A 118601-nucleotide genomic window follows, 5' to 3' on the forward strand; every position below is an offset into this window, starting at 1 on the left:
CTTGGCCTCTCTCTCCCACCCTTGACCATGCAGGTGGGCTCGGTGGCTGCCTTGCTCAGTCCCACCCGCCTCAGCTACTGCTCTTCCCTGGGGTCAGCCTGGTGAGGGGGAGGAGGGCGTGCAGCCCAGCCAGCTGAGCTGGGGGCTGTGCTGCTGGGAGCACGCTGGGGAGTGGGGGGTCTGATGAAGCTCTGTCCCTAAGGCTTGCTGGGCAGCTCCTGAGGGACCAAAGGGAGGAGAAGCTGGCTGAGATCTGCAGCAGGGAGTAGGGAGCATGGGCTGGAGGGGATGCCCGGTGGTTTTCGCAGACACGGCAGTTCATCTCTGCTCCGTTTCTTTCCATCACAGCCCTTCAGGCCTTGGAGGAAGACAGCGGACCCTCCATCTGCTCCCTGGCAGCCCAGACCACCTCCATCCTGAGCACTCCAAGGGTGCAGCAAACATCACGATGCACCCTGCGATCACTGTGCTGCTGGTGCTGCTAAGCCAGGCAGAGGTGCAGCTCTTCTCCAGAGAAAGGCTGCAATTCAATAAAGCTGGAACAAGAAGCCTGAACCCAGGGCGTCTTTCCCAAGTAGAACTGACGGGCAGTGAGGAGAGGGCATGGGATGGGTGGTCCCAGCTCTGACCTCCCTGTAGTTCTCCGGGCACCCCAGCGACACCACAGTATCTGCTTTTACTGCACTGCCACGTCCCTGCACCATGATGCACTCAGGAAGGTTTCCATGCAGAGTACAGAGGTGCTAAGGGGGCCAGAGGGACTGGGGGACAAACAGAGTGCCTGGGTCACCATGACGGCCTCGGGAGGGCTCCCAAGGTCTGGCTAGTTGAGCAACAGAAGGCTCTGGGGCATTACAGACACCTATGGAGGAGTGCCGCGGGGACTCAAGTGGAATGGTCGAGTCTAGGGGGGCAGGCCCCCAGTCCAGCGGGCTTCCTTTGAGTGCTTGAGGCTCTGCAGAGGTGTCTGGGGTGCAAGGAAGGTCTCAGGAGGCTAGTCCACCTGGGTGGACTAGCGCGAGCCTAAGACAGCTCCAGGGCAAAGACAGCTCCAGCGCACCCCAGGGTAGAGGGTGCCCAGGGCCAGGTGGCCTCCGCAGCCATCAGGGACCTGGGCACAGGCACTGTCATGTGGGGAGGCAGGGAGCGTGGCATGGGCTTGTTGTGCTCATCGTCTCCCTGCCCCTTGGCAGTGCCTTGACGTTGCAGCTAGCCCAGGCACTGCCCCCCACCAGCGCAGGGACCCTCGCGCAGCACTCCAGCTTAAGAGCACTGGCACCGGCTGCCCAGAGAGGCCTCTGGAGACATTCCAACGCCACCTGCACAGGATTTTGTGCAACCTGCTCTAGCACAGCCTGCTTTTGCAGGGCGTTGGACTAGATAATCTCCAGAGGTTCCCTCCAACCCTGACCATCGTGTGATTCTGTGACTCCTGGCACTTTGGATGAGGAAGAAGAAGTCAGGATCTTCAGGCAACACAACACCTGACTGCCCTCCCAGTGCCTGCCCAAGAAACCTGCCAGTCCTCCCTAACAGAAGTTGGACCTCCACACGTGGGCTTGCAGATGTGCATGAGCACTGCAGGGCAACAGCCTTCTCTCTCTTCCCCATCCTCCACTGCAGGGCGAGTGCAGATGTTCTGTGGAGGGAGCACCAGCCTGCACAGGCCCTGCTGCCCTCCCTGTCATGCACTGGCCGTTCTACCCCGGGCTCCCTCTACTGTGTCCCAGACCACTGGCCTGGTGTGATGGCAGAGCCAGTGGCACTACCCGGCTCTGCACCTTCCTGGTCCATCAGGGCAACCTGGGTGCCAGTGGGAAGCTGGGAATCGCCCTTGGCCAGGGCCTCTCCCTGGAGCTGCCAGAGGAGGAATTCCTTGTGGATGGCAGGGATGCCAAAGCATGAGGAGTTCCCCACTGGATGGCAGGGACAGGGCGTAGAGCCCCATTGATGTGAAGCCACCCCCAGCAGCCCCTCAGCCATGGTCACGGTCACACAGAACCTCACTGGGGAGCTCATCCGCATCGTCCAGGGCACCCTCATAGTGACCAGGCAGTACCAAAAGTTTCTGCAAGTAATGATGGCCAAGTGGCAAGAGGCGGTCTGTAGTGGGACACACACCACGCACACCACCACCCCACAGCTGTCTCCCTCCCCCCCGCCAGGAAAGAGGAGCAGCAGGAAAGAGGAGCAGCTCTATCCAGGGCTGCTGGAGCCCAGAGGGTTTCCCCAGGGCCTTAGAGTGGAGCTGCTGGGGGCAGATGCGCACATGGAGAAGATGGCAGATGGGGACAAAGACCAAGGGGAGGACATGGGGCCAAGCAGAAGCAGCCCTGCGCAGGTGGGCAGAAGGAGCCCAATGGGGATGAGGAAGAGGAGCCCCATGACTCCAGACAGAATCAGCTCCATGGGCCTGGGCAGCACCATCCACGTGGGGCCGGGCAGGAGCACCCCAGCAGACCCCAGTCCCCGGCACCATATCCCCGTGGGCAGGGCACGTGGGCAGGCAGCCTCAGGACCGTGCTGGGCAGGATTGTGCCTGCAGGAGGGCTGCTCCCGCCTGTGGGGCTGCCCAAAGGCTTGGTGGAGATGCCACTGCCGGCTCCATTGTGTCCGTTTCTGCAAGCCCCCGTGGTGGCAGCGCTGCTCCCACAAGAGCAATGGGTTCCCCTGCCAGTGAGCGGCTGGTGGGGTGCAGGGCTGGGACCCCCCTGGCCTGCCCCCTCATCTGAAATGTTCAATCTTTCCTCTATCCATGGATCTACCTGTGGAGCTCATCCATCCGTCCCGCAGCTGGGGCTGCTTCACCCTCAGTGCCTGAACCCAGTGGGGATGGTCTGGCATTGGGCACTGCTGGCACCCACAGAATGGGGGGTGGGGGTGTCTGGTACCACACTGGTTGTGCTGGCAGGTGGGGACCGGGCTGGGCTGGAGAAAGGGGCCAGCAGAAACCTCATGAGGTCCAACAAGTGCCAACTCTGGCCCCTGGGGAGGAGCAAGCCCAGGAGGAACAAGCACAGGCGGGGGCCACCTTGCTGGAAAGAAGCTTGGCAGAGAAGGTCCTGGTGGGCCCCTCAACGAGCTGCCTACTGGGCAGGGGATCTGTGCCCCTTGCAAAGGGGGGAACTAGTATGTAGTGAGACCCCACGGTGAATCCATACACCACAAATAGAAAGTCATGTTATCCCCAGCTTGGCATATTCAAATGGCTAATAAATGGGGTATGGCCTTGGTGCCTTAAACATTTTTGTCCAAACTAGATAACAGAGTTGAAACATGGGAATAAGTCCCCCACCCCATCAGAGCACTCCGCTCAGGAATTGTTCGTGAACGTTTTGTTGTGAATCGTGGAATAGAACCATGGTATACCCCAGACTTGCGAACCCTTATTCCAGGCATGTGTCCTTGTTTTCAGGCACCAGGGTTTAAACTGCATAACACGTTTGCAGAACAGGTTTGCAGGTTTGGAGATCCCACGTGTTATGCAAAAACTACCAATCAAGGAAACACATTGCAATATGCAGTTTTGCTTACCCACAAAACAAAATGAATTTTGTGTGAGAAGGAAAAAAAACATGCTACGACCCATCAACGCACTCCACCGTTCAATATCCAGCCCCTCAGGGTCCTTTCTGAGCATGTTCAGATGGGAAGATGTACTTTGCACTAACTACTTCCTCAAAATTATTTACATATGCATAAGGCACTTGCATATGTCACTTTGTTCCTGGGGGCCTTTCTTGGGGTCTTTAGAGATCGTTGGTGGTCAACAACCTGGTGAACTTCAGCTGAACTTTCCTGGGGCACCTGTACTCTATGTGTGGTTATAGACCTTCATTTATTCTCTGTGCTGTGTGGTCTTGAAGGCAACACACCGTTACCCCACTACCCTCATCTATCGGTATAGCCCAGGTGCCTCAGAAAGCTTGCCACCCCTTACTGAGCTTATTCAATAGGTCGAGTTAATCACTGCTTTAGCTGCAGCCTCTCCGAGTGATTCTTTGCGGCGAATGAAGAGACGGGACACAGCTTGATGCAAGCAAATGTCAATGTATTGTACAGAAGCACGAGTTTATATACACTTTCAGAAGCTGCGCATTTTAAACAGATTGGTCCTTGAAGCTAAGCCTTGCATACTAGGCAATCCCTGATTGGTGGTTAACTACCAGCAATTAACAGCAAGGTGTTACCTTTCCTTGGCGCCATCCTTGGCGCCATCCATCTCCCACTCCCCTGTGCTCTGTAAACACGCCTCATCATGTTAATTGTTGTCTAGACAAGCTCGAGCACATTCCCCTCAGCTAACTGATTGCCACGCATGGTCCTAGTTTCCAGCCCGCTCCTGCAATTCTTTATAACTTAGTCCTGTCAGCGAGGAGAAGCGTCCAGCTCTGCCACTGAAGGCAGCAGCCTCCAGTCACCAGCCTGCTCCCTACAGGAAGCAATCCCGACTGCCTGGATCTCGCCGCTGAGAGGCTGTATTTAAAAATGAAGTGTTTTCCAGCAAGGGAAACAAGGCTGGAGCACTCATACTCTGGCTGGTGACTCTCCCAGGCAGCTGCATGTTCCCAGTCCCTCAGCAGGACAGGTGTAGCCAGAGCCCTGCCGGAGTCAGCAGGAAAACACGCTAGCCCTATTCCTGCAGGAACTACAGACGCCGGGGCGGCTCCAGGGGGCTCTGCGAGTCGGGGTGCCCGGTGCCTGTGCCCGGGGCACCTGCCAGCACCTCTTTCCCTCCTTAGCTCTCGGCTCACCCCCAGGGCTGCCCCGGCCAGGCCTGACTCCAGCTGCCCCGGGGCCTGGCACAGCGGGGGGCTGGAACCTCCCCACAGAACCCCCGGGCAGCCAGCAGGCAGCAGACACCCCTGTGCCAGCCCAAGGGGCATCCCTCGCCCCACGGCCGGCCACAGGTCCCCTCAGCCGGGCCACAGCCCCAGCACAGGCTGCGCCTGCCCAGCCCAACAGGGATGCCAGGAGGCTGAGGGTGGGCAGTGGCAGCTCCCAGCATGCCCTGGGAACAACCTGGCCATGGGGCAGCCCCGGGCCTACAGCTCCCAGCATGCCCTGGGAACAACCTGGCCATGGGGCGGCCCCAGGCCTACAGCTCCCAGCCTGCCTTGGGAACAACATGGCCATGGGGCAGCCCCGGGCCTACAGCTCCCAGCATGCCCCGGGAACAACCTGGCCATGGGGCGGCCCCAGGCCTACAGCTCCCAGCATGCCCCGGGAACAACCTGGCCATGGGGCGGACCCGGGCCTACAGCTCCCAGCATGCCCTGGGAACAACCTGGCCATGGGGCGGCCCCGGGCCTACAGCTCCCAGCATGCCCTGGGAACAACCTGGCCATGGGGCGGCCCCAGGCCTACAGCTCCCAGCATGCCCCGGGAACAACCTGGCCATGGGGCGGCCCCGGGCCTACAGCTCCCAGCATGCCCCGGGAACAACCTGGCCATGGGGCGGCCCCGGGCCTACAGCTCCCAGCATGCCTTTGGAACAACATGGCCATGGGGCTGTCCCAGGCCTACAGCTCCCAGCATGCCCTGGGAACAACCTGGTCATGGGGTGGCCCCAGGCCTACAGCTCCCAGCATGCCCCAGGGCACGCTTTCTCCCAGCAGGCCATGGGACATCCCTGCCCTGCAGTCGGGCCCTGGGGGGACACCAGCCCCCAGCCCCAGCCCTGCAGGCCCCACGGCCCCTGCCCGGGGCTGCCCGAGCGCAGGCCCCGGCGCCCCCGTGGGGCAGGGACGAGGGGAAGGGAGGCACCGAGCAGCCCGGAGTGAGTCAAGGCGGAGGGGTGGCCGGAGAGGGACAGGAGGTGGCCAGAGGGGCAGGGGGAGCGGGAGGGGCTGGGCAGGGATGGAGAAAGGACAGGGACTGGCTAGGAGCGGGCAGAGGGATGGAGCGGGAAAGAGGGGCAGGGGGTGCCGCAAGGAATGCAGGATCAGCAGCAGGAGAGAGGGCTAGGGAGAGGAGCGGAGGGGCGGGAAGGGGGACAGAGGCACAGACCAGCACAGGCAGGGCGAGGGGACAGGATCCGTGAGCGGCTTGTGACTTTGGCAGTGGGCAGCAAAGCTGCTTCTGTGGATCTTTCCTTTCCCCCTCTGCCCTTATCCCCTCCCCACCCTTCCCCTCAGTGAGGCTGTGTCTGTGGTGTGCCTGCTCTGGTGAAAGGAGCTCCTGCACCAGCCTGAGGGCAAAAGAAGAGGGGCAAGGAGTGAGCTGTCGCAGTCCTTAGTTTGCAGGTTTAATGTATCGGCCCTGTTCAGAAAACACAGCGTGTCTGTGTGTCAGTGGTGCCGGCAGATTTTTATTCTTTATAGCAATTTCTTTAAATACCGGGCTTCATGCAGAAGGTTCACACGGTGCTGTGCTTGTAGTAAACGGAACTGCTTTTATGCATGCTGCATTCTGGAGGTGGCAAGTGCCAGGTTAGAGATGAAGATGGAAATGAAAGCAAGTGACGCACACGCAGTGGTGATCCTGCCACAAGCATGCTGTGTAGTGACCTGGGAGAACGCTGCAGGGACTCTCAGAAGTCAAGGTTTTCAGTGCTGTTTGTGTTTGATACCCAAGGGATGGTTTCCCTCTGCATGCGTTTCTGGGCAGGCATGTGCATGGAACATAGGTGTGTCTCTGTGCCGTAAGTGGGACTGATGGCAGTTTTTCATTTCATTCCAACTCAAAAGTAAAGAAAGATTGTACCTGCAAAAGAATTCAAACAGCCGTCTTTGTTTCCCAGAGCGAGCATACAAGCATGGGGGAGCGGTTTAGAGGTTCAGAACTTCAGCCAGCTCTGGATGGTAAACCCTCAGGAGGGGAAAGAGAAGCCCCACTTTTTTAACTACAGCTCTGCTTCCCTTAATGTGTCTTCTTGTTAGATTGTGTCGGTAGTCAGATTAAAAGCATATGATTAAACTGTGCTTGTTCATGAAGATATTTGAGGGTTATTTACTGTCTTCAATCCTCTTACGAGTGGGGCACTCTGTTGCCCTGTGGGCAGTACAGTGTTGTGACCGATAATTTTCCTTTTCTTGCCTAGTGTACGGATGCATTTATGAAGGCAAGTGTTGGGTCTTATTGGCGCCGCACAAGAAACCAACGTGTGAAACCCAGACATTCACTGTTAGAAACAGGAAGAAGCTGTGGGCCCTTGCTTCAGATTCTGCAAAAGATGTACCAAGGCTGAGGAAGGTGGCAAAAAGGGAAGAAATGCCGTAGCATAACTTTGGGATGGCAGGTGAGGTTTACATCAGTGTTCCTCAAATGTAGCAGCCTCATTTGGTTTGCAGATGTGATGTTGAACTCAAACTGCGAGACTAGTTTCCTTTATTGCGGGTGGTACTGTAGCGCACGTACCTTTCATGTCCCAAGTGAAGTTGCCAAGGCTCTAGTTAAACTTCCGCAGAACCACCTCAAATTTTCTGTAGTGAGTGATTTCCTTCAACAGTCAAGTCCAGGTCTGTGGCATACAATAACCCCTACCCCATTTGGGATCTGCATGTGGTTGATTTTTAATTCAGACTTATCTGCTGTTAGAGATGTTCGGGTTTTGGTCCAAATAGGGAAATGCTGATTGTGTGCATTCTTTTGCTTTTTCATAGTGTTGTTCCATGTTTAGTCATTTGTTCCTTACAAAATAATGTATGGGTGTCTATGAAGCTGGAGGTGTTTACATTCTTGTGGCTGAATGTAGCAGTGGAGCTATCTTGCTGTATTTAAATCAAGAGGAGCATAATGTAACTTCACTTAAAATCTGGTCTTGGTAGGCAGATCCTACCCTGATAAGCATTTAAAACAAAAAAACAAAAAAAAAAATCAAATCTGTGACAAGGTATAGGTGGACCACCTGAACTGGTGCAAGGCAGCAATTCTCTCGCTGATATCCACACATTGCAGAGCTGTTGCCATCGTGACCTTGAAATAGTGAGCCATTAATGTTAACTACTAACAGCTTGTGAACCTAACAGTCAAGGTAGAAAATAATTTCCCACTGCCACCTTTTTTAAATTTTCTTTTATGTTTTAAAGTTTCTGATTTGATACTTTCTGATGTATTTGAAACCTGTGTCATATCCTATGTAGTTTGTGACAAGTGTGTGGCAGATGGGACTTTTCTGCTTGGAGAGGTGGTGAGATGGAGAGTGGAGAATGGTTTTATGGCACAAGTGTAGAAGTATAAAAAGGGATTAAGAGGCTTGTGTACCTTGCTGCCAGTTCAGTGGCATGAGAATTCCTGTAATGACAAATTCCTTCTGGCTCTGAGGGAATGAACGTGCCAGCCTGCTGAGTTCCCAACCAGAGCAACACTAGCAACGGATGTCGTTCCCAAATGGTGAGGTGGTTGTAAGCTTCATCAGTAGTAGAAGCTGTGGAGAAAGTCACGAATCATCTGCCATTCTGCAAGTCAAGTGCTTGGCTCTTTTGTCACTAGTGTTGATTTAAGGGTGCATTGCTTATAAATAGCACTTGACCTTTGTAATTCTTCATACTGCTAAGTTCTGGGTGCCACCAGAGAACCACTGTGCTGTGAAGGCCCTGTAAACATACAGCGATGTTTGTGTTTATGCATTTTGCCTTCCCTTAGATGATGTTATTTTGTTATTTGAAACCTTAGTGGCAGGATTTGGGGCTTTATCCTGATCAGGTATCTAAGGGCCAGCTCTCGGCTGCAGCTGCAGCAGAAGTATTCAGGTGGTTTGAGCACCAAATGAAACTTCCATTTGGCTGCCATTTTGGCTTTTCCCTTCCTCTTAATTTTTATATTTTAATAAAGAGTATTTGGCTTCCTTACAGAAAAAAACCCCAGTGCTATCCTTGTCCTGTTATGATAAGGCCCTAATCTGGAGGGCAGAAAGCTGAGACCACCAGGAAGATGTTGATGAGAGGAAGGGGAAGAATGTTAGAGCCATGAGCTGGGTGTTCTTCAGCTGGCCAGATCTGAGGAGATGGAAAAGGTGCCTCCCAGGTAGCTAAAGGGAAGCACAGGAGAGCAGCTGGGAGCCAGAGGTGTCGTGTGGGCATACGGAAGTGCTACGCTGTGGTGTGTTAGGCAAATGTTATTTTCAGGAACTTTCACATTTGTTGTCATTTCCCAGGCTCCTGAGGTGCAGGAATGCTGGAGGCAAGAAGCTGCCAGCATCAACTACGTGGAAAACGAACACTTCTATCTCCATTTCACTTTCCTCACTTCTGTGTAGCGGTGGCAGGGCAGTACAGACCCTGACCCGGACCCGGACCCTGACCCTGACCCTGTGAGTACGCAGGCAGCTTGTGTGGCCAGTGCCGGTGTGGTTCTGGCACAGAGGATCAAGCGCTTCATGCTTCAGAGCTGTCAGGCTGACACTCTTCAGCACTCAATGAAGCTCTAAATTACAGCTAAAGGAAGACAGAAATTTTGCTTCAGAGCTTGATAATGTCGTTCTGATCCATCCTTTTGCTTGTTCAGTGGCTACAGAAGGGAACCACTGCCTTGGTAGGAGCATCCATTGAGTTCTTCATATGTGATATTAGAGGATCAGTGTGTCTGTTTACGCATGAGACCATTACAGTAGGTGATTTGAAGATGTTCACGTGTGGTACATAAAACCTTTGCCAGTAAAACAGCAAATCCACACAGTGGGGTCTAAAGCACACAGATCCAGTGCGATCCTCCAAAGAGCTTTGAAAGTGTCTCCCCAAGGGTACAGACCTGGCTGTTGGTGATTCTGTTGCAGGTTGCTTGGAGAAGTTGCTATGTCAGAAGTCGTCTTCTGGGGGCCAAATGCTGCAAGTGGTAGGATGTTTAAGGAAGCAAATGAATAACCTTCAGACTTGATTTTACTCTTTTAACAGATTGTACACAAATGGGAGGCCTGAGCAGGCTGCTTTTAGCAGGGGAACATGACCTGACTGCACAGGAGGCAAGGAACTCTCTTCTCTCGCTGACCATGAGCCCTCAGTTTCAAGGCAGATATGAAGAGGAATATTTGACCCGTGGGAAATGCAACTTCAGATACGTAACCCAGGTGGGACTGCCATGTGAGCCCTGTGATAGGAGCCGTGTATCCCAACCGTGAACGTAGAGGTTGGGCCCAGTTTTTAGCTTGGTTCAATATGAACTCTGCTGACTGGTTCTGTGATCAAGAGCAGGCAAGTCTGCCCCCTGAGAGGATGTTGTCGTGGGTGGAAGGGTTGAAGTGCAGTGACTGCGTCAACAAACAGGTGGTTTGAAAAGTCTTTTGGGCAAGGATCTGGTACGCTGGTGTAATGCCTTTTCCCTTTACAAAGGTGTCCAGTAAACACAAGTGTTCCTGCATGTGTCCAGTAGCGCAGAGACCTCTGTACTTTCTTTGGACTGATTGTTGTGTAAGATCTGGGGGTTTTGGGACAGTTCTGAAAATTGTTCAAAAGGTGTCTTGAATGTTGGGTGAAATGGGTCATCACTTCCATAAGCCTCTAGCCTGTAAAGAAGAGCCATGGATGTAAGGAGTTTTTCTTTTTTTCTCTTTTTATTGTTACTGGGAGGAAAAGCAGTGATTAACTATTGACCTGTGATACCCCCAGGTGCGGACTGTGCAGTGCATTTGAGGTGGATCACTCCTGTACTGCCAAGACTGAGCCCAGACTCCTCGATGCTTTGCACACTGGCACTGGAAGTCCTTGTGCAGCTGTGGGTACTGGCTTTCTGTGCTGCAGTGTGAAAAACACAAAACACTGGGGTTAAGGTTTGCAGAGAAGTGGGAAAAAGTTGATTATTTTGTGCTAGGAAGAGAATGTCCTGTAGTTTTCAAACTTTGAATGTCTCCACTTGGAATTTAAAAACTGTTTTTAACTCTGCTGCTATGTTTCAGTGGGCGGGAAGGTGTCTTGTAGTTAGAGATGATCCGCTCCCTTAAGAAGGATCTTTGCCTTCTGAGTTGAGCTTTCTTGGCTTTACATAAAAGTGCCTCAAGCTGTACAATTTCAGATGGCAGTGAAGGAGTTACATCTATGTGGGGATTTAGAGACAAATCCAAAAGTATGTTGCCGTATCGTTTCAGTATATGAACTTTCTAAACAGGATTCGCTGGGTTTTGAGCAGGAGACCCATTTTGCATGTGCCTACATAAGCCCCATTTTCATGGATAGATGGCATGCAGTATGTTTTGTGATGTGATACTTAATTACGTATAAGCTGTTCTATGCTGTGCTCTTCTGGGATTGTCGTAGTCCTTTGAAACGCAGCCCTGTGCATCAAGGGGGCAAGCTGTGTCACCTGCTTTCCCCCACAACATAGAGCAATGTAACTGTCATAAATACAGGCTGAGCAAAACTAGTTGAGAGATTTGTGGGCTACTGTTAGCATCACAGTGGGCCAGGAATTAGCCCATGCTTACTAATAAGTTCCTGTATTTTAATTATCCTACGCCACCTGAGAGGCAGGACAGTGTCAGGGCACTTTCCCAGGGAATAAAACTGGACATGTCTGCTTCTCTCCGAGGGTCCCCTATGTACAAAGCATCCTTCAGCACAATCTGGGTGCTTGGTGTTCTCAAAAGGACCCAAAGGGATGAAGTTCACTCCTCCTGCCTGCGTGACAGCAGGAATTATGTCTGCAGCTGTGCTTCTGCGCACTTCGAAACTGCCTCCGTTTCTTTGCTTAGCCAACCAGAGAAAAAAGCCAAAAAACCCTAAGCTGAGTTGGCAACAGTGTCTTGCTGTCCTCTCTGAAGGAAGTAATTTACCGTCATCTCGCAGCTTTCAAACGTGCACCAAGTGTGAAGAAGAACATGACGTGCACTGTCCTAAGCTCTCAGCAGGTCAGGTTTTGCTGTCCTCTGGAAACTGTCTAGCTCTTCAGTTTTTCTCCACGAAGGACACATTGTTTGGAGTAGTGATGAGGTGGTCCCCAAGATGCCCCAGCTTTGTTTCTAAGTGCTATTGAAGTATTTTGCCTCCTGAAGAGACTGTGTTCCTCATGAGGAACGGTTACTTCTCAATAAAGTGACCCCCTTTCCGCCTAAAGGGATGGAGCTTGAGACTGTGGAGGTGGAGGTGCCTGCTGAGGGAGGCAGTCAGGCAGGGCCAGTCTGGGGTGCGCAGCTGCGCAGGGCAGTGACGGCACCCGTGTGCCTGGCGAACGCTTCTCTCGCAGTGTCGCAGGGAGAAGGTGTGAGGGTGCTGGGAGAGAGCCGGTGCCCCTGGGAATGACAGCAGCTAAAGGTGAGGGCTGGCTGCGTGGGCAGCAAAGGGTGAGCCAGCCACTCCCTTTGCAAATGCAGTGGAGAGGGAGGGAGCCCCTCCATCAGTGCAGCAACGTCTGCTGGGGCAGGGCCGGAGGCACCGGCGCCCAGGGCAGGGCTGGCAGGGGGTCTGAGAGAGCCACTCCGCCACCCCCTTGCTTACTGACCCTGTGGGGAAATCGCTTCGGGGGCAGCGATTAAAAAGTGCGTGCAAAGTTTTTAGGTCCAATTGGAACACTGAGAAGGGGTTCGGGGCCTTTCTCAGAGCGCCACACGTTGCATGGTCATGTGTCATACACAGGTTTGGTGACTGGTTTCTCGCTTCTAATGCAAACGCGTATGCATCCGCAGTAGCACTGCTGAAGTGTTTTACGGACTACGCGTGCTCCCCAAGCGGGATTTTGGCCTCTTTGGGGCAGAACTATTGCAGTTAGAGCTCCCCATCTCCCACTGCCACCATTATCTTTGTCCTATTTTAAACTCATTTCCTGTTGATGTCAGTGGATCCCAAGACCTGATCAGCTTGTGTTCTCTTGCAGCCAGAACTTTCCCCATTGGAAGTCTTCTTCCTGCACAATTTAGATAACGGTGCTCTTTTCACTACCTGCTCTTTGTTTCTCACCCCTGCCAAGGCTGCCTCCCTTGATGAGAAGTCCCTTCATTTGTAAATACTTTAGAGAGTGGGTCAGCTCGGTGGAGGGGTCACCTCGACAGAGGGGAAGGTGGAGCCAGAGGGGAAGGTGGAGCATCAGGTCTCTGCATGTGGCAGGGGCTGCATTAACCCTCATCTCCCGCTGCGCGAATGACCGCAGGCAGAGGCACTGTGCAAGGAACATCAAACCTTTAATGAATTAAGAAAGACAGATCTGGTAGAGGGCCGGGGCTGCAGTGGGCAGGTGCAGGTCACACGTCAGAGGGATCTGTGCTCCACACCTTCTCTATCAATATATCAACGGCGACTGGGGCAGCGTGGAGCACCTTGTCTCCTGGTGTTCCTCAGGGTTCTGGCTCGCTTGGTGGGCACATAGTCGCTATTGGATGGCCTCTGCTTGCTGCTGCCCCCCTGCTCCCCACTACAGCCCACTGCCGTGGCATCCCTGTGTGGCTTCCCCTCCCAGAGGGTTTTGGAGCTTTTTGCCACCGGGCACACCACCATCTTCTTCCTCTTCTTGGGTGGCATGCTGCCCCATGGGGACATCTCTGGCATCCCGAGGGTGTCAGCCGATGGGGGGCGCTTGGCCTGTTTGCCAGCAGCCTTGCCTGATCTGGGCACCACCCGGCAGGAGGAGATGCCCGGTGGTGGTGGCAAGTGGGTCAGAATGACCCGGGGCTGCCTCCGCAGCACCTCCTCCACCAGCTGGGCCATGCGGGGCGGATGATGCTGGGGTGCAGTCAGGGGGCTGGCCAGGGGACTCTTCAGCAGGATCTGCTGAGGACTCTCTGGGAGACCCTTGTGGGGACCCTCTGGGCATCCCTTCAAGGGGCTCTCCTCTGAAGTGTCCATAGGACCCTCCTGAGAGGGCTCCATGGGGCTCTCTGGCAGCCGGGTGGGGAAGACCGCTGCCAGCCCACCCTGCTTGCCTTTGGCGTCCAGCAAGGGGGATGTTGCCACCCTCTGCCAGGTGGGGTTGGTGTCCTCCTGCATTGCGGCCACCACTTGGTCCTTGGGACAGTCGCCCTCCATCATGCACTCCAAGAGGTCAGGGATCCTGTTGAGGGTGGTGGTCAAGACAGGGACATCAGGGACACCACGGTCGGTGTCCTCGCTGTCCCCCAGCCCTGCCGCCAGCGATTGCTCCTTGGAGCAGCCACCCTTTGCCACTTACTCTGAGAACTCTGGGAACTCGTTGAGGAGGGTGGTCAAGCAGGAGCCGCTGAGAACTTCAGGGAGCTCCAGGATGCTGTCGAGCCAGGCGAGTGGGTCACTGCTGTCCACGGCGGGCGAATGCTCATCCTGAAACGGCAGGTTGTCCTCTGCCAGCTCAGGAAAGGCCTCGTTGAAGGCATCTGGCCCCAGCTCGGGCAGGTCCAGGAGATTCTCTGGGCTTGGCGGGGTGGTCACCACTTCTGAAAAAGCAAACGAAGCCAAGCCACCCCCAGGGTGATGCAAGCCTTCCTTGGTGCAGGTCACCCCCTATGGGCTCTGCCACCCTGCAGACCTTACCTTGGTGCTTGGTCCTGCTTCTGCCAGAGAGCATATCCAGGGCGGGCTGGCAGGGGGTGGCAGCAGGGACGCCATCCTCACTGGCCACCACGTCGTTGTTAAAGGCCTCCAGCAGCTTCTGGGCGCTGCCAGGATGGGTGCGGAGCACAGGGGAGACCTGCATGCGATGCTGAGCCGCAGGGTGTTGGGGTGGCAGGGGCCCAGCATGGGCAGGGACGTTCAGCACAGTGCAGCCCCTAGGGTAGAGGGGCTGCCCCTGGCCCACGTCCCATGGGCCCAGCCCCACTGGCTGGTGGGGCACAAGTGTCCCCATCACCACTTGCTGTCCCCAGCCATAGGCAGGGGGACAAGGAGCAGGCAGAGGGGGCAGCTGCACACCGCTGGGGAGCTGCAGCACGTGTGGCAGCTGCACGACCTGCCCCGAGTCCCCCAGGGGCCCCTGCACCCCCTGCCAGGTTGCCAGGGCGGGCTGGTGGGTGACAATGTGGAGCTGGGAAGGCCGAACGGTGATCAGCAGCCCTGGGACAGAGGGCAGCACACCAGCAGTGACTGGTGGCGGCATGGTCAGGGTGGTGAAGCTCGTGCCGGGCACCTCTGGTCCTGTCGGCAGCTGGAGGGGGAACCTCTCTGTGGGCAGAAGCGAAGGGGGGTGATGGGGTGAGATGCTGGCCGGCACAGCTGGTTGGGGGTTACCCGGAGGGCAGGAGCACCACGAGGAGCGTGCTGCTCTGTGCCGCGGCAGTTGGCCAGCGTGGCGTTTGTTGGGGCACACAGTGTTCTGGGGTTCCATCTCCATGGCGATCATTCTGCCAGCACCTGGGTCAGCCAGCATTGTGACGGTTTGACTTTTAATGACAGAACAACTTCCCAACTCAATGGTTTCCCATCCTGCTGATGCTTTCCTGCCCTCAGTGCTGATTTCCCACCCCCACCATAGTTTCCCATCACAACTGTTTTTTGGTTTGGGAGTTGAGTTTCATGTGAAAGGGGAGTTTTCACCTAAATTTCTGTTGATGTCAGTGGATCCCAAGACCTGGTCAGCTTGTATTCTCTTGCAGCCAGAACTTCCCTCATTTGAAGGCTTCTTTCTGCCTTCTTTCAGCCAGGGCAGGGCTGGGAGGGAGTTTGAGAGAGCCACTCCTCCACTGCCTTGCTTAGGGACCCTGTGGGGAAATTGCTTTGGGGTGGGGGCAATTCGAGAAAAGTGGGACCTCAGAGAAGCATAGTATTACAGGAAGCTTTTTAGGGTAAGAGACAGCTGTCGCTTTCAGGATGGCCGGCATTCACCATCCTAAATGTGTGTTGCCACGGCTCCCTAAGCAGCGCAGCCTGCAACCTCAGCACGTGCTGACAGGGGTAACGGGGGCTGGAGCGGAGTGGAGACCCCACGGCCAGGCTCTGTTATGCTCCTGCAGGAAGGGGAACTTGACGGTACCACAGAGCTGATGAGATGTCCACTGCCATGATTTTCCCTTTTATAACAAATTCTACCAGGGACGAGCAATGACGGAAAAGGCAGGAATATGGTTACGCCAGTACTTCACAGTCCCTTGAACTTGTTGTAGTTCCAGCGTACTGGATGGATTGTGCCCAGATTCTTTCTTTTCCAGTGTGTCTGGTGGAAGAGAGGCAGCTCCTGCAACCCACCAGACTCCTTGGAATTTAACTTCTCGTGCTGGCCCTTGGCACTTTGACTCTGGGACTTCCAGTCCCAACTTGGTTAGTGTTGCCCAAATGTTTTTCATTGCATCTGTAATGCTTTCTGGCCCTTCTGCCCCGCTGAGGATGCCATCAATGTATCGATACACTGTGAGGCCAGGTGGAATGGTGACCTGTGCTAAGGCTGTGGCCGGAGCATTGTGAGCGATAGTGGGGCAGTGTTTGTATCCTTGCGGAAAACTGTTTGAAAACATACTGAGTCCCGCTCCAGGCAAAGGCAAACCGGGCTTTTTCTTGTGTGTGGAGCAGAATCACGAGGAATACATCTCTAACACGTAAAGCATCTAAAGCTAACCTAACATCTATGCTAACCCTAACGTCCCACAAAAATCACTGGGTTACTGACAATGAAAGGAGAGGAAACAGCACTGTGAGAACGAAAATACCCCACTAAGTCAATTTTTTTGTCTACCTATACAGCAGAAGTGTTCTTTCGTGTTAAAGTCAGAGTATGTTCTGATTTGCACTGCCCCACTAAATGGTTTTATGCTGGAAAGGTTTACTAAGAAATAATTGTTAGTGTTCTTCCTGGTTATGCACCCACATCTTATAATGAAAAAATTAGATGATAACGTCTTTGCTGTGCTACACTGTTCTATAACTGAGAGTTAGGTTGTGTTTCATTTTAAGCATTCTCAAAAAAATACGGATAGTTACAGCTTTTACTAACAGCACTGCGGCAAATGTGAATTCACAGGTGGGCTTTTAAGCCTCACCTCAGCATGTTTGGTGTAGGAACAAACATTACAAGTACTCTAGTATTTTTGCCAATGCTTTCCTGCACAAATTGTATTAAAAGCATAGATTCTTCTGGTCTTCCATGCAGAAAGTATGGTGAGAATAAATCTGATATTAAAATGACTTCTTCAGATGTCAGAGGTTTATTTAGAAATGTCCACTACCTGTATTTTTTCTTATTTACTTGCAGCGGGTCGTAACAACCTGCAGAGAAGATATGCAAAGTATGTCATCCCTATTATTTCCATTCCTGGGTTATGATAGAATTTGGCACAGAATTTTAGATCAGTTGCAAAAAGTAGTGCTGGGCCACGCATATTCAGATTGATCCATGATCCCAGGTAGCTGTATGGGATTTGGTAATTTTCTTTAATAAGTAAAGGAAAACTGCATGTATTATAGAAATGAGAATTTAGTGAGACAAAGGGCAGGTCCAGTTCCTTTTCGACTACTACACACAGATATTCTAACACATCAAATGAAAAGAATTTCTAAAGAAGTAGACCTTTCTGAGCTGGAGAAGAGGTAGATGAAATAGAAAAGATAGAACTAAAATCTGCAGCAAAATATTGCCTCTAAAGGAAGATGTGTTGGGGTTTTTTTCTTTCACGGAAACAAATGAACAATTACTCTGCGATCCTCCAGACTGGAAATTTACAAAAAGCTGTGTAGTGTGGTTTTCAGTAGTATAAAAAGCAAAAGCTCTTCAGGGTTTCAAGTACATCTTTGCAACAGCTGTGAAAAAAATGCAAGCATGCAGATTGTTCCATTGTATGAAAACACCTTCATTTACTACTTATTTGTCATACAGGGAATAAACTAGCAGTGACGACCGTTGGAAAGTTTTAGGTGAATAAAAAAATCCTCCAAACCAGGAAAAATACTGTGCTATCAGGTAGCTGCAGCTTTGCTGTGTGAGCTTAATATTCACGTAGAGACTTTTTCTAAATGTGTCACTTAAGGCAGGGATGGCTTCTAATTCTAAAAAGTCATTTGACTAGAGCAGTCGCTCATGTGCCACATACAGGATTTTTATGCTAACACTATTAAAAAATTTCCCTAGAAAATTTTCCACCTCCTTCGAGTAAATACAACCGATGTCCCTAACTGTCTCAGTTTCCTATTCCACCATAGGTTGCTGTATTTCAAAGACAAAGTTAACCAACGGCTGCTTACTAACCGAGGGCTCAAACCAATTTTTGCAGCAGTCAGGTAGAGAGTGGCCATTTAGTCTGGACCCACTGAAGTGCCAATGTAAATATAAACAAAATAAGGTCTATCAAACTTTAGATTCTCTAGCAAAACAACGGAAAGAATATGAAGAACTACGTCTTGTCTACTGTCTGTTTCCCATATGTGTGGTGATCGGCTCCCTGGAAAACAAGAGGCTGGGCTGGTCCTGGCTGTGCCCATGAGCTTGCCAGCTGAGTGCTAGGTGGTAGCAAGGAGAGCACTAGAGAAAAGCACAGACCCATTGACCCAGCACCACCGTTCTCATGTTCTTCATGCACGTGAGGCCTGTTAGCCATTGTACTTGTATTTATTCTAACACGGGACATCAGTCAACAGTCACAACACCGGTGGATTACCAGCACTTCCGTCATATGCTTCACATATAGTGTTAAAGGAGAAATTTACACAGACGTGGGTACCACTAGGTTTGCTTTAATCGCCCCGCAGAGCTGGGCCACCGCCCCAGCGAGTGGCAGAGAGCAAAGGGATACAGCACAGCTTATATACACTTATCAAATCATTAGTCAACGTCCGAAGTTTTTAGAAGTTTCCTTTGGTCTTGTCCATTCTGCAAATCCATCACCTGACCCTGTCCCTGTTGATTCATCTATTTGCTTCCAGTCTCTGCCTCGGTTCCAAGCTCCTCCTCGGATCGTGATCTTCTTTCTGCCAGCTTTAACTCACACACTCCTTCAAGCACACTTAGTCTTTGAGCAATTCCTATTCACATATACTGATTTTTTTTTTCTTGAAACACCTGCGTTTCTGCGAGCACCTGTGTGCACAAGTTGATCATCTGTTGTTTCTCTGTTCTCCCAGTGATTAACTGGACTGGGTGTTAAACCAGCCTTGGATTAGGGCTATACTGGGGACGAGGCCTGGTTCTGCCACTTTAGCTGCTTTAGCACTTTAAATTTCTGAATTCAAAACACATTTTCTTTAACAAGCAATACCAGAACAATGGAGAACAATTAACAACGGTTTGGTCACTGCTGTGACAAAATAATGACAATTATTATTTCTGGTGTAGGTTGCTGTATGTCATATTTATGAAACTAGGATTTGCCGGAAGAAAAATGTTCTATTTCACGCGCACAGATGAGCTCCCTGAGATGAGCATCCACGTTTTAACAAGCCTTTACATCAAAGGCTGTAAACGAGCGTCAGTCTGCACAACCAGCTGGGAATCTTGTGTTGTTCCAGGCACATATTTTTGTCCCATTCAATACCTTGTCTGTGTGATTTGCCTTTTGTCTGTCCTGTGCTTTCCTGCTAAAGATTTATAGGCTTCAGTCTTCTGATACTGCTCCAGCTCCCGCATCTAATGCTCCTTATCTCTATCCGCTCCATCAAGGTGTTGCTGAAACAAAGAAGTCCAAGAGTAGCAGGGAGTTGCCTCCCCTTCAGGAGGAAGGGAAGAAAAACAACTTGCCAGATGAAGTGCTGATCCATTTCACCTATGCAAACAGGAAAGGAGTGAAGAAACAATGAGAATGTACGTGAGATGCAAAGACACAGGATTTCTGGATAATATTACTGTATTCTGGTGTGTGTCGTGTCCGTGTCTTCCCCCCCCCCCGCCTTTCCCTTTTTTTTTTTTAATTCAAATCACTATTCTGTTAACTCTGGTTTTATTTAGATCAAGCTTTAACGTTCAGATCTGTAACAGCAGGGTTCCAATACGCCCTTGGTTTTTTGCCCCACAGAAAAAAATGCACTACCATTCTACAACCACACACTTTTCCCATCTGAGAGGCGAACAAAACATCATGGCTATTGGAAAAGAGTAGCATAAAGATAAAAGAGCCTAGGTGATATCAATTTAAGCTAGCTACGTTTAGGTTAAAAGAAAACTTCAGGCTAGGAAGAAAAAAAATATTTTACACGTGCATAATAGAATGAGCTTAACTGGAGAACTCTTTAGGGGGACCACTGAACTGAAAACCATTTAAGGAGTGGTCACAACACTTGCTAAAGGGCTCTTTTCCAGAAAAAAAAAAGTTGTTGAGCAAGTTTTTCATCCAATGAGTTTAAAATTCAATGGAAATAAGTATTCAATCAGAGTGAACATTGGTCACTGGGCATGCCTTTTTATTTTCATTACGTCATCACAAGAATACATGCAATAGTTATAAATTTCGTGCATTTGCAAACCTGTTTTGATGCTGTTGAGGACACAGTTAACATTCTAGATTGGGGTGCAAATTTAGTGATGCTGTGTTTGCATTTCTTTTGGACACTGTATTCTTCCAGAAGACATTAATTCTTCTCTTCTATCTCCAGCAATGTGCTGCTGACAGAGTACAGTAACCGACTCAAAAACAGCAGAAGTTTTTCCTCAGCTTGTGTCTTGGATGGATTGTTTTGAATCAGTAAGGAGGAGTTCTACTGTACTACCTGTAAGTAGATGTCCTAGGTTTTCTAGCACAGATCTATACAGTTCTTTAAATATTTCTTTATATATATATATATATATTTCTTATAAAACTTAAACAAGAAGAATGATTTTTAGGGTGTTTGCTGTATAACTATAGTAATGGTCTTTTTCTAGGGGAGACTCGCTCTTTGGTCATCTCAACCAGTCCTTATTTCAGTCAGTTCCAGCCAGCTCAGCGGTCCTTATGCTCACCAAACACAACAAGCAGTAGCAGGACTGCAAGGCTGGAACAGGGGAAGCGCGAGACTTTCCCTTCAACTGTTGTATCGGACAACTAGTTTGCTGTTGCTGCAGCTCAGACACTTTTCCCCTGGGTTGCGGGACACTCACCCACACACAGTAGTATACTATGACTCCAGCACTTGCTTCGAGAACGACTTCATAGTCGTTAGCTAGCCAAAACCCGGCTTACGCAGCATTTTGGCTGCGGACAAGTGCAAAGGCAGCGGTTCCGCATCTCACCCCAGAAAGCGGGCAGCACAGCTCCTGTGGTGCGCTCCACATGGCTACCAGGGCAAAGTGAGAAGCACCACCACGAGAAGAAGCACCAGCCGCCCGTTCGAGCTGCGGCGGGCGGGGGCTGGGCTGCCGTTCCGCGCGGGGCTGGGGCTCGGTGCCACCGCGGGCTCCCCTCAGCCTGCCGGCCCCGGGGTGCGGTGAATGAAGAGATGGGATGCAGCTTGATGCAAGCAAGTTGTCCATTTATTAGTGATTTTCTTACAATTATATACATTTCTACCTTCTACGTATTACACACTGATTGGTTAAATCTTAAGCGTAAAAAACACTGATTGGTTGATATTTAAGGCACACCGGTAGAACAATAGGAACTTATTAGTTTACCTTGACATAGCAACAGTTTCTATTCCAAAGTTGGAGTTTCTTTCTACGCGGCTTTCTTGATTAACAAAGTTCCTTATCGGCGCTATCCGTTCCCTTATCTGGCTACTTGTTTCTCTGTCCGCCTGGCTGCCTCCTCAACTGTAACGGCTCAGGGGTCTGCAGTTACCTTGTTCCTTTGTTCCCAGGGCTTGTGCCCTACAAGTTCTAACAAGTCTCTATTCATCAGGCTATCAGTACTTGGACTCTTGTCCTTGAGGCCTTGTCCTACATCTCCCCCTTCCTGTTGCACAAAAAGAACCCCTGAAATCGAACGAGTTATTAATTTTTGTAAGCATTGTAAAAGACAAGGTATAAGTAATAAAACAAACAAAAAAGCAACTAAAGCATATATAATCATCTTCACTAAACTTCTTAACCATCCTGAAATGCCCCAACCACTAAACAGTTTATCTAACCAATCCCAAGTATCACTTTGTTGAAGATGAGAAACTCCATCCTTCAATCTTTGGATGCTAGCATGAATTGATTCCGAATGATCTGAAAAGTTCATGCAACACATCCCTTCAAACTCTTCACAACCATGACCTTGTGCCAGAAGCAAAAAATCTATTGCAGCTCTATTTTGTAATGTCGCGTGGCGAACACTATCAACATCTAATAAAAGACCAGACAGGGCACTGCTTGTGGCATTAGTTTGTTTGGCAAGCCAACAGCCAAGCTTATCTAATGTTGGTAGAGCCTTTCCTGCAGCAGCTCCAGGCAACAGAAGAGATGCAATAAAGCGTTGGCCAAAGGACCAAAATTGCATGTTATCATCACAATCGGAGGCAAATGCATGAACGCCATGCTTTGTCCTTCGAGAGTAGCGATGTTGTAAAATCATAGATGTGTTAGGAGTCAGGACAAAAAGTCGCCCTAAGCTGCACGGACCTCCTTTTATATGAGAAGGAATGACAGGCCATGCTCGATCACCACAAATAAAAAATACTCCAGCAGGTAGTGAGAGCGGAGCATTGCTAGATTTAGACAAGTTATTAGCAGTGTAATTACACCAGATACTTGCATTTCTAAAACCAGGATGAACAGGGGAAACATCCCATGCCCTAGATTGATTCTTTCCCGTGTAGTTAAATTTTATGCAAAAAACCATTTTTACTGAACCAAGGAGTTCAATTTCCTGCGGTTCCAGAGTAGCCAGTGCGAGATGGGGTACCCATACATCCCAATTGTCTGTCACATTTTTTGATACGTTTTTGGGTGGAAAAAGACTTTGAAGGTCCCTAGGTATAGGCCATTCATCTAATGGTAAGCCCACAAGACATGTGGAAAAAGACTGATCCGGAGTGGCCATAGCAAGACACAGAGTATCCTGTCCAGTCAAGTTTGCCAACGTGACCCAAACATTTACCTTTGGTAGAAAAGGGGGATAAGAGCCACCTTCAATAGGCCAAGGTCCAGGTATGAACATCATTATCCATATTACTGACAATGCTTCTTTCTCTTTTTCTTTTTCCATTGTTGTTTTACAACCAGCCATTCTTCTGGTCGTACTGTCCATGACCAAGGCACTGCAATTGATTGTCCACACTCTAATCCTACAATAATGTTCTTGTTAATAATATAAATTCTGCTTGCTAATACAATATATTGAAACAACAACCGTGCAATAGCGTGTACTTCTAGGCTTTCAATCAATGATAAAAAATTTGCAAAAACTAAGTTTGGCAAAATCTCAGAACCTAACCCTATAACTCCCTCCAAATCCAAAAGAGGTTTTCCCATAAAACGTTCAGCCCACTGTATATGATTAAACCTTAATATTTGATTATTACACTCAGAACACATCCAATGACCCCATCTGTGCCTTAGTCTTACAACTCGCCAGCGATCGTGATCACAGAGTTCACAATGAATCTTGATCCACGGTCGACAAGATGGTCCATGTTCATAGCAACATAACTGTAGAAATCGAGACACTGTCCAATCTGGTTCATGACAGTGTCATCGAAAGTCGGTGTAATGGAAGATAATATCTGCTAGCGGTGCCGTCAGTGCATTGGGGATCTGGTCTGGTCCAAACGTATTACCTTTGTTAAGTGTCTTGATCCAGGGCAATATTGTCCGTTCCAAGTGCTGTAAAAAGCGAAATCTAGATGCTATATCCTGAATTTGGTTACCTGACATTAATGCAAAACAGAAATCATCACGCAGTTTTTATTTCATTCTGTAGGGTCGGTGTTGGTATCAGTTGTCTGCGGTAAAGGTTCACGGAAAGGTCGTACATTCTTTGCTGGGATCCATCTGGGTCCTTTTTCTGTGGAGACACAAGCATAACCTTTTCCCCATGTAACAAGAGGGTATGGTCCCATAATTTTACCTGTTTCTGGGTCTCGAACCAATACTGGGGCTTTAACCCGTGCCTCGAAAGAGGTATTTGCAGTAAAATGTCGAACTATCGGTGGGTTGTTATCTATTAAAGAACAATTTAAAAAATTAAAAACATACAATGCTTTCTGTAACCGTTCCTCCAGAATAGCCATTCCCATTCCCCCTTTTTGTTGTTGTAATAGACGTTTTAGAGACTGATGAGACCGTTCAATGAGAGATTGACCGGTGGGGGAATGAGGAATGCCAGTAATATGAGTTATACCCCATAGGGCAAAAAAGGTTTTTGTAGTTGTTGAAACATAAGCTGGACCATTATCTGTCTTTATCTTTGAGGGAATACCCAAAGTAGCAAAAGCACGCATTAAATGTCTACGAACATCTCGTGCCTTTTCTCCTGTGTGACAGGAGGCAAACAAGGCACCTGAAAATGTATCAATGGAAGAGTGGATATATTTAAGGTTACCAAATTCAGAACCATGTGTGACATCTGTTTGCCATAATTGTAGGCTTTGTAATCCTCTAGGGTTAACTCCTGCAGCAATTGATGGGAAAGAATGTTTTTGACAATCAGGACAGACAGCAATAATATTTGACGCTTGTTGAGAAGTAAGGTCAAACTGTCGTTTAAGAGCTCCAGCATTTTGATGGAAAAAAGAGTGACTTAGTTTACCCTGTGCAATACGGTCTGGCAGTACTTGAACTGGTAACGTCAATAGATCAGCTCGTTGATTGCCTTCTGCAAGAAAACCAGGTAGTGAGGTGTGAGATCTAATATGCATAACAAAATAAGGTGCAGATCGAGAGTCCAAAAGGAAAATAAGTTCCTGTAACAGGGTAAAAAGTTGTGAATGTGAAACATTCCGCAGCACAGAAGCTTCGGCTCGTGTAACAATACCTGCAACATAAGCTGAATCAGTAACAAGGTTGAGTGGTACGTTCCATTTTCAGAAAACGCAAACAACTGCATTCAGTTCTACTATTTGAGGTGAAACGGAGACTGTCTTTATGTCCGAGTCCCATCGTCTCCGTTGATCATCCCACCATAGGAGAACAGATTTATGTGATTTGCCCGATCCACCTGTAAACACAGTAAGTGCCTGTAAGGGTTGTTTGCTTCTTTTGGGTTTTAACATCAGACGAAAGTCAATGTTAAACAGTTTGTGTGAAGGTGGATGAGAAGTTATTTGACCTGTATAGTCGGCAAGTGCCATAGCAAAGGTGTCTGATTGCTGATAAAGCCATTGTAAGTATACTGTTGTTATTGGTAGACAAATACAGACAAAATCCTTCCCTGATAAGGTTAACAGGCGTGATCTAGCTTTAACAATCAGGGAGGCAAGCATTTCATGTTGTGTCAAAATAGTTTTTGTAGACTGGTTAGGTAAAAAATCCATTCAATAATTAACAAGGGGTCTGAGTTCTGAAGGTCCCATTGAAATATCAGGGCATGAGGCTGTCGTACAGGGTTTAAAATAATCAATTAAAAAGGCAGTTCAGGGGCCCATCGGTGGGCCTGTCAAGAAGCAATAGCTGAGGCAACCTTTTGTAAAGATGTATCTGCTTCAGAGTTAAGATTACGTGGAGAACAAAGATTAGTGTCCCCTTTTAGTAGTTCAAACAGAGGACCCAAGTCTGTATTAGAAATTCCCAATAATGGTCGAACCCAATTTATTGTTCCCAGTAATTTCTGTGCATCATGCAGGTTTCTTACATTGGTATTGATCTGCAATGGTTGAGGAACAATAGTTTGTGCTCTTATTCGCCAGCCCAGATATTTCCAAGGGGGAAACTTTTGGACCTTTTCTGGTGCTATACAGAGACCTGCCGAATTCACGGCATCCGTGACAAGGGCTACAGCTTTCTCCATGACTTCGTGATGTTGTGCTGCCACTAAAAGGCCATCCATATAATGATACAATAACACAGTAGGCATAGCATTTCGGACAGGACTGAGTATTTTCGCAACATACCATTGACACATTGTAGGGCTATTTTTCATACCTTGTGGCAGTACAACCCACTGATATCCCTGCAATGGAGCTTGCATGGTGATGCTTGGAATTGACAAGGCAAATTTCGGGGCATCATCTGGATGTAACGGGATACTGAAAAAACAATCTTTAAGATCTATGACAGTTAGATGCCAATGTCGAGGGATCATAGTTGGGGACGGGAGCCCAGGTTGGAGGGCTCCCATATCTTCCATAGCATCATTAATTTTTCTGAGATCATGGAGCAAGCGCCACTTGCCAGTTTGTTTTTTAATAACAAAAACAGGTGAATTCCATGGGCTAGTAGAAGGTACAATGTGTCCTTGGGACAGTTGTTCTGAGACTAAGTTTTGAAGTGCGCGAAGTTTTTCCAAAGGAAGGGGCCATTGATCCACCCAAATAGGAGCATCAGATTTCCAGGTTATTTTTAGGGTGTCGCGCACTTCAATGGCCCCATCTAAAAATGTGTACGGATAGACATTCCCCATTGTGACAATACATCACGTCCCCACAAAACCATAGGGACAGGCAGCACAAAAGGTTTAACAGAAGCCACATGTCCCTCTGGTCCTTGAATTCGAATTAGTTCCAAACTCTGACGACTGTTACCAGTCCCCCCTATCCCAGCCAGTGTCTGAGAGACATTAGTCAGTGGCCATTGCGGAGGCCATTTGGCTTGAGAAATTACTGTGACATCAGCTCCAGTGTCAATGATCCCATTTAGTGCTATTTGTTGGTCGTTGTAAATAAGGGTACACTGATACATAGGTCGCTGTGGAGAAATGGATTGTACCCACAAAATACGAGGTAACCCTGTGGATCCAAAACCTCCTCTCCTCTGCGGAGGATGATCAGTGCTAAGAGAGCTTACCCTTGCCGGAATCAGAATCAATTGCGCTATTCGACTACCCTGAGGTATCATACAAGGTGGAAATGGAGTCCATGCCATGATTTTGATTTCGCCCACACTGTCAGAGTCAATAACACCTGGTAAAACAAAGAGACCAGACAATGTCGTGGAAGATCTACCAATTGACAGAGCTTGTGTATTGGGGGGTAATGGTCCTTTGACATTTGTTGATAATAAATGAACCGAGGAATCGAGCAGTGTTACTGTGTGTGAGGTTGCCAGGTCCAATCCGGCGCTGCCTGAGGTGGTTGGACAGGGACTTGAGGTGTCGGTGCTTCTCTCCAAGGATGTTGAAATGTCAGCTGTGGCACTTGTGTCTGCGCGCATCGCTGCCCCACGCTCCGCGGTTGGTTTCCCTGTATCGGTTGTCCCTGGAAGTCATACTTAGATCGACATTGATTAGCATAATGACGCCCTTTCTGACATTTCGGACAAACTCCAGGACCAGGAGGTTGTTGTCTATTCTCCGCAGCCCTCACAAGACAATTTCTCTTTAGATGACCAGGCTTACCACAACCATAGCAATTCCCCACACCACACATCGCTGCAAAAGCAGCAGCCATAGCTTCAAACTTATGGTCAACCGTACCGATTCGGTTACATGCTTCCACCATTTCCACCAGAGTGGGGTTCGGGTTGGGAAGAGACTTCAGTAGCCTTTTACAATCAGCATTAGCATTTTCAACAGCTAGTTTTGTTAGCAATATACCCCGAGCTTCTGCATTATCTACTTGACGTTCCAAAGCCTGTTTTAGTCTATCAATCAACTGCATATAAGGTTCTCGAGACTCCTGAGTGATGTTAGTAAAAGCTTTTTGTGGCTTTTGTACGTCAGGGACCTGGAAAAAAGCCTTTTTCGCCTCTTCTCTAATTGCCTCGAGAGCCGCACGGGGGCAGTGTTGAGCCTGCGCTACCGGATCAGCACGTGCACCGGTGCCCGTAAGATGCTCTATTGTCAGCGCAGCTGATGCAGCATCATTATGGTTAACGTACGTGAGCAGGAGTGCTTGCAGTCCCCTTCTCCAGTGCGACTCTCATAACGTGTACTGAGTCGGGGTTAGTAGCAATCGTGCTAAAGATTTCAAATCATGAGGAGTCATGACATAAGTATCAAACACAGAAGATAACAGACTTATAAAATAGGGAGAAGAAATATCATGTTCCGTAACCGTGCGGTGCAGTTCTTTAACAACCGAAAAAGAAAGAGCCTCCCATCGTGCTCCCCCTGCCCGACCCTGAGAATACAAGACCGAAGCAACTATAGTTTTAGCCATTTCTAAATCCCCCTCCTTTAAGGCTTGTTTCTTTATTTTTCCCCACACATCACGCAGATCAGGAGGGTATAAATCAGGTTCTTGTTCAGGGTCTACCGGTCCCGGGTCAAAGGGGTCTTCTTCTGGCGGATACTCCACTGCATTAACACCCAGGGGTTTAGAGCACTGTGATTTAGAGGCTGATAAGGACAGGTCTATAGGAGCTTGCGACTCCTCTGCCTCTCCTTCCTCTGCCTTTTGTTTTTGTGCTTTCAGAGTCTCAAAAACAACTCTCCACGAAGAGAGCAGACGGTGGGACTCAGTATTGCCTTTTGTCGCAGAATCCCACAATTTCACCCCTGTGTCGTCCCAAAGTTCCCGCGTGAAAATTGTAGTTGCAGTCACTGCAGGCATATTTACTTGCACCCACTTAAGCATTGCTTTAAGGTCATGCCCAGAAATACTTTTCTCATGTTTGTTAAGGAGACCTTTCATAAGCTCATATACGTCTCTTTCTGGGGATGAAACCTGATTCCCCATTACGGATTTCCCACAGCTCACCTCTCAACTCCGGAGGGATTTCAGGCCGGCTCCCGCTTCCTTTCAGCGGATCATTCAGAGTTCTGTGGGATTCGCTGCATGTCGCTCAGCTAGGCGATTCGAGAGTCCCTCCACGTCAGATCATTCACCGGATCACGTCAGGGTCACCAATTTGCGGCGAATGAAGAGACAGGATGCAGCTTGATGCAAGCAAGTTGTCCATTTATTAGTGATTTTCTTACAATTATATACGTTTCTACCTTCTACATGTTACACACTGATTGGTTAAATCTTAAGCGTAAAAAACACTGATTGGTTGATATTTAAGGCACACCGGTAGAACAATAGGAACTTATTAGTTTACCTTGACATAGCAACAGTTTCTATTCCAAAGTTGGAGTTTCTTTCTATGCGGCTTTCTTGATTAACAAAGTTACATATCGGCGCCATCCGTTCCCTTATCTGGCTACTTGTTTCTCTGTCCGTCTGGCTGCCTCCTCAACTGTAACGGCTCAGGGGTCTGCAGTTACCTTGTTCCTTTGTTCCCAGGGCTTGTGCCCTACAAGTTCTAACAAGTCTCTATTCATCAGGCTATCAGTACTTGGACTCTTGTCCTTGAGGCCTTGTCCTACACCGTAATACATAACCCAAAGACTTAACCCTAAGACATAACCATAAGTCTTAAGACTGAACCTTAAAACTTAACCTTAGGACTTAACAAAAAGTCTTAACCCTAAGACTCAACCTTAAGACTTTACCTAAAGACTTAACCCTAATACTTTACTGTAAGACTTATCCCTATAGATTTAAACCAAAGCCTTAACTCTAAGACTCAAACTTGAGACTTAACCCATAGATTGAACCTTTAAGACTTGATCCTAAGACGTAACCCTAAGACTTAACATTTAGACTTAACCATTATTTTAAGGTAAAGTCCTAACCCTAAGACTTAACCTTAAGACTTACTCTAATTCTTAAACCTAACACTTAACCTTAAGGCTTAACCCTAAGACTAAACCCTGAGACTTAAACCTAAGACTCAACCAGAAAAATTAACCTTAAAACATAACTCTAAGAATTAACCCTAAGACTAAAACTTTAGACTTAACCTTAATACTTACCCTAAGACTTAAACCTTGAGTCTGAACCATAGAGCTTAACCATAAGACTAAACATTGAGACTTAACCCTTTCTTAACCTAGACTTAACCCTAAAACTTAACCCTAACACTCAACTTTAACCCTTAACCCTAAGACTTATCTATAAGACTGAACTCTAAGACTGAATCTTAAGACTTAACCCGTAAGACTCAACCTTATTAATTAACCTTAAGACTTAACTCTAAGACTTAACCCTAAGACTTAAGCCCAAGACTCAACCTCTAAGACTTAACCCTAAGACATAACCTTAAGACTAAAACCTAAAGACTTATCCATGAGACTTTAACTCTGCCTTAAACTAGAGACATATCCGTAAGAGTTAACTGTAAAGACTCAACCTTAAGACTTAACTCAAACACTTAATCCTAAGACTCAACCCTAAGAGTTAACACTGAGACTTAACCTAAAGACTTAACCCTAGAGACTTAACCCTAAGATTTAACTATAAGATTAACACTAAAGGCTCAACTTTCAGACTCAACCTTAAGACTTAACCTTAAGGCTTAACTCTAAGACTTAACTCTAAAACTCAACCTTAAGACTTAACCTTAAGACTCAACCGTAAGATTTAACCCTAAGACTGAACCTTAAGACTTAACCCTTAAGACACAACGTTAAGAATTAACCTTAAGACTTAACTCTAAAACTTAACCCTAAAGAATTAACCATAAGACTCAACCTTTAAGATTTAACCCTAAGACTGAACTCTAAGACTTAACCCTAAGATTTATCCTTAAGACTTAACCCTATGTCTTAACCCAAATACTTAACCTTAAGACTCTACACTAAGGGTTATCATTGAGACATAACCTAAAGACTTAACCCTAGGGATTTAACCCTAAGACTTATCCCTGATCCTTAACACTAAGACTTAACTCTAAGGCTCAACCTTAAGGCTTAATCCTAAGACTCAACCTTAAGACTTAACCCTAAGGACTTAACCCTAAAGACTTCAACTCTAAGATTTAACATTCAGACTTAACCTAAAGACTTAATTGTAGAGACTTAACCCTAAGACTTATCCCTAAGGCTTAACCCTAAGACTTTAAGGCTCATCCTTAAGACTTAACCCTAAGACTCAACATTATGACTTGACCTTAAGACTTAACCTAAAGACTTGACCCTAAGACTTAACATTTAGACATAACCATTAGTCTTAACCTAAAGACCTAACCCTAAGACTTGACCCTAGGACTTAACCCTAAGGCTCAACCTTAAGCCTTAACCTATAAGACTTAACTCTAAGACTTAACCCAAAGGCTTAACTCTAAGACTGAACCTTAAACCTAACCTAAATACTTAGCTCTAAGATTTAACCATAAGTCTTATTCCTAAAACTCTAAGCCTAACACTCAACATTTGGACTTAACCTAAAGACTTAACCTTGAGACTTAACCCGAAAACTTAACCTTAAGGCTTAATCCAAAAACTTAATCGTAATACATAACCTGAAGACTTAACCCTAAGACATAACCATAAGTCTTAAGACTGAACGTTAAAACTTAACCTTAGGACTTAACCTAAAGTCTTAACCCTACGACTCAACCTTAAGACTTAACCCTAAGACTTAACCTTAAGACTTTACCTAAAGACTTAACCCTAATACTTTACTGTAAGACCTATCCCTATAGATTTAACCCAAAGCCTTAACTCTAAGATTCAAACTTGGAGACTTAACCCATAGACCAAACCTTTGAGACTTGACCCTAAGACGTAACCCTAAGACTTAACATACAAAAAAAATTCCTTCCTGGCACCTTCCCCAGAGGAGTTGTGCATTGGGTTTGCCTTGGAACAGTTTGTCTCCGGCCGAGTACAAACGTCAGCACACCCCATGCACAACTCCAGTGGGGAAAGGTGCCAGGAAGGCATTCTGCTGGCAGTTCTCACACTGCCCCGGTAGCCAAGATGAAAGGTACCACAAAAGTTGGGCACCTGCTTTCTGGGCTGAGATGGGGAACCGCTGACTGCACAAAGAGATTAAGAAGAGTTTCATGTTTAAGTTAAAGGAGACAGTTTCTGAAATTAGCTTAGGTGAAAAAACCAAGGTGGTGCATTCATGGATTTTGTCCTCTGCAAAGCCATGAAGAAAACATGAACCGCACTCCCCAAAGGCAAAGGAGCAAACTGAGGGAGAGCAGCTCATTGGCACCTTTCAGAGCTTCAACAGTCTGGAGAAACGGGGAAAAAACCCATACAAAGATAAAGAGCAGCCAAGATGCACTTTTATAAAATGCACATTGGGGCCTGTTCCAGATCTCCGAATGACTTTCAATATTGCTTTGCATGACTATTAGACCAAGGCCTAAAGTGGAGTGATAGCTTCTGCTTGCCGGGGCATGGTAAGATCACTCAAACGAGCGACAAGGTAACAAGTAAACACCAAAAGCAACAGCGGAGCTTACCGTTTCCCTCCACTGGCGACCAGCTGTGCAGTAAACCAGCTTAACCAGCCTCCCTAAGGATGGCTCTAAAGTCGCTGAAAAGGAAAAAAAGAAGGTAAGTCCTTAGCCTGGAATGTAAAGGCACCATCTTGGCTCCCAGGCAGGTGGCACTGATGGCCCAGCAGGGTCATGTCCCCACGTTCCAGGAAAGATAAAAAAAGTGCAGGACATGTTTGTGGGGTGGGTTTGATGCATCCTTTCTGTTTGCTGAAAGCCTGAGGAAGGATGTATTCCACGGTAGGACCGGTGGCACTTTAGACCTGAGGTTAAAAAAGTGCTGCACTTCAGTGACGCTCCCCAAGCTGCTTTCACCACCAAAGAGAAAAAGATTTGCTCTCTCCAGTATGGTGGGAATGATGCCATAAAGTCGGTCATGGAGAGAAACCCTCTAAGACTTGCTTGCAAGTTTCAGAAGGCCGGCATTCTTTATGGCAGTGCTGGGAGCACGGGGGAATGTTTCCTCTGAGCGTGCTCACCCAGTTCCTCGAGGGTACGCACTACGGACAGCAGAGCACTTGCACACTCATAGCGCATTACACATGCATTTTCAGTCAGGCACGGGATGGGTTACAAGTTGCTTGCTTTAATGCAAACGAGCACACACCCTCAGACAGCACTGCTGAGGTTTTTTACTAGCTCCCCGTGCTCCCCAAGTGGGCCTTGCCCTCTCTCGGGGGGCTATCTGAGTCAGAGGTCACGATCTCCCCCCACAACAATTACCTTTGTCCGAATTCCAACCAACATTCTGCGGATCGCAGCACTCTATCGGCTTGTCTCCTCCTGCGACCACAACATCCTCACCCAGAGGCTCTTTCTGCAGCACCGAAGAGAACGCAGATCTTTTCCCCATCCATTCTTTCTTCCCCATCCTTCCCAAGGCTGACTCCCTGGATGAGAGGTCCCTTAATTCGTCACTTCTAACAGCTTTAGAGAGTCAGCTTGGCCTAACCTTTGTGCGCAGGTGTGTTTAACGTAGAGCTACACACCAAATCAGAGCGTGGCAACTGGGGAGCTCAGACATCTTGTCCCTTTGCCGAGCCAGCAGCTTCCCCTTAGCAGAATCCCTGGACATAAATGTATATACAGTGGAATCTAAACAGTGGCATCAAACGTCCCGCCAGACACCACATCCGTCCCCAAAATCCTTCCCCCCAAACAACCCTGAAAGACTTCCCTTGACACCCTCCTCCACCCTGGCTGTTCCTGAAATCATCCTCCACCTCCACCTCCCCGTCCTGGCCCTAAAACCTGTTCCCCCAGACCCTGGTGCAGCCCTCCCCCACCCTCGGTCCGTCCCTAAAATCCTTCCCCCAATCCCCCGGTTCTTCCCTAAAGGCCTCCATTAACCCCCCGTCCGTCCCTAAAACCCTTCCCCCAGGCCCCCCAATCTGTTCTCTAAATAACACACACACCCTCAACCCCCCCCCACGCCCCCACCCCCGGTTTATCAATACACACTCCCCCACCTCCCCCCACCCCCCCACACCCACTCCCACAAACACACATCCTTGCCCCACCCCCACACACCCCACTCCATCCCTAAACACCTTCATCCATTCCCACCCGTCCCTCCCTAAACCCCTTCCCCCCACCCCCTCCCCTGCTCCCGTCCCTCTGTCCCTGGCATGGCCCAACTGCCCAGCACCACCAGACCACTCTGGCCCAAACACCATAAGGCAATGGTTCCCACCTGACAATAGCAAGTCGAGGAACGTTTTTTTTTCTTAAATAGAGAGAGTTTTACTTCGTACGCTGCCGACTACGCCAAATTATGTTTTGCTGACTGACTGGATACACAGCAAAGCTGAACTCTACATCAAATATAATCAAATCTATCAAATATATCAAATAATGGAATATATCAAACGCAGTTTCTTGTATTAAAATAAAAGAAAATAGCATGCAATATGATAAAAGGAACCAGTAGCAGTTACTGTGAGCGATATGATAAAAGAGCAACAGAAGCGAAGCATCCATTTGTTATCCCAAAGTGTTAACGTGACTAAGGAAAGGAGACATCACCAATTCCCACCCCAACAACACCCAGGCCCACCCTTCGGCTGGGAGCCCCCTTGCAGCCAGTGCCAGGAGTCTCTCAGGAACTGGGAAATTCCCCTGGAGAAGGTACCAGGAAGGAATTCTCTCGCTGCTTCCCACCGTGCATGGTAGCCATGTGAGGCACAGCACAAGGGTTCTGCTCCCTGCTTTCTCTGGTGAGAAAAGTGACACAGCACTTTAGAACTCATACAGAAGCAAAAAACATGGCTTGGGAAAGTGCAGTGCTGCTCCCCTGGAGAGGGTTCCAGCAAGGAATTCTCTTGCTGCTTCTCACCCTGCCCGGGCAGCCATGTGAGGCACAGCACAAAAGTGCTGCTCCCTGCTTTCTAAAGTTAGCAAAATTGACCGTTTATAGTTCTACTCATGTAGAGACAAGACTTTCTTACTCAAAAGCAAAACCCAAAAAGCCACGTAGCCGTGGGAAACCCCCTTGTCCTTCCGTGTGGCTGGTGACTTCCCATGGCTCTTCCACAAGGCAGGACAAATAACCATGAATTTGGAAGCCCACATTAGTTCAAGTACACTTAGTCCTCTGGCAGTCACTGCTTATGGGCCAGCAGTCCTCTCACCCCTCCACAGATCTGCCTGTTAGTCCTCTAGCAGTCATTCTCCATGGAGGGACCACAAGTCCTCCATACCTACCTACCAACTCACCAGAAATGAGTCAGACCACGCCAGAAGTGACACTGCCTGACCTGCAGGAGATAGATTAGGCCTGTAACGATGGTTTCAAGACAGAAAAAACACCACCATCCAGCAGCACAGCAGAAAAACAACCAGAAGAAACTTGGTACACAAACCAAAGGCCCCCATCCAAACCCCACAAAGGCAAAATAGCTGAAAAAGGCACTCTCCACAAAAAAACCCACCACACAGATCACAAGATAAGATAAAAATGCCATAACCCCAGGAACGCAGGGCCAACAAACACAGATTCTGACCATAACAGTAACACACTTTGACACTGACTTGCTTGACCTCTGGCATACTTGACCTTGTTGCCCCCAAACCCCAGCACAGTGTAGCCCTAAGGTAACAGAAAATGGAACGCAAAGTCCCTGAAGATCTCCGCCAGGGCAAAAGCAAAGCACAGAGCCACACAGGAGGGTGGGGTTGGAAGGGACCCGTGGAGGTCCTCTGGGCCAAGCCCTCTGCTCCAGCACGCTCACCTCGAGCAGGTCGCAGAGAACTGTGTGCCCTTGGCCTTTGAAGATCTCCAAGGACAGAGACTCCACAACCTCCTTGGACAACCTCTGCCAGCATTTGACCACCCCGAGGGGGAAAATTTGCCATTTCTATTTCTAATTTCACTGTACCACATTCCAGAACAGCCATGAGATGACAAGCTCAGGCTTGAAAGCCAGTGCTGTGGCTGGCCTGAAATTCTGTCCCCCTTTTTTTCATCCACTGTTAGCTAAAGGAGGACAAAGAAGGATTTCTTTCAAAGGAGAACTTCTCTTTTCCTCTGTCCTTCTTCTCTACCAGTGATCTGGATTCTGAGTGCTGCGCCACTGTCCTAACGGCTGGGAGAGGGATACTTCTTGTAGGACAGGGAGGAGGTGACAGTGGAGATCATCAGGCTGGGGAAGCTGAAGGAAAACGCAAGCAACTGGAGTTGCCTGGAGCAAGAGTGGCCAGCTTCAGAGCTAGGTCACCTCGTGTCCTCAGCTCCCATACAGGAGCTGAACCACACACATGGACTGCAAAGCAGTGTGGCCCATAGAAAAAAGTTTGCTTGGCTCGGGATCGCCCAGGGGCATTTAACTGCAATTCCGGCCTTGTCAGCAGGAAGGAAACATGCCCTGCAAGCACACACTGAGGCACGACACCTTGCCCGGGGCTAAAGGGTACCTCAGGAGACCTATATGGGACCCCCCAGCACCTGGATTGCTGGCTGGAGGATGGGTCGGTCAAAGGACCCTGATGGGAGCCCTGCAGGCTCCATACATTGGACCAACGGGCACCTTCCCTTGTCACACAGAGCATCCTCTCGGATGCTCTGGACAGTTTCTGGTAGATCTCTGGAGAAGAGCTTCTCCCCAGCCCTCTCCCGTGGGCTTGCTCACCCCCGGAGCCCTTCCCAAGCACAGCCCCAGCAGGTGGATGCAGCCGGCGATGCAGGGAAGAACAAGCAGCAGGCACCACAGTCAGCACTGCGGGAAAGCTGGGACCCCAGACACCCACCCAGGCTCTCCAATCCCAGCCTGGCCCACAAGAGTGCCTTTATCTCCCTTTCCCAGAAGTGCTGAATTCCCCTTCCAGCATTAGCCACTGGACCCACGCCGCTTCTTGCTGCGGTGTACAACAGCCAACAGAGAACTTGCTACATGTCTCTTGATTTCCTGCATTTTTCCTGAAAAGGGCGGGTGTGTAACTCTCTGAATGGCTTCTATTTGAAGCAAGGCATTGCTTAGGGTCAACAGTGAAACGAGACACGGGCCATCAAAAGCCGACTACGGGTCCCTTCTTTGCCATGGTCATGGCCTACCCCACAGACTCGCCCCTGGCCGTGTCGGCCACCGGCTGGGTGAAGGTCATGGCTAACAGGGCAGGGGCTCCTGGGTGCTGCTCATCCAGCCCTGATTGCCAAGGGGGAAGCCTTAGCACCCAGGTGGGATAAAGCCTTCACAAGCTTTATCAACTGTCAACTGTCCAACTTTTCCAGTTTCTTTCTTATATCCCTCCATGATCCAGCCACAAATTGGGTTTTTAGAAATGCTTCTCCAACTGGAGAAGCTGGGTATATCCCCAAATACATTTGTAAATTTTCCTCAGTTTCTCTAACCGATCCACAGGAGACTCGTCGTTTTCCTGTTGCTCACTATAAACCTTATTAATATTCTGCCCCCTTGGGACTGCCTCCTTAATTCCTTGGATAATCAGCTCTCCCAAATCTGACATATTTTGTATTCACTTTCTTCCTGACTAAAGGGCTCTTTATTATTCACATATAAATTTAATGTCTCACACATCCAATTATCAAAACATCCAAGTATTGGCCAATATACATAATCCGATCGAATTTCCTCTCTTGTCCACACATTCATACAGTAATGGACCATTTTTGTTTTAGTTTTTCCCTCTTGAGACGGCCAGTGGCCCCAGTGCCTGAGCATTATTCCTAAAGCACTATTCAGGGGAATAATTTGTGGGTATTCCTTTTCTTCCTTTGTTTCCTCTTCAAATCTTGACTCCTGTTGGCCCATTGGATTAGGAATTTTGCGGCTTCCTATCGCCCTTAGTTACCGGTAAGAGTGTCCTGTAGGGGGCTGAACCCTACACCCACCCACATACCCTATAGGAGTCGAGATCCCACCCACAAATCCTATAGGAACCGCTTCAGTCCTTCACCGGCCAAGTCCCTTGCAGGAGTTTGGAACCGCGGTTAGAAGACCTCCACACTCACTTCGGAATTCAGATCCTGGCTCCAACCCTGGAGTCCGTTTCCAGAATTAGGTTCCGTCTCACTCACACTCTTACACACAAGTAACCGATACCCACCCAGCCGAACGGCTTCCCTTATACTCACGACTCCGTTGTCTTCACTCGGATCTTCGTGCGCCAGAATTACGGGTCCTTCCTACTGCAGTTTTTCCCTAGGAGCTCCAATCCCTTTTGGTTATTGTTTCTCTTTAGTTCGTTGATCTCCAGAGACTGACCTAGACTGCTACTCTCAAGCCACAATCTGTGGGGTGCCCCTCGAGAAGTCACAGTCCAGGAAAGCACAGCGAGATCACGTCAGGGTCACAAAATTGTTATAAACGATAACAATTAAAACAATTTTATTTTGGGTTCAATCAATTTAGGTTGAGGAACAATAAGCAAAAACAGCGCTGGGTGCGTGGAGAACTCAATTAGTTCCACCACACGCACACCTGAGTCCTAAAAGCAGCGTCTTTTATGCCCAGATCTTGACCAATCCCTTCTCGCCAGGTGTTCATCCTGCCCTTTCCCCATTGGGTCGTTAGGAGAAGAAGGTGTACCCTACTGGCTCTCCTTTGGCGTGCTTTTTCAAATCTCAAGGTCTTTGTCTCCTTCAGCGGGTCTTCTCTGGCGTGGTGTCACTCTCCTTATCTCCTTTTGGTGAGCTTTTCCAAGCAGCGATTGCCTCAGGGGAAGGGGAAGCCATCACATTGTCTTAAAGGAGAACCACATGTGCCCACTCACCACAACTGTGATACAGGTCCCAGATTTACACAGGGTACACAGGGTACAACAATTACACTTATCACAGTACATTCTATTTTTGACATGAATCGTGACTGCGTTTGGCCCAACCCCTCCCTCCTCAGGCAGGGCCACCCACAGCCAGCTGCCCAGGACCGTGTCCAGATGGCTTTTGAATATTGCCAGGGTGGGAGACCCCACAACCTCTCTGTGCGTTCCATGCCAGTGCCCCGTCACCCGCACAGTGAAGTGCTTCCTGACGCTCAGAGGGAACCCCAGGTGCTTCATCTTATGCCCATCGCCTCTTGCTCTGTCACTGGGCACCACTGAAAACAGCCTGGCTCCATCTCCTTCACACCCTCCCTTCAAGTATTTATATTCATCGGTAAAATATTCACCACCACCACCACCCCAGCCACCGAGCTGCCTTCTCTCCAGGCTGAATAGTCCCAGCTCTCCCAGGCTTTTCTCATGTGAGAGATGCTCCAGTCCCTTTGTCACCTCAGGGGCCCTTCCCTGGACTTTCTCAGGTGTGTCCATGCCTCTCTTGCACTGGGGAGCCCAAAAGGTGTCCTGTGCTACAGACAACCCATATACCATACAGACAGCCCATATACCCATCCCACCTGAAAATTCCACATTCCCTGACACAGGGAATGTGAGGAAGCCTCAGATAACCTGAGTAAGCAAATGACCCCCAAAGAACTGAGGAATGCACCAGAGATGCCAGCACAACCTCAGAATGCCTGGAAAAGCCATCAAGACAAAAAAATAAGGCTCCACAGGCCCCACGATAGCTCTTGGAACACTTGGGAAAATCCCAAGAAGCAACAGATGTGGCCCTAGAGAACCCCCGCAAGGAGACACAGCTCCCAGCATCTAGGGTGCTAGGATCTCCTACAGCAGATCACAGTAGCAGCACTGATGAGCTTTGCTGCTCATCCTAAATGAGCTACAGCGTGACATTCTTCAATTTGCCCTAACAGGATTACCTGGTATCGATCAAACATGTACTGTCCATCCTGAGATGCACTGTATTAAAAATAAATGAATAAAACCAAACAAAACCCCCATACACAAGTTTCTGTCTCTGCTATCAAAGCTGTTTGGATTGATCACTTCCATACAGCAGCATAATCAATATGCACAATTCCAAGGCACCTTAAATTTCTCAGTGATCTTTATCAACAACAACTTGTAGTTCTGAAGAGAGAGAATAATGGGTACGAACTGCACTGCAAGAGCAAGTGCATGCCTACCTGTGTCACAGTGTTAGAACACACAGCTGGGGTGGCATTAACAAGCTAATTCCATAGCGATTCCACTCAAAGCTGCTTCATCTCTTTAGCTTTTTGCACTCCATACCAACATGGCATTCAAGTATCTGATTGCAAACTTTGCCGTTCCAGGGAAAGCACAAAGAAATCTATCCATAAATGAAGCTCCTGCTTAAGTCTTTTACAGCAGAACTGCTACAGTTGCCCCAACTCATTGGAGAACTTCTATGTTAAAATTTAAAATGTCAAGAGAAGCCTAAAAAAATACACAATTGCACAGCTTTAAAGCAAAAGAGGAAAGTCAAGTGATTCTGGAGGAAAATAAAGAAATTTAGTTTCTACTTTGTTCCATTTATACAAATTAGGAACTAGGCTTCTTAAATATTTAGAACATGAAAACAGAAGTGAACTATCATCAATGAACAAAGACATCTTTGACAATCTTTTAATAGAAAGTACTTAAATTGTATTTTTTAAACAATGCTGAGATCAGCCCAGCTCAGCTGTAAATTTGCAATCAGCCAAGTATCTTGCGGCATTTCCCACATGCTTTTGTTTGTTTTTTGCAGTGTAAGAAACTCAGGGGAAAAAATAACTCCCTCCATTACGGAAAAACAGCAGACAGGAAGATGCTTAAGCCTCATCAGCCATGATTTTCTAATTAGCTATATGCTGCACAGTAGACAAATACTCAACCACCCACAGCCCACCCCATTCCCATCCCCAGATCTCTCAAAAATAATGTCTCAGTGCTTTGGATTAAATGATGACCAACTGAATTGATTCTGTCGTCTTGGCAACACTAAATCCAATGACAGATCTCTTTGTTCTTTTTCTGAATCCACCAGCTGATAGCCAAGCATATTTATAGCCCCTTTGCAAACTTCCTGTATTTTCTTAATTTTCTGGAAGGAAAGAACATTTCTCCAGGCCTGTGAAACACTAACTGCATCTCGAGATGTGATTTTGAAGGCTTCTTTTTTCTTCCCTGGCCCCTGTCCATGTGTGATATTATAAATCCAGCTTTTGAGCATGGGGGTCAAACTAAGATCTGCAAATTTATACATCTCTGAGATTTCTGATAATGGATCTCTTACCAGATCTTCAAAACGGATCATTAAATAGCGATCTTTAAGGAAATTAGGTGGTTTTAGAGTAGCCGTTTCATAAATCTGCACATGACTTCTACAAATCTCTTGCATTACTTTGTATTTGCTGTCTTCCACTTTAGTGCCATTGGTACTCAAAACAATTCCATTGTCACGGGCTAATGCCTTAACTGATTGTTCCCGTGACTTGACAACTGCTCTGGGGTCACGGACCAAGTGAATGATTTTGAGGTTCAGGGACGGATCAGTGAGAAGCGGGTAGAGGACCTTCAGGTCAAAGAACCGAACCTCCTTGATGACAACATGGCTGTAAGTTTTACAGGCTTCCTCCACCTTGCTGAATGGGTACCGTCCACAAAGAGTCTTGCAGGCCACTTCACTGGTTATGTCAGTACGCTGAAAGGAGTCACAAGCAGGAGCTGAACACAGAGCCCGACTTGCTGCCCACTGAAAGAGATCAGATAAGTTCCTCTTCCAAGGCATGTAAGCATCAAACACAGACATGTCGCACAGAAAGACCGACCTGACCAGGTCCCGCACTGCCATGTGCAAGACCTTGGCACTGTTCTGGTACATCGTAACCCACACGTGCCACGCGGGCTCCATCAGGTAGAAGACGCTGGGATGCTGGCTGAAAAGTTGACCAACAAAAGAAGATCCCGACCGCCAGGAGGAAAGAATGAGGATGTGGACTTGAGATGGTTTCTCCTCAGACTGAGGCATGAAACTACTGTACCGGGCATACATGAAGAGTAAGAATCCAGTCTGAACTGTAACAAGAAGTATAACAACTGTGCTAGGAATCCGAATCCTCGCCATTCTCACCAATGAAAAGCAGTAACAACAGCTGAAAAAGAGAAGGAAAATGTTGGTGAACCACTGGTCCTGAGGCACAATAACACTTACACAATAGAAATTCTTGCATTCATAAAACCTTTCTTTAAATACACATGTATGTATTTGGCACTATTTGCTTCCTTAATCAGCAGCACTGGGAGATGATAATCTGCAGGTGACAGGTGTCGGAAACTGAAACAAAGTAATGCATGACAGCAAGATCACAGCAGAAATAATTTGGAGCAAATGTCTGATGCTGAAGGAAACCTTGGGTTGTTGCAGTTCAACTGTTGGGAGGGAGAATCTACAAAACACACAAAGCCTGCAACTTGAATTCTCGTAAATATTGCTGAGCAAAATAAAAACCCTTTCTGAATTGCTCCACTGTATTTCCATTTCAGTCTAACATTACAAGAGCTTCTATCCCTTAAAAGGAGTAGACGGGAACATCATTCACTGTGGCTGATGACATAAAAATCATCATCTTACCTAAACTTCTTAGTGAGCGCTATACACTGTGGTAACAGCAGGGTGCTACACTGACTGACGCATCTGCACAACCCTCTGTTTTCCAAAATGCAGGAGATGGGTGAAAACTCGCAACCTGAAACCTCATCTGGCCACAGATGTTAACACAGAAAAGCAGCTGATGTGTGTCTTTGAACTGGAGCGCATATACTCCATGACTGAATGAATACCCTGGAGTTTGCATTTAAGGCATTACCCATTTGTGACTTAGAATTTGTCTGCGTGTAACTCCTGGAAAAGTTTAGGCATGTCAGCCCCCAGCAGACTTCTGTTTTACTTTGAAATCAAAGTTCCAACGACATGCCGTCCTCACAACTTTCTACTAGAGGTTTTTGGCACCTGACCTTTTGTGCTCTCACTTGTGCAGATGCCACTTGTAAGCAAGCAGTCAGTAGATGCTAGCAGGCACAGTATTAAGAAAACAAGAATCCTTGCATATGCAGATCATCTCAAGAGTTTTACATATAAATATTTGCTATCTAGCTGCATTTACACTTTTTTTTCCCCTTGTTACTGTGAAAGATACATGTATCAACAGACTCTAGACTCTTGAAAGTAAACCATGCTGACTAGTGAATACAGATACACACTCATATGACAGAATAAATGCATTAAATTCTTAATGCTAGCCTAATGAATCACAAAAAAAACTATAATTAGTAATAAAATTTAAAATAAATTATCAAATGAAAGAAACTGTAGAAATTGGCAGTTTCAGCCTCTTCCACTGACTAAATGTCTCTTCCAATACACAGAAATGCATTCTATCTTAAATGAACACAATTTTGCTACTAAACTTCTGTTTGTAAGTCAAGAAAAACAGCAGGACTATGAGCTGAGTAGGGAAAAGGAGTCAATAAAAGCATCTGCCTTCAGTATCATACAGTACCTTGTAAGGAGAGTAAGGCACATGAGTAAGGCGCTAACTTGCTTGTGGAAATTTTTATCCCAAAGCACCATCTTTTGCTTGTCAGATACAGAATCACAGAATCATTTAGGTTGGGAAAGACCTTTTAAGATTATAGAGTCCAGCCATAGAGCTAACACTGCCCAGTCCACCATTAAACCACATCCCCAGGTGCCACATCTACATGTCTTGTAAATACTCCCAGGGGTGACGGAAAACAAAAGATGTTATTCTCTGCTTCCCATAAGTAGGCGATGTCTGGCCACTTCCCAGGAAGCAGGGATTCAGTACACATAGCAGTTGCTCCAGAAGACAAATGTCATAAATAATGAATGCCCCCCCTTCTTCCTCTTTTCTCTTAGCTTTTATATCTGAGTAAACGTCATATGATATGAAAAATCCCACTGGTCACTCCTGGTCAGCTGTCCTGCCTATGTCCCCTCCCAAGATCTTGCCCACCCCCAGCCTACTGGTGGGTGGGAGAATGTTGGGAGAGACAGCCTGGATGCTGTGCTGCTCAGCAGTTGTCAAAACACTGGTGTGTTTGCACCACCTTTCTAGCTATCAAGACAAGCACAGCACTACGAGGGTGCTGTGGGGCTCAGCCAGACACAATACACCAACCTAAGCCCCCCCCGGCGCAACTGAGACCCCTTCCTCTCGGCCCATCTCTTGTTACTCTTGGGAGAAGAGACTGACCCCCACCTCGCTACAACCTCCTGTAAAGTAGCTGTAGGAAGCGATAAGGTCTCCCCTGAGCCTCCTTTTCTCCAGCCTAACCAACCCCAGTGCACTCAAGACACTCCCCACAGGACTTGCCCTCTGGAGTCTTCAGCAGCTTTATTGCTCTTCTCTGGATGCACAGTTCTGTGCACCCTTTACAGCCACTCTATTTGATACCCACACAACTAAAAATGCCTTTTTACTGTTTTATTATGTCCCCTACTTCACTGTACAATCTGTTTCTGTAGCTCAGCAGCAGCATTTATTTATCTCTAGAACTATGGTTATCACTGAGTTTTAAGTGGTTGTGCTGCCCACTGAGGCAAGGCCCTTTTCTGCAGTGGTTCCACACTCTCATCAGCTCTGCACAAATATCTGTGCCATGTGACTGCAATAGGACCTCCTAGCATGAATCCCATGGCTCCCTAAGCCTCTCTTGCATAGTCCCCATGCGTATCAGATACTCTGCCTAGCATTTCAGTCTGCAAGTCTGGAAGAAAGCTACCCGCTTGCTTTTCTTCCCCTAGCTCTGCAGCGCTGAAACAAGTCGGCATGGCACAGACCATCACCAGGGCTGGAAGAAGGTTGGGAACAAAAAAGCGCAGAAGGGAAAGAAAGCAGGGGAGACCCAGACCACTGCTGCCACCAGAACACAGCTTGAGCCTTGCACACAGGTCTTCATATTAATCAGCATTATACTTTTTGACCTACTGCGTAACCCTATTACCAAATCATTTACAGGGATTTCTCTGGTGGAGTCATACTATACCTCCCCTGTGATCGCTCTCTCAAGCCTCCTGGGTCCCTAGGTGCATTACAGAAGTACCTAGCTACCTGCCAAGCTTACAAAATACAAACAAATAGCAAAAGGAATAAACCTACACAACTTCTGTGAAACAACCCAAACAACCCCCACCACCAGCTTTCTCCTCAAGCTGCTAAAATTATTTTCTCATTTCAAAATAGTGATTAAAGGACCCTGGCTCCCTGGTCCATCTCACAGACCAACTGAGGTTGGCAGACACCTTGTGTATGTCACCTGGTCCAGCCCCCCCCCCGCTCGGGCAGGGCCACCCACAGCGCTGCCCAGGATGGTCTCCAGACCGCTTTTGAGCATCTCCAAGGTGGGAGACCCCATAACCTCTCAGGGCAACCTCTGCCAGTGCCCCGTCACCTGCACAGTAAGGAATTGTTTCCTGACGTTCAGAGGGAACCCCCAGTGTTTCAGTTTGTGCTGTGCCCATCACCTCTTGTCCTCTCACTGGGCACCACTGAAAACAGCCTGGCTCCACTTTCCTTGCACCCTCCCTTCAGGTACGTAGAAACATTGATGCGATCCCCCAGTATCAGCCGCTCCTCCCTGTCTCCTGTCATCAGCAAACTAACAGAGGGGACACTCCTCCCCACCATCAGTGGGTTAATGAAGATGTTGACCAGGGCTGGATCCTGTGCCTACCCCTGGGAAGAGTTACCACCGGCCTTCCTAGACTCCGTTCTGCTGCTGGCCACCCTGCCAAACTGGCTTTCAGCCCCTTTTCAATCCACCTCACTGTCTGCTCATCCAGCCCATACTTCACCAGCTTCTCTGTGCAGTAACTTTTACTGTTTTCACTTCGAGATGCCTTTTTTTTTTCTTTCTAAATAGCAATATGGGACAGAAAAATATACATACATAGGTATATTTCCATATTCCTATCTGAGAGGACAGTAACCAAATAACAACTGTAACAGAGTGCTGATAGATAACCTTGTTTTTCAGGGCCAGGTTCATATGCGACTTCAAAGCCACAGCAAGAGCATACATTTTTACAAGACCCACAAGCCAAAATACTCACTGAAATCCCTACTAATATATCCTGGCAGAGAAGCGTGGAAAAAGTAGCCCAATCTCCCCTTTCTGCTCTGGCAATGCTGTCTGGACAGCAAACAAATATGCTGCCAATTTTGGGCAGTGGGATGGGGAAAAGGGGGTCTCTGTGGACAAAATACACTGCAAGTTGGCTTTTGTATTGTGCCGCACAATCAGTATGAAAGCTGTACTTTAAACAGAACTGACTGAAGTGACTACTACTCCTCAGCCTGGAAGAGAGACTCCCTGGACAGGGAAATAACTGGCGTGAAGACAGCAATTGCAAAAACACCCTCTCATGACCAATCAAAACAGGAAAATTGGGAGATTGCAATTAAATAATCACTCATGACAAAACTTTTTTGTACACTGCATCATAAAAATATGAAACTGCCTCAAAATGCTGTGGCAGCAAGAGTTCAACAAAGCATTACATAAATTGAAAGTAATTAATGCAAGAAGAGCCTCTCAAGGACTAAAAAGATGAGGCCACAAGCAGTGACTTAGCAATTCCCTAAACTCTAGATGGCCCAAGGTACCTCCCTGCAGCTGGGAAGCATACTAAGAGAAACCACCTTTCCTGTATTACGTAGGTTTTTCCCTAGCAATCCAGTACTTGCTACTGTCACGCATAACAGCAGATAAATAAACCTTTGGTTTAATTCAGCATGGCCATTCTTCATAAGTAAAGTCTGTCTTGTTCAAATAACTGAATTTTTGCATACTATGTCACCAGAAGCATTTACAAGTTTCCCTGTCCTGTGAGGGACACTTTGCCAAACAGAAGTGATGAAAGAATCTAAGCGGGAGTGGAAGAGCAGTTGCATTTTCTAGTTTTCAAGGAGTTTTCTTGAAACAGATTCTATGCCTGAAAGCCAGCCAGACGTAACTACCTCAAATCTTTTTGTTGTCTGCAAAACGTTAGCCATTTTCTGCACTGACTGCATTCTGTTGCTCCTCATAGTTTGACCCATCACATAGTTTAACCCATTACACAGCTTTTAGAGACCTAATGATGCTTTTTAAAGAAACAATATTTCTACTTTAGCTACACAGAACTGCTGTTCCCCTCTACTCAAAATCACTCTGCAGAAATGCAGGCACACCAACTGTTCTAACTTTTACTGGCAAAGGGTGGGGGAATGAGGAATACGACCATGTACACATCAAACCAAAAGACGGGGTTTTAAAATTCACAGCTGCCTTGACTGCCTCTTGGACCTATCCTCACTCTGATTCTAACCCAAGTACTGTTGCAGACGATACTGGGCTAATGAAAAACCAGCTACCATGAGTATTAGTCCATAATTTGTGTCTGAACTAGTCTGCCCACCGTAAGCACTACAAAAAACATGTAAAAAGACTGCAGGTAAAGTATTTCCCTACTCTTCAATATGATATAAATGACAAGAAAAAGTGCGGTATCAAAGCAAAACACTAACTAGACACCCATTTTCAGTATTTAAGATTCAACTTCTACCCTTCTAGGAAAGCTGGGATGTTTCTAAGGAACATACGCACACAGACGCCACAAATAAATGAATAATTACACACCAAAATGCAGCATCTGTAAGAGTATTTTCTGAGGCAGCTTCCAGTGCATGAGGCCAAATATATAGCCAGTTCACTGGATTCTCTCTGTAAACACTATCTTTTCTTTCTGCATTTCTCACATTGGGCACGTGTAATTCTGCAGTTAAGGTGCTTTCAGACAGGGTTAAACTTACACCCCTTTAACGCTCAGCTTGACAGCCCACCCAAGCTCCTTCATGATTTCTGACAAATGTTAGCTGAGGCGGAAAGCAGCTCTTGAATATGCTGAAGAATCAGCTCCTCGTAAAGCTGCTGAATATACGTACACACATACACACACACATATATCTCTATGTTTGTACATCTACTGAATAGATTACATGGCATCGTTGCCTTACTGTTGGACTTGATGATCTTAAAGGTCTTTTCTAACCTAAACGATACAGGCTGCTCCTACCCATGCTCTCCTTACTCCGCTCATTGCAGGACTCACCAGAGGGTGCTGTCCGGCGAGCTCGCTCGCTCAGCACAGCAAGGCAATGTGCCAAAACTCCCCTGGTTACTAGGTGAAACACTAGCCCGTGACTTGCTTTGCATCACCTCGCCTCAGTCGCCAGTCTGTTGCAGTACTTGGCAGCATCACAGTACATGCTTTTGTACATAACAAATACTGCTAAGCAGAAATTATTTTAATAATAGTTATTACAATGTTGTTCCTCTTCTGTGATAGTACTATCACTCCTTTTGTGATGCTATTTCTTCAAGGAGAGCTCTGGCAAACAGAATAATCAAAAGTCTAATTCTAACAAATTCTTGAGGCAGAATCGTCTCTCCACAAGCCAATGCAAACTGTTCAAAATGTGATCTGAAAAGCATCTGCACATATGGTAGAGCTGACAGTCCCGAATCAAGCTCCATCCCTGGGCTCATCCGCTAACGGCTACTAATGAAAACAAGATCCTGGACTAGATGCACCCTTGGTCTGTCCCAGAATAACTATCCTTAACATACGGTGCAAAGGAAATGAACTACACAAACTAGCCAACAGAGCAGATTTTCTTCATCACTTAAACAGGCTCTGATAAAATGCTGAGCTGCAGCACCACTGGCCTCTGCCACTGCTTGCCAGGAGATTAGGTACATTACAGAAAGCTATCCAGCCTTACCAGGCGGGGTAAAAATATAGTGAGCAGCAGTATGGATCCCAGAAAGCTTGTTTTCTAAACAGAGCACTTTTCATACCCAGAACAGTAGAAAAGAACGGAGGAGGAAAGAAATAAATTGTGCAATGGATGGTGATTTAGCTCTTGTATTCACTGAGTTTTGTTTGTCAAGACAAGTAACATTGGAATCGAGTAATTGGATCTTTTCAGGTCAGCACAGAAAGGAACACAATTGCTTAGTGAACTTTCAGTACAGAATTCAACCTGAAGAGACGTAGTAAATCAACAAAAATTAACTTTACAGATAAATTTTTTAAAAAAAAAAAGACTCTGTTATTACAATGTGGGTTTTTCCCCCTGCCATACTGCAAAGACTGTAGAAAGACAGAAAGAGAGTGCCTCACATTAGAGCTGCAAAGAAACATGGGCTCTGTCTGAGCTTGGGAATGGGATGAGATTTGGGCTGGGATGAAAGACTCCCTCAGAACAAACAGGTCTGCATCTGTTGTGGGAAGGCTGAAAAATCTGGCTGGAATAAAGCAAAACAACCAAGAGAAGAATTACAAGCACCTGCTCCCCTAAAATGACTTCTGAGCAACTGTGTCTTCACTGTCTTCGTCAGTATTCCCCTGCTAATTTACGCCTGAGAAAATGTCCAGCACACTTCCATTTAAAACCAAACTCTTTATAGATTACACCGAAAATATTTCAACTTCCACATAATGCAAAAATACACTTTTATTTCCCAGATTGTCTTCCACTAAAAAATGAATACCTAATGGTATATTATGTGCTCAACCTTTTGCTAGCCAAAAACGATTTTGACCTGTATGCTTGTATTACACCAAATGTTGACTTTCGGAGCAATCATATGAGCCGAATCTGTCACCAAAACACCTCAGTACTGACTGTGAAAAGAATAATGGTAAATATAATGCATTTTATAGAATTAATAGGAAAATGTTTGTGCATGGCATGATAAACAGAGCAGAGATTGCCTGAAGGTCTACTGTACCTCATGGAGAAGTTTACTCACTACATACTTCACCTGTAAGACCAATGCAACCACCATCAGAACAGCTAATAGCATTTCATATTAGCTGTTAGAAACGTCCTGTATAATGTTCTGTGACATTATAAACGCAGTTTGCTGCTCAAAAAAGTGAAATACAGGAATGTGACAAAGCTGGTCCAAGAAAAATGCACAACATCACTAAGTGATCCTTGCTATAAATCACCCAGCCGACAAAATGTCACTTTCCAGTGTTCTTCCACAGCTAGAAATGACACATCTTCACAAGGCAAAAGCTTACTGGATCACCAACAACATGCAGATTAGTCTTTGAACAGGGAAAGAAAAAAAAGTTTAGAGGGTACTTTCTATAACTACTAGTACTTCAAAAACAGGTAAAAGTCTTCTCAATAGCAGGTTGTTGCTAAATAATTGAAAGACTCAATAAATATGTTTGATTTTTTTCATACAACAGTGAAACTGCAAAAGAAATAATAGAAGTACAGCTGTAATCAGACATTTTGAATTCTAATATGAAATTCTATTAGCATTTCAGCTGACACTGTTGATTTAGCTTTTCGAAATGCACTTCCTTTTACAACGTCGTGGAAAATCACATCGGAAAAGTCTCTTCCAGGTAATCATCAGGCTTAAATACTTTATAAAACAATAAAGTCTACCACAGATTTCATGATACAACCATAAAAGTTCTTTTAAAAAAAAAAAGGTACCGGGCTTTTCTTTATTTTCCCCCTTCATATTGTGTGGAATTAGATAAAGTTGTCCAGCCTGAACACACGGCAGTGTCAAAGCAGAGCCCTACGCACCTATTTCTCCCTGCAATGCAGCTGAAGCTCACAAAGCGTTTTCAGCTTCCACAGTTACCGGTGTTGAAGACCTTGACAAGGTCTGCTCGGTTGCAATTTTGGTTCGGAATTTTTTTATCTTTTTAAGGATGGCAAAACTGGGGCCAGAGAGGCCCCCGCAGCGCCGGAACGCCGGTCACTTATTTGGGACTTTGCCTGCACGGGTGCGACAGTGTCCTCGGCGTCAGCCAGCCGCGGGGGGGCTGCGGCAGCCCCTGCGCTACGGAGTAACGACAGTTTCTTCGGTGCGGCAGGGCCTTTCCACCTGGAGACAGAGGCGGGACACAACAGAAAAACGGGAAGAATTTCCCGGCGTGACGGGAAAGGGTCTCTAAAGCACCTGATTTCACCACCTAACACCAAAAGCCATCGTAACCCGAATCAGCCATGTTCCCGGGGACGGGATGGGGGGGCGGGGAGTGGCGGAGAGGACAGACGAAAAAAGGCCGATTTCCAACGGCTTCACCTCTGTCAACAGGCGGCTGCAGCCCCAGCAACGCCGGCGGGGGGGCTGCGCGCATCGGGCCGCGTCCCCGGCGCTACCGCGGCCTCCCAGCGCGGGGGGGGAGGGGGGGGGGCGAGGGGCTGAAAGGACCCCCGCACGACAGGGCGAGTGCTCCTGCACGCCGCTGTCAGCCGCCGAGAAGCGGCGTCTGCCACCGCCCCGCTCCGCCGGCCGAGACGAGCCCCGCGGGACCCGCCGCCCGCCCGTACCTTCCCGCCGCCTGGCAGCGCCGCCGCGGGTCCCAGCTGCCTCTGGAGACAATGAGCCGCTTTCAGACGTGGCCGAGGCGCCGGGAGGAGCCCGGGAAGGGCCGATCCGCCCCGCACCCGGAGCATCCCCGCGCAAAGGCGCAGCACCGCCCCGCGCGGGCGCCGTCCGGTCCCTGCGCTCCCGGCAGCCTCACCGGAGCCGTACCCGGCCCCGCCGCCCCGGCTACCCGGCCCCGCCGCCCCGGCCCGGGGAGCGGGAGGGCGCTGCCCCCCAGCAGCGAGCGCGGGGGCGGCTCCTGCCACCCCAGCATCACCCCGCAAAGGCGCCCCGAGCGCGGCGCCCACCCGGCCGCGTCCCCGCTCGCACCCAGGCGCCGGACGGGGCCAGCCGTGCCCCCTCTTACAGAGCCACCGCCAGAAACGCGGTAGTCCGAATGGGCTCCCGCGCCCCTCCTCAGCGAACGCACGTGGATCCCCACCGGCACGTGTGTGCACCAAGACCCGGGTGGCAGCACCGCGGCGGACCGCAGCAGTATTTTCGTCCACTTTCTGTTGCTTGGCAAGGTAAAGGGGGAGCCACCACAACCAGCCACCCAAGAAAGACTCCGCCCCTTCCTAGAACTCCTCCAATGCCAGCTGCGGTGGAGTCTCAGATAAATTTTTTCCTTGACCTCTAGTTTATTGCCACGGCCATAAAAATCTTACCTACCTCTTTTCTATTGCTTTTACTTACAGAAGTAGAAAGCCTCTCCAAGCCTAATAAGAGTCAGAACTATGAACCAAGAACTATGGTCAGTATATAAAAGCAGCCCTGGAAGTCACCACGGCAGAGGTATTGGAGACAGGGGTTGGGTTGTTGGGTTTTTTACCCCTGCTGTAGTCACATCTGCCTTTGCAGCTCTTTTTACGCTGCATTCACCTATTAGTCCCAGTCATGAAACACCTTCAGGTCATCATCCTACACAGCTACATACCACCTCCAAGCAATTAACTTTTTTTACATCTTCCTTTTAACTTAAATAGTTCTCCTCTTTAATTACTGTAGAGGATTTTCCCCCACCTTTCTCCTTCTAAAGCAAAATAGAACATAAGGATATTTTTCTCTGTATTTCCTGAACGAGACCAGTTCACCATTTCTTGTCTCACATGCATTCACTGAACTGTTGCTCTGAGCAGCATCATTTGTCATAACTTGATGTGGAAGGATACAATAGGAGAGAAAAGTGAGACAGGGAATAATGGAGTCCCTGGTATTACTGTTGTTTTCTGGCATTAGTCTCTTCCATGTTCCAGTTGCTACCTTAAAGAGGCTTCTGTTCAGCTTGGAGGCATATTACACATTCCATTTTTTGTGGGAGTACAATGGCTCAAACCCTTAACATGGGGTTCTGCAGTCTCGAGATTTCTACCCCTTGATTATGGCCACCCTAATGCTGATGCAGACACATAGCAAGTTCATTCAGGTAACTCACTTCTCTAAAAAAGTGAGTATATTTGGTAAAGATTATCTTCACCATATTGAACTCTCTGGATTAGCTCACGCAGTCACACAAGCCCTGTCACCATTGCAAGGAAGAAGAGATGGGACTACAGCAGACCAAATATACATCAGCTTGAGGTATCGGGGAAACAAGCTCACAGGCCCCTTCGTTCACCTGTGCAGTGCCTAGAAATGCTAAAAAGCTGTAGACAGTTGCTTTGAGACTGTGCACTCTGATACAAAGCCAATTATCAGTAGTCCTAGGCTGTCAGGTACAGACTTCAAAGATCAAACAACAAACTACAGATTTCAAACCAAAAAACATATATATATGTATATACAGCAAAATTTCACAAGCACAAAAGTGTGTTGAATAACCAAAACACAGCTCACTGCACTGATGTTTCACTTGCATTGAAAAGTAGGCTGGAGTCCATCCAGCATGTAAAACTTGGAAAAAATGCAAGCTGCAAGACTACAAAGTTTAAAAAAAGCTTAAAAGGAAATTCAAAAAGAAGCTGGCCGTTTTGAGGAGAAAGGAAAAAGGAACAGGCAGGTCACGAAACTGCCAGAATGCTGAATTCCAGAAAGCAATAGCCAAAAGGTGGGGGGTACTGCTGTACAGGTTGCTCTTTCACATTTCATAGCTGCACCATGTCTTAATAGTTCAAGAGAACAAAAGACCCTCAGAATTTTGTTAACTAGCATCTAGAATTGTTTTAGACTCTCTCCTGCCATAACAGTGCTTTGCCAGAATTAAATATTAACTACGAAACTGAAAATGTAATGGAAATGATGTTTCTTTCCCTTTTAAGCTTGTCTGGCATAAGAAGTAAGCCCAGAAATAGAGAATACAATTAAATAACCTGCCCTACCACCCCCACCCCCCTCCATCAAGAACAAGGGACACAGTCTTTCAGTGCTCACCAGGTAATTATAACTGATTTCATTTTTATCTGTTCAAAGTTATCATTTAACTTCTGAAAGCCATTATTCACTTGCTTTGAAACTCTGAAGCTTCTCTGGTAGTTTTTGTGTTAGTTTTCTTTAAATAAACACCAGGCTTCTTTGTTTTATTATTCCCAATTCACAATTAATGGTCTAGTGCCACAGTAATAATGCCAACAGTATTTTGCAAATAATACTTATGTATTTGCAAACTATTATTTTATATTATAATTGTATATCATTATAAACGTATGTATTTGACATGCATTTATTTAGGCACATATTGCAATTATGCAAACCTTGCAGACACTATCACCCACAACCCAGTTTCTCACATCAACCTTGAATTTATCATCATTCAACTTAATAACTAAATCAGCGAGCACATATAGCCACAGTTACAGAAGTGTGGCTCTACCCTTAACTCATCTATACATTTTTTCACATTTCTTCTATTTTTTCCTTTCATAGTGCACATAAATGCTTGTACAAATAGCTCTTGACAGAACCCTTAATTCAGCAGTGAATTAATTTGTAAGGCATTAAAACTGGCTTATGTTGTTACTGTTAGCATATTATTTTCAGTCTTCAAGGTTTAGAAAAACTGAGATCATGCAAAAGCAGTTTCATTGCTTTCTACTGGTTTTTGAAGTGTGTTCCAGCTGAAAAAAAATAGCCAGGTTCTTTTTTAGCTGTCAAAAATACTAAAATTTTCAGTCACAAAGCAGGGTTCCCAGAGAAGTTGATGAATGAACATGTATGTTAACAGGGAAGCATGAACAGAATGTACTTGAAAAATACTTACAAAGTTCTCATCTTCTGAAGTAAAAAACATAGAGAATAAAAGCAGGGATCTATTTTTGAACTACATTTCTTTTAAGTGTTCTCAGGCATCTCCTCAGGACTGGTGCTGTTTGTAGGACAGTACTGGAGACACTGGCAGAACTGGTGATATTGGAGTTGTAGTTAACACCTGATTCTGGAACACAAACATTTTAATCCTACCGAACAACCAAAGAAAGATAAGGAGAATGCTGACATACTGGATCCAGGCAAATTTAATCACTTCCCAAAATCCTGGCTGATATTTAAAGAAAGTCAAGGAGCATTAACAACGAAGCTTCTGATACTACCACTGCAATAACTAAACAAAGGAACTCAGAGGTGGAAAGGCACAAAACCTGTTAGACATCACTTTGTGTGGCAAATGCAAAGCCTCTGAGCCATGGAAATCCTTAAAAGCCTTTTAGTGTAGTACATTACAAAAGCTGAAGAGTCTGTCCTAGAAGACACTAAAACCAATTCTGTGGAAAGTGCCTATTTCATTCCTAACTCACCAGAAAATAGTTATTTGTAATACTCAGGCAGGTAAACAAACCTCATAAGAAGTGTGCTCCATAAAGATTACTTTAAACTCAGACTTGTTCTTGCCTGAAAAAATGAGTAAAGAACATAACGAACGAAGAATTACTTTGTAAAAAGAAAAATTTCAGGTCTGTCTGCACATGTAACAGATTACCCACATCCATTGCAGAGGTTATTATTTGGTGAGCGTATCTTATATACAGATTTCTAGTGATCTGCTTTAGGTCACAGAATACAGTATCATGCTTTGCTAGCGGCACCCATGACAGGCTGGGACAGCAGGCGCTGCAGCACCAAAGCAAGACTTACTAAGGATAGTCACTTGAATGGGTTAAGAACCTGCCTTAAAGGCCAGTTTAGCAAGACTACTAGGAACCTGTGTTGCTTTTCAAAGAAAGGCAAAAAGTAGTTATGCAAGCAGAACCATCTGGAGGAATGAACGAATAGGTATTCAGTTGACTCCAGAACTACAGCATTTGCTTAGCTAACAAATACAAAGTTTAGCAACAGGTCTAGAAGAAAACAATTTTCATTTGGCCTGTACATGAAGGCCCAAATATGCAACCCTGTTATGTCACAGTTAATGCAGTTTTCAAAGGATATAAGATAATTTCCACTGGGTAACGAATAGTGGCGTTGATGATAAATGGTGTATCTGTCGCTCTCCCAGCCACCCAAACAGGGTTGGGATCTGAAAAGACTGTTGTCACTAAAATGAGGAAAGGAAACAGCCAAGTTAAGGGGCTTTTCAGTCTTAATACAGAGCTCAAATCCTCACAGAACAGCTGCCAATATGCTAACTTCTGCTCTCCTGTAATTCGCAACTACACATGCAGGCTTACCATTTCTATCCCAGTATGCTGCAACGATGTTTGTTAGATCATAGTCACTTGCAAAAGGACTTGTGCCATTCACCACAGACACCTGTTACAACAAGGAGATACTTACATTACTTGTCGACTCTTCAGGAAAGTAATTCTACAGCGTTTCTTGCGCAAAGTAACCATGCCCTTTAAGCAACGCACATGAACATCTTGGCAGAATAACCTTGTTCACCTTTCAGCCTAACAGGAAAACACCAGTTTCAAAGTTCTAGGGTCCACTCTGTGCAGAGCTACAAATAATCTGGGTGTCACCTATGGTACTAGGAAGATAAAGAGGAGGGAAATTGATGGGAAAATAAAAAAAAGAAAAGTTTCCTCACATTGTATCTGGTATCCAGTCCACAATGGTTAAGTAATTGCCTCTGGTTCAGTTTCAGGTCTCCATTCATACAGAGCTGGGACCCTGGCACAGGAGAAAAGAACTGAAGAAAAGCCATGCTCTGCATCACAAACGTTGACATTCTCTGAAACAGTTAACAGGAAAAACCCAGAATTAACAGAATTTAAGCGGGGGGAAGGGGGGACATGACATACTGTTCTACTTCTTTGTAACTACAGGTTTTCTGCATGCATTTTGGGTTTTTTTCTGGCTCCCAAGCTTCAGATCATCTCACTAGTCTAAACAAGAGAACACCAAATAAGAAATATTAATTACTTCTTTTAAAAAAAAGTTACCTACTTTAGTTGTTAGTTAACTTGTTTTATAAACCAAACAAAGTTCCACAGGAAATTCAGTGAAGTGCAACAGTCTGTATCTAGTGACAGAAAGATCTGACTTGCCATAACATGGGAAAAGTGGCAAGATGACTAAATGCATAGAGACACACTTGAAAATACTCAGCAGTCGGAGCCAGCTAAGGACTCCTGCTCTGCAATACAGACCAAACAAGGAAGCTCCTTAGCCCTTATCAGCCACGCAGTCTGAAGTTAAATTTTCACATTTACTGTAAAACAAAGGTATTCCGAGTATCAGAACTCCCTGTGATACTAATCACTGACCTAATACTGCAGCACAAATTTAGGACTGTTGGGCTTTTACTATGGGCCTCACAGGTTTAAGAATGTTTTCTATACCACACAGCTATGCTTGCTAAGCTTGTCCATTCACAATCAGCAAAAGTCTCTTGGACAAACTAAGCCCAATCTCTCTAGTAAAACAACTTCTTGTCTATGTGGCTGCATCCAACACAGCTCTATACTATTGCTCCTTCATGGATTCCATGGATTCTTTGTGCACTAGTGTATTACTCGCTGCTTTAGGTATTAATTGCACTGCCACCTGAGATACAGTGACAGCAGAATTTTATTTTCTCGTCTCCTTGTAACACCTTCTTCCCCCTCCCAGTTACAAGATACAGAAGATTCTGGCAGATGATTACCACTGCTTCAAAAGCTGTTAAGTAAGCAAAATTTGTGGAGTTTTAGGCTGCTGTAACAGCCTGCCCCTCCACCTCAGAAAACTACCTGGTTATGTCAAGACACGGCAGTATGTAAGAATGCACACCCTTCTGCCTAGTCCCAAGATTCTCAGTTATTTCCCGACGCCACCCACACTGATATCCACTGTTGCACATCTCTGTCCTCTATGCTGCACCACAGCCCGAGAGAACAACACACCTTCAAAAAAACCTCAAAAACTAACTAAACCTATCAAAATATGCCATAGAACTAGACTAGGAATGACACAGCACAGGTGGAGAATATTAAATACTTCCTAGTAAAATAAATCTTTCAGATAGGAATTTCATATGTGGAAAGGTTCTTTCACCTTTTGTGTAACCACTACTGGATGTAACCTTTTGTGTAACCACTAAGCCTGTATGTCAGAACAAATAAAATCTAAAAATGCTCACATAAAGCTGGTAGGAAAAGAGCAGAATCAGCTGAACACCAACTACATGTTCTGTAGGTTGTAGTGGAAGTTCCAATTTAAAGTGCAACTGATCCATTTTGCCATCTTGATTTTTGTCTTCTTCTCTAGTCTAAAAGAATCAATAATATTTTTTTATTTTTTTTTTTACAGACAGGAACTTCTGTTAAGAAAGAAAAACAAAAAAGGTAAAACCCCAGGGGATCTCCACAACTGCAGCATACTCATACTAAGTTGCATAGTTAGGAAAGCAATAAAAACTCTTGACTTCACAGACAAGAAGCCTGCAATTTTGCCTCTTATATAATGTCCCGTATGCCCCTCAGGGAGGGAAAGCTCATCAGACTCTTCAAGGTCTGTTCTGCCCTATGCCGCTTCTACCCACCTCCCCTGCATGCTACAAAGCATGCCTTAGTGCTGAGTCTTCTGTCACATCCCCTGCAAATGTGTGACTGACAGTTCGGCTTTTGCCTCTTGCTGCCCCAGCCTCTTAACGGCCTCTGTACGGTTCCTGGTTGTGAGCCAACGCTCCCTACGCTTCTGTGCCACAAATGTCCAGTATTTCAGCCATCTGCAAACATAACAGGACTCACAACAGAAGTAACAGAGAAATAACTGCCACTGTTGAACCTCAGAAGGAACAATGGCTGCAGGGCAGAGGCTCTGTGCTTTAGGAAAGTACATACCTGCTTTCAAACCCGGGGGCTACCTAGCAACCCCTACACACTTCAGATCATGGTAAGCCATAGGGCACAGAGGGAGGGCACAACTAATTTGAGAAAAGTAAATGGATGTGTTCATGCAAACTACCAGTGGCACTAGCGGTGGATCGGTTGTGGTTGGTTAATGGTTGGGCTTGCTGATCATAAGGGTCTTTCCCAACCTAAACACTGAGAGGGAGCAAAACTGGACCGGTTAAAAACCACTTGTCCCAGGCGATTTTTACTGTGAGACGTGAGGCACGAAGCTGAAGGCAGCGACGCACGACAGGCTCGTAGGCGCCGCCAACTCCTGTCGCCCGGGCCCGCCGCCGCCCCCCAGCCCCCCCGTGCCCCCGCCGGGCCTGGGCATGCCTACCGCCAGCAGCGGGACCCGCAGCCGGTCCTCCTGCAACCTGTTGAACGCTGGGAACGTGCTCCACGCCAAGAAGCTGCCCGGGCCGGGCCCGAGGGTGGCCACGATGAGCATCTCGTACCGGAACCGAACGGTGGGCTGCTCCAGGTACGCGCTGTGCTTCAGCCACAGACCTGCGGGCACAGACAGCGTCAGGTCGCAGCGCCGCGCCGGGCCGGGCCGAGCCGGGCGCGGTGGAGAAGCGCTCACCGTGGCTCCGGTAGGCCACTAGCAGCGGCGGCACGTAGGTGAGCACAGTGATGAGCAGCAGCGCCAGCGCCGCGGCGGAGCAGAGCCCGGCCCGGTAGCGCGTGTGCAGCGTGGGATGCGAGAACAGCTCCACGCCAGCCATGGCACTCCCCGCCAGACGGACAGGGCGCCGGGTCTATCAGCGCGTCACGGCGGAACGGGCGCGCCAGCCAATGAGCGGGCACGGCTGCCTGCCGGGACCGGCTGCTGCCGTGAGGCGGGAGAGCGCCTGGGAAGGGCCACGGGAGGGAGACGGGGTCGCCGGCCGCGGCGGCGGAGCCCAGGGCGCAGCCTCGGGCGCCCCGGGAGAGGCCGGCGCGGAGCCCAGCGCCCGCCAGGGAGCTGCCCGCCCGCCCGGCGGCTACCGCGGCCCCGCCCCTCGACCCGCGGCCGGAAGCGGCGCCCTCGGGGTTGCTAGGGAACAGGGAGCCGGAAATCCCGCCTGCCGAGCCGTGGCTGTTGTTGTTGTGACAGGGACCGTGACACCGACAGGCCCGCCCGCCCGGCAGGAGCCCCCGCCCGCCCGCACACGGGCCCCGCCGCCGCTGGCCCCGCTCCCCGCCGGCCCGCATCATGAAGTGGATGTTCAAGGAGGACCACGCGCTGGGTAAGGGTGGGCCCGGCGCTCCCACCGGCGGCCCCGCCGCCCTCCGCTTCCTCTGTCGCCATCTGCCCCGCGGCCTCCCGACCCGGGCGGCTGCTCCCACCCCGCACCGCCCCGTGTCTTCGGGCGGGCCCAGGGCTGGCCTCCGTGAGCAGCTGGAGACCCCCTCGGCCGGGCGAGACGGTCGCGATAGCCGCAGGCTTCCGCCCCGGCGGGCACTGCCCTTTCAGCCCAGGGCACCGGCGATGCTATTACTATGCGATGACTAATTACGAGTTTTGTTCACAGAGCACAGATGTGTCGAGTCGGCAAAAATCCGAGCCAAATACCCTGACCGTGTCCCGGTGAGTAACCAAGCCATCTTCATCCGAGTTCTTGGTGGCAAAGATGGATAAACTGTTTCCATCCTGCCCTCTCTTCTTTGATCAGATCCTACTAAGTAAATTCATCCTCCCTTTTCTGTCCTTAGGTGTTTTAAAGAGGCTCCAAACACATGTAACTAATGCAGCACTGCCTCCCGTGCCCCAGTGCGTATTGACAAGCAAGAGTGCCTGACTTTCTAAATACTTCCCAGGCATGTTGCTGGTTTATCAGTGTCCTGGTTTCTTCTAGTGGCAATTATATCCCAGCAAATGCCTTAAGTGTCATGAGGATTCATTCTGTGCCTGATCCAAAGAAAGATCATAAATCCTTTAAACCTTGACAGTCTTCCTTCCTGGCTATATGGGGAAGATGATTGTCCCTTATGTATTCCACACCTATAACCAGTCTTACCTGGTCATAAATCTTCCCATGCAAACCCTGTCTGAACAGCCAGTGCAAGTGGTGACCCCTCCTTTCTGCATTAATACCTACTAAACAGCGAATGACCTCTTTGCTCCACAGTCCCTTTTGTCATGTTTCAGTCAGTGAAATGACCACATTTCACATGCTTATGTAACAGCTAGCAACAGGTCCATATTCTCAACTTTTCTGCTTGCGAGTAAAATTTCCACATTGCACCTGACCTTATGCCAGTTAGTGCCACTCCTGTCTGACCTCTTAGGCAGTGCAGCCCAGAGAAGAACCTCTAATCCCGTTGACTTTCTCTGCTGCTGAGTTGCATGTAGTCACAGCATCTTCTCCAGTTGCAGTCTGGCAGGCTGATCTGAACCTTGCCATTCTCTGCTTGGCTAACTACCCCCTTATATATACGCTGATGACCATACATCTCCACAGATAGCCATCTGTCCTTTTTGAAGAATACCCTTCATAACCCTAAGGGAAAAAGAGACATTGAAACTCACAGTGTGAGTCAGAATTACATGATGCTGTATCAAGAATGGACAGCAAGGTGTGGATGGATAGAGGAATTAAATTGCAGTGTGTTGCTTTGTCTGGGCTTATAAATGTTTTCAGCTTGATGATTCAGATTGAGCCATGTAGCTTTCACAAAACAGTTGGTATCAAATATACTTTTGGCATTTAATAGTCAAAAGTGTTTTTCAGACTTAACGTGTGTTTCCTGCTTTCCAGGTTATAGTCTGCATCCAGTGACATAGTTCAAAGTGACTTCAATTCCCAGCTGCTGTATCTGTCTACTTGGATTTAGAGATGTTTCAGTGGTTCAAACCTACTAAGATAATACATGAGCACCTTGTCCCTGCCCTAGGGTAGACCTTCTAGAAATGAGAGGCGAAAGAAATTCATGCTTGCTAAGCACTGCAATCTTAAATTTGCCTGGGGAATTAAGTGGTCTAATGCTTAAAGGTATCTATAAGTTTTACTAGAAGCAGTTCACCAACAACCTTGATGTGTAGTTATGACAGTTTCTGTATTATGAAGCTAAAATGTCTAGTGTGCTATTGTAATCTTCAAAAAAAAAAAAGTATCAGTTGTTCATTGTTGAGGCTTCAGTATTCATTTCAGGCTGTACTTGGTCCTCTTTACAGTTCCCTCATACTAAATTGCAAGAGGCAGCTACTCTGTCCTCCTGTTTCTGTAGGCAGAGCTGAGGAAATTATAAGACAGTAATAAGTTCATCATCATCAGATCATAAGACAGTATATGTTGTAAATTTACTTGAGCATTACCCGTTTGCTGTAGCAACAGGGAATGCAGAACTAAGGAATGGAGACACTGGAACCTTTTGTAAGCCTTATTTCCCCATGCGCTGCATTTTTCCTTCAAGAACTAGCCTGGGTGGAGCAGGAAGTGTCAGGTCCTTTCCACAAGTAATAATTAATTCTCCTTCCTCCTGTACTTGTTGCTTTTTGTTTGGTTTTGTTTGTGGCTGTCTTGCCATCTTTAGTTCCTGTAGTCAGTTTCTAATTTCCTGACGCATGAAATAAGATACTCTCATGTCATCATAATACAAAGCAGAGAACAGCATCAGTAAGTCTGACATGAACACCACCACAGTGGAACAGTAATCCTTAGAATGCAGTTATATTCAGAATAACATGTTTAAAAAAAAATGAATTCTGCTTTCCAGTGATAAAATTACTGTTACTGCAGACCTGAGTCTACAGACATCCTCAAATAGTGATTAACGTAGGCAGTCTTTTTTCAAAGTTGCAAACAAAAGCCTGTTGAGGCTGCGAACATCATCTTATCTAGGCACCTCTGCTTGGGTTGTGCCTGGTTCTTGTTACCAAATGCTCCCGGTGTAGGCAGAGAATAGCTAAGTTCCTGTGGTGGCCTAGCAGCATGACATTGGGTTGTGGTTATTTTATTTTATTTTTTTTCCTTACAGCCTACATGTCTGATCTGCTCTCATTCATATACAGCTAAAACGTGTACTTTATTAGTACAGCTTCACTGTCATCCTGTAACTTCATCCAGTCAACTGAAGCTGTCATCATGTAGTTTTTAACGTCAGATGTATACATGGCTGGATTTCTGGCAGTGTAAGTCTGGTACAGCACAGGCACACAGACAAAATCACATCACCACACCTTTCTGGTGCTTTGATGGAGTGCTCAGCTGGCATCCTTGGCAGGCCAGTTGGTATTCCAGAGCCATGATTTATTTCTCTTCCTTGAGCCTGGCTGAAATGCTTGGTGGCTAGCTATAGCAGGTCAATAATAATTTCCAGATTATAGAAATGCAGAAAGCATAGATGTCAAAATCAAAAGCAGTACTGCAAAGTACTGTAAAAAAATGAGTATGTGGTCTATGGCCAGCTAGACCCTTACATAACACCACAGTTCACACTGCAACTCTTTAACAGTTTTGACTGTATTCAGCTATAATGCGGCTGCTTCAGCTCTACACTGAGTTACCTGAGGTATGCATGTGCCTCTGCTTCATGTGACAGTTTCTGACAGACAGAGCCATTCTGGCATCTCTGGCTTGTGTGCAACCAGTAAAATGGCAGATTAGATACTGGACTAGACTGGCGATTCTTCCTCCCATTTACCTAAATACTGATTTTTTTAGCTTCACTGTTACTGCAATTTATTTCTAGTATTTCTTCCTTGGTTTTTATTTTTCTTTTGCTATGCATCATGTCAAGGCAGTAGGTTCTCTCATCTGTTAGGAGCAATTTGGGACAGTGTTTAAAGATGACAGTTAAGTCAGAAGGGTGGAGGTGGCACATACATTAAATCTGTATTTCTTTGTATTATGGGATTTTATTTAGTCATAGGACAATTTAAAAAGGAAGAGGGCATGTTTGTTGCAAACTAGAATTCTGTGTTAACACAAGACTTGAAGCAGCGATGGTCACACTTGCACATCCTATGAGAAGCAGCTAAGGATTCTGGGTTTGTCTCTTTTAGAAAGGGAGGCTGAGGGGCGACCTCACTGCTCTATGCAGCCTCCTGAGGAGGGGACATAGGGAGGTGCCAGCATCTTTCCCCCTGGGATCCAGGGACAAGATGCCTGGGAATGGATCAAAGCTGCATCAGGGGAGGTTCAGTCTTGACATTAAGAAGCATTTCTTTACCAAGAGGGTAGTCAAACACCGGAACGGGCCTCCTAGAGGTGGTTGATGCTCCAAGCCTGTCAGTGTTTAAGAGGCATTTGGACAATGGTTGGGCAGTCAGGCTAGATGATCATTGTAGGTCCCGTGCAACTGAACTACACTTTTGTATTTTACTTTCTTTTTATGTTGTGATAGTGACAAAACCAAAATAAGTAGCATCTGTATAAAGGGAATGCCCTTCCTCAGGTCACCTGCCATTGCTTAGGTACCAGTGCTGCAGTCTAGTTGAATTTTTCATGACTTCCCTACAGCTGAATGGGGCAAGGAAGGAATATGGTTAAATGGATTCCTTAGTTTGTTACTATCAACTGCAGTTAGTGAGATTACAAGTGTCTTGGACTTCTGGAAGGGACCTCCAGAGGTCACCTGGTCCAGCCCCCCTCCTGCTCGGGCAGGGCCACCCACAGCGCTGCCCAGGATGGTCTCCAGACCGCTTTTGAGCATCTCCAAGGTGGGAGACCCCATAACCTCTCAGGGCAACCTCTGCCAGTGCCCCGTCACCTGCACAGTAAGGAATTGTTTCCTGACGTTCAGAGGGAACCCCCAGTGTTTCAGTTTGTGCTGTGCCCATCACCTCTTGTCCTCTCACTGGGCACCACTGAAAACAGCCTGGCTCCACTTTCCTTGCACCCTCCCTTCACAGGTGTTTATGCACACTGGTAAGATCCCCCTGAGCCGCCTTTTCCCTGGGCTAAACAGTCCCAGCTCTCCCAGCCCCTCCTCATATGAGAGATGCTCCAATCCCTTAAACATCTTTGAGGCCCTTTGTCAGACTCTGTCCAGTATGGCCCTGTCTCTCTTGTACTGAGGAGCCCAGAACTGGACACAGCACCCCAGATGTGGCCTCATCAGTGCCAGTACAGGGGAAGGATCACACCCCTCGACCTGTGGGCAATACTTTGCCTAATGCAGCCCGGGATACCATTAGCTGCCTTTGCTGCCAGGGCACACTGCTGGCTTATGGCCAGCCTGGGGTCCACATTGCAGTACTTTCCTATCATCAGTGTACAAAAAGTTAATAAGATGTGTATACTTTCCTGTCACAGGTCGCTTTTAGGCATATTGCCTCATTTTACCCCATGACTGTCAACTTTGGGCATAGGAAGTTTTGAGCGTATGTGAATATAAGTTTTAGTGCAATTGTAAAATCAGGTTTTACCGTGCAGAGTCTGTCCTATCTCTCATTTGGTTGCAGTCAGGAAACCTTTTTTGTTCCTCCCCTCTGTTCACTGTTGTAAGCCTGTAGCAGCAAGTGATTTACGAAAGCTGTTTTTTCATACCAATCCTGAAAAGCCTGACCTTCACACCTGTGCTTTACAGGTCATAGTGGAGAAGGTGTCGGGATCTCAGATTGTTGATATCGACAAGAGGAAGTACTTGGTTCCATCTGACATCACCGTGGCCCAGTTCATGTGGATCATCAGGAAGAGGATTCAACTGCCATCTGAGAAAGCAATATTCCTCTTTGTAGACAAGACTGTCCCACAGTCCAGGTGAGAAACTATTCACTTGGTATTCAGAACCATTTCAGCAAGCCTCTGCGTATCAGAGGGACAGTAACTCCCCTCTGACGCTTATTTGGTGATTTTAGGAGGTGTTTGTTTATACCTTAATCTCACTATGATAGGTTTTTTGCCCTCATGAGTTTCATAAAACGTCTTACTTCTTAGGCTAAGCTGCAAGGAAAGGTGAATGAAAAATATAATGCGATTTACTTCCATGGCAAGAGGGGAGCTCTGGAGTTATTATGGCATCTTTGTACACCATCAATGCAAAAAAGAAAAATAATTTCCAGCGTAACAGTGAAATTGCATGTTAAACACTCTAAAGCAAACACCATGAATTATTCTGAAAAAACATTAAACTGTCAGCTCACAAAGAAATTAAGACGTTAGACTAGTTGCTGTTACTTGTTTTAAAAATTACTTTTTTTCCTCTGTAAACAAAATGCAAAATGATTATAGAAAGTTTTTTCACATTGCTTTTATATAGGAATAAGTTTCACGGTTGTCTGCTACATACAGAATAATGTATAGCAGAAGCAGCTGCTACAACTGCTTTCTATACGAGATACTTGAGTAGTATTTGAGGAAATAGTACATCATGCTATTGTGTGGCTTAGATATAATATTCTTCTTATTAACCCTTACCTGTTTAACAGTAACAGTCCCTCCAGGTAACCTGTCCAGACTCAGGGATATTTTTATTTACTTTGTGGTACACAATAGGGAGTTGTGAGAACCATCTTTTTCGGCTTGTTTTCTTGTAAGAGTATGAGGAGTGCCTGTATGTCATCATCTTAACAGTGCTGTAGAACTGCTAGGAACAGGAGAGAAAAAGAAAGGGCACATTGTCTCATCTCACAATTTCGTGATGAGATGTCACATCTCTGCTGGAAAAAATAGCACCTTGATCCTTCAAAATTAATGCAAAAATGATCACTTGTTAACAGATAAAACAAAAATCTTTTACTGGCTTTACTCTTCTCATAGGCTGCGTTTATTACACAGGCCATTAACTCTTGACATCCTTCTCTCCTCATCCAAAAGTTTTATCTACTACTTACCAATTCCCTTCCATTTCAAGTACTGCCTGCAACTCTTCCCAGCTCCTCTCTTGGGTAAAAAGTCATGATTCATCTCTCATGATTCAGCCTTTTCTCAGTCTTGGGAAGGCAGAGACAGGTAAGCTGAGGAGGTGCCATTTGTGCAACTGGCTGGTGTCCAACTGCCTGTTTCATCTGTAAGACAGATGGTTGGAGCAGTTGTGCTGGCCAAGTAATTGCTTAGGTTTCTTTTTGTTTTCAAAATACAGACATTGCCCTCAAGACTGCAACGGCTTAGACTGTGAAGGGCCACATGCCTATTCAGTTTAAGAAAATTTTCATTTGGTCAAAACATTCAAAACCTTATCCAATGAAAAACACAAGTTTCTGGCTAACTTGTCATTTATTTCCCATGCATTTTGGTGCTAGCACTTTTCTAACAAAATAGGAAAAGCTTTTACTCCCCAAAACAACCTGGACTTCAAAGAAACAGTCCAAAAAACACAAGTTCAACAGACTTCAGACCAGCTGAACATTCACGACTACACTAGGTAGAGGGAGAAACGAGGTTGCTCACACAACAAACAAGACATTAATGCAGCTGCATTCAAGGAAGGTGTTGTCAGGCTACTGATCTTGGTATTAGTCATGGCATCAAAAATGGATGATTCAGAACCTGGAATACATTCAGTGGCTGATTTCCAGTAACATAAGGAAGCATTCTGACAAATGCATTTACGAAGAAGTTACAAAAACCTAGACACTGCAGAGAGCCTAGGATCATCTTGCTAACTCAGGAGTTATCCTCATTTTTGTATTTTAATTTACAGACAGACAAGTTTTTAGCTTTTATTAATCCTTCTTTATGTGAGGCTCTAACTGTTACCATTTGCAACTGTCATGATCCAAGCAAACCATTTCTCTTTTTTTCCTCCTCTTCAAGCTTAACTATGGGACAACTTTATGAGAAGGAGAAGGATGAGGATGGATTCTTGTATGTTGCCTACAGTGGAGAGAACACATTCGGTTTCTGAATGGTGGGTCTTGGCTACTACACCATCCTGCCGTGTATCTTGTAAATAGCTGATCATTTTCTGTTCTGACATTCACAGAAGTTCCTTCTATATACATGCATTTGTAACTGGATTTAGTTCTTAATATATTGATAGGTCTTGTTTTATTAGACTGTTAAATTATCAAAAAAAGTTTTGTTGGTTTTGTGCAATTTTTTTTCTCATGGCTATGAATTCCCAGAGCCTCACTCCTTTGGGGGATACATTTGACAAAATTTATTAAATAATAAAGCAAAGTAGTTGGGCTACTAAAACATGAAAAGAAGAATATGCATTTATTCTGTTTTGAGGTGTTAGCTTAAGAAAAATAAAAACATTAAATTAGTACTGGGAGCACTGGATTTGCTAGCTTATCCTAAGCAGGAGCAAGATGCTGATCATGTTGAATTGAGCTAATGTGTTCCTCTTTCTCAGTTAACAAGTACAATAAAAACTGTCACAAACAGGCAGTGCTGTCATTTCTTTACCTTAATTCTGGCAAGGAAGTTATACATCACATTTACTAGACACTATACAGCTTCTTATATTATTTAGTGGACACTGTACAGCTTCTCAACCTTTAGTACATGGAATACAATAAAGAAAGAAGGAGCAAACTGCAGGTTCCAAAACCAATAGTTTCAAAACTACTAGATCTCATCATCATCTGTGCCTGCCCACAGGCTATCAGTGGAGTAAATACTATGGGCTTTGAAAGCAGGACCTAGGTGACAAAAGTAGAGCATATAGGGGGAAAAGGGGCACGTAGGAGAAAGAATGATCTGAAAAGGAGACCCGAGAGCTGCAGAACTGGAAGGTATGATTTGTACATGAGTTATTGCAGAGAAGGAAATAATTGGCAAGGAGTACAGATTAGAAGTCACATAAGCAGCTTTTAAAAAACAAAAGGTAGCCAGTCGTTGCGTTACAGGTAGTAATATAAATATACATGTCATTTCCAACTAAAAAATCTGTACGTATTTTAAGGACGTTACAGAACCAAGTATGTGAAAGAACTGCTTCGCTACAGTCAGCAGAGTAGTGTGGCTGACAGGCCTGAGGGACAGGGTGCCATTCAGAGGGACCTGGACAAGCTCAAGAAGTCGATCAGTGTGAACCTCAGGAGGTGCAATAAGGCCAAGTGCAAGGTCCTGCACCTGTGTTGAGGCAACCCCCGGTATCAATACAGGCTGGGGGACAAAGGGACTGAGAGGAGCTGTGTGGAAAAGGACTTGGGGGTACTGGTGGATGAAAAACTGCACACGACCTGGCAATGTGTGCTTGCAGCCCGGAAAGCCAACTGTATCCTGGGCGACATCAAAAGAAAGATGGCCAGCAAGTCAAGGGAGGGGATTCTGCCCCTCTGCTCTGTTTGCTGAAACCCCACCTGAAGTACTGCATCCAGCTCTGGAGTCCTCAGCACAGTAAAGACATCAGAGGAGGGCCGCAAAAATGATGAGAGGGATGGAGCACCTCTGCGATGAAGACAGGCTGACAGAGTTGGTGATATTTCAGCCTGGAGAAGAGAAGGCTCCAGGAAGACCTTGTTGCAGCCTTTCAGTACTTAAAGGAGGCTTATAAAAAAGATGGGGACAGGCTTTTTAATGGTTTTAAACTAAAAGATGGTACATTCAGACTAGATAAAAGGAAGAGGGCTTTTTTTTTCCCCCCACATGAGGGTGGTGAGGCACTGCAACAGGTTGTTCAGAGGTTGTAGACATTCAAGGTCAGGTGTGATGGGGCTCTAAGCAAGCCAATATATTGAAGATGTCCCTGCTCACTGCAGGTGGTTTGAACTAGATGACCTTTAAAGGTCCCTTCCAACCCAGATCGTTCTGTGATTCTGCTTACTTGAGGCGGACAACTAGAATTAGAAATGCTGCATGCAAGATAATTTGAGATCAGTTCCTCCAGTTTATAAGCACTATTGCCAAAGAATGTATGCAGCACAACAAAGGTGAAGAGGCTTTGCCACAAAGCCAAAAAAGGTTGCTGTTCACGTGAGGCTCAACTTCTTTCCAAATGGGCTTACCATAGTTAACACAGCTACCTCTGCCTACAGGCAAAAAGGCAAACTTGTAGCTCTGAATTGTGGTGGTGGGGCAGAGAAAACACCCAACTGACCTAACTGCACAGCACTGGAGTTCATGCTTTGATATTAAAGGGTAACACTGGGTTGGAATAGTAGCATCACTTTGAATTTTGTAAGCCAGCAAGGAAACACTGATTACAGTTTAGATTCCTAATAAAAGTTTTACTTCATTGTCACACTACACGGTGCAGGAGAGATTAGTTTTTAAAATGTTTCCAGTCACAGTGGAGATTTATCGCTTTCCAAGCTTAAATGAAATTCACACTAACTCAACTCCCATGAAGTTGCCTTATGCCTAGACTTATGTTTGACTCTACAGTTATTCACAGGTACTAGCAGAAGCACTCCGAAATGAGAAGGTTGGAGCCTATGAAATGTTGACACTACTGTATTATTGCAGCTTGTCACAGTAACAGTGCTGCATGTGCTTACTGCATCTGAAAATGTGCTGCTGGTTCAGTAAGCCTTTCATTATTCAGAATAGCACTGCAATGTATACCACTGCTTTTATAAACATTTTGTCAACTTTCATCATTAATTCCTTCCACCCTCCCCCTCCACACATTTAGTATTAATGTTTACTCATAACAGAATTTTTGATTCAGAATGAAGAAAAGGGTTTTCATCTGTGATGGTTTTTACTACCTTTTATTACTGGAAAATGTTCTGTTTCCTTTAAGCTGAAAGTTCACGGTTTGTCTATGATTATCAAGTAGTATTTTTTGCTAGCTATTAAGAGGAGAGTAAGAAACGTAACTTACAACTGCTAGATAAAGCTAACTGCATGCTAGGACATAGATATATCTAAACAAAACAAGTGAAGATGAAGTTTTATTCCCAGTCTTATGATCAAGATGACTTTTGGAATACCCTTCATAAGCCTCTAAAAAACCCCATGTAACTATTCTAATTATCAATTTAGATTTAGCAGCCCAGGTACACAAATAATTCAGAGAATGCAAGGATAAATGCTTTACAGCAGTACCTGTACTTTTCATCTGCAGATGCACTTAAAATTTCAATAAAACATCAAGATATTTCTTTTTGAAATATGTAGATGAAATGGATCCCTTTAGATAGTACAGTCACTCTTATAAAAATATTAAATGCATTTGGGTCTCATATCATCTTCACCTTCTGTAAACCTTCAGGACTGGGAAGGCTTTTCAATTTATACACTGAACAGAAAATGAAGAAATACCTCGCTATACCTACAGCACCCGTCTTTAAGCTAACTTGAAATGTCTTCTCAGCTATAACTAAGCCAGTACTAGATGAATTTAGATAGCTTTTCCTCAAAAATTATCTTGCTTCCACCTGTAAGCCACTGTTGCAGTCCTCATTATGACGTTACCAGATTCTTGGGATGGATATGCTTTGAGAGAAGGAACTGATAGGTCCCTCAACTACATTTAGCTGTTTTACTCCAACACCCTTCTTTCCTCCTTAACAACAGTAACTCACACTTCATTTCCATACTTATGCCTCAAGCATTTTCTCCATGTGTGGTTTCATAACCAGCTAATTGTTTGTAACAAGTGAAAGGAAAAGCTTGGCTCTTCCTCCTGCCCTCAGCAGCACAGCCCTGGCTCTTCCCTTCCTTTAGCCCTTACTGGGCTTATTGCAAAGTGATTCAACTCCTAGTGAAAATCTACACCTTGTCTTGGGTTCATAGTTTGTTTTCCCTACAAAGATAATAATCTGAGTAGTCTTCAATTTACTCTGAACATACCGAGATCAGTAAGTGCTTCAGCCTGTGCAAGGTGAGCAGCAGAAGCACAGTACAATACCAAAACGTTGCTTTTTCAAAGGCAATGGGATGCTAGCATGCTGTGTTACGAACTGCAGCCTCCACCTCAAACAGGTTGTGTACTTCTACACGTGGACAAAAGCACTTGTTTCTGTGCTCTGGTTTTGACTTCCTTAAAGATCAGCAGGCAGTCTGCCCCATCTTCTTACTGTGATTGAAAATGACAATTTCTCCAATAGTGAAGCTGTTAAAGGTATCCCACTCAAAATAAGGATTACAGTCTCTTTGTTCTGGCAAATAGGAATAGGGACCATTGCTCCCCACACTAGTTTAAGGCAAGGACCCATCTGGGTAATACAAATATGCTCTGTAGAGCACTGTACACGTCCCTTGGGAATCTTGGTGCCCTCATATGCTCTGCTGCTCCCATTACCAATTGTTTGGTTGTCCTTGTTAATCAAGGCCTGTCAGCAATTCATCTCCCCTACTTCACACACACACACACGGCTCCCCTGTGGCACAGCCTCTGCATTCTGTTGTCCCCCCTGCGCCTTGCTTACCTCTGTATTTTGGTGTGTCAGCTATGCCAGTGCAAAGGAGTGATACAAGCCTGAAATATGTCAACTGCTACCGTCCAGGAGCAATTCTGGACCAAAGATCTGCTGACAATAATGAAAGTTCAGTTTGCTACCTCTTTCAAAAGCAGAGATTGTGTTAACTCTTCTCCATATATTTTTTCCTTTCAATTTGTAAAGCAGTTTCTTGGTACTGCCCACAGCGTTTCCTGACATTTTGTAATTAACCAGATGCAGCATTTGAATACTTATTTACAATCCCAGAAATGCGATCCAGTTGAGTTAAGATTCTGCAGGCTTAGCTCCTCAGCCTTCTAAATGCTGCTTTGTTTTAGCTCCTTCCCTCTCTTCGATACTCAGTGCCTCACTCTAGGCTTAAATATGTCCTCAACTCCATCCAAAAAGCAAGGTTAGTGTGAGTCTTCAGCACCTTGAAAACTACTTTTACAGCTGACAAGTAGCAAAAAGCAGTAGTCCACAGTTCACCAGTATTTTACAAATACACAGGAAAATCTTACCAGGAACAATCTCTCCTAACAGCCAGGCTCAAATTTTAGGAAAGAGTTAAAAGAATTTACATCGTAAAACCGCTCATCTGAAAACTAGTCTGACGCCAAGACTAGAGTGCAACTAGCCTTATGTAACCCATTTTAATATTGCAGCTGGATAGGAAATAGGAACATTCCAGTCTGGTCAGCAGGTTCACTACAGACTTTGTTCATTAACAAAGGGAAACTAGGTATGTTAAGGTATAGTTTCTACAAGATTTCTGGGAAAGACAAAGGTAAATTTCAGGAGAATGGAAATTTACTGGTTATCTCTTTAAATACGCTACAAGACTGCCCTTGGAATGCTGTTTGCTCAATTACAATACCTGTTACCATTTCTCTTCAGCAGTTCACCCTGTAGCCCTTCTGCAACGCCATGTGGCCATTTTTCATCCTCTAATGACTAATGCAAGTCACAATTCTCCATAATGCCCTGCCCTCTACAAACACACAAAAAGACTCCACCCTCACCAATACAACAGTGGTCTTTCTGCATGTTGGTGCTGCATTTGAGAAGACAGACTTACATGCACAGAATTCAAGTTCTTTCTTATTTCTTCAACAAGTAAGAGAACTATTCTTATTTGACAAGTCAACCCAGGTGCAAAGTAAAAGGATTTGCTGTAATCCATTCTCAGACTGTAATGTGATATGGACTGTTCAGTCCCATACGTAGCTTTACAGTCAACCAACCTGCTGAGCTATTTGGAGAACTGCTGTGCCCATTTTTCAAGTCTAAAACCATAGTAAGATAACAAAGAACAGAAAACTAAAATCACTAAAGAATTCTTAAGTTCTAAATTATCCACCTCTTTTTTTTCATCCTGCCTTTGCCTTGTCCAAATGTTATGAATCGTCATTTTCAACAGAAAAGGTACAGAAGGGGAGTGTGTGCTCAGTAGCAGTTACACAGTCCCAAACTTGCTCACAGAACACAGTAACTGGGACAGAAAGCTTAAGGAGGATTACCCGCTGCTCCCCCCCAGCTCGCAGTGTTGACCGTTTTGCCATGCAGATGTTACTTGGTAAGAAAGTATAAATGCAAAGACTGCCAGACACAACTTCCAGTTTCCCCCCAGAGCATCTCCACCTTTGCCAGGCTATTCATGAACACCTGCCAGGAAACAGTGACATAAATGGCTAAGGCATGCCTGCTTTTAATTAACTGCGTATCACAGGGGGACTGGGGGATGGACTGTGCTTGAAACACTGAAAAGATTGTAAATATTTGCCTTGAATTACACAGGATTGACAGCTGTGAACCAGGTAATTCACGAGTGTTTTTTTCCTGCCCACAAAAGGGGTATCTGGCAAAGTTCTGAAATTAAAAGAGATGCAGGGGATACTGTAAGTAGTTATTATTTGACACAGCCTTAACCCCATCACTCTTTTGCTTCTGCTTTGGCTGTATTTAGTAAATAGCAGCTTATATGAAGGACTCCCAGAAAAAAGACCTTTTAAAAGAACTAGTATTTCCAGTTAGAAGCAACGTGGCTGGGGGACACGGAAAATTCTTCCTGACACCAAACAAGGAGAGCCAAGAGTTACAAAATTATTACTTACTGTACATTAGGGTTGTCCCAGTAACACAAGAACAACCATAACATTATGAAGAATGAAAGTAAACACTAAAATTTTACAATGAAAGCCTTTCTCCCATAGCACTGTTTCAATTTCAGTTCTTCCATTGCAATGGACTACGCTGACAGATCATATCCTCAGACCACAGCACATCATTAAGAGAACTTTAATTCTGCAGTGATATTTTTCTGTATTTCAATAAAAAAGGGACTTCAACTCAACCAAAACAAAGACTTCTGTAAATTGCTCTCCTTTTGCCTGTCTCCTTACGGAACACAAACTAGTGGACATCTTTTCCTGGCCCTTGAACTGCAGAGGTATCTGCTGTTCGCCAGGGTTTACTGGCATCTACATAGCTGCATGTATTCTCATGTGAAGTGCAGGTATTCCTTGGCATTCTTGACCCAACCCAGCAAGGCTTGGCTACGCAGCACTTTCCAGGCTTCTTGATAATTTAATGCAGCTTCCTTGTAGTCCCAGTAGGTTTCTAGAGTCTTCATCCTGACAGAAAATGCACAACAAAAACACTTCTATTATCCTACTGGATGTGATGTCACAAAACGAAAAAAAAAAACATCTAAGAACATGATGATGGCCTGCGAGCTCGTTCATACTACTAAGTGAAATTCTCTTGTGCATCTGGAGACACGTGGAAAGACCCATGCCCTGAAGCTACTGTATCTAGACTGTATTATCAGGAGTCTTACAAAAGGAAGCAAAACAACTCCTCTACCATGCTTCATACCCGCTCTCCAGCAATAGAAGTGTCAGTGTTTGACTGTCTGACAGAAGGTTACAGAAAACTTCCACGATAGCAAAAAATGTTGAAGCAAAGCAGAAAAGGTGGCTAGAAACAAGTGCTTAGAATTGGGTGGAAGTAGCCTTGTTTTGCTAGAAGAATGGATACCACTGCTGGCTGGAAGGGGAACGGACAGGGATGAACAGGACAGTTTTTTCTTTCCCAACACAAAATAATGGGGAAGACTGAGATAAAGGAGAAAATATTTTTTTTCTTCTCCCTCAAGCAAAAGAGACTCAGCAGTTTTGCTGCTCTGTTCCCCTTCGTCATGTAGCACTTGCTCCCCACAATCACAGCAGAACCACTGGTCACTCTGCTGATTGCATTATAACATTGATTTTCAAAATAGTGGAATTCAGATCTGGAGTATCTGAATACAAGTGCCTCTAAGACAAATTCATCAAGACTTTTTTTCCTTTCCTTGCATTCCTTTCCTAGCCTTTTTCATCTGCCTTTGCCAAAGAGTCTGTCAGCCACATGTGGCACGTAATGTTTATACATTCGACCCCGTAGGAAGGGAAGATCATACACAACATGCCCTTCATCGAGAAAGAGGAAGAGCCAAACTACTACAGGAACCCTAATCTAAAAAGCCTGAGAACCACTGCACTAGCTTCTGGAACAGGCTTGCATGCTCAAAGGCAGTATTGATCACCACCACCACCCAAAAAAAACCCCAAACTCCAAAAAATGTAAGAGCAGACCATCAGAAACTGTACTTCAGGCATTCACTATTCTGCTATGAATGTATTTCTAGAACACTGTGACATACATAGCAAGCCACAAGATATCATCTATCCTGCAAGCCTTGGGTTCAGAAAGTACAAGAGTGGAGAACCTGTCTGTGCCCCTGCTGAACATGGGAGGTGTATACTTACAAACCTGCCTGCACTCTTGTCACAGCTAATCTATTTTGCTGTCTTTACCTCTTTCACATTAATCAAACTCTGTGAAACTAACCTCCAAGCTGCTCTGCAAAGTTCCATGGAAGGGCCTGTAAGTGGCGGGGAATATCACGCAGCCGACTCAATATGAGTGATAAAGCATGATTCACTTTATTAACCCGAATAGCTCCTATTTATACAGTGTATCTAATTATGCATACCCAGCAGTCTATGATTGGCTAGAATCACTACCTAGTCATTTACATGGTCCTCCTACTTGCGGTTAGCTAGCTTACATAACTTCTTTATCTTTACTGCACATACCTCCTCAGAGTTGTTTGTGACGCCTGTTAAGGCCACGGTGTCCCTGCAACTCCGCAGCCATCAGCACAGCTGGCAACCTCAGCTGAGGCCTAGTCTTGATAGCACACCGGTTAGATTCAGCTCTGCTCGTACAAATGCTCTAATGATCCGTGACCCTTCTCATCCAGCCATTCTCCAACAGGGCCTGCTGCAACCCTCCTCCACCAGCTGGTGGAACAGAACCCCATTACCAATGGTGGATCATGATTTAGGAGCATCACTGAACAGGCAAAAGACCAGCAACTATTTTGTATAAGCAGCATTCAGCAAGCAACACAGGTTCAAGAAAGACCAAAGTCAACCCACCACAACCGGCTCCAAATCCCTAGCACAGGCAAGTTGTTCCTCTCCCAGGTACTCCAACCTGTATCTCAAACACAGTACAAAACACCTGCACCTTCTCCTCCATCTCAAAACCATTCTCTGGGATCCCTGAATAATGACATAATCATTCTTTGGGAAGAAACTCTCTTATGCTAGCATGCTTCTTGCACTTAAAAGTACTTCTGATATATTTAAGACTTTGATCCTGCCCTTTTTCACTATATATGAATCTAATGATTTATACTTGTTCTTTATCATAGAAAAGCTAATAGTGCATGCTGCTTACACCTTCAAAACACATCTACTTGTACTTAAGAGGTCACATTTAAGATGGTCAGAGACCAAAAAAGATTTACACACCACAGATTTTGGACTGGCTCAATCTTATTAAATATGAAACAGCTGTTTCCCTTCATTTGCTGTAGATGCACATACATAGATACAGACAGACAGACAGATATATTCCACCTACCAACTAAGCCAAGAGAGGGACTTCAATACCTAGCTGTTCTTTTCTTCCTTGCTAAATGTTGCTGCTGATGCTTTCCTGAATCTGTTGGCAAATCAATGGCTCTTCAACTCATACCCTGCAGTCGGATTCAACTAAAACACATGGAATTTTTCTAACCTAGATTATTCCAACAGACCTTTGTTTGGAAACTGTTACAGTAGACAGTAAGGGAAAACACAGCTAGCACAGAAACAGGATAGACAGTAAGGAGCAGCTCAGTATTTTCACCCCACTGTAGGACCTACAAAAGCACATGTGACCACAGCCTCTTGCCTCATTCTCTGAGCACACAACAAGAAAACATCACTACAGGATTTTACAGTGGATGCAACAGAAAGTTGCCTTTTAAATAGCTTCATCAAAAAGCTGCCAAAATCAGACAAGACTTATTTAATGCATGCTCAACTTCTGCATTAAGCTTCTAAGAATCTTCCAACATATATACAGGAAAAATGTTTTCAAATTCAAAGCACATTACATCTGCCCAAAACCCTCACATTTTGACTGTATCTTAGCTTTGGTTGGGCCATTAAGTCACTAAGCTTCAGTAATGAAGAACTTGTGACTTTTTTTTTTTTTTTTTGTAAAGTGAAAACTATTTTGCTGCCCCAGGCAAAGTCCTGTACAATCATACGATCTCCAGTCTATCCAGGTCTGCCTGACCACATTCCTTTTATGTTTCCCTTTATTATTTCAAACCTGCACCTACACTACTGTGTAAGAGAGAGGCTGAGTGATTCCAATGGCTGTGCCAGAGACATGAGAGGTGATCTACAGATTTCATTGTGAAAGGTACCACACTCTTTGAAAACTACAGAAACTACCATTATGCTTGAAAACATTCACGTGCTTAGCCATGTGCACAGCCAAGCAGAAGTGGGCTCACAAGCAAGCCAGCCTACAAAGAAAAGCAATGCACTGCTGCAATACTTTCTTCTCAGCAACAAACCCTATCTTTAACCCCATGTTCAGTTTCAAACATTTACATTCAACCTATAATGTACTTTTGAGATTACAGACATACTACACATGAAAAATGCTGATGTAAGCACAAGGCATCAACCAAAACATTACTCATACAAAAATTAATGAATCACATCTAAGATGGCAAATGCTCACAGATCTGCAATACATAAAAATCAGTTGTGAATCCATAATGACAGGGGGCCAGGAAACCATACTTGGCCTGGTTCTATTAGTGTCTTCTTCAATGCTTCAGATAAAATGCAATCATGACAGGCAAACTTTGTAATTGACACCAATTGTTAAGAAGTCTCAGCTGAAATAAAATCAATTAAATCCTGAAAAAAACAACTGCTGAATGTTACGCTTAGCATTTAGCTAAGCTACACCACTACAAATTCCTAAACTCGCCTTTAGGAGAGTCAGCAAAGTTGTACCCCCAGTCTCTACCTGTTCCAATCCCACTGATCCTCTGGAGAGGAGTGAAGAATGAAAGAGAAAGTAAGGCAGAAAAAGCAGAAGCAGCTTTAGACCCAGGAAAGAAAAAAACAAAAGAACATCAGAATCAGTATTGTAGTTCCATGTAAAGCTTTAACTGCCCCAGTATCCTAGGTCTGACAGTGGACATGATGAAGGACAGATTAAGGAGGGGTTAAGTAAATAATGTTCCTTGCCTAATATACCCTACAACTACCAAGACAAGCTGTTCAACGAATTTGAACGGACTACAGAATAAGATTTCCTTGCTGGAGGAGAAAGGATGCGAGGCAGGAGATAAAAAAGTGGACGGGAAGAGGGCAGGAATTCAGAGGCAAAGTGGGAAAAGGCAACTGGGTGATAGCATAGCACTAGAGCCAACTGTTTGTGGGAGGAGATAAAGATACATTTGAATGGGAAGAAAATACAAAACTCTCTAACAGTTAAATACCCAAGAGTTTAGAGGATACAATAAGAGTGTGGGATTTCTTATCTGAAGTACACTCAAATTCAGACCACAAGGAGGAAAGGAAGGAAAACAACACATCAGAATATCATGTAGAAAGGGAAAGGGAAGATGAAGGAAACAGCAATACAAAGACTTTTTTAGATTTTGTTTTTTAAGTGAAAATAGCAAAAACGAGGACTTCAAAAGGAAAGCAACTGGGGAAGACAACCAGTGAGCTAGCACCTTTACTGTATAAAGAGAGTTTGTGCAGCCTAAAAATGATGCCACATCTGTGAATCAGCTGTACTTTGTCAGGAGAAGTGCAGACAGATAAATGGTAGAGGACAAAAAAGTCAAAGGAAATTACAAAGCCACTAGAGTCCAGAAAAGCCCTGAGGCGAAGTGACTTTATGTAAGCAGCACATGATCAGCCCAATGAGTCACCTACCCAACAACACACCAGCTCACACTCTAATCTGGGGAAATTATGATGGCTAAACAAGTGAGGACAAACTCACCCAGAAAAGGCGAATAATGCTATATCTAAAACTGAATCAAGGAGAAAGTGTATCTCTACCCATAGACTCTGGTAAAACCACTTCAGCAACAGCATGGCTCATATTGACATCAGAACTTTATAATAGTTAAGAGAGACTTGTACAGACACAGAAGGTAACTGCAATCTTTAATTCACAAAACTCAAAAGCAAGCAAGATCTAATAATTAAAGAACCAGGGTCCACCTACTTTGGCTAAGTTCATCTCACCTACTCTCCTGGTACCATGAAGGGCAGAAATGGCCTATCTCCCTTGCTTCTGGATACACATACCTACTTCCTTTGCACTGACTGATTTTATTATCTGTTTTAGCTTTCTATGAGCCAATTCAGCTCAACAGACCCAATAGAAAACACAAAAGGCAAGGGAGTTGTTTTCTGCCACATTAGCTAGTTGAACTGGCTCACCGTGAGGCTGCAGAAGTGCTACTGATACAAGGGAGAAAATGGAAACCTCCAGCCAGCTGCAGCAGGGACTGCTGCAGGACCATGCCCATCAACAGCTACAAGCAGTTAGATTAGCTCAACAACTGGTATAATTGCATCGCAGAGCTGGTGAAAGAAATCATACTGGGAAATAAGTCAAAAATAAAATAAAACATCCAAGGCAATGGCTTTGGAACCTTCTACATCTCTCAATCTCTAAGCCAAAGTAAGAAATAAGTTTCTGTATATATGAAAGTATGCCCCACTCTATGGTAGCTATTTGGGATGGAATACTACCAAATATGTAATGCATGTAATGCAATGCCAGACCAGATGATTACCATAAGAAACACCAATCTGATAAACCACACTTGTTTCTAATAATGTAAAAGAAACCTCCAAGTATGGCTTCCTCGGACAAAACCTTCTGTTCTTTCCAGAAAGTCTCCATCTATGTAATACATGGATTGCAGAAGGAGCCCTCTACACTATCTAACCTTACTAGCTCGTAATCATACACTTAGGCAAACAAGGATTTTAGCATAGACTTTCCTTATTTATTTATTTATTTATTTTACTCAAACTCCTCCTTCCTGTGAAGCAAAGAAGTAGGATTTCATAGAATTACTAAACACCAACCAGGTATCAATAATCCCACCACAATTTTGGTATGGAGGGACTGAATGCCACCAAGGATATGAATGCTACCAAGGGCACAGTGCTGCAGGCAGCTGAACTAACAGCTCACATTTTCAGAAATGGTACTACTTCCTCCTCTCATCTCCTTCCTCACTTCTTCTCCCCAGCTGCCTGCTGCCACTTTCAGACAGGACCACTTGAACTGAGAAAAAGACCCCAAAATGTAGAGTTTTCTGCCAAGACAGCAAGTTGAAGAGGCTTACAGAGGTGTCCAACAGATGCCAGCTCTAGTCCTAAGAGAAAGACAAGGCTCCACTGAGCAGGAACAGAGTTTACCCTTTTGAAAAGCAGTAAGGTCTTAGAAGAGATCAGCTGCCCCAAATTCTTACTTTACCAACAAACAAACAAACCACCTGCAATTTCTTCTTTCTGTCATTAATACATGAGGTGCGATAGCTGTTTCTCCAACAAGGCGATTAAAAAAGACCAAAAAAGAGAGTCCTCCTAACCCATCAAGCACATGCCATATTTTTCAAGTTATCAAACTTTAACAATGAACTTTTCTAAAGTGAGATACATGAGCAGACTCTGGTATCGTCAGAATATTCTTGAGTTTTATTAAGATAAATTCACTCTTTAAATATAATCAAAATGTCTTTACCGAAGAGTGTCTGGCAGATCCTCTTGTGAAATACTTCTCACCAGCTTTTGGAACCCATGGAAGAGTTCCACTTTACAGATCTTGGATCTGATGAAAAAAAAACAAGAAATCAGAAGTTCTGATGGAAGAGAAATCAGAAATGCATTTCCTCTTACAGCTCACAGTAGTACTTCCCAGCTGAACATTTTTTATAAAGAAAATTATGTTCACTTCGCAAGGAACGTAAAAAGTTCTCCATAATTTAATTTCTCTTACCCCTTCTGAGCTGTCCACCTGTCTTTTGCCTTCATTTGAAATATTATATTGACAAAGAGCTGCATTTCTTCCATTGTCCCAGCCAGCGCTCTACAGGTTTGCACAGACATTTTAATACCCCCACATTATTATCTGTGTGAGACTGCACAGTCATCAGCTTGTAACTACAGCTAGGTTGAGCCAAAAGGACATGTCCAGAACCCATCAAACAAGCACAGAAGGACTCCAAAGGCTTGTTCAAACTGGCAAACTTTGTATTATTCAAAACAAATAAAAGAACCAGCAGAAATATCTGGAACAATGCTGTCCTTTTTACAATGGTGACGAGGCTACATTCAGCAACAGCTGCAGGGCAGTTAAATAGGAAGCAGCTCATCAAAAATAAAGTGATCCAAAGTTTGAAAGGTCTTTTGAAAATACCGAATGCATCTCTGTCAACTTTAAGGCCTTCTCTTTCCCCCAAAGAGAAGGCAACCAGAAAAGCTGATTATAAAGCATCATTTATTTTTTAAAACCTCAGCTATTTTCTCTATTTAATTAAATTCTTTTTATACACTTGTCTTCAAAATGACTGATTCAGTTCTCCAACACATCCAAGCTAATTCTTCAGAAGCACTGCAAAAACAAACCAATAAAAAAGCCTTCCTATTTTGCCAGTATGTTCTTAAAGAACTCAAAATTGGTGTGCAAAGACAGCTAAAGATGTAAAAAAAAATTCATCTTCAATTGTCAAAGGTTCATATTGTAGGTTTTGGTGCTTTTGTTAATGCTTAATTAACTAAAGCACATACCAGACACCTACCTACAAATTCCTTTTAGTCAGTCAGCTTTACCTTCCTCGATATTTAGTGTTATCTAGCATACTGAGGGGGGAAAAAAACCCCAAACACCACCCCTGCCACCAATAGCTCTGAGATTCCTTGAAGAGAAACCAGGGCTGAAATACACGTCTTGTTTATTATTAAATATGCCCCCCCAATAAGGCTATAAATTCCTTATTTTCATTACAAAAGTTCCTTTTGTGACCATTTATCACAAAAGTGTAAACAGGTTACTTATTCCTTGACGTTGTTTTTAATCCTGATTTCTTAAGGAAATGAGACCTTTGCAATCACACAGTCTTGTAGACCCTCTCTAATAACTTTTCAAGGTTTTAGTGAATGTTGAGCATGTGAAAAAGAAGGAGGATCTCTCAACTTTTGACAACAATTGAGCTCCCAAGCTTTGTGCAAAGTGGCAGCTAGCAGATGGCTCTGAAGTTTTAGAACCGATACACAAATGCTACATAACAAATCTAAGCCTACCAAGAAAAACAGGTTGGTTGGCTGGTTTGACCTTTCTTTCACACATCTTCAGGAATACATTACACACCACATATTGAAAACTAATATTCTACAGTGCACGTAAAGCCTGTCTCAAAAGACACACTAAGCCATCCAGGTCACCTGTGCTCACAACACCCCTGACACCAATACTGGTCCCAAGCCACAAACTTCCTGGTCCTCCTCTTTGCAGAGAAAATTCAGAAATACTAGGATATACCAAGATAAACTACAGCCAAGTGAGGCCTAACTTTGAGCTCAGAATGTGCAAACCAACAGGCACGTAAATGAGTTCTCCACAGTAATCATCTAAGCTCTACTTAGCATTTCATTCACTACTGCCAGGATTACCTTCTTTCTCCCAGAAAGCCTGGGAAAAATAAACAATATGACCATTAATAAATTGGTAGTATAAGGAGCCAGCAACCAAAACATGATCCCAACCTTCAAACTGAACTTCCACAGACTAATGATAATTTTGGTCACCGCACTGAGGAAAGTGTAGAGAAATGGAGAAATTTGTCTGCAGATGTTAACAAGTAATTCCTCATAACCACAGGAAAAATACGTAACTGTTCCTTTAAACATTAATAATTGATAGAAGATTATGACATTTCTTAAAGAGCTGGCCTGACTTGTACAGAAAAAGAAATCTGTGCAAAAAGGACCTGCAACACACACACCTCCTTCACAGGCAACAACCCAAAAGATACAAAGCAAAACTTCAAACTTCACCAACGAATGAGCTGTCTTCTATTAAAAATTGATCACAGTCCCGTCCCCCCCCATTATCTACAATGTTCTCTTTAATCAACAGTGACAAAAAAGAAATAGGATAAACTTGTTAAGCCTCATTCAACTTTCCCCATTCCAACTCCCCCTCTCTCCCTTACACAGTGATTCTTCCTTTTCCCCCACTTCACACCTTTCCCCTTTTTCCCCACTCCCTAGATTTCTTTCTGCTCTGACGATGCGCCATACATCACAAGAGCTGACAGAAGCATGTATGCTAACAGAGATACATGCACCCAGGTATCACAACATTCTCTCACCTGCTCTGATGGCTCCCAATCCCCTTCTTTGTTGTTCCCTGCCGGAAGCCATCTGAGCTGACATCCAGGGGTTGCTCAGGGACCGCACTCCAACTGATAGCTGTAGAAGAAAGGATTATAAACACGGGAGATGCTCTCATCACAAAAGCAGAACTTAGCAGTTCCTTTCATTCTGTGTGTTCACATGATACCATGCTGCTTCCCAAAATAATTTAAACTAGAAAGAGGACCGTGGCTCTCTAGGTCAAGGATTTCAGTACCTAAAAGAACAGGTAAATTCTGTTTAATTAATAATAATTAAAAAATATATATACACACACATACATACACAGAGAGCTTTCATCTTAATCAGGTCCTTCAAGAATCCATGCCTCTAAATATTTGGCCTCCAGCTCTGTAATTCACCCCTTTTTAGGGGGATTCTACTTTCTTTTGTACATCCTGTCCAGACAAAGAAACTTCAAAGTCAGATGGCTTATTTTCATATCAGGCTGTGAAATACTTTCCCAAGCTACTTGCACCAGCCGCTCTGTGTTTTCCTTATTAATTTATTGTGTGCTACCATTTTATTGCATATTGTATACTCTAAATAGTTCTATGATAACTGGCATAGATCAAGTATCTGTAGACTTTACTTGAAAAATGTTATTAGCTAGTGGTCAAAGAAAAATACCATGTTGGAAGAGCTAGCAAGTGCCAACAATCTTATCCTTTACCCCCAATTCTGGTAACCTAATTACCATCTTAGACTGTGAGCTTCCTAATGCTGAAACTCTGCACACCATACCTTATAGATTTATAAATAACTAGCAAAGCATCAATAGCAAGTTAACAGAAACAAAACCGATTGACATGCCCAATCTGTCCCTCCATAGCCTAACAACAGTTCCTTTAACTTCTACTGCCTTGAGACAATTTTTGTTCCTTAAGTTCTCCCATTTCTCTGTGTTCCTAACAGGCAAAACAGCTGCACACGTATTAACTCTAAAGACAATTTTCACGGCTTCTCTCCTTCATGATACCACCTTGCCATTCAAGATGCTCAAACCCTACACATTATAAAGTGTATTATGGAGACTGATTATGTCAATCACACTTGTACTATGATTGAACTGTATGCTGCAATTGCTGTACTCTGCTAAGCATAAGTTGTACTTGCATTGTGATTTAGATACAATGCTGTATCACTCTACACAGGATTTTAATTTAGTAATGTCTATTATGTAATGTCCAATCACATTAAATATATATATAACTGGTGTTAAACATTAAATCCTCCACAAGTGGAGTATCTACAACCACCTGGTCAGAGAATACCAGATTCTGACAGATAAAAATTTACTTAAGTGAAAACATTTTCTATTCTTTCATTTCTTCATAGTTATCACAAACTTCAAAATACTAAACAGAACACATTTATCTTTTTAAAAATACCAGCTGAAACATTCCTATGAAGCATATTTCAATAGTCAGTGTAATAGCCCTGATTTAGACTTTACTCCAACTTTCACCCCTTCAAGAAAAGAAATCAACCTGGCATAATTCATATATGCAAAAAAATGTGATGAAGCATCATTCATCTTTATTTAACTGAATGACTTGAGTAACTACAGAAAGGAGACATACACAGGAATTTAGTCACAGTTGTTTGGGATCTTGTTTGTTGAGTGAATTGGCACCATTTCTCAATGATGGATTCTGTTTCCTTTCTCACAGGATCAAAATCTTTTCCTTCCTGGCACCTGTAAATAACTCCAATTTAATAAATCTGAATTCCATTAAGGAACCCTTTGTTTCCATTCTATTTTATCATCAGCTTTACTGTAATAGAATAACTTCTACTTCCAGTTAAGCCAGAAAGTATACAACAGCAGAAGGTAGGCACGTCCAAGTTTAAAGAAACTGCTCAACCATATACATACAGTGGCAGTACCAAAGTTTGTTTTCCCCAAATGAGACCATGCTGCTAAATCATAACATGACTTGCATATTCATTCATCACCATGACAAAAAATGCAATGTCCAAAACCTCTATCAATTAAACCTTTACATGATACTACTCTGTATTCTATGTTCACAGATTTCTGGAGCAATTCAGCATGGCAGGTCTCCTGATTATTACCAAGGACAATGCAAAACTAACTGAAACAAGAAGTCTTTTGATATTTTTGTTTTCTTATCACCCTCAGAACTTTAGCTTTCACTGGTTATTTTCTGTCTTCGTTTAGATTATAGATTCTTAACGGCATCAACCAAGTGTTTATTCAGTCCGAAAACTCCCCACAGGAAACTAGAGGCTGAGCTGAATTATTAATTATTAACAATTAAGTTTGGCCTGAAATTAATTTCCTGCTACAAGTTACACTTTACCTCTAGCACTGGCAATTAATAAAGTTCCATTTTAGGAAATTACCAAAGCCACCTAATTTCTATTTGAACTTTTTCAAACAGTTATGCACCTAGTCCAAGTTAACTCACCTGCACTACAAGGAACAAGTTTTGTTTTGCCGTTAGTTTGAGCTTCCTGAACTGCCTGACGGCTGTGTTCAAATCGAAGATCCGATTGCAGCAGCTTAACCTCCTGAGCAACAAAACCCTCTGGTAAAAGCAAGGTGTGCTGACATCTAAAATTAACATGGAAAAATGCAAATTATTTTAAGTCTGGTCTTCCCAAACAAGCCAAAAAACCAAACAATTTCCCTTCAAAACCTGAAATATGTTACTTTTGCATTAAAATTGAATTGAACATGAGCTATAGAAGAGAGATAAGGAAGTTTGGGGGCATTTCTTCCTTCAAAAAAGTATTTGATAAAAAAACAAAGCCACAGAGTTTATTAAGAACTTGTCCATCCTAGAAAAACTACAATTAATTAATTTTTAAAAAGGTCTAGTTAAAAGCTGATGTAATCAATGGCGATAAAGTATGCAGGATAAAAACTGCAATAAACTTCTGCAATCACAATGAAAAACAATAATCATAAAGTATTTACATACTCAACCATATTAACACCTGTTTTATGATACTAAAGGTTCATAATCAAAGACTAGAAAGATATATACTTACAGTTCCATATATAATCTCATCTTTGCTACCTTAAGTTACTGTTACACACTGAACAGGATTAGGAACATGTAAGGAGGAAACAATAGCATGTGTATAATCATCATAATACTTACACAGAGCAGGAATGCAGACTGAGATTCAAACTATCACATGTAATAGTCTGAAAAAGCATCTGACTTTGCAACCTAAGACTAATCTTTAATGTAATTCAGATTAAAGAAGTAGAGAGATTTTTACCATGAAAATAAGCTTTTCCTTTCCAGTCTAACACAACTCTTAAGTCTTTTTCCACCTGACCAGCACAAGCTTGCACATGCCAAGTGTCCTGAACCACTTCAGTAAATCACATACACACGGTGTCTGCCAATTTCAGCTGGTATGTCACCTGGTCCAGCCCCCCCCCTGCTCGGGCAGGGCCACCCACAGCGCTGCCCAGGATGGTCTCCAGACCGCTTTTGAGCATCTCCAAGGTGGGAGACCCCATAACCTCTCAGGGCAACCTCTGCCAGTGCCCCGTCACCTGCACAGTAAGGAATTGTTTCCTGACGTTCAGAGGGAACCCCCAGTGTTTCAGTTTGTGCTGTGCCCATCACCTCTTGTCCTCTCACTGGGCACCACTGAAAACAGCCTGGCTCCACTTTCCTTGCACCCTCCCTTCACAGGTGTTTATGCACACTGGTAAGATCCCCCTGAGCCGCCTTTTCCCTGGGCTAAACAGTCCCAGCTCTCCCAGCCCCTCCTCATATGAGAGATGCTCCAATCCCTTAAACATCTTTGAGGCCCTTTGTCAGACTCTGTCCAGTATGGCCCTGTCTCTCTTGTACTGAGGAGCCCAGAACTGGACACAGCACCCCAGATGTGGCCTCATCAGTGCCAGTACAGGGGAAGGATCACACCCCTCGACCTGTGGGCAATACTTTGCCTAATGCAGCCCGGGATACCATTAGCTGCCTTTGCTGCCAGGGCACACTGCTGGCTCAAGGTCACTCCTTTCCTGCAAAGCTGCTTTCCAGCTCGGCAGCCCACAGCCTATGTTGGTGGATTGAGCTGCTTCTCCCCAGGTGCAGGACTCTGTACTTCCTTCCCCTTATTGAACTTCATGAGGTCCCTACCCTTCTCCAGGCTGAGGTCCCTCTGGATGTCAGCACAATCCCTAGCGGTATCAACCACTCCTCCCCATTCTGAGTCATCACAACTTGCTGAGGGTACACTCTGTGCCATCATCCAGATCATTAACAATGACGTTAAACAGGACTGGACCTAGTACTGACCCGTGCACGCACAAAGCTGATCACACCTCCAACTACACTTTAGCCAGCGATCAGCACCTTCTGGTGTCAGCCATTCAGCTGGTTTGCAATCCACCTCACCGTTTGCTGATCCAGCCTATACTTTTAACAGAATCTCTACGAGGATCTTACAGGAGGCAGTGTCAAAAGCCTTACTGAAGCCTAGGTAGACAATATCCATTGCTACTTCCTCGCCTATCAGACCAGTCACTTCATCATAGAAGTTCTTCAAGTTGGTCAAGTGTGACTTCCCCTTACTGAATCCATGCTGACTCCTTCTGATGATTTTGTCTTTCATGTGCCTGGAAATGGTTTCCAGGACCCACTTCCTTCCCAGGGATCGAGGTGAGGCTGGCCAGCCTGCAGTTCCCTGGGTCCTCCTTCTTGCCCTTCCTGAAGAATGGAGTGACTTTTGGTTTCCTCTAGTCTTTGGGAATTTCTCCGAGCTGCCATGATCAAGCAAAGATTTATGGGAGTGGCCTCACAATGATGCCTGCTGGCTCCCGCAGGTCTCCTGGGTACATCCCATCAGGGCCCAGGGACTTATGCATGTCTGCTGTTCTTCTCCAACTCATTCCTCTTCCACCAATGGTACATTCACCTTGCTCCAGACTTTCTCCCTAATCTATAGGGCCTGGGATTCCTGAAGGCTGGTCTTGCTAGTCTTGGGGCAAAGAAGCCATTCAGTACCTCAGCCTTTTCCATGTCCTGCGTAACCATGTCTCCCACTTCATTCAGCAGTGAGCACATTTTCCCAAGCCTTCCTTTTGTGACCTGTGTAATTAGAGAAGCCCTTCTGGTCTTTGACATCCCTTGCTAGATCCAATTCCAGTTGGGCTTTCCCAACCTCACTGCCGCATACAGAGATGCTGTCTCTATACTCCTCCTAGGTTACTTGCCTTTGCTTCTACCCTCCATATGCTTCCTTTGCATGTCAGTCTGGCCAGGAGCTCCACACAGGCCTCCTGACATTTCTGCCTGAATTCCTATTCAACATGATGGACCACTCTTGAGCTTGGAGGAGGTAATCCTTGAATATTAACCATTTTTTAAGGGCTCACCTTGCCTCTGGGGCCTTACACCATATGACTCTTTCAAGCAGATCTTTGAAGAGGCTGAAGTGTGTTCTGCTGAAGTCCATGGTTGTGAGCTTGCTTTTTAACCTCTTCCCACTCCTCAGAATCCTGAACTCCACCATCTCATGGTCACTGCAACTAAGGCCTCCTTCAACCTTCATATCCCCAATGAGCCCCTCACTGCTAGCAAGTATGAGGTCTAGCAGAGTACCTCTCCTTGTTGGCTCCTTTATCTGCCATTTCAACCATTCATAAAGGTTGATCAGGTTGAAAAATCCCACTTCTTTTTATATTGCTGAGCAGGAGGATAAGAATGTCAAAACCAGAGCTGCTGAGCCACAAACCACATCCTTTATAAAAGCTGAAGGCCCATAGTCTCACGGCAGAATTCTGAAGTGCATCCACCAGAATGCATGGAGACTACAAAACATGAGCTTGCACTGTACATCCAAATCAGTGTGAACAGAAGTGGCGGAATAGATCAATGAGAGATACTTGTTTGCATGCAAAGTGTCCCAGAAGCACAAAGTTTTGCTCAAAAAGTAATAAACTGACAACACTAATCAAAACAAGTGCTGGCATGAAATCATGACTTCCCAACCTGGCTGCCAAACAGCACTCATCTTTCTAAACTCAAATGTACTCCACAGCAATTTCTGTGTTAGGTCTAGAACTCGCTTTCCATGGGCTGCACAGAACACCTGAAGGCACATGACAGAGTAAAAAAAAAACAGTTTTGAAAAATCTCTACTGAGAACAGACTGACAATATGATTTTGAAATCTTAAATGGATGGACTTGTATGCATATGCAATAAACCAAACATTAACCTCTTGCAAAATTTTAAGTTTGGATCCAAGCTCAGGAAGACAGCAAAAAGTAAACTGTTTTTACTACAATTCCCTTCAAAGCAAGTTTAAAATACATCTTTTACTCACTGGAAAGTAAATCTGAAAGCAGGGTCTAAAATCAGCAAAAGCTTCAGAAGAACCACAAGTTCATTTAAGGCTAAGTTACAAAAAAGTTTGAAAGGACAACCAGAAAAATATCCTTTTAAACAGTGCAAAAGTCTACCTATACATTAATGTGGAATCATTTCAGTCAGACTGCCTTTAGGATGGATGGATAGATTTGGGGGCTTTTAAAGTTAATTTTAAGAATGGTCCTGCAAGAAATAGAAGCTGCTTTTGCCCATCAACAAATTCTCTAATAAGGAACTTAAAGATATTCAGAATTACTTTGTGGAGTACGGATAACTGAATAAATTAAGGCTTTTTTTGACCCAGTTTGAGTAAATAAAATCAGGAAAAGGCAAGAAAAGTTCAATTTCACTATGCTGAAACCTTCACTGCACTGAGTTTTTGTCCTTCCAGCTGCTTTTCTGCTGGAAAGCTTCTAGTAAAACTTTTGTCTAGTAACAGCTTTTCACTGCTCTGTGAAGGGACAACCAAGGGGATCTTGAATCTAATGGAAATTCTTTTGTGAATCTTCAGGTCTGAAGCAGTAGTCAGCTTTTCTCCATACTGCACAGGGCTTCCTGAAAATGTGAACTTGCAGAAGTTCACATTTTCTGCAAATTACTTTGGTGCAAAGTTCTGATATTTTTGTTTCACATGTTGTCTTCCGTAACTCACGGTCTCCATACACACTACCAGATTTCCAAAGGAGAGCACTTACCTTTCAATAATTGCTCTCCGCATAGCTTCTTCACTATATGGACACTTCCCCACTACAACTGCTGACAGATACACTGGATACTGCAGGAAATGCATCAGAAGAGCTCCTTGACACCCTAACACATTCCAGCGAGCCAGTTTATCGCTGCAGGACATAGAGCATGTTCTGTCCCCACGCCCTGGCTTCACTCTTAATAGTCCTACACAGTGATAACCTAGCCCAGGTGTTCGGGCATCACCCAGCTCTCCAGGTATGCATTTTGCTCCAGTTCTATAAACATCTACTACCTTTAGTCTCCCTAAACCAGTCTCCTTATTAGCTACTTGCGTGTCTGCAGAACATTCACAGTTCTCTGGATCTGTGTCGTCTTCTTGTTTCACAGATACTTGCTGAACAGCCAGGTCTTCAGTGATTTTGGAAAAAACACCATCATCATCAGTTTTCATTCTCTTGATTACACGATTACTTTCTGTTTCATCTGATTTCCTATTATCTTCTGAACCCAAATGATCATGGTTACGTCTACACTCTGATGATCGTCCAGGTGCAGTATCGCCAGTCACTGGCTTAGAAAGCTGGTTCTCTGGTTTGCTAATTGGAATAATAGAAGCATCTCCACCTAGAACAGAAGAAATAACATCAAAAATGGCCAAAAATGCACCTCTCATTACTGGAACATATCATACCAGTAATGTACCAGTAATGTACCGGCGGTAATGTACCAGTAGTACCAACTACTACCAGCTTTTACAGCTTTGCACTCAAGATTTAACTATGAGAATACGCTTTTCAAACAACATTGCCCTGTACAATGATGAATAAGACTTTGCTGGAATTTGAGCCAACACATGTTTAATTTTATGCCTTGCGTCCTACCTAAGAAATAACCAAAAAAGCAAAACTTCAAACAAAAATTATAAAGCAAAGGTGTCAAAGACATTTGACAGACTACAAGCAGTGCAGAAGACTCGCAGGAAAACTAGTCCGATCTAACTAAACAATACAAACCTCAAAAGAATAATTAAAGAATAACCTATCAAATAAGGATGGAAATTTTAATCTGTATTCCTAAAACAAGCTCAAAACCAAAATTCCAAAGCTCAGTTCAAAGCAAACAAAGCCTGACAGGCATGAGAAAAAGGCAGTCAGGAAATTATTCATGCTATTAAATTTGAAGATGTAGATTCTATTCTCATATTGCATTAATAAAGAAAACCATCATAGCATATTCCAACAATGCCATCAAAATCATAAAAACCTACTAGAAACTAATTCACTATGTGAAGTACAGATAGACTTCTTTGCTCTGGTAACAGACCAGCAGTTGAAGAACACACTGGTAAGAGTGTGCTAACATCAAGACATCTGATAAGCTGGCAGATCAAGTTATTGCATCCCTGCATTTTGCCAACAGATCCTCATCTTTGTGGTGCTGGTTTTTTAAAAAACACAAAGAGCATTTTCAGTGACAAAACAAGAAGTTGCATTCCATTCCATAGGAAGTTTTGGATTGGGGGTGTTTGGTTTGTTTCATTTTTGGTTTTGTTTGGTGTTTTTTGCATGGTTGCGTGGGGAAGTGTTTTGATGTTTGGTTGGCGGGGGAGGTTGGTTGGGGTTTTCTTTGTTTTGTTTTAGGGTGTTTGTTTGTTTGTTTTTTAAGAAGTGTGATAAATGTTGTTTTTCATTAAAATTTGAATCCAAGGAGAAAACGTTTAAAGTGAAGCAACCAGGAGATATGACAGGACCTCTGACAAGTATGTTAGTTTCTGGAAAAGAAACCAGTAGCCATCGTTTAAAGAGCAAGTGAAGCACTCCACTATATAATGAGCAGTATACTGGATTTACCAAGTTCTCAAGAATCATATTCAGTGACATAGAATGGTCCTCCACATATCAGTTTGGCAGTCAAGTACATCTTAGGGCACATACTGATAACATGAGTTACTGCCTCACTCCCAACTCCAGTCCAACAAGAGACCAAAGAAAAGCAAGGGGCAGAGAAGATGCTACAAGTGGGAGCCATGAAATTGGTTGACTCCAGCATACTCACATGGGGTATGGCTGGAGAAGAAAACAAATGTGATATTTGGTCTGAGTTTCCATTTTCCAGTTTCAGTTCCAGGAATAAAGATACTGCATTGCTGATGGGAAGCTGCCAGCCACATCTGATGGAGAAGATACCTGTTCAGCAGAAAGTTTTCATGAAACATACTTCTTTTCTGATGCGTAGGAAAACAACAAAAATGAGATGCCCGCTAGTGCCTGTTCTTTCCTGATGAAGATCTACAAGAAGCCAGTCAGCTATTCTTCTACAGATAGATGGGATCCAACATACTCCATAAACACAAACACATCATTGGAACCTTAATAACAGGCCTCAAAAGGTTGCTTGCATTCAGTGGAGTAAAAAGTCTCCTCAAATTGTATATCTAAGGTCCTCTCCTCCCACTCCGTTATTTTTACTCACAATGCAACTCATCTGATTCTGCGAGCGCCAGTTTAGCAGCATCAAACTTCAAGAAACGTACTTGTTTCTGTAGCATTAGTATTCTCCTGGCTTGGTTCCTTGAACCACCTTAGCCCATGTGAACATGAGGATTGCTATGTGAGAAACAGGAAAAAGGCTACCCTTTACAAGCTAGTCATCAGACCAGTACTGACGCCACACGAAATCAGATCATACTTCTCCATACAGAGGTTCTACAAGAATAATGAGGAAGAAACAAGCTTTTGTGAAAGGGCCTTAACACCACCTAGAAGTGTAAAAATTAGGTTAAACTCCTCCCAACAAAAGGAAAAAAAGTGTCACCTACACAGAAGTAATATCTTCTCTTTCATTACAGTCTCATCCCTGAAGCTGATAAATTTGGTTATTTCAGCTATAGGTCAAAACCATTTGTATCACAACAAACAACCTCAAGTGGCACTGAATAACAGCACATGAACTTCATGCCTCACCTCTGGAAGCTCCTCTTAGCCACAATTTCAGCATGGCTGTCATTCAGAATGTCTCCTAAAGCAACAAGAAAGTAAGAATATGCATCATTATTGAAAAGGAGACAAACAAAGCAAACCAAATTTGATGGATGACAGTTTCTCCAGATGTGTTAGTACTTGAAGGTTTAACATTGGTATTAGGTTATTGCAAGATAGTTAAACTTCCAATCACTACAAAAGGAGGTCAATAGCCTACACAAATGAAGAATAAGCATCTTCACAGAAAATCAGAGACGTGTTTAAATACCAGATTTTAACTCTTCAAATATCTGAAATCCTTTGAGTTGAATGAACGCTGGCTTCCTTCAAATCCTTCCTCATGTTTGTTCTTAATAGTAAATCTTGATATTCTCAGATTAAGCATAACATCAAGACAATTTCAAGCACTGTTAAGCTTTTGGTTTAAGTTTCTTGTTGCACTATGTCCTACAATTTAAATTACTGTTCTTGTAAATAATTCTGGCATTTACCAGGTTTACACATCTCATCTTCAAACTTCCTGCAGTATCTACCTACTGTGGTACCCAAAGGAACAGGATCTGTAGATCAGCCTTTATTTCAGGAATAAAAGGTCAGATGATAAAAGTCTTTTTTTAACATTTCTAAAATTTTAAAAGTTCTCTAAAAATAACCATTAACTTGACTACCAATAAATCAATGTTATAACAGGAAAGTATTTTCTAAATTTAAGATAACCAAAGACAAACAACAGAGAGAGAGGAACTAGCTTTTTTCCCCTAGTCAAATTTCTACTTTTGACTTGTAATACTTGGATTGTATAGTACAATCATTTAATCATAGTTTTCCTAAATCAATCAGAAGAACGTCTGTACTAATAATCTTCTAAAGATGGCTAAGTCATAAGAAACATCCACAAAACTCGGAGATACAAATTTAGTTTTTTCTCTTCTGCTCCACTAATTCATTTCAATATGAAGGACGTTACATAGAACACGACACAGTCTAAAACTGATGCACACAAAACTGCTTCTCCTGTCTTGCTTGACTGCTCCTCTGAAGTCTAAAGACAGAAAGCCCTGTACGTACATGTTCACTCCCTCCTTACTCACTCTTCAGCATTAATTACTACGGCTTCTCCTCTCTCCTAGGAAATGAGACAATACATTATGAACTAAATAAAAGATATGCAGAGCAAGGAAAGTCCTGTAATAAATGGTAAGAAATGGCAGCCGTGAGAAATCATGTATCTATCCCATACATTTATTGTACAAACACAACTATCAAGCTGCAGAATACACAGTAAGGGCTAAAAACCCTGCTAGTACCTTTCTGGTGTGTCACCCCTACCCTAACTCAGCAGTAGTATCTTTTGTACCAGACCACAACAAAACTAGATTGTTAACAGATGAGCAAAGTGCAATTATTTTGCTTCCATTTTGGTTTGCTTTTAGTTATTAAGCCTTCAGGTATGCAGACTCAGGGCCTAATGACTACACATTTCCACATATAAAAAGTTTATTCACCTTTAAGGCAGCAAGTGCAGCAAACTTTCAGGGCAGCCATTCTGACTGCCTAAGCTCCTCTCTTGACAAGGTAAGGTCTGCCTTGAGCTTCTGGCTTCAATCCAGAAGTCTGAGCTCAATGCCTTGGACATTTTCATCAATTCTATGACACCAGCAAGAAGGTAGCATAGGTAGTCTGTTCTTGGATTTTACACCATACTTACCAGTTTTTCTCATTTTGTTTTGGCCAATACATTTTGTTCCAGTTCCCATAGCAACAACTTCCTTCATTACTGAAAAAAAACCCCCGCGTTAACTGAATGAAGTATTGCCAGAAACGTTGCTCTCGTTCTGGAAGACAGTATGCATAACATTGCGTAGAAGTGAAGGTACATGGAAGCAGGCTACACAACATTCCAGAAAGGAAACAGTATCAGCTGGAGAACTGAACATAGTAGGCAGAAGCACCTGTGCTAGGGAAAAGTCTATGATCCCACAGCAGGCGTGCTAACGTGGCCTTGACTAGCAAGCCAACACACAGCAGATGCTGAACAGGATTCCTCAAACATGGGACAGAAGCATGGGATACAATGTGCAGGACAACACGGAAGTGCCAGGCCAGGAAAAGGTGGTGATGGTGAACGAACATAAAGGCACAATGTAATAATGCAGTCTGTTGAAGGAAGGCAAACCAAGACCTTTCTAGGATGCTTTCAAGTAGCAGCAAAACACACTTTTGCAAAGGCTTACATTACGAATTCAGGTCCTGCCTAGACTTTTGCCATTTATTGAACAGCCAAATGCAGACTTTCATTTTCTCAGTTACAGTCTGGGAAGAACAGCATTTTGCTATAACCCATCTTTGCAGACATAAGGTGCAAAGGCTTTTACAGTCACAGAGTAAAGAATCTGACTGGACACAGAAGTGGGACAGGCAGGTTATAGGTTTTTTTAAAAAGGTATCTTGGGGAGGGGTGGGGTGGGGTGGGGGGTGGAAAGCATCAAGGACTGCCGCCTCCTCTCCCCTTTTCCCCCCTCCTGCCCCAATTCCCACAACTCATTCTTACCCCGCACATTTCCTGGACTAGCAAGAACCTCCCTTTGGGCTGCAGACTCCACTTTGACAACAGCTGCCAGTGAAGTCCACTCCCTGCTTGGATCTGGTTTCCCCTGCTTAGGGAGTCTGGTCCTATAATGCAGGTAACATAGCTCAGCAATTTCGTCAGCTGACCACATGACTCCTGATGCAGGTTCTAAACAGAATTGGGTTCCATTACAACACTGATTTAATCACCCCCATGTCTTCAAACCCTGCTGCCTTGTTCTGCATGGCACGGTGGTGCAGCACGTTCCAATATCCAAAGGCCTAATTGCATCACCCCTTCCAGGATTATGCGTAACAAATAGCTCACACAAAATAAAAAACTTTTTGCCCAGATCGCTAGACATATAAACAATGCCAGCCCCCTGACAGCCAAGGAGGCTCGACTGCCGGCCCTCAGGCTCCCCCCACCTCCGCAGGCCGCACCGCACCGCACCACCAGAAGTGCCTGGCGCCACGATCGCTCCAAGGCCTGCGGCCCCCACGCCCCGCAGCCAGGGCTGCCAACGCCCCGAGCCAGCTGCTGCCGCGCTCAGCCTGCGCCAGCGATCCCGGTCCCTACCGCCAGCTTAGCGGTGCCGCCGCGGCGGGCGCAGGAGAGCGGAAGCCCCGGAGCCGCCCCGCCCCCCTCCCCAGCCTCCGGCGGCGCAGGCGCAGCTGCTTCCCGGCACGGCGCAGGGCGGGAGCGGCGCGCGCAGGCGCACAGACACAGACACGGGCGGCAGAGGACGCTGCTTTTATTAGCCGGCCGCGGCCTTCACACGGCGGTGCCTTCGGCGGGCTGCCCCGGCGGCGCCTCCTTCTTGCCGTCCTCCGGTTTCATGGCCGGGAAGAGGAGCACCTCCTGCGAAGAGGGGCACCGTCAGCGCGCGCCGGGGCGGCCCCGCGCTCAGCGGGGCACGAGCGCAGGAGTTTCCAAGCGCAAGGAGGGAGAGCTTTCCCCAGGTGGAACTTTCCCTCTTGCAGAACGGCTGAGCGGTTGGAAAGGGCCGGCCGGCTCTGCGGACTCATGCCCTGCTCCCTGGCAAATCTAGCGGGCACTGCCGTTCCCAACACTTACCTTGATGTTACTGGAATCTGTTAGGAACATGGCGAGGCGATCTATGCCCATGCCCCAGCCAGCTGTAGGGGGGAGGCCATACTCCAGTGCGGTGCAGAAGTTCTCGTCAATAAACATGGCTTCATCATCACCTGCAGCTTTTGCCTAAAAGAGAATTAACAGTAAAAGGTGAGCTGTACTGACCTTGATAGCACCACTTCTGCTAACCCCTGCCGAAAAGGAGGAATACCGATATCCACAGCAGCCGTGCCATGGGTGAAACCAAAGCCCTACACAGTTGCACAAGTAACAGAAAAAGGAATCTCAGCACATGGAGAACTGCGGAGATCACTTGTACAGGTGCTTCCAAAACAGCTCTAGGCTCAATTCCTTTCTGTTCTGAAAGTCTCCTCTGTAGACAAAGGCCCAGGCCCTTCACTTCAGTAAAAGCTATCTCGAAGGCCATATGCAGCAGACGACACTGGAATAAATTGTTTTCAAAGGCTTCTCAGATGTGTTGTGGCTTGCAACTCTTGCCTTTCACGTCTGCAGAAACAACTAAGAAGCATCACCGTTCAAATTCACCAGTTGTTGCTCCACTAAACAAGTTTAGCACTTGCTTTTTTCACCTCAAGTAGAAAGAGTTAAAAAATTACACTGACATGGTAACTAATACATATGACCCTGACAACCTCCAAGTGCCAAAAGTCATAGTAATAAAAATTTAGATTAGACAACCCTCTCAAATTTAGAAAATGCCAAGTGTAAACACTGAAACAACAACAAATGGTTTTGCTCACACAGTTTCAAGGAAGACTTTGCAAAAGACAGGCAAAGCAAACTTTTCTGCCTGAGCCTGGAATCCTGAAAAGTGAACTGCCATCCTTTGTCTCAATCTCCACCTTAACATTAAATTTTCAGGCAAATATTTGTTCCATACGTACAATCGCATAGCTGCAAAGTCTGGCTATAATCATGAGAAACAACTGCAGCAAATATATATATAACACACCAAAAGTGAAAGATATCTGTAATATTAATCATTCTGACTGAACATTTTGAAATTTACTATCAAGGGAGTTAGTTAACGGAAGTCTGTCTTCCTGGTTTTTACAATTGTTTAAACCTCTCAGGCACCGAGCCATTAGAAAGAGTAGGAAGAACAGGAACTCTTGTTTCTGCAGACTGCATTATCTGACCTCAATCATGTCTGGGCACACATGCATTCATGGATGTGTATACCTAATTAATAATAAAATCAGTTTCAGTCACTCTGAGGCTTACCGAGAGACACCTAGTAGTATAAATCTGCAGGCCTAAATTTCCAGTCTGCAGCTCTATCCTGTGAACCAATTTAAAATAATAAGTAACTTAGCTGAGGAAATTAGGCTATTTCTTACTTGGCATTCAAACTCCTACTGGACACAAAAAATTATTTAAAAACCTACAAGTACAATGTTGTAGGACTACAAAAATGCTTAACTGGTGAAAAAATAACTTTCAACCTGAGCAAGACAGAGAAAAGGCTTTGCATATTTGCTTTTTTCCAGATTAGTACTTCAAGTACAATGAAAAGGAAAATACTCCAACACAAAGTTACCCTACTAAAAAACTAATGAACAGCAGTGTTTGGACTGACTTACCTTAGAGAGCAAGGTTCCTTTAAAAGGAATTGAGTTTTAATGACAGGCTTTCACTTGTGTGAGAAACACTTGCTCAAAATAGTAACAATGCTTTTCAGCGGCAGGGACTAATGACAGATTCGGAATAGACACAGGAAGCATTCTTTGCTTACGTGCCTGTATCATTGATTCACTATCATCAAGACACCATACCTTGGCCTGATCCTCAAAAAGCTGCCGCTGACGGAAAGGATCGTTAAGCTCCGTGTACGCATTGCACACTTCCTTCTTCATCACAAAGAGTTCGAAGCGTTCTGTTAGTCCACGAAGAGAGCGATGCCTATGTGAAGAAGGCAAACAACCATCCCTAAAATAAACATTTGTACAGAACCAAAGAGCAGACTCATTACTTCAGGAGGACTGCCCACGCTTAACAGTAACAGCTGTCAAAACTTCACGGAGGTTTCACATCTCAGGAACCAATGTCTATCCTGGTTGGTGTCATCAAAACCACTTGTTTTCAAATATGTGACTTTTTCTTTTTTTTATTTTAAATGAAGTAGGAGTAGGGGTTTTAAAAAAGTTAGACACTGACTGTGTCTCATACTCTTACCATTTGGCTAGAGGACTCATGATCTGTGGGTGATCACAGATGAATGTAGGGTTGATACAAGTGACTTCCAGGAATTCACCAACTAACTGGGGAAGCAAAAGCAAAAATCACAGATGAACATAGGGTTGATACAAATTACTTCCAGGAAAACTGTACTCCACATAATTGCATCACTTCCCTAACACTACCTTCCCCAAATACCCTACTTCCTTCTCTTCACAGCTGAAGAAGGTATCATAAAACCAGGAAGTTTTCCAATTAGCAATTTTTGATCATGGTAATAACTTCATTAACAGAGAGTGTGTCCCCTAGCTGGATAAGAAAAATGACATAGCAAGAACTGTATAAATAATAACATAATTCAATTTGGACATTTGGACAAAGGCCAATAGGGAAAGCAGCAGGGAAAAAAGGTAGTATTTTGTGTACAAAGGAAAAGCCTTAATACAGCTGATAGAAGAACTACTATACGGTAAGCCTACCAGTTTGGTAAGGTACATACAAACACACAGATCTCAGACAAAACTGACATAAGAGACCAGTTACCAAACTAAAATCCTCTGGCATTCACATTAAGCAAGCACCAGAAATCTACATTTTGGTGCAGACAACACAAAAAAAGATTCTGGTTCAGCAAGTTTTCTCACTGGTGTACAGAAATAGCTGAAATGCATTTCAGCATGTTTCCCCAGATGCAGCCAAGCTTTTGCTTTCCAGTGACTTCTGTTAATAAAGATAGATCCTCAAAGGCACTAGGATGATAGAAACACTATCTTTACTTACTCTGTCAAGAAGCCTGGCCGTTGTCCTGGGGGGTGGACACTCAACATTTCTTTCTGCACAAAGGTCATCAAAGAACTTGCAAGTTTCTGAAATTGTTGTAGACAACAATTAGAAAAGCCACCAAGTTTTTTTTTTAATTTGTGCACCCTTCAACATGTCTCAAGAGTTATTTTTAAGATCTTAATGGTATACATCATGGAAAACATCACCTTAAACATCAGTCTACAGAAACAGGATTTGGTTTTAATCAGTTTACACTAAAACACAAGTTATTTTCTATTTCAGAAACTTGACAACAGTTAAGCACAACCCTACACGACTGCTGGATGTTATTATTTGAGGGGGGGAGGGGGGCGTGCAGCAGGGCAGGGAACAAAACACTAAAGTATATTAACTTGTTTCCTTATGGCTCTGAATTCTACAAACAAAATAGTACATAAGCATATTTTGAAGAAAGTCCAAAATAATCATACTCCTAACCCATAATCACAGGTATGGAGACTCAACTGCAGAAAAGAAGAAGAAGAAATAAAAAGCTGGGTCTCCTCAACAGACCAAGAACTCTCCAGATCATGCCCCTTGAGTATATAGCATCATATATACTCAACAAAGGAAGAAGCTAGAGTCAGATCCTGCCAAAAACTGCAAGGCACAAAGGCTTCTTTCTGGACTCCTATAGGTAACAGACAAAACCATGTGTTAGTACCACCTCAAAAAAGCAGCTGATAGACTGCAGGCTGAGAACTCAAGACCTTTCATCCTCTTTCTGTCAAGGAAGAATTACAAGACATTCATAGGCAGCATCTAACCTTCAGTTTCAAAACACTCAGCCGATGGAAATTTCACTCCAAGGACCTTTTCCAGATCATACAACATGTTAATTCGCCGGAAGGGAGGGGTAAAATCTATCTCATAGGCCTGTCCATCTTGACCATCTGGATGGTAAGTGATCTTGTAACTTCCAGTAATATGTTTCACCATCCCTACAAAAGGAACCTGAAGTTTAGAAGAATATGCCACATAATATGCAATTCTTCCAGACAGTCTTATTCTTTTTTAATTAATATTGCATACATCACCTGAAAGCAACTTCTCTGTAATTTCCATCAGGTCATGGTAGTCTGCATAAGCCATATAGAATTCACAAGTTGTGAACTCAGGGTTGTGAGTCAAATCGATGCCTTCATTCCGGAACTGACGCCCAATTTCATATACTCTGTCCATGCCTCCAACCACCACCATCTAAACAAAAGGAAACCCTAGTAAACACACTAACTTTTCCAAAAGAATTAGAGAGACACACAGAACTGCAACACAACTTCACAAATCTCATTCATGGTACATTTTGCTTCCTCCATTCCAATAGGTTCACCTTTCTTCAACAATAATCCTCATTTTAGCCACATTTACTTTTTTAAAGTAAGATCACAGCAGTCTGGAGAACACAGGTTTAGCCATGAGGGACTTGTATTTTACCTTATGGTAAAGCTCTGGAGCAATTCTCATATATAAATTCATATCCAGTTCATTGTGGTATGTGATGAAAGGTTTTGCCACAGCTCCACCTGGAATTATATTCATCATAGGAGTTTCAATCTGTAAAATAATAACAACAAATAAAATAATTTAACAGTGGCATAAATATTTCCAGGCTCCTACCTCATTGCCCTGCTTTCATCTGATCCGTTTCCAAAGCAGAACTCTGTAGATCAAGCAAACAAAGCACAGATAGCTTTGATGAAAAAAAAATATCTTTTATTGTTTGACATTCCAGTGTATGAAAACAGTTCTGAATTAAAGAGCACTTCCCCCATGCAGTGAGTAAAGGCAAATTACTTAAACTTACCTGTTGCTATCAAGACTCATACAATTGTTTTCATAGACTGGAATGCCTCTTTGGAAACAAGATTAGACTTCAGCCTCAAGAATTAACACCGCATTACTGACCCAGAAGCATGAGAACAGGTATTTTCACAACAGAATTTCACAATTCACAACAGAACTACTTCTAGCCATACAGAAGAGGAATGCTTCTACAAAATATAATGAGATTCAGTGCTCCTGTGAAAGAACAAAGGTCAGGGCGAAAACACAGAAGTTGACCTGTGATAAAAAGAGAACAAGGATGCAGCTAGAACTTACAAGAGAGAAGAAACGGTGTAGGCTATGAATTCATGTAACTCCCTAAACAAGTATTTAATGAGATTCTCCAAACAGACCTACACTATAAAACAAGTTGAGCTGCAGAAAACAGAAAGCAGTCAGCATCCCAGACAGTACTGGAATCAGAAATAAAGTTTAATTTGATGACAATTGAACTAACAAGCCCTGACAATCAGCTGAAAAGCATGATACAATACCTATGACAGTTTGGCTAATTTTTCTCAAAATTAACTACTATCTGTCCATTGCATGACACTACACTGCACCATACAGAGTACTGGTATGACTGAGCACTGCCTGATTCATGCACCTCCAGACTGTACTCTATTGTATAGCAGGCCATTCCCCAACTTCTCTGCTTTTTATTTCATTCCCAATATTCTTGCCAAGCATAGATAACTTACTCCATTATTCCAACAACAAGTCAAAACTTCATATAAATTGAGAAGGGCTCTTATGGTCCTTTTTGATCAAGTTATCAAAACAGTAAAATCTGTAAGTAGTATATTAAGAATTATTTGGGGAAAAAAAACCACAAACCCAAATCAAAGACAGACATTAAAGTCATTACACATACAACAGAAATGATATAGCACAGGTTCGGATTCCCATTGCTCTCAAAAACTCCCACTGGCAGCTTTTGCAGATTCAGCTGATAAACACGTGTAAATAAACTACATTAGTTTCTAATCTTTGCAAACTGTAAAGTACAACCAAGAACCTGGATGCAACAGAGAGCAGAGCTAGTATTATTTTCTCATATGCTACTCTGCAATGTATCCTGAGATAAAATCAATTTTACTTAAAGGAAGTAAAACCTGCATTTACCTCCACAGGCAAAACACCATTTCAAGGATGTTATTTCCACCTCAATTTACAGAAATAAGGGAAGGATAATGGTAGTTCGAAGTAGTACCTTGGTAAAAGTTTCCAAAGTCATAACCTCACCCACTGAAGAACACATTTAACTTTAAGAAGAAAGGAACGGAATGGTTTCCATTACATTAAACTGATGAAACACACCGTGCAGAGGTAATTATTCTCACTTCTGTAAATATTTCACATACAAGCCTGAATATAAAGCATCCTTGAAGCTGAGAACCTCTAAATACATTCAGTATTCAGAGAGAAATAAACACCAAAGCCTTACCTCAAGGAAGCCCAAGTCATCTAGAAACCTCCGGATATATGTAATGATCTTTGCACGGGTTATAAATTTCTGCCTCACATAATCATTAAGGATTAAATCCAAGTATCTTTGACGATACCTAGTTTCCTGAAAAGAACAAATATCTTTAGAACAAGCTAGACAAAATGCGCTGCCAAACGTAAAAATAGCAAAACAAAACTAATTTTGTTTTGTAAGCTGACACCATCAGCAGATACAAAAGGTCATCCATTCAGACGCATCTGTCAAATTGCCTCCAAGAGTGACAGGTAGGACAAGTACCTTATCTTTGAGGCCAAAGTGAAGATGAGGCAACATGTGCAGGCATGGGGACAACAGAGTTATTTCATAAGGAATAATGCTCAGTTCCCCTTTCTTTGTTTTCCCAGGATTCCCCTCGACACCAATAATGTCCCCACGACGCAGCTTGTTATTAATACGGAAATACTCTTCCTCTGATTTGTAGAGCCTGTAATTACAAAAGCAATGTAAGCACGTTTGTTTAAAATTCAACATTCCAAACTGTCCTGCAAATCTCTTCCCAGACCAAATCCTTTTTCGGGAGAAAAAAAAAAAAAAAAAAATAAAAACCACCACACCAAAAAGACCCCAAACACAAAAACCCCCATTCTTCTAGCAGGTAAGCCAACCACAACATCCTAAGCAAAACATTACCTGGCTGCCTAAGCCAGCCCACAGACTAACAGCCTAAGGAAATGAAGGAACAGAATGCCCAAATACAGATCTCTAGGCCCCAGAATGCAGTTCAGTTTAGAATGCTACTGGCAACCTTCTACTTACCTGGAATTTGCCATGACCTGTAACTTGACTCCTTCGCCACGAAGATCGTAGAAAATCAGCTTCCCTCCAGAGGCACGCTTCGCATGGATTCGACCTAAATATCAAAGTATGGAGGACATCAGGAAAAGAATCTCTAGCAGAAAAGGATACAGCGGCAAAAGCCACAGTGTTACCACTTGGACAAAGGACTGTCAGCTCTGAACTGATCAGTAACCATGAAAGAACCAAGAAAGTTAAGTCTCAAATGTAATAGCGGTGCACAAAAGACCATATGAACTTTGGGACCTAGAGCCCATATCGCAACCTTATAGTGTAGTTGTAAGGGATGTTGCATGGATCTACTCAGCCTGAAGGGACATGTCTTCAACAGCCTAACACTTCATGACCAAGTAACAGGGGACCAGCAAAATTTGAAAAGATCATGCCATCACTAAGGGCAGCTGAAACCTGACTTAGCAAAGCAAGAGACCACCTTTCTGTATCCCAGATAAGCCCTTACCTGCCACTCTCACTGTAATGTCTGTCAGGTGATCTCCTGGCTGCAGGTGACCATACTTCTCTATAAAATCAGAAAGAGCTATATCCACATGGAACTTGTGGGGATAGGGATCTTCGTCGGTGCCCTTCAGCTGCTGGATTGCATGGCTACGGATCTTGTAGTATTGCTGTCGCCAGAAACAAACAAAAGCAAGGTATTTCGTTAGAAATTGAAAATATTTCACAGGTTGTAAACTAAAAATCAATTGTCCTTATGTAGCAACATGTAGGTCTGTCCTCTTTTAATCGTTCAGCTCCCTTTCAGTAAAAAATCACACATAAATCAACAGCATTTATTCTCAAAAGAGTAATAAGCAGGAGGCCAGATGCTCACATTTGGGTCCAAGCTTTCCTCATCAGCACCGACATTATTCTCGGAGTCAGAAATCAAAGAAGGCTTATTTGAATGCTTTTCACTTTGCTCTTTCTGCTTTGCCTCTTTTTCAGCTGTTTTTCTCTCAGCCTTTAAACGCCTCTTCAGCTCACTGCAAAAGAGGGAAACCTGATGAAGCAGGTGCCCCGTGACAACGTGCGGCGGGGCCCTGCCGGCAGCTCACTGTCGCTCCCTCTTATCCCGCTCAAAAGCCGAAACAAGCCTTAAGCACGTTTAGGCACGTTCTTCTCTAAGCTCCTTCAACTCCTCTCCTACCAGATCCGAGTACTCACAGAAAGTTAAAGTCAACTTAAGCACCACGCGAAAGGGCCCCGCGGACGCGTGGCTCCGTGCCCAGGACCTCCCGCAGGCCGCTCACCAACCGCCCGGGGCTACCGGAGCCGCCCCGCGGCCCGGCCCGGCCGCCCCAGAGCCCTCAGCGCCGCGGCCCCGACCCCGCCGGCGGGACTTCATGAGGCAAGAGGCGGGCCCAGCAGGCCGGGAAGGACCGACCTGCTTTGGTCATGATGCGCCTGGCGCCACCGGTGCGCGGCCCTCCAGGCCCAGCCGCGGAGCCGCGCAGCGCCGGGGCTCAGCATGGCGCGCCCCGACGGATCGCCTGGCGGAGACGCGCACTGGGTCGGCCGGACGCTCGCTTCCCTAGCCCGGCGCGCCCGGGCTCCACCTGCCCGCCCACCCTCACTTTTTGCTGAGGCGCGACTCGGTCTCCTCCGTCTCGAGCGCCCGCGCTTCCACCATCTTCGCCGCCGCCGCCATCTTCGCCGCCGCCCGCCCTTCCGGCGCCGCCGCCCGCTCTTCCGGCGCTTCCGCGCCTGCTCGCCCGGGCGGCGATGGCGGCGCGCGGGGAGGGGGTGACGCCGTTGCAGTCGCGGTCGCTGTTCCTGTGGGACGACGGGACCCCGATGCGGTTCTACGTGCGGCCCGGGCTGGCCAAGCTACGCCTGGCGCCGCTGCTGCTGGCAGGCGGCGGCCGGCTGTGCCGCGTGCGGGAGCCGGGTGCCGTGCTCCTGGCGCAGCCCGGCGAGGAGGCGCCCAGCGGGGCTGTCTCCACCGTGTACGTGACGGAGTGCGTGGAGCGCAACCAGCGGCTGCCGCTAGAGCCCTACCGGCTGCCCGCCGCGCCGCCCGCCGCCGCCGCCCCCCGCGGCCGCCTGGCCTTCACGGAGGCGGAGGACGTGGCGCTGCTGTGGGCGGTGCAGCAGCAGGGCCAGGCGCGGGCGCGCGGCCGGGCGCTCTGGAAGGAGCTGGAGCGGGCCGGCCTGACGCGGCACAGCTGGCAGGCCATGCGCGACCGCTACCTGCGGCATCTGCGGCCGCGGCACAGGGGTGAGCGGGGGGCGGGAGCGTGGAGGAGCGGGAGCAGGCGGCGTCGAGCGGGCCCTGAGCTCCGGGTTGCGGCGCTGCCCGGCCGCCGATGCCTGCCTGTTCCCGCAGAGCCCCAGAAGACGGCGGAGCCCGCGCAGACCTTGGGTATTTTCGCGGCGGCTAACCGGGAGTTTGAAAGCACGGAGGTAAGTGGCCAGCGCGCCCCCGGGCCGCGCTCGCTGCAGGGAACTAACGTGTCGTCTTGTTAAGGGCCACGCTGGCAAGCGAAGCTGTTCCTTCGCATCGGGCCAAAAACCTCCCTGCAGCCGCGTTGACACTGGCTTCTGCCATTTGTACTTGGGCTGTTCGATTCTTCCTTGGGTCTCGTGCTTTTCTGTGATCTTACGTATCACCGTTAAGGCATACTGCTTCGCTTCACTCACCAAGTTTTGCCACGCCTGGTGGTTTCTGAGGTTTCTTACCTAACGTAGAGTCTCAGCAGAAGGTGGTGGGGCACCAGTGGTAAAAGCAGCTTGCCAGAATATACCATGCCTCTCTCTTTCTTTTAGTCAGGAAGCGACGCTTCAGACATCACAGAAGAACTTTCTACACAAAATGGAGGGGGAAAGTCCTTGGGAGAAACAGTGTTTGGTTTGAAAATGGGACTGGAGGACTCTGCAAATGGGTGTCAGGAAAAGCCAAGGGAAGAAAGACCAGCAAGCTCTTGCTCTTCTTCCAGTGTGGTGGGAGAAGTAGTAAAAACTATGCAGCGCTTCATGGAGCATCTCAGCATGGACCTGCTCACGATTACGCAGGCCTTCCTGAAAAACACCGGTGAAGTGGAGACCACTTTACACTTTCTGCAGACAGGGCAGCGCTTAGATGGGTACCCTGTATGGAGCAGAGAGGATGATTTGGAATTGCAAAAAGACGATGAACACATCAGAAATAAATTGATAGCAAAATTTGGAGCTGAAAATGTAGCAAAGCGGATAGCATTTAGGAAAAGTTAGATAGCAAAGCAGAGGGGAATGGCTAATCTATGACTGCAGCAGGAACTTAAAAACCCAGTCATTTCAGAAATGTAAATGCAATGGAAAGTTTGATGCAACATTCTAAATCTTCAGCAATCCTTTAAAATGATTTTTTTAAAGGCCTGTTTCGTAATCGGTTTTTATTTGTAACACTGAGTACACTAAACATTTAAAAGTAGAAAATCATGAAGAGGCATTTTCATATCTATCAAGTTTCCACTGAACACTTGCTTTGAAGTGTCTCTACTATCTAAACCAACTGACAGTCCTACTTATACATTGCTGCATGCAAAGGATTTTGAATAGCATTGGCACCAAAATCTGACGAGAGTCACATTAAGTGCTCTAACCTGTAATGTGTTACTAGTGCACAACAGCAGCCTGCTCTCTGCCATGTGTCTGTCTTCCGCCTCTGGGGGATGATCATTTAATAACCTGCTCTGCCAGTTCTTATCATTAGCTTGTTGTTGCTGTTGCCAATGAACCTTCATTAGCAGCAGACGTTTGGAGATGGTAACAATGAAAATGCAACTGTTGAAAAAGAAGGATCAAGAACTTTCATGCCAGAAGATGAGGTACTTGGTCTCATACATGAATGCCAAGATGTCTCAGAGTGGCCATGTGTACTGAGAATGGCCAAAAAAGGTCACTATGACATTATCATACTCAGTCTCATGTTACAGAGAACTGTCAGCTAATATCTCTGGCCAGTTGACAGTCATCTCAGTTTTTATTACCACTTCCAGCGCATGTTCTCCAGTGCTAATATTGCTGGGTTTAATAACATTAACTTTACCATCTTGCTTCATGATTTCAAAACCAGTTAATACTTCTGCCCCAGCTTGCATCTCAACAGGTTGAAAACTTAACAGCTGCTTTAATCTGGGCAAAGTAAGATTTATATCAGACAGTGTAGTGCAGCTGGAAAAAGAAGAGTAGCTTCCAGGGCCACCTGCGATAGTTCAAGTAGGAGATACAAGTTAGAAAGGAGCGCTCTGAGTTTGTTTAGGTATCTATGACCGAAGACGTGTGAGAGAGAGAACGCCACTGCTAGTATACAGTCACAGTCTGAAAAACTCAGTGCTTTCAGCCTGAATTTGTGCTCTTGTCACTATTTTAACGTTATTTGAAAGATCTGGAATTCATTCTCTTGGTGTGTGTGTATAATCAACATTTCACCACCTTAGCATTATGTTTTGAGGTTTTTGCTCACTGAACTGTGGCATTCAAAAAATTTTAAGGTGAATTAGGAAATTGCCGATTTTAATACAAATTCAAATTATATTGAAAATCAATGATTATTTGATACAGTGAGCCTGCTACTGCAGAAAACCGCAATCCTGAAACACCAACTGATTATTTGGGGAGTTAGCCAACATAACTTAAAATGCCAAGACTCTGGTTTAGACTGCAGTGTTTCACTGGATAGGTCATTCCTTCTGAAAAAATAAGAATTCTTTGGTACATACATGCTGTTTAGACTGGTTACTTGAGACTTCTGTGGAAGACCAGATAAGCACTTAACAAGGAAGTGCAAGATAACATAGCAAAGTAGTCAGATTTTTGAAAAAACAAAACTTTACCATCTGAATTTCAAACCCAGGGGCTGCTGGTGGCCAGGTTCGTGCACAGCTCCTGCAGCCAGAAGCCCACGTTCTAGCTTGAGTGGTGTATACATCTCAGCAGCACCATAATCTCAGAGTTCATTGGTCATCTTCTTTAATTAACCAAAACTGCTCTACAATCCAAAGTGAGACAGAACACTTTAAATGCCTGCAATATAAAAAGATACAATTTTGTTACCTTATAAATAATAAAGACTTATTACATCCTTTTATAATTCCAAGTGATGCTTATTTTAAGAGTTTGTCTTTTTCGGGGCAGTTAGTCAGACATACACGTCAGTGCTTTTACCTTTGCGGAACCGTACAGACACTGTTGTCTGACACCGAGAACCTTTCCATATACACTTGGAGCACTCGGTATGCGCAGGAACGAAGACACAAAAGAGCACAGCTCACTAAAGGTTGCTGCCTTGTGTCTGTTCTGAACGCCTGAAAGCCATTGCTTATCCACAGATGCACTCTTGCTTGTGCAGGCACATGGGTATAGGTCTCTTCAGTCCAGCTTCCCATTGACAGGACCTGGAGATGTCACTATATCGTATGGTTCTGCCTTCTCCCACGGTAAAAAGTCCTTGTTTTCTCTGCTTTATCTTACCTTCCTTCCAGTATGCCGGAGACGGTTTGCCTTTCCATGTTCATATTGGGTCCCTGCACTGTCAGGAATGCTCTTTTTGTAGCTCCAAGTTTCTTTGTGTTACTGCCTGGAGCAGCAATATTGTAAACCTGGAAGGGTGAGTGGCAACGTGGATGCCAAAACCTTGAGTTAAAGACAATTCCAGAGGCAGAAATACTGGGTCTGCAAACTATTATCTGGAATTTGGGTGTTTCCCATTTGCTTCCTTCTAGAGTTGGCCAGCATTCATCAAAAATTACGAATTCTGGCCTTTCATAACTAAGTTACCAGTGAAGAACCAATTGCATGCACCAGGTTGAAGAGCAACAGACAGGAATACCAAAGAGTTGGTGACCTCTCCATCTTACACTTCAGTGGTATAAAAGCAGTTTACTTTTCTGAACTTGCACAATGCAAAGGTGACATTTGTTTCTAAACAGACTTCCACTATCTTCAGTTTTATACATGTGTGAAAGGAAGTAGCCATAGTTTTAAATGTCATGCTCACCATCTTGAAAGTCTGGGTATTTTTTTGTTGTTTCTTTTCCTCCTCCAAAAAGTATTTTTAAGTCATCTTTGCTTGCATGAAGGCAACTTTAAATATTCATGTGACCACACTGTGTGGCTTTGGTGCTTCCAGAAGAAAGTCTTGCCAACGGTATTGAGGAAACATGGCTAAAGGAGTGTAGTAAAGATATACTGAAATCAGCAATCCTGATTTTTCCTCTGACTAAGCTTAGGAAGCAGAAGTTAAAGTGATTTTTGAAAGAGTACAATAGGAAAATACATCAGATGTTATTCTTAATGTCATTTGTTTATTGGCTGACTGGAAACACTGAAGGTTTTTGTCCAGCTAAATATTTGATACAAGGAATTGGCTGAGTCCACTGAAAACAAGTATCCATAATAAAAATGATGCCACTGAAGCTGAAAGTGGTTAGTGTAGAGATATAATTAGTTATGCACTGAAAAGAGTCTACTTTTGCTCAGAAACAAGCTTCTTGGTGCTTGAAGTAGGAAGCTCTGTACTGTGACTTCATTAAGAGCAGACTTCTGAGATGCCATGCTTTTAGTGGAGCATGTTGAGTTAAGGTCCATTTTAAGGGGACTTGAAAAGAAACATGGTGGCTGTGTGCTGCTCTGGTGCAGTACAAGTCCTGCTTCTCTATGCCAGCCTGCCCTAAATTTGCATAAACACTATGTAAAGGAAGATTAACATTCTTTCATTGGGGGTACTATCATGATGCCGGTGCCTGCTAGCATGGAGCACTGGCTGCTCAGCGTGGATTTTGCCATGCAACAGGTTCCCTAGTAGTAAGACAATGATTTCCATACTATACAACATCCCACCCTTTGCAGGGATTAGGGTTTTAGCTCTAGGAATATAGACATCCACAGTGCTATGGTAGCAGGCGGTCTGTAAATGTCACTACAGCCTAAATGCTGGATACAGTTTCTGATGTCTCCTCTATGAATCTACTTCAAACACTTACTTACACAATACAAGACTGAGATCTGCCTCTTCTGAATGGAGTCACTATTATTTCAGTTTTACAAATGATTAAATGGAAATTCAGACTCTGGAAAGATTATGGGAATAGCACCTGGAGTCTTTGCAACCACTAAGAGTAACAGCTTTGTTTTAAAAAATAGGATTCATACTTAAAGGAGCCCTGTCTTAGTGGTCTCCAGGGAGAAACCATGCCCCTGAGAAGGAAACATCCTGTAATCACCCACAGCTGCTTTTAGATGTTTTTAGTTTTGGTGATCAGCGCCAATTGCTTCGTCCAAAAGAAAACCATGACTGAAAGTGAAATTTGGATAGAGACTGACTTCGTGCTGAAGGAAATTGCTAGCAGCTATAGGAGAAATGGTGTACAGACTTCGCAGAACATCTGAATAATTCAACATGCTAAGCCCTGTTCAGTGGTAAGAGATGTCTGGACTCAGTTTCAAAGGGCTCCTTCAGAAACACGGACATTCGTCTAGTCCTGCACCCAGAAACCAGGAAAACCCTGCAAACTGGGTAACAAGCTATGGGCCACCCCTTACAAGGCACAAGTGTACACGTGGGCACTTGAAGAAATATAATTTCATGGATAATAGAAATGCTGCAACAAAACACCGGCCTGTGAAACCTAAATAATTAACAATAATAATACTGAGCATAACAAAAATTGAAAGGAAGGCTCCTTCCTCCTGCCCATACCATCTTTCCCACTGCTGGCCAGTTCTGCTTCTAGAGCTGCCTTGCTGGGCAACTAACCTCTGCTGCTCACTGCTCGCTATTGCACAGTTCATCCTACAACTCTTGTTCTAACTGCTGCAGGATAATCTCTTACCCTAAAGGGACACACAGGATCTGGAGTGCTGATGCCTACCCCAGTGAAGGTGTCTACACAGCTGTTCTGGGCTGAGGAGCTCTCCCACTTCTCTAGGCTGCTCCTCTTTGTGATCTCAGAGCTGACTGTTAACTGGGGGTGGCTCTTTGGTTCATTCCACAGGTCCATGCTTTAGCTAGCAGCTACTTTCTCTTGCCAACCAACATAACTGCTCAGTGTCTGGAAGGTTACTTTCCCCAGGAGGATCCCCACATAACAAAGCCCTTGTTAATTCTCTGGTACAAAACTGCCCAACCAGCCCAGCTGCTGTGATTTTGTCAGAAGAGCCTCCTTCCAGCCATTAGAGATGGCTGTGCAGTTAAGGTGAACCCTTCTCAGCCACCCTTCAAATACACACAGCAGGTAGAGGCCAGACACTGTACATGTTTCTTGCCTGTACATCTTCAAATGTGAACACAGTCACTATATCCCCAGTTTTAAAATGCAGCAGTTGGTGTTTCTCTTTTTAAGAAGGTCTTGCAACTCTTGAATAACATGCAAATGAGGTCTAGTCCTCCAGGTAGACACCGTCACTTTTTTCTCTAGCGGGCACCAAATGCCCTTCTGGCAGGTTTAAGATGAGCGCTCCTTGCCAGGGCTTCACTAGCAAGGGGAGGGTGGCTGACTGGCAAAGTGAACAGGGCCCTGGGGCAAGGGGCTGCAGGCAGGGAAGAGGAGCAGTGGCCCAGGGGCCAGGGGTGCTGGTGGGGAGGGAAGGGGAACACAGCTTCCCATGGCCCTGAACACCCTGCTCCTGCCTGGAGCCTCCTCAGATCACCTCCAGTGTCCAGCCTTGCCTTGACCGCCTTCTCCCGAGGATGCACACCCTCAGAATTGAGCCTCATCCCTCGTTAATGCTTCTGATCCCAGCTCTGGGGCAATCTCTGAATGCACTGTTAAATAGACAAATGTTAAAGGGACTCTGCGATTTACACACGAAAGAGGATGTTTAGAAGGAGGTATTTGTAGGCATTTCACTCCCCATGTCTGGTAACAAGCTTTTCTCTGTCTTGTGGAACACTTAAGAACCGGTAAAAGTAATTCTGTTGTTCAGGTTTGAGCTACATATTCCCATTGGAGGTGGGAGAATGGCATCTGTAGTGGTGATGGTGGAGGATGGCATAGTCTATTAAACATAATTTTGTTGTGCTCTAAGACAGGAAATGCTCTCACCAAATAATTCAACAGAGTAACTTCCTGGTCTCCTCTCAACTTCTTCAGTCCACTCCCAAAAACCTTCTTCCCAGTTCCGGTATCTATACTCAGGGAACCTGTGTCCTTACCTTGTCTTTACAATCCCAACCTTAGCATAAATTCTTCTCAGTCACACATGCGGACTGTGAGAACTCCCAGGGAAGAAGTATTCTTGGTTTTCAAAGCTAGAAGACAAAATTATTTCAGCTGAAAAATAAGTGAATCCCCATATACAAAACCAGGAATTCTTATTTTCAATTATAGCTGGTTTATTCCATTTTCCCATTATATAGTAAGTGAACACAAACATTTCACCAACATTGCCACCAAAGCTGGATGCCCAGGCACTGGAATGGAGCAAAAGAAAAGCTGGGCTTGAAAACTCAACCATTCTGAATAAAGGATCTTCCCAGAAACCAATGTCTAGTCATCCTTGTATCTCTTCTGGCATTAAGTATCCTAGTAACATCCAGCAAGACAAATAATGTTATCTTTATTCCACTTCCACTTATATCTATCTCCTCCTCCTTTGCAGTGCAATTGCTCCATGTGGTTTCAACTAATATTTAGCTGTGGCCTATGAGGGGCTTGAGCTCTGCTCTCTGCTCCCCCTCCTTTGGCATTGTTTGCTCCAGTCTACAACTTCTTCCTCTTTCACATAATCCATGGACTTAATTTGCAAAACAGACTTGCATTACTTCAGCCTCCCTTGTGGCTGAGCCTGCAGGGGCCTGGCAGGGTGAGTGTGCTGCTGAGAAAGCACTCGTTGGTGCAGCTGGGGTTCCTGTGTTATTTGTCCTTGCATAGCACCCCCATGCATGCACCTCTGTCCTCTTTCTCTCTAGTAAAGAGTTCTCCACTCTGCAGCCTTCAGAGAGCAGGTGCAGAGAACAGTTTTTCTGCCTTCAGAATTGGTTACTCAGAGGAGTTGTGGGCAAACAAGAGATCCAGCAACATATTTTTTTGCTCTTCTTCAGACCGAATGAGCCGGTAGCCTAGCAACTCCATCGCATCCTTGCACACATTTTGCACTTTTTCTATTTTCTGGAAGGGAAGGGTCTCCCTCCAGGCCTGTGATACTCTCAGCGCATCTCTGGACCCAATATCAAAGGCCTGTGCTCCTTGCCCCTTCCCGTGAGTGATGTTGTGCACCCACTTCTGAAGTGCTGGTGTGAAATGGAGTTCTGCAAACCTGTACATCTCGGCAGCCCTTGCTAGCGGGTCTCTGACAATGTCTTCATAGCGAACCAGCAGGTAGCGATCTTTCAGGAAGCTGGGAATGGCATGCCTGCCTGCCTTGTAAATCTCGACATGGCTTTTGCAGATTGCTTGCATTGTGTTGTAGGGCCCCATCTCTCCCTTTGTCCTCTGGGACCCCACAACAATGTTACTGTCAAGTTTCAAGTCTGCCACTGCGTTCTCTCGGGACTTGAACACAGCCCGAGGATCACGGACCAAGTGAATGATTTTGAGGTTCAGGGACGGATCAGTGAGAAGCGGGTAGAGGACCTTCAGGTCAAAGAACCGAACCTCCTTGATAACAACATGGCTGTAAGTTTTACAGGCTTCCTCCACCTTGCTGAACGGGTACTTGCCACAGATGGTTCGGCAGTTGCCTGCAGTGATTATGTCACTGCGACTGAACGAGTCACAGGCAGGGGGGGAGCACAAGGCTCGGCTTGTTTCCCACTGAAATAAATCAGACTTTTTCTTCTGGCTAGACATGTAAGCATCAAACACAGACATGTCGCACAGAAAGACCGACCTGACCAGGTCCCGCACTGCCATGTGCAAGACCTTGGCACTGTTCTGGTACATCGTAACCCACACGTGCCACGCGGGCTCCATCAGGTAGAAGACGCTGGGATGCTGGCTGAAGATCTGTCCAGTAAAGGAAGATCCTGACCGCCAGGAGGAGAGAATGAGGACGTGGACTGGAGAAGGTTTTTCCTCCATGGGGGCATTGTTGCTGCAGGGTAGGAAGTACAAGTGGATCAGGAGGAAGGCCAAAACTGCCAGAATCAGGAGAACCTGCACCCTTCTAGAATTCATCATGGTTGCAAGGGACCTGCAGAGACAGAGGAAGTTCAGCATTACAGGATCATGAGGAAAGCAGGATGTGGTGCATCAGGCTCCTGCCAATCCCTCTGCAGGCTCAGGGTTCTGGAAAGCTGCCACACACTGCTGACACTGTGACAACCAGTGCACAAGGTATCTTTGGAATGGACATAACACTGCAGGGCTGAACATTTTCTGTAACAAAAACACTGTTTGTTGGTAACCCATTCTAATGCAGTCCTAGAAGATCACTGGAAAGCTTGTCTGCTCTTTTATCAAAGTTTAAGAGTTAGTTCAGTTTATCAAAATGTCAGTATACACAAATGGTGTGGTGAGGAGCTGGCACAGGCTGCCTCCGGCAGCTGTGGGTGCCCCATCCCTGGCGGTGTCCCAGGCCAGGCTGGACGGGGCTGGGGGCAGCCTGGGCTATGGCAGGTGTTCCTGCCCCTGGCAGGGGGTTGGGGCTAGATGGTCTTTAAGGTCCCTTCCAGCCCAAACCATTCTGTGATTCTACGAAACATGTACTTAGTTTACACAATCCCTACAGTCATGACCTCAGCAATTTTTATGGAGGAAAGATGGAACAAGCAGTTTTTGTGGAGAATTCAACAGTTCCGCACAGTTACTTTTAGACTCCTGCTCTGATGACCTTTTACAACTATTTTTATGCCAGAATGCTTTAAAAATACAGTGGAGGCTTCAACTTCTTTTGCTTATATTATTTTTGGAATTTCAGGATACATTTATTGTCATCACAGGCAAAAACTCACATACCAAGGGAAGTCATTTGGCACTGTAATAAATCCAAGCACAACAAGATCTTCTCCACAATCAGAGCGTCATAGGCAATTTTGCTAGAAAGGTCCACAAGGGTTTATCTCATCCATCTTTGTGTAGGCAGGCTTACCTACAACTAACCCCTTTCTTAGCCTAACTCCTTTATAAAGACTGTCTCCTGCTACCCCTCCCTCCAGCCCCGCTCATCTTGTAGGTCTTTATGAGAAGTACAATAGAACATGTTAGTCCAACTCAAAGAGCCGCCCAGATCTGTTTCTTTCACGGAACATCTATCCTGCCTGTTCAGGATGATTTAATTGTTGGAAAATGTCCATTTTGCTGCTGGGGACAATTCAGAGCCTGAGCACTGGCTGGCACAGGCGTGCGCAGGGAGTATACCATCAGGGATGGGATCTGGGGCAGGAAAGATTCACCTCATTTTTAAAAGAGTATATTAAACCATGCTCTGCCAACTGCTCCTCTCTTGTGTGCTCTTCTCCCCCCTGCTAGCCGTGCCTGACTGTGCTGTGAATACAGGCGGGTGCCCACAGCCCTGGCTGCCCGCCGATGGGTGCCACTGACGTCCACATAGGGTGCTGTGCACCCCTGCCACCATGTGCCGGGCCGGCAGTTTGGCTGTGCTGCAAAGGTGACAGGCTTCTCTGGCCAGTGAAACCACTTTACATCTCCCAAGGTGAACTAAAATTAAAAAACCTTGCCGGTTCTCAGTCATGGTCAGTCCTTCCAGGTGCTTCTGCAGCCAGGCAGGATAGAGAGAGCAGGGCCTTGAGGGCTGCAGGGCAAGCTGGAAGCCCTCTTGGACAGAGCAGCACTGGAGCCCAGCTCCTCACGGCTTTGTACACTGCCTTTGTGCAGCCCATGACTGCACCGATTCAGACAGCCATGCCCATGCAGAGCAGCTGCCTCCCTACTGAAGCAGCTGCAGCACAGAGCATGCCCCAGCTGGCCACAGTGCAGACACTGCTTCCCCACTGTGTGCATACCACGTTATCTTCTGGGTCGATGGTCAAAGTTTCCCTAACCTCCTCCTCATGCCCTGCCTCAATTTCCCTCTGCAGCACAGCTTTCAGACTAATTTGCATGGAGGTGCCTCCTTCCATGATTTCAGTTCCTGTAACGCTGCTGTCAGGATTTCCAAGCACAGTCACTACTGCTAACTGGTTAGGTCATCTTTTCCCTCAGCATATATGCATATATCGGCCTGTTCATCTAATCTACTCGCTGAGCGTTCATTTTGAGTTTAGGGTTTATCAGGCAGCGATTATAATTTCCCAGTGTAGGAAGAGCTGCAGACAAAGACTTATAAAAATAACTCATGTATCAGCTTCCTTCTTGTAAATGAATACAGCAGTGTTTACCAGAAGTGCTGGCCCCTGAATGAACTTTGATGATATCACTTCCATCTGGCACTATTAATATAATTATTCAAACACTCCTGACAGAGTTCCTGGACTACAGCCAGAAGCTCTTAATTGAGAAAAAACTCTGTGAGCAGACATTAACACTAGCATTAAGATACCCAGGCAGATTTAAAACCACAGAAATCATTTTTTCTCTGGAAACCCATGTGTGAATAGTCTCAGTCAAAGAGAATGGATTCAGACTTTTTGGGAAGCAAGGGTGTGCTTTTATATAGAGTCACACCAGGGTGGGAGAGCTGGATGTTTCAGATATTTCACAGCATATGCAGACCATGCCTGTGACTGCTCTTGGTAGCATGTCCCCATGTGAGGCCACAGCCTCAACAGCTTCCTCAGTCTTGCACAAGAGGTTGTGATGATCATTGAGGGGAGAATGACTGAAATAAGTTGCATGTGCCTGGTGAAGTGGAATAGAGGAGCAGCAAAGAGCAGTAGAGGTTTTATCAGACATTTCCTAATATGAAAGAAATACTAATTACATAACCTTAGTTTTCACCACTATCTCTTGATTATGGCAGTTGGGATGTTTCTAAACTAAAGTCTTAAGCTTAGTCATGTTTTCCCTATGGCAAACATCTAGAGTCACAAGTGATTCTGTTCATTTCATACTGCAGAAATGAAATATGAAGCCCTCACAGAACTGCAGAGTAAAGATCGGCCCAGAATAATAGAGACAATCTCAGCTGCAGAACAAAAAAGGCATGTTGTCACCCAGCAGAGAGACGAGCCAGGGTTTGGCTGAGAGCAGAAAGAACAAGAAGAATCTCAAGGCACTCAGGGTGAAAAACAAAAACTACTGAAAGGTACGACAACCCAGTCTCAACACATTAGGGTTTCCCACAGCACAGGTACGAGGACACAAAGAATTCATATCTGCCTGCCCGAGCAACCAGAGTCTCTAAAAAGCCAAACAGGCTTTTAAGCTTTTCCAGAAGCACACAGGGGTCTTGGAAAAGCTTGAGCCTGGCAAAGAAAGAGCATTACAGAAAGCAGCAAGCAGTCCCAGGGAGACATAGCCACCAGACACACTCTGAGCATGGGCAGCATGTCCCCAGAGCACGGGTTTGTGGAGCCTGTGCATGCAGGGGCTGCATAACAGTATAGCCCAAAATACCTTGTGTTATGCAGACTGTGGCTGAGTGCTCTGCAAGTCCAGGGAAGCTCTCCAGACCTGTACAGATCCCTCACTGCTGTACCGGTAGTAGCGTAGCAAAGAGGGTCTAGTGTCAAGGAAGCCCCAGACACTGGTCTTTGAGATGGCACTAATGATTGCTCATAGTTTTATGAAATCCTTCCTCAATTTGGCCTAATCAGCCT

At 45.2% G+C, this 118601-nt stretch overlaps 7 protein-coding genes and 2 long non-coding RNA genes across 20 annotated transcripts; 3 read left to right on the forward strand and 6 right to left on the reverse strand.

Annotated features, from left to right (window-relative positions):
* Positions 1 to 6566: 6566 nt before the first annotated feature.
* Positions 6567 to 19651, forward strand: LOC308053658. 2 transcript variants are annotated; one of them, XR_013923748.1, is made up of 2 exons: positions 6567 to 7240; positions 19411 to 19651. It is a non-coding gene; the product is annotated as an uncharacterized lncRNA (long non-coding RNA). The 2 variants fall into 2 exon arrangements; XR_013923749.1 differs by lacking the exon at positions 6567 to 7240 and adding an exon at positions 9065 to 10006.
* An 8784-nt stretch (positions 19652 to 28435) lies between these two features.
* LOC308053662 lies at positions 28436 to 31647 on the reverse strand. Of its 2 annotated transcripts, none has more exons than XR_013923755.1 (3): positions 30502 to 31647; positions 29593 to 30461; positions 28436 to 29553 (listed from the first exon to the last, which is right to left on the reverse strand). It is a non-coding gene; the product is annotated as an uncharacterized lncRNA (long non-coding RNA). The 2 variants fall into 2 exon arrangements; XR_013923756.1 differs by having other exon boundaries at positions 29593 to 30060; positions 30113 to 31647.
* Positions 31648 to 39409: 7762 nt separating this feature from the next.
* Positions 39410 to 54139, reverse strand: LOC308053643 (carbohydrate sulfotransferase 5-like). The gene is made up of 2 exons (XM_080365164.1): positions 53999 to 54139; positions 39410 to 41480 (listed from the first exon to the last, which is right to left on the reverse strand). Exons 1-2 carry the CDS (start codon positions 54007 to 54009, stop codon positions 40271 to 40273), a joined length of 1221 nt encoding a protein of 406 aa, XP_080221290.1. The 5' UTR covers positions 54010 to 54139; the 3' UTR covers positions 39410 to 40270.
* On the reverse strand, positions 52553 to 59069 carry TMEM231 (transmembrane protein 231; the record flags this gene model as incomplete). 2 transcript variants are annotated; one of them, XM_080365176.1, is made up of 7 exons in its annotated part: positions 52553 to 54276; positions 55157 to 55267; positions 55401 to 55482; positions 55763 to 55906; positions 57296 to 57424; positions 58390 to 58559; positions 58636 to 59069. In XM_080365176.1, the coding sequence occupies 7 exons, from the start codon at positions 58775 to 58777 to the stop codon at positions 54092 to 54094; spliced, it is 963 nt and encodes a 320-aa protein (XP_080221302.1). In that variant the 3' UTR covers positions 52553 to 54091. The 2 variants fall into 2 exon arrangements, with proteins under 2 accessions (XP_080221302.1, XP_080221303.1); XM_080365177.1 differs by lacking the exon at positions 57296 to 57424 and having other exon boundaries at positions 58636 to 58777.
* Positions 59070 to 59140: 71 nt separating this feature from the next.
* Positions 59141 to 67312, forward strand: GABARAPL2 (GABA type A receptor associated protein like 2). The gene is made up of 4 exons (XM_080365193.1): positions 59141 to 59281; positions 59567 to 59622; positions 64566 to 64738; positions 66734 to 67312. Exons 1-4 carry the CDS (start codon positions 59248 to 59250, stop codon positions 66822 to 66824), a joined length of 354 nt encoding a protein of 117 aa, XP_080221319.1. The 5' UTR covers positions 59141 to 59247; the 3' UTR covers positions 66825 to 67312.
* ADAT1 (adenosine deaminase tRNA specific 1) lies at positions 64555 to 96427 on the reverse strand (the record flags this gene model as incomplete). 7 transcript variants are annotated; one of them, XR_013923700.1, is made up of 11 exons in its annotated part: positions 95701 to 96235; positions 94858 to 94926; positions 93132 to 93186; positions 92224 to 92354; positions 90174 to 90792; positions 85547 to 85692; positions 83069 to 83168; positions 80440 to 80526; positions 65812 to 65985; positions 65396 to 65564; positions 64555 to 64689 (listed from the first exon to the last, which is right to left on the reverse strand). XR_013923700.1 is itself a non-coding variant. In XM_080365144.1 (10 exons), exons 3-10 carry the CDS (start codon positions 94922 to 94924, stop codon positions 73757 to 73759), a joined length of 1338 nt encoding a protein of 445 aa, XP_080221270.1. In that variant the 5' UTR covers positions 94925 to 94926; positions 95701 to 95822; positions 96298 to 96420. The 7 variants fall into 7 exon arrangements, 4 of the variants coding, with proteins under 4 accessions (XP_080221270.1, XP_080221268.1, XP_080221271.1 ...); XM_080365144.1 differs by lacking the exons at positions 64555 to 64689; positions 65396 to 65564; positions 65812 to 65985 and adding exons at positions 69076 to 73889; positions 96298 to 96420 and having other exon boundaries at positions 95701 to 95822; XM_080365142.1 differs by lacking the exons at positions 64555 to 64689; positions 65396 to 65564; positions 65812 to 65985 and adding exons at positions 69076 to 73889; positions 96298 to 96407 and having other exon boundaries at positions 95701 to 95886.
* Positions 96428 to 96455: 28 nt separating this feature from the next.
* Positions 96456 to 105662, reverse strand: KARS1 (lysyl-tRNA synthetase 1). 2 transcript variants are annotated; one of them, XM_080365131.1, is made up of 14 exons: positions 105538 to 105662; positions 104796 to 104946; positions 104424 to 104589; positions 103925 to 104018; positions 103406 to 103592; positions 103106 to 103231; positions 101269 to 101388; positions 100872 to 101034; positions 100602 to 100775; positions 99793 to 99878; positions 99010 to 99095; positions 98610 to 98736; positions 96796 to 96939; positions 96456 to 96579 (listed from the first exon to the last, which is right to left on the reverse strand). In XM_080365131.1, exons 1-14 carry the CDS (start codon positions 105609 to 105611, stop codon positions 96493 to 96495), a joined length of 1785 nt encoding a protein of 594 aa, XP_080221257.1. In that variant the 5' UTR covers positions 105612 to 105662; the 3' UTR covers positions 96456 to 96492. The 2 variants fall into 2 exon arrangements, with proteins under 2 accessions (XP_080221257.1, XP_080221256.1); XM_080365130.1 differs by lacking the exon at positions 105538 to 105662 and adding an exon at positions 105348 to 105529.
* A 23-nt stretch (positions 105663 to 105685) lies between these two features.
* Positions 105686 to 109034, forward strand: TERF2IP (TERF2 interacting protein; the record flags this gene model as incomplete). Of its 2 annotated transcripts, XM_080365170.1 has the most annotated exons (3): positions 105686 to 106181; positions 106290 to 106366; positions 106730 to 109034. In XM_080365170.1, 3 exons carry the CDS (start codon positions 105686 to 105688, stop codon positions 107171 to 107173), a joined length of 1017 nt encoding a protein of 338 aa, XP_080221296.1. In that variant the 3' UTR covers positions 107174 to 109034. The 2 variants fall into 2 exon arrangements, with proteins under 2 accessions (XP_080221296.1, XP_080221295.1); XM_080365169.1 differs by having other exon boundaries at positions 105686 to 106366.
* A 110-nt stretch (positions 109035 to 109144) lies between these two features.
* LOC308053645 (carbohydrate sulfotransferase 4-like) lies at positions 109145 to 115101 on the reverse strand (the record flags this gene model as incomplete). The annotated part of the gene is made up of 1 exon (XM_080365166.1): positions 109145 to 115101. The coding sequence occupies one exon, from the start codon at positions 115099 to 115101 to the stop codon at positions 113923 to 113925; it is 1179 nt and encodes a 392-aa protein (XP_080221292.1). The 3' UTR covers positions 109145 to 113922.
* Between the last annotated feature and the right edge of the window lie 3500 nt (positions 115102 to 118601).

The sequence above is a fragment of the Falco punctatus genome, assembly GCF_963210335.1.
Source record: "Falco punctatus genome assembly, chromosome: 14".
Classification (NCBI taxonomy): Eukaryota; Metazoa; Chordata; class Aves; order Falconiformes; family Falconidae; genus Falco; species Falco punctatus.

What these genes read in the sequence shown, in the direction of transcription:
- GABARAPL2 (XM_080365193.1), top strand. Translation starts at nt 59,248, where the DNA reads ATGAAGTGGATGTTCAAGGAGGACCACGCGCTGG. An exon ending in AATACCCTGACCGTGTCCCG is followed by an intron (nt 59,623 to 64,565) that starts GTGAGTAACCAA and finishes TGTGCTTTACAG; the next exon opens with GTCATAGTGGAGAAGGTGTC. An exon ending in AAGACTGTCCCACAGTCCAG is followed by an intron (nt 64,739 to 66,733) that starts GTGAGAAACTAT and finishes CTCCTCTTCAAG; the next exon opens with CTTAACTATGGGACAACTTT.
- KARS1 (XM_080365130.1), bottom strand. Translation starts at nt 105,433, where the DNA reads ATGCTGAGCCCCGGCGCTGCGCGGCTCCGCGGCTGGGCCTGGAGGGCC. An exon ending in ATGACTTGGGCTTCCTTGAG is followed by an intron (nt 101,389 to 103,105) that starts GTAAGGCTTTGG and finishes ATTATTTTACAG; the next exon opens with ATTGAAACTCCTATGATGAA. An exon ending in CTCCAGAGCTTTACCATAAG is followed by an intron (nt 101,035 to 101,268) that starts GTAAAATACAAG and finishes CCTTTTGTTTAG; the next exon opens with ATGGTGGTGGTTGGAGGCAT.